We start from the raw sequence: 120000 nt of genomic DNA, 5'->3' as shown, positions 1-120000 counted from the left end.
CCCTTCTCGGGGAGTTGAGCGGGTTCCGAGGCGGTCGAGTTAGGTAACGTTGGCAGTGTCGGGAGCCCGAGCCGGAGCCCGAGCGGGAGCCTGCCCTACTGGAAGGGTGAGCCAAGCCTCCCCTCGGATCCTCCAGGTGCCTGTCAAACCGGCACAGGGCTCACACACTGGGTCCACCAAAACCACAACACTGTTGGGCTGCCGTCGCCTAACACGCCAGAGATAGAGATGGACAGAGATATACTTCATTGATCCCCAAGGGGAAATTCAAAAAGGCTGAAGAGGGGTTAAAAGTGTGTGTGAGAGAGAGATACAGGGAGAAGGATGTTGGTGATAGCCATTTAGATTAGATAAGATTAGATTAGATTCAACTTTACTGTCATTGTGCAGAGTACAAGTACAACACATTGCATTCTCACTTCTCAGAAACGTTCAATGAGAGAATGAGGAGAATTGATGGCAGCGCTGCTGGTGGGTCCAATCAGTGAGTGTGAAGCTTGCTCTTAGTCCAACACCAGCTCATTTCAATTATTCAAACTAAGGCCTTGGAATCCACAAGCGCAGAATTAGTTCTGTATAGCAGTAGAATGGGAGTAAGGTCGGGTTGCATGAAAGATCAGATTGACTAATTGTGGCCTGCATTTCCGTTGTGGAAACCCCATCTTAGAGTATACCGTTCCAAGTGTGGAGCAACCCTTGAACACTCTGGGTGCCTCTCATTTGGTCTTTTATACACCCTCCATTCCTTCCTCGATCCTCGTCCTCACTGATCTGGATAAAGAATGATGGGGCGGCAACAATGGGATAGTCAATCCAGCGTGAGTTATAGATCAGTGGGAACGAGCCTCGAGGACCGAGCATCGAGGATCGAGGAGAGAGTTTGAGAGCCACCCTCTGTGAAGTCTGTGTATGCCGTTGCATTTTAAATTCAGATACAAATGAAACATCTACATGTCCTACATTATTGTGCTGTGCATGCAGCTCACAGCTGCTAAGGTTGGTACTGTACAAGCCTGCCTATCAGTGGGTGAACCAGCCTGACCAAATGAGGTGAAGTAAATTAATTATTCCCTTTGCAGGGATTCCATCCTGGAGACCAACTCGCCGATGATTTATCAGGAAGCGGTTTTCCCGGGCGGGCGGGCAGGGGTGATGGATGGGACTGCCCATCGACGTGGAACAATAATGAAGCCATTGGGCGCACCCAAGGTCAACTCCACTGGCTGCGAGGGGCCACGCTTGACACATTCCTCAGGTCACATATCAGCTTACTGTCACTCTGTGAAAACAGTCAATACCTCCGACTTATTAAACTGCACCTCAACCCCCCCATCTCTCTCTCTCTCTCTCTCTCTCTCACACACACACACACACACACACACACACACACACACACAGGCACACACACACGCACGTACGCACGCACGCACGCACACACGCACACACACACACACACACACACACACACACACACAGACACACCTCCTTAAGAGAATACATCAACATCAACATTGACGGGCGGGGGGGGGGGGGTGTGAATTAGACAGTGGCCTGCGTTTCGTTTTCGTTCCGGACAGGAGAGAAACATATGAAGTGCCCGGGGCTGCATGAGCCAAAGCAAAAAAAAAAAAAAGAAAGAAAAGGTGCTATTCATAAATAAATGTATTATTAAGGTGCTATTCATAAATAAATGTATTATTACTTAAAGACTAGCACATGAGTCCTCCGGGCCAGTTGCCCTTCGCTCCGTATGCCGCGTGAGGCTGTTGAGGTGAGAAGCTGTCTAGATGAAATGAAGCTTTGCAAGAGGGGGTTAGCGTGCGTGCTAACAAGAAGCAGACCGCAGCTTGCCGCACGTCGCTTTCCTCTTCCAAATCCTCCTCCCGAGACTCGCCTTCTAACTTTACAGGCCATGCATGCAGCAGCATCATCCCACAGCTGCTTACTTAGCTCGAGCATCTCTTCTTGCATTTTTGGGGCGGCATCCAGGGAGGACCGTCCGTTACCTACCAAATATCATCTCCGCAGGCCTTATGGACAACATCTGGAGATGGACAGACGGACCTCGTCTTGCCTTGTGGTGGCAACCTAATGCGTGACGTCAGTCTTTCTGGCGTGCATATATTCTGAGCACTTTTTCAGCTACAACTGCAATCATCTCGTTTGTCTTAAGACTTAATCTCTGGTGCCCTGTTTGTTATTTGAGGAATAAATGGCATGCAAACATTGAAGGTCAACAACAGACATTTAGCAGCAGAGGGTTTCTGTCTCCTTTTGAGAATTTGATTTGTTGTTCGTGACATTGCATCACTGTTTCCATGCCTCGGAAGGACACTCCCCACACAGCTGGTTCAACGGAGTGCCAAATGTCCACTTGCGTCCAGAAGAGAGGCCACACACACACACACACACACTGACAAGGGACAAAGTGCTGCAAGTCAAATGATCACCGATGAATGATGATCACAACCGTACTGGGAGTGAGGACCAAGTATGGAGGTGAGAGCATACCAAGGAAAGCAGCGACAAGTGTAAGATTTGATGAAGATGCAGACTTCACCAAGAGGGAGGGAAAAAGGCCCTGGGTGCCTTCACAGATGGCGAGCTTGCTCAGAATACTCACAATTGTAACCACAGACAACAAATAGGTCCATAAACTAACAAAAGGTGTGATGAAACATTGAATTCTAAGCCGTTTCTGTTGTCTCTAGTGTCAAAAATGTAAAAAAAAAAATACCCCGCCTCAATACTTTTTGTTTTTGACACAGAGTTTGCACTTCCTGTGTGTTCAGAGTTCTAGGGAAAAGAAAGGAGGGGGAAAAAAAACACCACCACCACCACAGTCTCTTTCAAAGCGTGGGCGTTAATATAAACTCCTCTCCAATGAGCTTCGCCGCATTTGTCCGCCATGCCATTATTTACAGACCTGCGAGAGCAAACACGGGGACAAGGTCATTCACATTTGTGGATGTTTTGGTAGTGGCTAGAGCCTGCAGGGGCCGATGCAGGTCCGCTCACCTCAGCTCGCTTTAAACCGAGGTCATCCCACGTGCCGATTCGCGGAATGTTCTAGGGCCTATACCCGTAGGCTACAGAACGAAAAGTCTCGTCACAAGAGAGCGAGTGAGTGAGAAGGAGAGAGAGAGAGAGAGAGAGAGGAGAGGATGCGGAGAGAGATGTATTTACACAAAGAGGTAAATATTTCCAAGTCTCGGATGAAAACATGTAAATAAGTGCATTTTCCGACCGTTCCGGTGACAGCATGCTGAAAGTCATATCTCTCTCTCGCTTCGTGGACAAGCCACACAGGGAGTCGAGACTCAAGATGTTGTTCCAGTGAAAAGACAACTAGTGGTGAACCATGCTGGAGTGGATGATCACTGTTTTAATTGTGTAGGCGTCTGCTTACGTGCGACAACCTACAACCCACAATCAGCAGAGGGGAGGGGGGGACCATCAACACAATGGGCCCCTGTGTAAAAATAAAAGCCTTAAAAACCTGAAATTACACTAAAACCTCCTTGACATAATGTTGATGAAAGATCATCAGTTTCGAGAGAAGCACTCAGTGCTCAACAAGAATGAGACTTTATTGGATTTCTTTTTCCTTTATGGTGGAATTGAACATTGGGATAAAGGGGCAATTTACACAAACAAATTACACAAGGACGTGATCTGAATGAGCAGTACAATTTCTTCTATTTCTTTTTTTCCCCCTTTTGCTCATACATTGGTTGGTTGTGTATTGTCAAGTGCACAGAGACAGCTCAGCTTCTGCCATTTGCACAGCACAATATAGTATTTGAAACAGGCTGAAAATGGAATAAGGCTGTTTATTAATTGTAAAAGACTGAAACAAACAAACAAACAAACAAAAAAAAACCTTGACTTGAGTTAACACATGGTTTGTGCAAAATGAAAAATTGGGAGGGGAAAAAAGGAGAGGGATGGGGAAAAAAAAAAGTTTAAAAAGCTTGGAGTGGCTATTGCCACAGATCTCCACTCACATCTGCAGGTACAGCTTTGGAGATTTAGTGCAGTTCACCCCCCTTTTCCAATGTGTGTGTGTGTACATTAGGGTGAGATGTTCTGGGATGTTCTAAAACAAGTGCTATTGGACGAGCACTTTTAGTTTGAGTTTTTTCATCTTGCTTTTTTGTGTGTGTTTTGTGTTTGTGTGTGTGTGTGTGACTGTAAATAAGAGGCACTTTGTGGCAACCACAGGCGTCTTTTAACATATTCCACAAATCCGCTTCAAAACTACAACTATGCACATATTAGACCTACCAACTGGCACCTTGACATCTGCATTATGCCCTCCCCAACCCTTCCAACAGCCCTGCACCATCATCATCATCATCAACGCATCTCCCTTCCTGAACTCTTTTTTTTTCTCTTTTAAAGCTTGAAACATATATTTGATTATTTTTTTTTTTAAATGCTGCCTGTGAACCAGTTCGAATGTGTGCCACAACTAAAACCCAGACAGAAGTGACCAGTCCCCTGAAGCCTGATTCTCAGTATCTTAAGGTACTGGTGGCTCAAAACAAACAAACAAACAAAATAATCAATAAATGTTTGTCAAAGACGTTTGGGGACCAACAAGGACAGGATGTTGCTCAAACACACATTCTGATACAAACAACTGTGGCGCTAAGATTCATGAAATCCAACTGGACACGTCAAATACCCAGAATATGTGAAGGGGAAACTTTGAGTAGGGAGGTGGTGGTGGTGTGTGTGTGGGGGGGAGGAGAATACAAAGAATACCTGCAGAGTGGTTGGATGTAAGGAACACTGTCATAAATAGTTACTTTTTATTATTTCATTTTAACCATTGATAAAACAGATATCAATTAAAAAAAAAAAAAAAAACAGGACAATTTCAGTCAACATATCACAGCTGTATCTATGGGGATTGTGTGTGGAAAGAATATTTTGCTTATAACCAGGCTGTCCACAACTGCCTTCAAACTTTACTTTTTCCTTCCTAATCAAGGGTAGCTGACAGGGGTGGGGGGGGGGGATACTGTGAACCACTGACTGACTGAAACCCTGCAAAATCCTGTAACAGTGCAAAAGTCTAGTACAATATGTTTCTCTAATAAGTAGCTTTTTTTTGTTTTGTTTTTTTGTTTTTTAAATAAGTACTTGAAGTATTCAAGTCAGTGCCTGGGCAGAATGGTAGTTTTTTTTTCTCCAAAAAAAGAAAAGAAAAGAAAAAAAAAAGCAGAATGAGCATTGTCAACTTCAAGTAAGGCTAAGAACACCTTCCCCGCTGGTTCAGACTCCTCTTTCGAGAGACACACAGGGAGAAGGAGGAAAAATAAATGGACATGAACAGAAAAAAAAAACAAAAAAAACAAGTCGAGCTTAATTTTGGCAGGTTTTCAGTGATGTAGTTTTTTTTATGTAAACAAACAGAAGATAATCCATGATTTAAAGTTATCTTTCCTGGGTTGGCTTTGAATGTGAACAAGATAGGAAAGAAGAATCAAGGAAAGAATTAAGCAAAAAAAAAAAACGGAAAACAAAAACACTAATCTTAGTCCATATTGACAGAACACACTTGTTCAGGGCAGGAGGAAAAGAAAAGGAAACTAAGGCAAGGTAAATGTGTGATAGTGGGGAATTCACTGTGTAAAACAAACGCAACAATGTCAACAGAAATGATACCAGGTTGCTGTGAAAGAATTCTTGCCCGAGAGACTGAAGTCTATTTTTTATTTTATTTATTTTTTTCCTTTTTTTTTTTAAATATTTGGTCTGGCCCATGAATTGAATTGGGTCCAGGTGATTAAAAAATTTGGCATGCTTTAAAAAAAGAGAAAAAAAAAAAAGAAAAAAAAAAGAAATTATACATATTTAAATATTTCTCATATATAGGGCTATTTCTTTACTCTTAAATGTTTCTTGAAGCAAGCACGAGACTTTATGTAAAATCTTTAGCTGCACTATGCCCCATTCCCAGGGGAATGAAACCGGTTTGTAAAATGTGAAATGGAGAGAGAACGATAAGAAAGCGGAAGAGGCTGAAAAACAAAAATACAAGAAGGCAGACACCCAGCTGGTCAGGAGGAGCCACAACAGCAGAGGACCTCAGAACATACGCACATGCCTGTGCAACTAACAGTTCCGTCACACACACACACACACACACACACAGAAGCACCGCATTTGACTGCGACTACTTGCACCATGTGAGAAGCAGATTCTTGGCTCCAATGTTATTGAACATTGCAAGTTTAGCAGTTTTGGCAGTTGGTAAGCACCTTGGGCTGGATATCCCGAAATGATCCCAGTCTCATTAGACCATGTGCAATAAGGCTAGGAACCAGCATTCAGAGGCGAGGGAGCCAAAGATCTGACGTCTGTTCACTCAAAACAATAAAAGAACGAGACAAAATTAGGAGAAAAGAAAAAAAACAGAAGCTCTTATGTCCAATGAGAAGCCTTTCAAAAATGCCTTATTGTGTGTTGGGTCAGCTGTGCATCCAAACCAGCATCAGTGTCATATTTAAAGTTCTGGGTCACAGCACTTACTGTACATTCAGAAATCAGAGGCATTCAACCAAGCCTTTCACTTTGCGTACTAGGAGATTGCGTCAAGACTGGCATCACAAGATGGAAAATACATTCAACATAGCAAATCTGTGATGCAAATTGGTGCCACTTCTTTTGAGCAGTTCAGGCTTTCTGTAGAATTGATGTTTACCACACAAAAAGGAAGTGGGTTGAAAGTGCAGATCACCTACACTGGGATGGGCTGGTATATAAAACTGCTTTATAGGGACACTTGCAATGTATGGCCCATTCTCAACCTCTCTCCTCGGTCCTCCAGGCTCGTTCCCACTGATCTATAACTGGCACTGGATAGACTATCCCATTGTTGCCGCCCCATCCTTCTTTATCTAGATCAGTGGGAACGAGGACTGAGGAAGGAAGGGAGGATAAATAAAAAGACGAATGAGAGGTACCCTATGTCTAGTTTCTCAATTCTAGCCTGTATCTCCATTTTGTTCTAGGTTGGTGTGACTGACTGAAAGTTGACTAACCTTGCTTATACAAAAAAAATGTCTACACCCACTCTGTATTTGTAACATGTGACCGTACGGACTCACACTTACAGATCTTCCATTACACACTGATGACTGTTTTCAGATGCACACTGACCACATAAGCAGGTGTGAATACAGACTGACCTTTCCTACAACTGCCAACAAATTAGGACTGCAGAGAGAGAGAGAGAGAGAGAGAGAGAGAGAGAGAGAGAGAGAGAGAGAGAGAGAGAGAGAGAGAGAGAGAGAGAGAGAGAGAGAGAGAGACTGCTCTGGGAGGAGGAGGGGCACCCAAACACAAAAAAAACTATGTGAATTATTTAGTGAAAGGGGGCGGTCTTACAAATAATAATTTAAAAAGCCTTTCCACTAACAATTAACGACCTGCCGAAATAGTCATACCTGCATGAATCCTTAAAAATAAGAGGTTGCTGCCAATGTGCCTCCTAGCTAAATACAATCAACTCTGACCGACACTGGAGACAGTTTTCTTTTCATGAGAAAGAGACCATGTATATAATTTATTAAAACGACAAGGGTTCTAATTTCAATAACATGCACACTTTCCTCAATTAACTATAAGTGTCAACATTATTGCAACACTGGTTTTCCCTGCTGTTTTGTGTATTATAGTTATTACCTTAATATTTATAAACAAAACAAAAAGAAATAATAATAATAATAATAATAATAATAAAAATAAAAAAAGACATACATGGGTCACCGTTTTTCTGCCCTGAAGAACAAAGAAAAAGACCACTGCAGAAGGAATGGACATTGTTCAAATGTCATGGAGCCTTAAAAAAAACAAAAGAAAAAAAAAACACCACTATTATCATTGTTATCATTATTATAATAATACCAAAAATAATATCAATCGTAGCATCACAATGTCAATCAGAGTAGTGACCTGGTGAAACAGACTGAAGACTTCTGCTAACAGCATGAGAAGGCTTTCACAGTAGGCGTGTTGGAGAAGAGTGGGAGGGGAAAAAGAGAAGAGAAGAAAAGAAAAAAGAAAAGAAAGAAGGGCAAAGACAGGGTGAGGGCTGACTCCATATGTCCAACCTACACGCAATCACGTTGAGTAACGGGCAGCAAGTGTGCTCTACTGTTCTCAGATCTCTGTTCCACATGGGACTACAAGAGACAGACATCACAGAGTGACAACAACAAAAATGTTGTCTGGACACGGGTGATTTTGCATCTTTTCTCCAGAGGCTGCTACAAATAAACTGATCAACCACCATCTCTCTAGACTTGTTATCGCCATACTAAGCTCTAATCTTTTAAGATTGAACATTAGTCTCTCAGCTTCCTGACACCAATTCAAAGAGGTTACAGCTTTTTGTAAATAATTTGGAATTTAATCTCATAAAAAGTGAAATATCTCAAAAGAATATGGATCTTTGCTCAGGACATTGTTGACGGTCTGTGACTGGCCAATGATGTGAGCAGTAAAAAAAAAAAAAAAAAAAAACAGCTTCGAAATACAGGACATACCGTAATTTCCCGACTATTAACCGCGGCTTATAAATTGATTTTGCTAAATTTCTTCAACTATGAGGTTAATACAGGGGGCCAGTTAATATGGTGTTGATATGGTTTTGTTTCTTTTAACTTGCATAAAACACTGTCCTGCGGCTTATACACAATGCGGCTTATATGCGGGAAATTACTGTAATGGTTAGCCAGAGCAGGCCATCTACATATGAACATTTCTGATTAGAAAAATCTGGAAGAGATCGTGTTTACTTGTTGCACTCAGTCCTATTGCGTATAGTTAGGACATGGACAAGAGGGGAGAGAAAGGGGGAGGGGAGAAACGAAGAGAGCGAGAGAGAAGGAGAGAGAGAGAGAGAGCGATAGAGCACACATGTGTGAGAGAGTAATAGAGAGAGATAGAGCAAGAGAGCAAGAGAAAGAGAGAAGAGAGAGAGAGAGAGAGAGAGTGATAGAGCACACATGTGTGAGGGAGTAATAGAGAGAGATAGAGCAAGAGAGCGAGAAAGAGAGAAAGAGAGCTCATGGAGCACTGGCCTTGGCATGGTAAGGAGACGGAGCAGCGAGTTGTAGCTTTGTTTTGACTGAGTTGTCTCCCGGCCCCTGGTCTCCCATCTCCTGATTGCGTGTTTAGTCCCCCCCCCCACACTCCCACCCCCAACCACGTGACATTATGTACATAATAGCTAGTGAACCTTTATGACTGAGAGCCGGTGTCCATACTTGCACATGAGCGAAAAAGGGACAAAGAAAACAAACAAACAAACAAAACAAAAAAGCAGGAAATGAAGAGTGATTGGTCGAGATTATTGTCCCTACAAACCAGTGGCCATTTTCTTGTGACAAACTACCTCAGTCTGGAAAAGAAAAAAAACAAAACAAAACAAAAAAAAAAAGGTACTTGCTTTTTCAGTTCATTCAAGTTTTCTCCTTTTTTCATTTTCAAACGTTCAGGGTTTTTTTGTGTGGTATATATGTCTCTTTGTATGCATGTTTATTTCGGTTATTTCCCCCATAAAAAATATTCAAACTTTAGTAATTTCGTCATCGAAGGGTTCGTTATCAGCGTCAGAGTCCGTGGTGTCCGAGTATCGGTAATGGTCCGGCTCATTGTCACTAGCATCCGGCGTGACTGACGTGGAGGTGCTGGCCTCAGAGTTAGACGGCTCTTCCACCGTCTTCGTGAAGTACAGTTTCACCTGAGAGCAAAGAGCAAAAAGCAGTTAATGACTAAGATGTTCGGTTACGTCAACACGTCCTGTCATTCTTGCATAACACACAAACCAACCACTCACGCTTCCAGCTAATTAATAGGTGCTCTATTCACCGACTCTGGTGTTAGTGCTAAGGCTGAACTTACTCGTTCATACTTAACATACACATATCTCCCAACAGTCTGGAGGAGAAGCAATATGTTATGAGTTAACTACGGCACAACCATGATGTAATGATCTGAAATGATGCAGGAAAAAAGTGCCACCATCCATGACATCTCTTTTGTTACACTTCCGCATTTAGCTTTAACATTACGTAGAAAAGCAAACTATTAGATTATGTATGCATTTAGTTACTGGACAATAAAAAGCTGTTCTAGGGTCTAGGTTCTATGGTCCACCTGTATTTGGTAACTTCCTAGTGTGCACCAGCTGAAGTGTGTAACTGGAATACTGCCTACAGCGGGGCTTAGATTTCAGAGCGGGATTGCGGATATTGCGGATATTACGCATAATTTATTCAAGTCCTGCAACTCCACCGCTTATAACGCGGAAAATTCCCGCAAACATTCACAGCAACATTTTTCTAATAACGCACCAGTGTTCAGGTGAGACTATTGGGCGTGGATCTACTTGAAATGAACATGGGGTGGCTCTCAAACACTCTCCTCGATCCTCGATGCTCGGTCCTCGAGGGGCGTTCCCACTGATCTATAACTAACACTGGATAGACTATCCCATTGTTGCCGCCCCATCATTCTCTATGTAGATCAGTGAGAACGAGGATCGAGGATCGAGTAAGGGGGTGTGTATAAAACCCCAAATGAGAGGCACCCATGGACAAGGCTGCGACCCCCTCTGCAGTGGCAGCATCTGGCACAGAGACGGGTTTCATTATTGATACGACCTTTCAGCCCGAGGAAAAAAAAAAAAAAAAAAAAAAACTCTCCATGGAGTGCTTGCTAAAACCCAGGCCTGTACAGTATCAGAAGTGAAACCCGCTCGGAAGAAGGCACTAGAACCCGCACCCGCAACAGTACCGTAGAGCCCGCGACTGTGTTTAACTATCCTCACGATCCTCATACAGACAACGTTCACGTTACATATACACTAATCCAGCGCGAACTTTATGGGCGCTGCCATCTTGAATATCGCCATTAATGCGTGCCTGCGAGTGTGACGAGTGACACTTGCCTGTGCTTTTCAATGAAAGCATCCTGTCAGAGAATGTCTAATAAGAGATCCCGCTCATGAAAGAAAATGTCAGGTGAAAGGGAACATTGGATCAATGAGGTCAGACTGTGCCAAAACTTACCAATGAAGGTAATTTATTAACAACATAAGGTATTAAGACGTGTATTAATGACAGCTAACCTCTGCAACAGCCGCCTATGGAACCAACGGGCTAATTTCTTAGCAGCCAGTCACGCAGTAATGGTGTTTCGCTGGATTAGTGTATAGGAAGCAACATATAAACGTTTTAAGGTGCTGTGTCCACCAATCGCGGTTTTTTCACTGAGAGCGTAAAAAAACCCTTCCCTAGGCGCTTCGAGAAGTGTTTATTGTTGCGAAGTTACCAAAACCGGAGACGGTTTATGACGAGAAGTGACACTGACGAGCCCGGCGCTGTTCTAAAAGTTGAACAGATTTAAACTTTGAGCGCTCTGAGCGCTGCGTTAAAAAACGTCAGCGCCGAGAGCTTTTTTCCGCCGAGGGCGCTCAGCGCTGTGAACGCTGGGCTACATAGACTTTATATTGAAAATTGTCGCCGTCTGCGCAAAAAACGCGATTGGTGGACACAGGGCCTAAAGCATTGATTTTGAGACACAGGCAATTATCAAATCTTACATGACCTCATGCCCGACATGAGATTTATGAACATGACCTAAAATAGCTTTTTTTAATTTTATTTTTTTTAATCCAATAACCCAAATGGACTAAATATTTGGACAAATACCACCATGGATAGGTTAGCAAATGGCATCTGATAATAGTCAAAAGGCAACAAAAGGGAAGTACAAACAAAACCAAAACTGAATAAATCTCCCCCCCCCCCGTATGTGAAACATACACCACCCCATTTTGAAAATGTATTTTAAGCCCTGCACTGTAACAGAAGAAGCAAAGGGACTTCTGATACAGGTTCTTATCAAGCAGAATGAAACCAGCCGTTTCCTGTTCACCATCTCCATAGTAGTCGGTGGAGACTATGGAAGTGAAAATGGAAGTTAAAGAGAAACAGAAACTAGTCTACCGCAATCTCTGATTGATCACAGTCAGATAAATCTTATCATCTGTAGATTGTACATGGAAACACACACACACACACACACAAACAAACACAATCAAAAGTAGACACATCAAGCCTCGACTTTCAAGGAGGAAGCAGCCCAGAACCAGCTATCTTCTAATTATAGACTGACAAGTACAAGCTGTCTACAGATCACAACTATCCAAAACCAGTTCATTCATTCAGCTGAACTTGCATAGAAATGGCATGAAACTCGGCTTGTCTCGTCTTACGACACCAGAAGCCACTCTGGCCTTTTGGTGAAGCCCGAGAGTGTGTCAATCTTTAGAGGCAGCCTAATCATAAGTCATGCAGACTATCACAGACGCTAGTTCCTCATGTCCTTCACAGACAATAAAACACACACACCAACCCAAAACTCACGTCCATTTCTTACACAATTTAAGAAAGTTCTTCTGGTCACAATGTAAAACACACCAGAAAACCATGACTACTCACGACACACACTTCGGACAGGAAGTGAACTGAAATGCCACTGAAACAGTCATTGCGACAGACACAACAGTGGTTCCCTCATAGCGCCTGATTTCAGGTGTTTTCTAAAATAAGCGTTGCGGTGCGTGCCGGCGGGACTCGCAGAAACGGATGACTCAGCAGGTCGACGTACTCGAGAGAGAGAAAACAATCTCACACAATGGCCAAAAAATCACGAGGGCTTCCCAAAAGTTTGAAGAGTTCCAGTCGACCGAGGGGAAAGTCCGCAGACTTCCAAAATGAAGGTCACGTCTGAATCCCATCGTGTAAACAAAAAACTGACTAACGTACACGTCCCGAAACGATAAGCACCTATTTCCCCTTTCAAGGTTAATGTCCCGACAACACGTTTCGAACTGGGGAAGTATGGACGAGAAACAAAGATTACTCATCGAATGCATACCAAGAGCTGCAATTCCTGTTTCCTCGGAAGGCAAGAAGTCCCCAAAAACAGTAAACATCAACAGGCAAAAACACCTTAAGCCTTCACATCCTCTTTAACGGACTTCTCTACAGACACCATTAGAACATCAGCGTTAAAAGATGACGCACAGATGAGGTCTAGAATTATGTTTGCCATTGGTTCTCACAGTCCTCACAGTCCACACTCCACAGCTGTAGCAAAAAAAATAACGCTAACAAACTCTAGTGTTCATATAGTTCTGGCATTGTAAACGGGATACGTCTCAGAGCAAGTATCAAGGTGAGGGGTGTAATGGCTGTCGAGCTCAGATGTACAACCAGAATGAGGTTCACTCACTTTGAAGTTCGGCGAGAAGTATCTGTTAGCCTTGTCCTTGTTGGCCTTGTCAAGGTCGTTCTTGGTCAGCGGCATGATGAGGTACTCCCTGTCGTTCTCGCCCTTCTCTGCCGGCGGGAGGCCGTCCAGGTCCTTCACCAGACCCCCGTTCTCCATCTTCTCGTAGTTCTCCTCTGGTCCAGGGATGAAGAACGTGTTCACCCAGAAGTGGAACATCTTCTCCTGGAGCAAACAAGAACAGAGAAGGGGACGAGTGAATTAACTGATAATGAGCGGTCGCTACAAATAAATCCCAAATAAGGCCATAAACACACATATTTGATACTGAATGTTCCATAAGAATGACATAAATCAACAAATACATAGTAAATAAGTAAATTCAAACTGCACACGAACCCTTCAAGACTACAGTCATTTCCTGTGCATTAGCCGTATTGTGAAAAAGCCACAGGACATGCCATATTAACTGCCCCCTTGCATTAACCTCATCGCTTAAGAAATGTTGCTAAATCAATGCATGAGACACGGCTAATAGTCGGGAAATTACAGTAGAAAAGGGGGGAAAAAAGCTGCATACCTTCTTCATCATTTTGTTTTGCTTGTGGAAGAACTCCACCTTGACATCTCCACACACAGGCAGAGGCTGAGGGAACTCGAAGATCATGTACTTGTCCTCGCGTCGCGTATGGATGGGGTTCGAAGTGTGGATCTTCACCTTCAGCTGGTAGACCACAAACTGGGGATCTGCAGAGGGACGAAGAGGAAGAAAAAAAGAAGAAAAAAAACAAACACCACCATCAACAAAACCTGCCTGATGTCAACCACTCAGATTAAACAAATAAATAAAAGAATGTCAAGAGGACAAAGAAAAGTCAGTTATCTGCAGGATGAGCTATAGGAGTTTGAAAAAAATAAAGAAATGAAAATGGATAAATTTGGGTGAGGAGGAGAGAGGAAAGAAGGACAAACAGTGCGGCTGCCAGAAGTATTAAGTGGCAGAAAAGGACCTTTTTGTGTGAGCAAAGAGAAGGACATGCTTAAGGGTTCTATTCTGAGAACAAGCTGACCAAGCAGTCCTCCTGCTTGCAGATGGAGGATGGGGCTCTCATTGTAGGGTGAAGGGGAGGTATGAGAAGCAGGTTCTATAAAAGGTTTACATATATAAATAAAAAATAAAATTGATTGAAAAACAAATATTAAAAAAAAAAGAACGGGAAAAGAAAACGTATTCCAACATTCAACTGAACCACTTAGTTCTGAACTGAAAATGATGGGGGGAGAGGGGGAAAAATACTATGATAAAAAGGTAAAACTAAATGAAAAATAATAATAATAAAAAACAACCCAGAATATGATATTGTTTTTTTTAAAAAAAGCTGATTTTTACCCCAGTGCCAATTCCCTTTCCTGAAACCATGTGGATTCTGCTCGCTCTTGTTTTTAACACCAGTCTCCCCTTAGAGAGAAAGAAGGAGGTTAAACCGGGCAGTGGGTCCATCACTCCGGACCCAACACAGGGTGCTCGGTGAGATGGGGCAGGTGAAGGATTCTGGGGAGAAGGCTTTGTAAGTACATCCAGACACACACACACACACAAAATAATCTAGAGTACTCCAAGAGGGACAAGGGAGGAATAACTGTAAACCTACCTAATTTAGATTGATATTAGGCCCTTTCTGTACATCTTTGCGTTAGTTATAAGCATGTCAAAATATGCTTTACATGTAAAATAGATAACGATGGTGAGCAAATGCTCTCCAGACATAGTATACGTTAATCAAATAATTCTGCCCTAAATACCACTCTCTTCCTGGTCCGAAATATCGATTTGTTGGCAAAAACGGAGCCTGGCTAAAAAAAAAAAAAAAAAAAAAAGGTAATTTAAAACAAAAGTGATCAGACGGATTTAGAGGGTTTTGCATCTGAATTCTTCATATGCCAAAAGTCCAGCTCAAAGTAGCCGGGACTTTATATACAAGATGCTAGGGAGAGCTAAAAACTGGGACTAACCCTGGGCTTTCAAAACATGAACTCCACATAGTACTGTGCCGAGTTTATACCACCGTGGTACCACTGTGTTTGACTGCTGGTTGGACTATCAACACTTAATACCAGTATTGCTTTTGGAGGACAGGCGATCCACCGACCACCAACAGCCATAGGTGAATAGCGAGCGGACTTTAGGTGAACTAGATGTGTGAAATGACGTGTGTGTGTGTGTTGTAATGACTGTTTTGAGAGTGTGTATGTGTGTTGTAAAGATTGTTTTGAGACGTGTGCTGCACAGAAGTGTGTGTGAAAATGTGTGTAGGCACGAGTAAAAGAGCCAAAAAAGTGTCTGCACCAGAGTTTTTGTCAGGGTGAAGTTGCCAATGGCTCATGTGTTTGTAGGCTGCGGTTCCACTCTATAGAGACACGACAATGAGAGGGCCAAAGCATGATGACTCCGCAGGGATGATTTCTTTCTAATACAACAGACAGGGTCTGCTGTAGTCACTCACTCTTCACCACACACACACAGACACACACACACGCACACAGACACATGGAACCCTCTCCAAGAGCTGAGGGTGGTCCAGACCAGTCTTAGGACTTGGCAAAATCAACGTTCGTAAGGTAAGCGCTCCAAGTTCGGTCTACAGAGAATGTAACCAATGACTACTCTGTCCAAAAGTACAAGTGACGACAAACCTTGGAGGACAGTATTGTTTGCCTAAATGATCGCTCCCAGTCATACACAAATTAGCAAAATGGATACAACATTGCTTTCAGGTTAATGTCAGCCCCCCGCCCCGCAGTCTTTGCACATGTTAAAGGACAAAACGCATGCAGATGTGTGTCAGACAAGATAGATCCAAGCACAAAGACGACAACAGAGACAGAAGAAACCAACCACCCAAACTGTCAGTACAGAAAAAAAAACACAATGCTACCTAGCTCGAGTTGCTGCAGCTAAAAAGCTAGCGCAGCCAGGCAGCCATAGTGCTACATTCTGGGGCCATGTTTACAGCTACCCTTCTTTTCGTACCGACAGAACTCGGTGACCTCTAGAAACAGAGATCTGTGTAAAAAAAAAAAATTGCCGGAGTTTTCCTTTCTGCTAAAAAAATCAGGGCTCAGCAAAGACATGGGCCAATAACTCCGTGTGGGACGGGGGCGGTGGAGGTTTAAAGGGACACTTCACAGATTAGCATTAAACTTTGTATCTTTAGAAAACCAGTCATGTTTTTGATGGGAGAAATACGGATTTCAAAGTTGGACTTCCTGCTTTCAATGATGTAAAAATCATCATTTTACACCATTGAAAGCAGGAAGTCCTATTCATGGGCTTCATTGAAATCTGTATTTCTCCCATCTCAAGGCAAACTGAGGGAATGATGCGCGACCATTCAAAAACATGACTGGTTTTCTAAAGATACAAAGCTTAATGCTAATCTGTGCAGTGTCCCTTTAAACCAACAACGAGAAAGAGAGAGTTGAGCCACTTACTGCAGGTGCCTCCACTGAACATGGGTACGGTCTCAAAAACCATCTTGTGGAAGAGCAGTGCCACAGGCTTGTACTCCAGGTTGTTCTTCAGCAGATAGTTGTAGTAGTGGACATACCGCCTTTGGCTGGGGATAGTAACTCCCTGTGGTGGAGGGGGGGGAAGGGGTTCGAGGAGACAAACGTCAAGATACGCACATCACACACACAAGTTACCACACGACACAAGTTACCACACGACACAAGTTACCACACGACATGAATGTCAAGACAATCTTGTTTAAATATTAACATAAAAAGTAGGTCTACTTATCATATGTGGCTCACAACCTAAACTAAATGAAACGGTGTAACAGCATAACCCATAACCCTTCCTCAGACGACTGCAGACTCTAAAACAGATCGTGGACCATTCTCTGCTATCAGCTCGCTCTATACCAACACAGCAAGCTCTTACTATGGTGTGTGTCATATTATGATATATGTGATGTGTGATATGTTATATGTATGAGACTGTGATGTGTTAACATCAAATGCTGCTGTCTTTTATGGAATGGAAGGACATGTGTGAAGAAGAATATCCTTAATAGGACAATAAAGACTCTAGCTATCTACTTCCAGACCTCATTCTTTTCCTGTCAGGCACTTCGCTGGACACCCTCCGCTCCCCCCCCCCCCCCCCCCCCCCTGCTCACCTTCTTATCTCTGGTCCGAACCTCGCCGTAGAAGTCCAGCGCCTCCTGGGCCTTGAGGAACTTGCCGCGGTGCAGCAGGTACGCGCATATCATGACGCCGGTGCGCCCTTTCCCCGCCTTGCAGTGGATGGCGGCTACGTGATTATCGTCTTCGCTTAACCACTTGTCGAGGTCTTCACAAAAGGGCTTAATCAGCTCCAGCTGTGGAGGATTATGGTCCTCAAAAGGGTATTGGGCCACTGCAAGGACAAAAGAAAAACACAAGAGATCCTTTAATACACAGGTGGACCAACAAAAGGAGCTGGTTTTGCAACTTAACAAGTTGATTAAGATCATTGTTTCATTCAATGTGAGAATTCTTCAGTAAGAGCAGCAGACTTCGCTCTTTTCTCTCTTTTTTGGGGGGGGGTTAAGTGTACTGGGCCAAGCTCCTGAAGAAAGCACTATGCTGAAATGTGTTGTATGTGAGATTGCTATTTGCAAAGTAATCAGAATCGGAGAAAAAAAAGGCGCACTGAAGAAAGCACTACGCTGAAATGTTTTTGTATGTAAGATTGTTGTTTGCAAAGTGTGGCCTTCTCTCCCTTTCTGTATCATTTAGTGTGATTCAAACGTTTGTAGTGCATTACTTACCACGACAATTAAATTTGGAAGCATCATAATTTCTTTCAGCGCATCTAAGGCAAGGAAGAAAAAGTACAACACATCAGATATATACTGAGATACACATACAAAATCTGCATTGCACTCCTGTAGTCATTCAGACACTGTCGACATGTTGAGGTTAATAAACATGGGGGGGAAAACCATCCTACTCATATAATAGTGTCACTGACCACATGAAACTAATAAGGCCACATAACTAAACTCTCCAGTCACCAAAATGAAAAAAGGACAGAGGAAAGTCTCTCTGGTGCAGACAATTTCACTTTGACATAGTATTTACAACTTGTGTAGAAGCTTCAGTGACATGCATTGTATACTTACAGATTATAGATTTTATAATGATTTTTATGCTTGGAGTCTAGAAACCTGCAGAGACAAAGAAAAAAAACAAAAAAACAATGGCAGTTAACATTTGAATCATACACGTAGTCGTAGTGTTTGCTATTCTTGGTATCAGACATGCACATCCTCCAAAAACACCACCGAGTATCCTACACCTCATCAACACTGGTTACCGTGGTGAGCATAAAGATGAGTATCTCAACCTCTGACGTCAAGAGTTGCATTAGAGAATTGCAAGACTAACACACAGATGTCTACCTCTATCTTCACGAGTCCATCTCGGTGTGTCATCAAAAAATAAATATGTAAAGTGACCATGGGTTTGCAAAAGGAAGTATATATTTATACACACACACATTATCATTTATTATAAACGAGAAAAGCCTGAAAAGAAGAGTCGTGTTACAACTACAGAGCAATTAGCCTCATGCTAAAGAAGTCTAAAGCCCAATTCACACCAAAGATTCCCGACGCGACGAGACTGAGTTGCAGCGGTGTGAATAAGAAGTTGCACGTAGTTGCAAGCCGTCGCAGAGCATTAAACACGTTGAGTTGCAGTCACAAGGTTTTAGAACGTCACGGCTCGTCTCGTCTCGTCGGGAATCTTTGGTCTGAACCCTACTTAAGAGAACGCTAAATCACAAGGTTTACAGAACTAGACTGGACCATCTTTCCAGTCAAAAAAACAATGTTGTGTTTGGCTTGGTTGGAGGTTTGGTTGCTTCAGATCAGTAGATTGTTTTTAAGAAGACGAGCGACCAAATTGAGGTTATCATGGGCTATTGGATGTGTCCTGGTTGTGCAGATAGGAGGACTTGGCATGCCATTCTAGATAACCATTTGGTTTTGTTTACCACTGCCAGACTGATTTCAGTAGTAAACAAATAATTAGATGAATTTCTTCTAGGAAGAGTGGAGGCTAGATAAGACGAGGTGAAAAAAAGAATTTGGGGTTGGAGCGTTTTTTTTTTTTTTAGAGGCGTCTATTTTTGGGGAATCTGACGAGGCGGGAAGAAGAAGACTTACCGTACGACGTCGTCTATGTTGTTTCTGTACACCCCCTCGATTCTCTGAGCAGGAAAGCCCATAGCGATTATGTTTGGATAAATATCTGAGTGGCCGTTAAGGAAAAGCACAGTGAATAAATGGAATCCTAGATGTCCGAGGACAAGAGAAAATAAACATGTCAAATCTCAAATCACAAGAGGTATAAAAATAAGCATTTTCAAAACAATACAATACGGGTTCAACAAACCACAGTTCTACTTATTCGGAAATTCATGGGCACAATCATACAGTAGATGCATCTTCAAAATCAACCCGGGATACCTTAATACAAGAATTGCTTCCAAGAATTCCAATTTGCAGAAAATCCTTGTAGAGAAAACTACTGCAACTTCTTGGAATGCATTCTTTAATACGCAATTCAAATATATATCAACGCAAGTGCACACCCTTGACATTTACCCTAGTCTCGTAGACACCAGACCCTTCTCAATTTAGAGTGGGTCTGGAAAAGGTAAATTTACTTACAACTCTCAGCAGGGGCATACTGTAACTAGCAAAAGTGTAGTAAATAATCTTGTAACTGATGGTGTTAAATGCAGTGGTTTACTCAAATTCCAAAGTAAAAACAAGTCCATGCCGGATTAGCGACGGTATTCGAGTGCCCGTGTTTTAGGGACATTGGAAATCGGCTTCAATGTCCTCTTGGCCAGATGAAGCTGCAGAGCAAAGTTCTTATGGGTATTCCCAAGAGAATTTAACCCCCCTATCAGCCCCAGTCACAAAGGTCTGGCCTAAGTTAAAATAAATAAATATATAAATACAAATTACATTAAATTCAATTTGTAAAAAATCAGCAACTGCCTAAATCCATTACTCCACTGTATGCTCCTAACGCCCCTAACTACATACCCTGGATACATCAGTGAGAGAGCATTTCTGTGTGTACAATTTTACAGTAGACCGTATTGCTTCAAAGAACCACAGTTTGCCACAGACACACACACACACACACAAAGCATGTCATCACTGCTGTAGGTCTGATTCACACCAGGTGAACTTTGGACAAGGATTGCTGCTGACCACCCACAATCTCCAGAAGACATGTTGAAAAGGAGCCTTATCAGTGGAAGCACGTAGTTATGCAACGGGTTGTGGGACATCGATTGAGCAACAAGTTGGCCTGCTTGTAACACACCCTTGTCCAATACAGTGCACATTTGGATGCCAATTTCTAGCCAGTTTATTTCTGCCAAATGTACCCCCCCCAATATCAACACATTCAATGGCAGTTAATCATCTCCAATAGGCCTCTTGTTCACATGCCCAGTAAACAGAGGACATTCTGACTTTAAAGCCAATTCCAAGACTTCACTGTAACAAAGATACATTTAGCTGAGCCCCAGAGCCCATATCAGGGGCCTAAACTGACAGACACATCATGAGTCAGATGAGATGACGTTTCTTGACAACTAAGCTCCAGACTGATCATATCGATGAAAATCTCTGCTCGCTCGGCGACGTCAATGTGACCCGCAAGACGCTTCGCTGATCGACAGCAAAGATAAGAACTTTCAGTATTTCGACGTCGACCAACAGACTGCTCATCAGCTGTGAAGCACAGATAGGAAATTCCTCAATTTCCTGTCTGGGTTCAGAAGCAAGTTAGCTGTTAAAAGGTTTTCAGTGTCTTTTTTTCACGCAACTGGTTAGACATCTTCTTGCACAGGCCAGGTCATACGAGTGCGAGTCTCTTCGTGCAAAACCAGCACGCTTGCATCCAAGCATGCCTCTTAGGTCGTAATGTGTCATTTTGTCTGTTGCAAAGCAAACACACCACACAGGCTTATCTGGATCAAGAGGTGCACCTTACCAACACACACAGTTGGTGAAACCTCAGAGAGGCAAGTTCACAGAAGGCTCATGGCGTGCTTCAGCGGTGAGTTTGGCAAGCCCCTTGCCTCACACACACTTCCTCACTGAAACAAGTTCACAAGGTGAACCAAACTGGAACATGTCACTGATGGGTGACTTACTCGTGTGTGTGTGTGTGTGTGTGTGTGTGTGTGTGTGTTCACACAATTTACTTCTGTAAAGGACCACAGTGTCATCCATGTGAGCATAGTCATCTGGTATTCCACTGGGTTACATTTACAATGCTTCAGTGAGGACAGACTGGCATGGACCCAGACATACGAATGAACTGCTAAAGCATATTCACGTCTGCAAAGATTCTTACACACATAACAGCCAGGTTCCCCTATTCACAGACAATGCAACGGACACCGGCATCCACCTATTGACCAAATCACATTGCTTTGATAAGTCACACATCTGTGGTACTTCCAGGCACACTTATACTGCCCTTTACAAAGAGCCCGTTCAAAACACTCCCCATTAGAACCGCATTTCCCTATTCTCAACACATTCGAATGCTCACCTAACCCTGTGAGAAAAGCAAACCGCCTTGACTGTACACCCCCAACACCACCACACACACACACTCACTATATGGGCGTGGTGGAGTCGCGGTAACCACCAACTGACAATTGGCCGACCTGGGTTTGATTCCTGCCACTGCGAGTTTGTATCGCTTTGCATCTGCTTAATTCCATAACCGTTATTATCATTCCACTTTAACTTTTAAACTAACTTTAACTGCCACCCCAACTCCTATCTATCCATCCATCAAGCCCTCCCTCCCTCCCTCCCTCCCTCCATCCCTCCCACTCACAATCCGTCCGTCTGTCCGTCCAGTGGCGGACCGAGCTGCACCGCAGGGCTGTGGGAGCCGGTCGTCCGGCTTGCGATAATGGCGACCAGATGGCCTGGGCCACGAGGACCTCTGGGGCAGACCTCAGTGCCCCGCCAGCCCACACAGAGGCACCTTATAAATCACCCGCTGCCAAGGGTCCTGGGCCTGGACCCAGCCACTCGCCCACTCGCTCTTTTCTCTACCGTCCACCACAACGCTTCTACCAGCCCCCCCAAACACACACACGGTCACACGCACGTGCACACACACACACGCATACACAAGCACACTTGCTCAGATGCGCCCTTACACACATACATACACACACACACACACACACACACACACACACACAGAGGGAGAAAGAGAGAGAGAGCGAGCGAGAGACACACACATCCTGATCTCTTCCTCGCCGCCCCACATCCAGAATATCACCCTGATTGCTGTTATTCTGCTCTACATCCATCCAATCCTTAGGAGTCTTGTTCTCAATCTCTCCTCGTCGGCCTGGCCTACTCTCCACCACACGTGTACGTGTGTGTGTGTGTGTGCCGGCCGAACGGCCACATGGACACATGCAACAACCAGACGGTTTGCGCCACGCCAAGCCCCTGCTCTCAAGGACTTTGCCCAAGCCTCAGAGCGAGTGACAATCTCTCCCCGACAGGCCATGGATTTCGAGGGAAATGAACATCGACAGTGACTAACCGGCATGCCCAGGAGGTCTGGAGATAGACCAAGTTAAATGTTAACACAAAAGTTTGGCCTCGGTGTTCAATTCCCCATTGCAAAACCTGGAGTCTTTTTCACCAGAAAACATCATAGCTTATTCAGAATCGTTCTCCTCTGTGCTAGAACACTTCTTTTTAAGAGGTCTCTGTTATAAAATAAATAACCCAAGAGCTATGACACACCATTCTATATCAAGATCTTCGTTTCTACCAACCTTATCAGTTTTTTTTTGTTTGTTTGCTTTTTTGTCTGGTCTGTTCACTTAAACCCATATCAGGCCGATCTCAAACTGAACTTATGCCACATCCTGCGTGTATCATGTACTTCACCACTGAGCTCCCATACTTTTTTTTTTTTTGTCAATTCATGCATTTTTACAGTCATATAGTGTAACACGTGACGTGCAGTTATCATGGTGCAACACGCCGCAGCTGCTCTCGCTTGTTGAATCACGTAGAACACCGTACACACTACACAGAACCCAAGCCGCATGGGGCAAGCGTGCTAACTAGCCACGTTAGCCCGTTAACCCGTATTCTAGCATATGACTGATGATGAGGTGCCATAGAAGTGACACGCCTAAAATCAGTCAACCTTCAGGGGCTTTCATTGCACTGCAGGTCTACAGCACATAACGTCAGTGACTTGAGCAGTAAAACCTGCGGCCTACATGAGGCTCAATTAAGTAGCTTTAAGACGGCCTGCAACACATTTGTTAAATTATTGCTGCCATAGCACATGAATTAGACTACTATACTGCTCCATCTCAGTGTAGGCGGTTGCTTAAATCTTGTGCTAAGGTTAAGCCACAACCTGCATTAACGGCTTCACAGCGGGTTAAACTGTGGTTGACTCACATTCTTATTTGTTACGGGGGTGGACACACACACATACACACACAGGAAAAAAAAAAAAGAGAACAAAATGTATCCAGTTTCTGGCGTTGAGACCCATCACAAATGCCATGTTTTGCAAAGCACTTAAAAATAATCAGCAGAACATGCAAAACACTTAGTGCACTTTTTTCTCAGCCATTTGCCCTTACCTCACCTCCCTAAAAAAATAAAAAAGCCCGGTACCATGCAGCTATGCATCTGTTCTCATACCAACCATCTCACCTTTTGACTTGCTCTGCCCACTCCGTGCAGAACCCACACACAGAATTTACAGAACGCCTCAACACATCAAGTACCAAACACAAACTAAAAACATTTGAAACACACGCACGCACCAAAAACTCAGACCAGTGTGAGCCTATAGATACAAGATACACATAAACAAGGTGACAAGGACACATTAAACGAAACTTGATCTCATCAAGATAAGACACTAGACAACAGGCACAACACACAAGCACATAACCTACATGCAGGTGGTGCACATGCATACATATCAACAGTTCCATAGGTATGCAAAACCACAATGTCTCTTCTTCCTCTGTTTTGATACGCTTAAATGCAAAGCATCAAACAGCAGAAATGAAACTGCACTGTGTGTGTGGGCATGTTTAAAGGCAATATGCATATGTACCAATATATCCTTATATAAGTGCAAATGCACACACACACACACACACACACACACACACACACACACACACACACACACACACACACACACACACACACACACACACACACACACACACACACACACACACACACACACACACACACACACACACACACACACACACACACACACACACACACACACACACACACACACACACACACACACACACACACACACACACACACACACACACACACACACACACACACACACACACTCTCTCTCTCTCTCTCACTCTCTAAACCAGAGCCTGGTGAGGTGATTCAGAACCCTTGTCATGTGTTATTTCAAAGCCAGCTGGAGATACAACTCTGATCATGGCTGTAGATGCACTGGTGCCCTGTTATGGCATTACTCAATAGTCACGGTAGGCCAATGTGCTAATGTAAAGGTTTTGAATAAGATGTAGTCCAATAGGAAATAAATATATAATACATAAACTTGAATTTCCTCTTGGGGATCAATAAAGTATCTATCTATCTATCTATCTATCTATCTATATACAGCAAGGCACCAGTGTCTTCTGTCAACATGGTTCTGAATGCTTATGGGAAGGCTTACACTCACCGAGTGAAAAATAAAAGAAACATTATTACACTGAGAATTGAGTTCTGACAGCATGGAAAGCCTGCTTACTGCCCTGTAGTCTGCATGTTTTCGTACCGTCTCAAGCCTGCATGTTTTCTTACCATCTTCCTACTCGCACACACACACACACTCAAACTGAGATCGGGGTGACAAGTTTGTCAATACTTCCACAAGCTGTGCAAAAGACAACAGACCTCTCAGGCCTGGGTCTATTAGCTGTAGCGCAGCGCGCTAATTAACAGACGGATAAAGCAGCGGCTGCTTTATGGCGACCGCTGTCAGAAACGGGAAATGATACTGTTCAGTTCGCCTCAAAATCCAGACCGTCTGGAACGTCGAATAATTCACAGGCAGACCAATGTGACAAATGCATGTTCACCACCAGAGAAGCAGCTGACGCACATTTTATATAGCTAGGTATGGAGTCAGGCTCATATCGGTAACACACAACTGCCAATGGGAAATATATGCATCACCCATTTGTAGTGTGTCCAAAGATATAGCCAGATACAACATCGTGAAAGTTAACCTGAAGCCTGAATGTTTGAGCGTTTTGAGCTACTTTTTGTACAAGGGAGGCCTACTGCGGACACTAAAAAAAAAACACTAAAAATGTGAAGAGACAATCATGGATATCTGTACTTGAACAACTCTACCACCAAACACCACAAATGTGTGGATTTATGATGTCAATCTGGGAAAACGCTTTGTGGGGGATATTCTTAGTCCTTCAGTACATCGGGCAATTATATGCATGGTCATAGCAACAGAGTGGACTCGAAGCTTAAAAATCACAAGCAACTTAAGACGCAGATGTTCGGACACTTATTTCACTGCCTCCAATGAGAATCCCTCGTCTCCGATGACACAACCTTACCAAACTGCCAAAGTGCTGGCTACCATTACTGTGACACAACCAATGGACATACATAACATAATATCAATATGGTGTGTTCTGTGCCACATACACACACCATACCGCTCAATAATGAATCAACACACACACACACTGAGAGAGACGAGTCCAATAAGACACTAACACACTTCCCTAATAACCATCACAGACTGCTTCACAGTGCATACACAAAAGCACAGGCTTACTGGGCTAAAATTCCACAGAACAGGACTTTTTCCATGGTGTAGATTCATGTAGTTTGATAGTGTATATTGAATTTCCCCTTGAGGATCAATAAAGTATCTATCTATCTATCTATCTATCTATCTATCACGACGGGGAAGGCACACAGTCATAAAACGTCAGTTAAATCAGCTTGAACACATTCAAATCCACCTTGACCGTGAGAAACCACACATTATGGTGATGCTATACAGAATGACTTGTGCCCATCTTTACAGCACACACAAGTGCAGGCACATATTTGGTCATATTCACTGCACTCAAGGACAAAAACCCTTTCCTGGACATGACTACTGAAAAAGAGTGGTCATATACATAAAGAACTATATGTGCACACTCCATCCAGCCTGTTCATCTGACCACGTACATCAATACCACCAACATTACATCATCACCATCCAAAAAAAAAAAAAAAAAAAAAAAATCGACTAACACCACATGATATCCATATTTTTTTTTCAAGGGAAATAGCCGACTGACTCTTAGTAGCCTATTGTCGATGCAATATGTAATCCAAGTGCTATATTACCCATCTCGCAAGGCTGACCCCCCCCCCCCCCCCCCTCTCTCTCTCTCTCTCTCTCACAAGCTGGGATGCTATTTTCTGCGAGTTGATGATGCAATGGTTCTTTGTGTAGCTGGCCATGATTGTCAATTTCCATCTAATCCAATGCATTATGTAGGCCATCAGATTTGAACGCATCATGAAATGTAAATCATTAGTTCAACCTCCTGCGCATTACTTCAGGTAATGCATAGAATAAAATATTTACTTATAAACAACATATGACGCTGTTTGACTACAGTACAAATGCATCACGAGATGAAAAGGGGGAAAAAGTCATTTTCAAATAGCAATTGATTTACTAGACATTTTCTAACATAATACGGACTGCTGTATAGAAAATCTGATTCGGAGCAATGCATCTCTGAAGGCTATAGCCTACACTCTAGTACTCGGAGCTGTCAGATAAGACTGGTCCCTACAATTGGCAGCTACCTCACCACAAGTAGACCACAGCGTTAAACGACTTCAGATTTCAAGCCTTCAGATAAGCTAGGGCTGTGTTTCTGCCTTACCTTATCATACAACCAGTACTATCAAGTTCACATAATTGACATGTCACAATCACGCATTAATGAAACCCAGTCTGCAAGATATGCAGATCACTAACCAAATTGATGAACATACATTAACGTTAGCTCTCTGGCTACTGTTAAATCAAACCAACAGTATTAGAGGACGCTGACAGCACTGATAAAGCTAGTAGGGCTAGCTCCAGTAACGATAACCATTCGGGAAAAGCCATTAGGTGAGAAAGTTGGGCATTACCTCCTCATATGGTAATAACGTAACGTTAACATTACAGTCAACGTTACGTTACAGCTAGATAGTGTTAGATCGCAAATAAAGTAGCAGTAAGACATTTCAAAAGAGGATACAAGTCAAGTCCAAGTCAAATCCATCTTCCTGGTATCTTCTCTTGTTTCTACTGACAAACTCCTTTATTATCGCAGCCATGGTTCTGGCAGGTGTCCTTGGGTTTGCCAGTTTACTATAAAGTACTGTGTTTTATTAAAATGCCTTTGCTCGGTTGATTTCGCAGTCCCGTTGAAGTCAATGATTATGTTAGCTAGCTCTTGCTAGCTAACTAACGTTCAGGGCTATTAACGTTAGCTAGAATGGCTTCTGCTGCTGGCTCATAAAGGAGGGCCACCGCAGGCCCGGCTTCCAAGATCCCACAAACTGGCTTACAATCCTCCAAGTGAAAAGGTAGACAATCCTCCAAGTCTCGCACCGCAATAATTTGAAAGCACGCCAAGTCTCTGAGACCGTCGCAGCCGCCGTGATTGAGCTGCAAAGGCGGAGAGGATCCTCTCCGACGGTCCAAAGCCAGAACTATGACAGACGACTTGCACACACGTACCGTGGCTCTGGATAGCGACTGGCTAGCTGGCTAGCTCCATAGTTAGCTAGCACGTATATTTTTAAAAAAAATCGAATATTTTACGCTAAAATACCTCCCATCGAATCATCCACGGTCATAAAATTCCAACAAATGTTGGGGTAGATTGACAGCCTCCACCTTGATGATGAAAATGTGCTACTGTATTTCTGACGAAATCATTTTCAACGATTTTCCATGCATGTCCCCTTTCCTTTTCTTGTTTCTCCGCTGCTAACTCTCAAACTTCCATCATGGCTTCCCATAGAAAAAGGTTAGATTTGGTCCCATTTGGTCTTAGTACTCCTCCGCGAAAATAGTTCTCTTAGCATGACGTTCTCGGGTATAGTTATGAAAAGATGATATCAGAAATCACGTGTTTCCCTAATACGTATAGAAAAGGATAAATTGACATATCTGAGCCAGAGACAATCTTAATGAGATGTAGTTTTACATTAATGAGATTTCTCATCGATGGCGGAGGGACATGTACGCAACACACGCGATCTCATTTCTCTCCCAGAGTCACGTGTCCACAACTGGGGAAGTTTCCAATATTTTATCTGATTTTCACACATTTGCCGTAACGCTTTATTTGCAACATTCATTGTGTGCTATGTCATTGTCGTGCTTTTTATGTTCCCATTTTATATCGGAACTCATGCAGGGATGGTAGTCGAATCATGAGTAACTTATGAATTAAGCTTACTAGCTTAATTGTGAAGTGAGCGATTTCTATGGGATATCTGTGACTGTTATGTCAAATGCTTCATTTGACTAACCTGCAATGGGAGCCAGGAAACTAGAAAAGTGCTTACGCAAGCAGAAAAAAGTAAGCTAGTGCGCCAACTCGTAGCCTAGGCCTAATGGCGCGCTGGTGTGATTTCGCTCTACAGCTCTAGTTGTCAGTTTAAAAACATTATTTTAAGTGCGGGATATACATCACTTATCTGTGCTGTAAAGTGTGTGCTTGACAAACGATTTTTTGCAATCTGCATAAGTTGCTCTTTTCCCTTCAGTAGGGTGGGACAGAGGTGGAATGTTCTAGCCGTGGCAGAAAGTCAACTATCGATTCGACAGCGCCATCTGCCTGGTACACCGAGCTAGATTTCCTAGACCTAGACGTCATTGGTGTGTGTGTTAGCACACGTTTTAGAAAAAATAAACATAGGCCTTATATGTGCACTGTGCAGGCATAATGTAGTCAAGTATATGCGCCTTTGGATTCAAACATGCATTTAGAAATAATTTAAATCAGACATATCGATGCCACTATTTTACTTTTAACAGGAGGCAAATCCCTCAAGCATACCTCGACACATCATGACCTGTAGGCCACTCAGTCTGACAAAAAGTGTTCAATAAAAACAACTCAACTGTATGTCATTTGGCTATGTGGGGGAAAGGCATTGATAGTCCACATTGGCATGTGGCTCAATGTCAACTGCAGAGTTGACCTATTAAGACCTAGACATAGTCTAGACCAGACCCCCAACCCCCACCAGTGTCATTATGTGTAGGCCAGACCCACTTTCACACAACCAAGAAGCCAGAGTGTCCAGTCATCTCTAACGGAAACTGCAACCACAGTGTTGTACAGTATGAGGCCATTTTACAATATTAAAACGCTTAGACGATTTGTGAGAGATATGACATTAGGCTTGCAATACTCCACAGCTATGTTAGTAATAACCAAAGGTTCTTTAATCAATTTGGGACATTAGGCCTAGGTCCAGTTGACTCATCATTTTTTCCCATATTAATAATAAATATCGAATAATTACTCATAACACACAGTGATGACATTTGTTGGAAGAATGATATTGTTAGATACAGATCTACTGTATACAGTATACTGTAGGCCTAACTGTAAAAGCCCTAAGAGCCTGAACTCCCGGCTTCCACCGTTGCCCTTGAGCAAGGCACTTAACCCCACGTTGCTCCACAGTGTCGTTCATATAGTTGACATAGCCTATATAAGTCATTTTGGACAAAAAGTGTCTGCTAAATGTAATGTAATGTAATGTAATGTAATGTACTATGGAATTCCGCTCCGGTACTTCAGATGGCGCTACAGATGCAAAAAGGGAAAGAGTGACACTTGCATTTTGACAAGAAGGAGCAGCATTGCGGAGGTGAGTGTCAGGAAATCTCTTGCATCCATAGTCGGTGAAAAGGAATAGCTTTTGTTACACTGAATGTATGTGATACTGAAATATAGTTTGAAATGAGCGCAGATGTTTTCTCCAAGAAGACAATTCTGTTTTAGGTGTACTAATGTCGTTTTGTAATCATCCGAAACTGGTAACTGGAAGGTCAACTGTAGCTAATATACATTCGTTGCTAGCTAGCTAATGCTAGGGAATTTCATAATACTTCTAGCTCACTCTGTTCCATAGATATATATATGACTCTGTTCAAGCATGTTATGGCGAACTAGAAACACAAACACTTGTCGATATTCCAGTATGGCTGTAATGGCAAAGCTGGTGTCATCAAGTGTAGAACTAGCAGCTACTGTCTTGTCGAACGACCACTTGCCGAGGGCTAGTAATTCACAATTCAAATGCTAACGTTAAAAAGGCACAATTCAAACCTATGTTTACTGGCAAGCAAGTCAACGTTATCGACATTGGACATTAGTATTTAATACAACTCAACTATCCTTCGATACTTCAGTTTCAATCAACACCTGGGGTTTCTCGTTGTGTGTGTTAATACTGAAGGAATAGCTGCTAATGAAGGAAACGAAAATGAAAGTAGAATGGAAGCCATAAACATAAAGAAGATGCTTTAATTTATGTGCTGCCTGTCCTTTTGGGTTTGTACCGTGATGTATCATACCAGGGTCAATACAGTGCGTATTTGTGCTTGCTGAATTCTGTACGAACGTAAACGTCATGTTGAACTCTCCCTATTAAATATTGTAGTTTTTGAAGTTTACTGCTACTGACTTGTTAACATTGTACTGTGTTGATAGCTGTCTCTGTTCACCGTACCGTTTTTGTTGATTATTTATTTATTTACCTCACAGAGAGTGTAGGCCAGCCAAGATGGTTCTGAAGGAGATTCCAACAGATAACATTGCCAGACCCTTGGGTCGCAATGAAGTAATTGGCTTACTTTTCCGCCTGACCATCTTTGGTGCAGTCACTTACTTTACCATCAAATGGATGGTGGATGCCATTGACCCAACCAGAAAACAGAAGGTTGAAGCACAAAAACAGGTAAGAAAACCATTCAAAGCAATCTGCAGTCTTTGGAAATTTAAAATAGTATGTAACTCATACTGCTTACGATTGTGCTTATTATACTGTCGTGGACGTGATTTCATCATACGCGGTCTTGGTTGTTAAATGTCAAACTGTGCTTTTGTGTAGGCAGAGAAACTGATGCGACAGATAGGTGTTCAGAACGTGAAACTCTCTGAATATGAGATGAGCATTGCTGCCCACCTGGTGGATCCTCTCAGTATGCAAGTAAGATGGAGATGTATACCTATTCTCTTTCACTTTGTGTCATGATAATTCGTAGTTGTTGTAGGACTTGCATAGTTGTAGGACTTGCCTCTTGTGATGATTGCTAGTATGGTAAGCCACTCTTGTCTGCGAAGGAATGTATCAATGGGCTGATTGTTGTTAAATCATACATTCACACTATCATATATTGTTTATGACTTACTGTTAATACTTTCCTATGGTCAAGTTCAACACTGTATTGCATCATCCAAATTGGAATTAAGCTCTGATCATAGCAAGGTTCTCCATCTCTGGAGCAAGATATTCAACTCTGCCCTGTGTGAACAGATCACATGGAGCGACATTGCGGGTCTTGATGAGGTGATCACAGAACTGAAGGACACAGTCATACTGCCTATCCAGAAGAGGCACTTGTTTGAAGGCTCCCGCCTCCTTCAGCCTCCGAAAGGTGAGCAGCTCTAAGGGACAATGGAGATATGTGAAGTAAGGTTGAACAAGACATTTCTCTGACAGATATGCTGATTGTGATTTAAACATGTTGTATGTATTATGTATTTATCTGGATATGAAATCACCTGTATTGTGACATGACATTTTAGTCATACTGCACATAGTCCATGGGCCAGAGCAGAAGTTGGGCTCACCAAAGGTGGCAAAATCTATCAATGATTTTCTTAATCCTCTATGTCTGAAAGATATGTTTTGGTATGATAACCTTTTCTAAGTGGTAGCTTAGTTGTATTTTTACTGGCTTTTATACCCATACCCAGTACAATTCACAATACACGCCTATGTGTAGGTATAGGTGTATACAAGTGTGTGGGATGATGGGATATGTCTTAATCCATGTTATATCACATGTAGATGCCATAGGCTTTTAGAAAATATATAGTTTAGATGGATTATATAGCTTTTCATGAATTAACCCAAGTACACTTTTTCACCTACATAATATAGGATTAGATTGATGCAAAGGACTGAAAGTGGGTGGGTCAAATCCCAACTCTTGCTATATCACATCTAGAGAGTATGGGCTTTTAGAAAATGTATGGGTTAGATAGCTGAATACACTTTACACAGCTACTTTAGACCCATAATCAATAGCTGTCCATTGAAAATCAATGCATTTCAATGTAATGCAAAATACATTACAGCTAGGGTATAGTGATATGGAGGAAGTTGGGAGATATCTCAATGCACATTTTTATCACATCTAGAGTATATAGACATCTCAGAAAAATATATTTTAGGGTAATTAACCAGTTTTCTTTAATGATACCAGAACTATAATGATCGGATATGCCATGATATTTCAATTCATGTAGATCCTGCATAACTATTGGGCCTAAATTCAGTTTTTTATTTGCTTTATGACTCAGATGTGTGAGAATGAGTAAGGATATGACCAATGACTAGGCTACTAGACTACTACTGAAAGACTAGACATAATAACCCAACCGGCCCAAGTAAGGTCCTAACATCATTATCAAGCAATGATGCCTGCTGTAAACTGTAAAAGTAGGCTACTATACTTCAGTTGGTAAGTGAATTTATTTGAATTTGGAATTTACAGTGGCAGAATACTGATGATGAACAGTCAAATCCACAGTCAGATCCACAGCTCAAGCCACTGTATTGCACTCTCACTCTCTTTCTCTCTTCCTCACATATACTCACACATACTTCATATATACAAACACATTCTCTCCTTCACACACACACACACACACACACACACACACACACACACACACACACACACTCTCTCTCTCTCTCTTTCTCTTACACAGACACACACAAAACACACTTCATATACAGTATTCCCTCTGTCTCTCTCTCTTTCTCTCTCTCACTCACACACACATACACTGTTGCTGAGTAAGAAAAGGCCTCATTTCAGCACATCATTGATTCTCTGTTGCTTTCAGGTTGCAGATTGTTGTACTGTACATCCAAGAATAGAGAAGACATAGAGAGAGGGAGAGAGAGAGAGGGAATATTGCAGATTGTTGTACTGTACATCCCAGAATAGAGAAGACATAGAGAGAGGGACTATGTGAAGTGTGTTTTGTATGTGTGTGTCGTGTGTGTGAGTGAGTGAGTGAGTGAGTGAGTGAGTGTGTGAGTGTGTGCATGTGAGGGAGAGAAACGCTATCAAATGATCAACTACACTAGAGCTATCAATTAGAATTTGGATACATTTTTTCCAAAGCATAATTGCACCAATCACACTATATGGTTCAGAGGTGTGGGGTCCAGTAACACACAATGAATTTCCCAAAGCAGACAAACACCCAACTGAAGCCCTGCATGCAGAGTTCTGTAAAAGCATCCTCCGAGTACAGAGGCAATCTCCAAACAATGCATGCAGGGCAGAATTAGGTCAGTACCCACTTATTATTACTATTCAGAAAAGAGCCCTTACATTTTGGCAATATTTAAAATTAGCAACCCCCTTTCACTCCACTATTTAGCCCTGAAATGCCAAGAACAAAATATAGAAAAGAGTGCACTAAGCCAACTTGTCCTATAGACTCCGTGACATAACTCCAACCAACATCACTCAGTCTCAGGACAACTTTATTGTCAGAAAAATTGGACCCAACCAAATTATAAACACTGAAAAGGAAGAATACATTACATATTGGAAAGAAGTCACCAACACACAATTACAATGCTATTTGGCCCTCAAACATGAATATACAACAGCTACTTACCTGAGCACAGTAAAAGACCCTAAACTCAGGAAAACATTGACAATGTACAGACTCAGTGAACACAATCTTGCCATAGAAAAAGGCAGACGCAGGCAAACCTGGCTGGCCAGAGAGGAAAGATTGTGCCCACACTGCACTTTGGGGGTCATATAAACAGAATTCACAAAATATGAAGAAATTAGGGAATCCTCATACATCAAATTTAGTTCAGCCATTCCTGAATTCCCAACATTTACAAATGAGAGAACATGTTTTGTGTATGTGAGGAAGAGAGAGAGAGAGCAATACTGTGGCTTGACTCTATCATCAGTATTCTGCCAGTCAAACTTCCAAATTCAAATAAATTCAGTTACGAACTGCCTTCTCTCCACTGGATGCCGACCAAGTTGAAAAACTGGTCACCTCAGCTAAGACATCAACCAGCAGTCTTTACCCAATGCCCACCACCCTGGTCAAGGCCTGTCTTCCCATTCTCCGTCAGTTGAAAACATCATAAATGCATCTCTTGTCTCTGGTGTGGTACCATCCAGCTTCAAAATGGCAGTAGGCATCCCCACTCTCAAGATGCCAGGCTCAGACCCTGATGACCCCAACAACTATCGTCCAATCTCCAACCTCCCTTTCATCAGTATCCTGGAAAGAGCAGTGGTTGCCCAGCTTCAACATCACTTGTCCCACCATGAGCTCTTTGAACCTCTCCAATCTGATTTCAGGATCCACCATTACTGATGCTGCCGACACCATCCTCATCCTCCTTGACTTTACTGCAGCTTTTGACACAGTTTCCCATCCTTCTCCATTGCTTTTCTGAGCTCATCAGCCTTAGTGGCACAACACTGCCCTGGTTCACCGGCCGGACACAATTAATCACTCTCAATGGCTCCTACTAAATGGCCATCAACCATGGCATACCCCAGGGCTCTGTGCTTGGTCCTCTGCTGTTCACCATTTACATGTTACCCCTAGGTCATATTATCCGTAAACATGGACTCATCTTCCACTCCTATGCCGATGACACTCAACTTTATATCAGCATAAACCCCTCCTCCCATCTCCCACCCACACAACTTGTCAACTGCCTGCGGGAACTCAAATCATGGATGACCACAAACCTACTCAAACTCAACAGTAATAAGACAGAGGTTATGGTGGTGGCCCCTGCACCACTGCTCAGAAAAATTGGAGACCTGGCCATGGCCATGGATGGCTGCTACACTTCCCCATCTACCGAGGAGCACAACCTGGGTGTTATCCTACTCCACTCTCTCCTTCGGGTCCCACATGAACAATGTCATCAAGTTCTTCTACCACCTCAGAAGCATCTCACTCCGGCTTTCGCTCACACATTCAGTAACAGAGACACTCATCCATGCCTTCATCACCTCCCGCCTGGACTACTTAGCAGACACCAGTATGTCCAGAACTCAGCTGCCAGGGTTCTAACCCACACAAAGCCCTGGCAGCATATCACTCCCATCCTCCAACAGCTCCATTGGTTGCCAGTCAAGTCACACACTGCCTACAAGATCCTCCTGCTCACATATAAATCTCTCCATGGACTCTCACCTCACAGATCTCCTGCACCCCATCCCCTACACTCAGTCACGTTCCCTGCGGTCCTCTAACAAGGACCTGCTGGCCACCCCCCGCACCAGGTTGCGGACTTTTGGGGACAGGGCTTTCTCTGTCAATGCTCGCACACTCTGGAATACTCTACCACTCCATGTCTGTTCTGCCCCGTCCCTGCCCATATTCAAAAAGCACCTGAAAACATTTATTTACATTTATTAAGTCCTTTGACCCTTAACCCCTCTCCCAAATTTTTAAGCAACCTTGGGTACCATGAAAGGCGCTATATAAATCCAAGTTATTATTATTAGTAGTAATAGTAGTAGTAGTAGTAGTAGTACTGTATAACTGAAACTGCTCTCTCATACATAGGCTACATCTCTGAATATTATTTTTGTCCTTTCTATTGTTCATGCACAAATTGGAAGTCTACAGCTTAAACTGGCTACATCTATTGAGTACGGTTTACAGCAGACATCATTACTTGACAATGATGTTAGTACCTTACTTGGGCCGGTTGGGTTATTAGTCTTTCACAAGTAGCCTAGTCATTGGTCATATCCTTACTCTTTCTCACACATCTGAGTCATAGCGCAAATAAAAAATAAACAGGACTCACCTTATGCCCTATTTGTACAACAAAGTATAAAGGTAAAAAGGTGTAATCTGTTTTTGACGCTACAACAGCCATTGTTGTTCTGTAGCCTAACTGTACTGCTTCCACACACTGACCCAGCAAACACCAACACACTCTAACAATTCTAAAGTTGGCGGTTTACATTTCTACTGTAGAATGTTCAGAAAAGAAATCTTCTTCCAGACAAATTGAAAAAGCAGAATTTAGGCCCAATACTTATGTAGGACCTACAGTACATGCACTCTCTTTCGAATTGAAATATCATGGCATATACGATCATTATAGTTCTGGTATCATTAAAGAAAACAGGTTAATTACTCTAAAATATATTTTTCTGAGATGTCTATATACTCTAGATGTGATAAAAATGTGTATTGAGATATCTCCCAACTTCCTCCATATCACTATACCCTAGCTGTAATGTATTTTGCATTACATTGAAATGCATTGATTTTCAATGGACAGCTATTGGTTATGGGTCTAAAATAGCTGTGTAAAGTATATTCAGCTATCTAACCCATACATTTTCTAAAAGCCCATACTCTCTAGATGTGATATAGCAAGAGTTGGGATTTGACCCACCCACTTTCAGTCCTTTGCCTCTATCTAATCCTATATTATGTAGGTGAAAAAGTGTATGACGGATACATTTTAGCCTATGTGATTCATGAAAAGCTATATAATCCATCTAAACTATATATTTTCTAAAAGCCTATGGCATCTACATGTGATATAACATGGATTAAGACATGTCCCACCTTCCTCCAGACTTTGAGGCACCCACATCTGTACATAGGCTTGTATTGTATAATTTACTGTGTGCATGTATAAAAGCTAGGAAAGATACAACTAAGCTACCACTTAGAGAGGGTTATCATACCAAATAATGTCCCTCAGGCATGGAGGATTACAAAAATCATTGATAGATTTTGCCACCTCAGGTGATACCAATATGTGATTTTTAGGGTCCTGGCCCATGGACTAACAGCCTTATACCCAATGTGAGTTAGCTATGGGTAAGGACTAAATCCTCGCAAGGAAGAGCAGTATATGGATGGCCCTATGGGTCTTGTACATGCTTTACCGCACACTTTACAGTACGTAACTTGCCTAGGTTTGTCCTTAAACCATGCACCTGAAATTCCCACAATATGTGCTCTGATTGAGTTGTTGTTCTGTGATCAGGCATCTATGTGTATGTGGTGTTTGAGCCTGCAACAGTTGGAGTGCTAGATTTGTCAAAGAGAAAGAGGCCAAGTTGAGGTAAAAGACAAAATGTTTGGTCTTTGAAGTCTCTTTTCAGATCCCTTTTTTCACTATTAAGCTACAACATCTTAACTGCATCCTTTGTGGCTTATAATGCACACTGTATTATATTGCACATTTTTTAAATGAATGCATTCTTTGTAAAAAATAAAATTAAAGTTAAAAAGCCTGACATGGCTAACTAACTAACTTGCAGAACAGCGTAGCCAATAGCTGTGTAGGATATATGGGTTATTATGTCATGGTTTATGTCCTGTTATATAAGCTTATAGAAGCTACAGTATATTCCACATGTCATAGATGGCATGGAGTGGAGTCTATTAATAACCTCTGCCTGTTCTTATTGATGCAATGGTATCCAGTTACTGGTAACTTGGCCATCATGTATGTTCCACCAGAGAGACTAAATTCAAGACAAGAATTGCTCAAACAGTGGAACAGTGAATCTCAACACTGCACCCCCCCCCCCCCCCTTAGAATTTTAGAACTAAATGACATAATACGATTTCAATGCAGAGACCCACTGGAGCACTGAGTCGCTAGCTAGCTAGCTAAGCTAACCAAACGATATTCCTTTTGAAGGTGTGCTTCTTTACGGCCCCCCTGGCTGTGGTAAGACTCTGATAGCCAAGGCCACCGCCAAGGAGGCTGGGTTCCGCTTCATCAACTTGCAGCCGTCCACGCTGACGGACAAGTGGTATGGAGAGTCCCAGAAGCTGGCTGCTGCCGTCTTCACCCTGGCCATCAAGCTCCAGCCCTCCATCATCTTCATCGACGAGATCGGTAAATGCTTACATTGACACCTACATGTTGTTTCTTTTTAGCTTACAGTTCAGCTTACAGTTGTACAATGTTGTTTTGTCATTATGGATTTCTCATCAGAGATCAGTAAAGCTCATCCCATCCAGTACCATCCTATCTTCTGCTAGATGAAAGATAGACTATTCAGCTTCCTATTTTGTCCTAGGCTGTCATTTTTAGGACTAGACTTTATGTAATGACAGTAACGAGTATGCGTACATCTACATGTACATGCAATGTCAGTAGCAACAGTTGGAAGGCAATTTGTATGATGTTTGATGGCTGATAATTAGAAATGTGGATTTCAAGGCCAGGAGTTTGATTTAGGAAAATAAATCAATAAATCAATAAATGTGTGAAAGTTCCACACATACGTAACCTGTGATTGTTGTTGGACGGCTTGTGTTGCGTCCCTGTTGACTTGTTGATCTCTCTGTTGGCCAGACTCGTTCCTCAGGAGCCGTTCCAGCTCGGACCATGAGGCCACAGCCATGATGAAGGCTCAGTTCATGAGCCTGTGGGACGGCCTGGACACAGACTTCAACTGCCAGGTGCGATGAACGCTGCAGCTCACCTGTTCTACCAGGTGTTTTTGTAGCTCACCTGCTAACACAGGATGCTTATAGCAACAAAGCTATGGGGTTGATACTGTATCTAGATCTATGGTGGACACAATCTGATTAGAAAACAGAAAACTTGTGCTGTACTAGAAGTTGGTTCATGTGCTAAATAGATAAATGTACCAGTTAATGTGAGTGTGTATTGGGAGGTATAGATTGAATAGTTCTATAGGTTGCTGTTCTAAAGCAGATGAAGTTGCCTGTTTATCTAGAGGCTATGATAATTATTTAAAATATATGCAGTCCAATGGCTGTCACACACACACTACTGACAAGTCCTTCGGGTGAAAATTTCAGGATGAACCTAAAATCCACTATAACCTTTACAGGTGAACTTAATTGGACCTTCTCTAGATTTTGGAAAGCGCATGTCCAACAGTTCAGTACTTTCTGTACTGAAACATTAAATTTCACCCGAAAGCCAGATTGCGTTAACTTTTTCTGAGTGGTGTATAATGATTTGCACATTATTTGGATGAAAGTACTAGAAAGGATTTTCCTAGCCTGACTCTGGATGATATTGGAAAACAATCTCATTCACTGTGGGTGTCAGATAACTAAATAATACAAATGTCTTTCTTCTCTTTCTCTCATCTCTATGCGCTGTTGTCTCTGTCCAGGTCATTATCATGGGAGCCACCAACAGGCCCCAGGATCTGGACTCGGCCATTTTGAGGAGGATGCCCACTCGCTTCCACATAAACCTACCTGTGAGTATTTCAATGAAACCCATGAATGGAACTTCCTGCTTTCAATGATGTAAAATTATGATTTTTGCATCATTGAAAGCAGGAAGTCCAACATTGAAATCCGTATTTATACCATCTCAAGGCAAACTGAGGGAATGATGCACGACAATTCAAAAACATGACTGGTTTTCTAAAGATACAAAGCTTACTGCTAATCGGTGAATTTAACAGGGCTCCCAAATTGAAGCCAGACTTTAGAGATCCCACATGCTGGTTGTAAATGTTACATGTGCCATATATTATGCTGGCTCTATGTGTTGGATGTTGGGTTCTTACATTTTCCTCTATACCTTCCAGAATGTCAGACAAAGAGAATCAATCTTGAAGCTTATCCTGGAAAATGAGAACGTAAGTGTCATATGAATGATGCATCGGTGCATTGAATTTCATTTTATAACCCTGTTTAGTTATTAATATCCTCTTGTCTGCGTAGCCTCCAAATCATACCTTGATGGTAAAAATATCAATTGTGTTGTTTTTTTGTGGTCCAGGTGGAACAGATCGTAGACCTGGGTGAAATTGCCCGGGAAACTGACAACTTTTCAGGAAGTGACCTCAGGGAGATGTGTCGGGATGCCGCGCTACTTTGCGTACGAGACTGCGTGCGCAACAGCACAGCGAGCACCGGCGAAAGGTATCCATAGCAACACCTTTTACTCCCTTCACCCCCACACCATGTAGAGGTTAAAATCACGGGAGCACATTTAAGATTTCATTTACTTGTCATTTTTATGCGCCACATAAAAAAGAAAACAAATTTGTGTTTCACACATGCACCAATAATAAATAATGGCACTGGTACTTTATTTATTTGAAGGGGTCTACCTAAGGGTGACATGTAACCGTCATAAGAATGACATGACACATGTCACGCACATTAAAGACACATTATTTATGTTTATGTCTGTTGTTGTCATAATGTGTCATTCAGTTTTTGGAAAGATTTTGACAGTTTAGTTTTGTTTTTTGACATTCCAAAATGACACATGATGACAACAGTCATAAACATCAATAATGTGTCCTTAATGTGCATGACATGTGTCATGTCATTCTTATGACGGTTACAAGATGTCACCCTTAAGTAGATCCCTTCAAATAAAGTGTTACCGACCATTTGAACCATCATGCTGTGCTGAGGAGGCTTAGAGCCTATAGCTCCTAGGGTGCCTCTCATATGGTGTTTTATACACCCTCCCTTCCTTCCTCGATCCTTGTCCTCACTGATCTACATAAAGAATGATGGGGCGGCAACAATGGGATAGTCTATCCAGTGTTAGTTATAGTTCAGTGGGAACACCCCTCGAGGATCGAGGAGAGATGTTGAGAGGCACCCATAGGCTACTTATGTGGAATTTCATGTTCCAACAGAACAGATGTAATAGAGAAAGAGAACATCAGAGCAAGAGCATTTTGTAATGTTTTTCATTCCTGAAATATGAAAAAAGACAATTTTGGTAATAAGCTTTGTGTAGCCGTGGTTTTCTTGTGCCGTAAGAGTGTAACAAGGATATCGATTTTTAAGGAATTGGATTAAAATGACTGTCCTGGTGAACGTGATCACTACACACTTACATTCTTCTCTCTTTCTCCCTCTCTCTCTTTCTCCCTCTTCCTCACTGTCCCTCTCTCTCTCTCCCGCAGTAGTCTAGAGGAGGACTTCATGCGTCCCATCCAGCAGCAGGATCTGCTGAAGGCCGTCAAGAAGATGAAGAAGTCCAAGACAGCCGGGGGACAGACCGTCCTCCTGCACGCCGCACTGGACTAAAGTCTCCCGAGAACAACTGTCCCCTGTCCTCTCACCGGGAAAAAAAACCCCTCAACGGTCTCTCTCTCTTTTTTTTATGAAAAAAAAAGCATATGTATATTTTTTTTCCTCATATCATACTGGGTTATGGTCTTTGTCACTGGGCCGGCTTTTTGTCAAGTAGCCATGCGTGTCTCCTTGTGACAGTTGGAGAAGGCCTTTGGCTTAATGCCTTTTATTGACCTTTCTCACCTTTGCCATCCAGCTATTAAAAATAGCTTTTTTCGATACTGTACCATCAGTCCAGATATCCTCTCTTTTTTTTGTTTGAAGTGTTTGGATATTCATGAAATTATTAGTTTCATGAGTTCTAAATTGCTGTGAACACCGTTAAACTGACAGTGAGATGTGCCATTGTGGGTCATTGTGTGTAAATGTGTACGTCTACGTTCACATCTCTCTACATGCACGTGGGTACATTCTTCAGTTAGGGTCTAAAAGAGGGGATACATTCATAATGGACCAAGTCCATTTCATAGATGACAACAGATTTTGTTGTGTGTGTGTGTGTCTGTGTCAAGAAAACAAATTGTGAATTTTATGCATCCTATTATTGGTGGAGATTCCTATTGCATTTGATAAGATAAGGATCTTACTTGAAGTGCTTTATACAAGTTTACATTGATTATGGCCTCTTAGTCTGTAGACAGAGAATTGGTCCAATGTGTAACCCAGTTGAACATGTTGATAGTATATTGCTAGTGCAGTATTTATTTCTTGTGAAGAGTTTCTGCCCAACCACTAGGGAGAAGCATTGCAGATGTTTTGTACATGTTTTGCTTCCCATTTTTGGTTTTGCTTCTTTCCATTGTTGACATACCACACCACACTACACACACACACATTTACTCACAGTCTAACATTGGATAGAACGCACACATTCAAGGAAAATATTCTTCAAGTGTAAGATATATCCTTTGTATTGGGGGCTCCTGTTTGATATGCTTTAGTGAAATTGCACTGAGTGGGGATTCGGTATCAGAGAATGGGTGTGGAAATATGATAACTTTTCTGACTCTGGTGGAGTCTTGTGTAAATATCAAATTTATTGAGCAGATAAAGTTGACACTGAGTTCACTCTGAAGAGAATTTGTTTATCAGTTGACTGTCTGTTTTACTTTGTGAGACACAATTTTAAATTTAGAAATCATGTTATCTTAAGTTAATGGTAATAAATAAGTGAAGAAAAGTTGCTGTTTGTCATTCATTCTTGTCATTGATACATGTAAGACTTCACATATAGTATTGGTTAAACCTTTTAATTGACATTTGATTCTGATCATCCACACCTTAAACACATCGTCTTCACCTGGATGACTGTGGAATGTAGTAAAGATGAGTGACAATTTCACATGAACTTGTGTTAAGATACTTCGTAACGTTCACATTAAGAGATAGGAGGACAACATTTCAGTAATGCAGGACACTTCAGTAACCGTTTAGGAAATCAATAAATATGCTGTTGTGTTTTTTTTTTCAGGCTGAGATCAGAAGCCAATAGGAAAATCCAATAAATCTTTGTGTTACAATGAAATTGTGCATATATAGATCTTTTTTTTCTTCTTTTTTTTAAATAAACACCCAACATCCATTCAATAGCTTTTGTTCACAGTTGATGCTCCTCAAATCCAAAACAGACATACTTTTGCATATTATTTCATATCAGAAGTAAATACTGGACCAGTATTACATTCTTAGTGACACAGATGGAAAAACATCAATTTGATTCATCTAAGGAGCACCCTAAAAAAGAGACAGTAATTGTTGATATCACAGCTAATGGACAATTGTAGACATTGGCTTGTACATTTCGGTTTGTTTTGATAGATTTAGAGGATCTGACATTACTGCCATTGTGTCCTTTTGCACACGGAGACCCACACATGAAGTGGAGAAAAGGAGTGACTATCCACCAAAAAACATGGATGGGAAAAAAAAATCAGTAACATGTAATTTCCTCTTAAAATCCGCTTTCACATATCACGTTCAAGTTGGCACCTTGAATGCACATGCTTTGTTTTGAAGAAGGCACAACATTTTCTTTTTAAGTATATTTGTTGTAAGAAGCCAGTTGACACTGTTATGTAAAAAACTACAGATAATTTATAAAACTAAGGAACGTTTAAAACTTGTAGTTAAAATATCACATTTTCTGTATCTCATTAAGGCAGGGCTGTCCAATCTTATCCAGAAAAGGACACGTGGCAAAACGTGATACGCGATACTTGTCAGCGGACTCACAAAATTGCCAGATCCTCTGTAAAACAAACTGGCTACAACCATGCCTTTATGAATAAGACTGAACATCCCCACTTTAAGGCATGTAGCATAAACTATTCCTCTACGCACTAATCGATTGTATTAAAATCCAAATAAAATATAAAATATGATTCTCTCTCTCTCTCTTACTCACTCTCTTTATTTCTTTCTATCTTTCTCTTTCTCTATCTCCACTTACACTATGTACATTCTGCATTCAGACTTTAAATGGGTGAGATGAACAAGCATGACCATTTTTCTCAGGTGCAGGAAAGACCATGAGGTGAGAAACACCGACATGTTTCGCTGTGAAGGAGTAACTGAGCGGGATCTTCGGAGTTGTATGAGAAATACAGTACAGTACTATCCTCTGCAGAGTTTTCCTTTTGTACAAAAAACACTGAGGGGCCGTAGAAAAATACAGGGGGAAAAAAAAGAAATAAACATCAAACAAACAAACAAACAAACAAAACAAAAAAACTAGCAGCCAATATGTCACATCTCAAAGTTGTGCACATGGGAGAGCCCTGTCTGAATGCAGCCTTTGGAATAGATCGTGCCCCCAAGCTCACTGGTCTTTCTGCAGAGAACCGTAGTATTCGGTGAGAACCTTCCAGGCTTTGGGAGCCATGAAACCGTCGGGTGGGTTCTCTCCGCTCCTGGCCAGCCTCCTCATCTTGGTCCCCGAAATGAACTCAAACTCGTCATTTCTAGAACAACCGAACCACAATAGAGAACATTTAATTTACTGAAAAATAACTACCCGTAATTACTACCCGGCTTATCCACTGATTTTGCACAATTTCTTCAGCTATGAGGTTAATACAGGGGGGCAGTTAATATGGTGTTAATATGGTTTTGTTTCTTTTAACTTGCATAAAACACTGTCCTGCGGCTTATACACAATGCGGCTTATATGCGGGAAATTGCTAGGCTAATGTACTGACTGAAATCAGGAAACAAAACTAAACATTGCATCAAAGTACAACTGTTATGATAACAACAAAACAAACACCTAATTAAAACCCATTTGACATGTCTGTGTAAACCACGGCAAAAACAGCACATCGCCAGGCCTTACCGTTCTTTATCATAGAAGTCCATGGCCTTCTTGACCTTGTTGTACGCGGCCACACGGAAGGGAATGATCTCGACAGAGGTCAGACCTGGCGCCATGGTGAGCACCTTGCCCCCGTGAGTGGGCTCGTACATGTCCTGCTTGGTCTCGGGGTGAGGCATGCCAGCGGGGTCGCGGCCCACGATGTAGAAGTTGGCACCGGCGATCATGCGGGCCCTGCAATGCCATTGCACCTGCCAGGGGGAGCCAGAGAGTGCTGTCAGTGACCAATGTTTTTAGTCTATGTCAGTGACCAATGTTTCCTTGTGAATGTCCACATTGAATTACATTTGTGGTGTGTCTGCTAAACAGGACATTGTATTTATGGTTGTTTATGTTTATGGTTTATTTATATTCACTGCATATTAAGTTATAGGGGCATGTTTAATACATTTGCAATGTTATATCATATTTTACCATAAAGGCTACAATTTTCGTAAAATGAATCGACATTTATCGAAGGCTGATATTCATAACTAAGAGCTGGCCTAGTGTGTGGTGTGTCCAAAGGCCATTCAAAATCCACGATCTGTGGTTATACACAATACACTGTACTGCAATTTCCCAACTATTAACCGCGGCTCATATATTGATTTTGCAACATTTCTTTCTTCAGCTATGAGGCCGTTAATATAGCATTGACATGGTTTTGTTCCTTTTAACTTACATAAAAACACTGTCCTCCTGCGGCTGATACACAATGCAGCTAATACGCTGGAAATGACTGTATACAGTTTACCGTAATTTGCCGACTATTAGCCGCGTCTTATACATTGATTTTGCAAAAATTTCTTCAGCCATGAGGTTAGTACACTGGGTCAGTTAATATGGTATCAATATGGTTTTGGTTCTTTTAACTTGCATAAAACGCTGCCCTGCGGCTTATATATAATGCGGCTTATATGCAAGAAATGACTGTATACAGTTTACACAGAATACACACAGGACAATGGACAGTGTTGCAGCACTATGCCACATGAATACTAGCTTACCTCTGTAGGTCCAGCATACATCATGGGCGATGGGAAGATGGCCACGATGGTGTGGGCCGGGTCCAGCACCCCCTCCTCCAGCACGGCGGCGTGCTGCTTCATGCGCCAGTCCAGCGGCACGTCGTCCTCCTTGGTCCAGCCGCCCAGCGGGTGAAGGAGCAGGACCGGGTTCTTGTACCCGCGCGCCAGGAGACGGCGTTTGGTGTCCTGCATCAGCAAGGCGTGCCCGTTGTGGACCGGGTTGCGCAGCTGGAAGGCAAAGATGGCGTCTGGCCCGGAAAGGACGCAGAAGGTCAATATTTCTGCGCTGCCAATAACAGCAGCTGTAGCCGCGGTCAGCAGAGATATTACTCAAAGAGTGCTGGATAGCCCTGGGCTCTGATCTGCTCTGATGAACGCCATGTTGGCCAAAACACGTTGCCATGATTTTATCGTGTTAATCACAAACTAGCCTTACTTGTCATTAACTAGCATTATTTTTAAATTTTTTTTTTTTTTTTTTTTAATATAAGAAGATTGCTTTGGATCTCCCTGTTTTGCATAGTGCAGGGTAGCCCATTTTTAATTGCTAATTTTAGGATAGAATTGTTTAGTCCCCCATTGAAAAAGACCACATTGTAATTAGAATTCTATAAGCAGCAGAGCTGTGATAACTGATAACAAGCATTTGTTCAATATGCACTTAGTCCTTTGAGTTTGTGATGTGTTATGGTTTGTATAATAGTATTGTTTTGTTATAATTTGTCCATTGATAGAATTTGACATTTATTTTGCTATTGTCCTTAAATTTAGCCATACCTTGCTTTAGTTATTATTATTATTATATATAATTAACTGAGTGACTTATTTGATTGCTATTCTAATTTCACTGTTTTTATTTCTCATTAGGTTAGTGCTTAAAATGATTGTTTTACTGATAATATTACTATTCTCCCTATTGTAATTGTTCACTGTTAATTTAATTTGTACTGTTATTTATTTGTATGTCGCTTTGGACAAAGGCGTCTGCTAAATAACCATAACCATAACCATAACCATAACTGAAAGTGTCTGCAGCATACTATTGTGTATTCTGTGGCGGCCATGCTAAAAGCACAATGTGGTCAAGATAACAGAAGTTGATGACGTTGCATTTATCAAGAAGTTCAAACTAAACGGTATAAGACTAAAATGTCACAATTTGATCCATGAAGGCCTCCATGTCTCATCTTAATGCCTAAACCTAAACCTAATCCTAAACAAATCTATTCAGAGGCCTTGGATAACCACAGCCCAAGTATGTTTAGAAATAGTTCTGTAGAACTAGTCAAGAAAACCCCCTGAAGCTACCGGTAAACTCTTTGTGGAATTTCTGAGGGATCTTTCATCTTTTTAAGCTGGCATTAGGAAACCAGTTTCATCCCCTTGGGCTAGAGGCGCTAACAGGATGTCTGACTTTACTACTGTAAATACATAAATATATCTGAAACAGGGGCGGAGCTATAGGCGGGGCAGGCGGGGCAGCTGCCCCTGGGCCCGGGCCCTTCCCGAGGGCTCAAGGGGCCCTTTGCACTTCATCGAAAACACTCATTCGATCTCCCCGACGCGTTCTTACTTATCTCACCGAATGTGTTGTAGCGCACATCACTCAGTATTGTGTGAAACAGGTGGCTAGCCTGTTTATATATCTAGCATTTTAGATCTACTATTTTATCATGGTGGGAGTCATGACTCAAAAAATACCAGTGAAATCCCTAAAGCTGTCTTGTAATGTAATAGTTAGTCATGTTCTTTTAAGATAAGCTATGTTGTTATGGCTTGTATTGTTTTTTTTAAATCATGTTTGTGTAATTTTTTAACAACTGCAGTGCATGATGGGTATGATATCTGAAGACTTGTTGAACGTCATCATCAAAATTCCATTGTAGTGAACAACGTATATAATAGGCTTGGACTAGGCTACGGGAAGTTGGTAATACCTGGTTTAACTTGTTCTTATGCCAAGCATCAGCCCCGGATCATTCTCACACAATTAACGCAGAATCTATAGTTTTTATTACGATCAAATAATCGATCAAACGAGAAAGATCATTATACTTTGTGGGCTCTCTCCATGCTCGTGACTTCTACAAACTAAAGCATAATTTGGAACGAAATTATGAGCATGCAGTAGAGACAGAGAGGCAGGTTCCAGCTTCACTCTTCCGCTGTCAGACGGACCGCATAGCCTAGGTGTCATTATCTGCCCAGCTAACGACGGAAATTCGAAATAAGATGTAAACAGCAAGTGGCCGCTTCACGTGATGTCCATTACCGTCCGAAATTCGGCAAGGAATTATCGCAAAATGTGCAGAACATTTGAAAACAGCTATTAGGCAGGTTCCACCTAGCTTGTCATTGTTGACATCTTCTGCCATAAGAATCGTTTTAAGAAAGGTACGTGGCTAATAATGATGGCAGCAAAGACGAGAGGAGACTAAAGGAGGTGGCAGATCAGGTTTCCAGTGATTCACCATTTGTAGTCTAAGCTCAGGTTGGTAAGAAGACTATTTTACATTGGCTGCACTCACTGTGAGTAACTTAGCCAATTTATTTATTAGCTAGCCTAATATTTACCATCTGAAGAATGGAGTCACAAATTAGACTATTCTTGTGAATGCATTCCACTCAGATAGCTAAGTGGCTACCAGGTTCAAAATGCACGTTTACTTGCAAACAGAAATATAAGCTTGGGACCCTCCATTTCCAAAGCAACAAATGAAGGCTGCTTGTAATAATACAAATATTGTTATATCATATCAATATGGTGCAAACAAACGAGCTACAGCTGGTAGAGCCTTCAGCCTTGAGCATGACCTGCAAAACGGCATTATGAGAACCGTTCAGACTCTTCTTAAAGTGACTGCACCATTTATCAATATCAATATCACAATTGACCAAATATAAAATAATACATAAGCAATTTGCATTACTTTAGTTGCTTGTGTCACATTTTTGTTATCATTAAAATCTTATTATGCGTGTTGGGGGGGCGGAGCGGGGGGGGGGGGGGGGGGGGATATTGGGTGCGTATGGGGAGGGGGGGGGCCCATCAACCATCTCTGCCCCAGGGCCCTGTGTGCAGTTGTTCCGCCACTGGTCTGAAATCCACTCAAGGTTCAATCCCAATGACCCAAATGTAACTCAAAAGTAACTCAAGCGTTCAGTAGAACTCTAGTACTGTGACCTTGACTGATATCTCCAGTTGTCCACGGTCACTCTGGCCTTTCCTGCTGACTCATACAACGAAACAAGAGATACTAAATCTTATCTGACATTTCTGTGTTTTCCAATGGTGTGGTCATTAAGTCCCTTATCGTCTCGGAAAGAGCTTGAATTGACATGGAATTCAAGTATTCTACAGCTCTTAAGGACTTCAGGCTTACCTGCTTTCATATCCTTGAACCTTTGTCTCAGTTCTCTTGGAGTAAGGCGGTACTGGTCCAGCCCATCGTCCCATTTGATTCGCTCCAGCACCTCCAGTTCACCGCCAGCAAGCCAATCACCGCTCTCCATCACCATCTTTGAGAAAAATACAGGAGAGCTTTGGTTTAAACCGTGGACCGCAACAACTCTCATCCAGTTAGTACAGAAGTCCCCATAATATTTCTAAAGCACAAAGGCCCCAGAGAGAAAGTTTGAACATAGATCTCAAACAGAAAAGTCTCTGGCATCAAATACCAAGCACATTGCAACTGCTTCCTTGAGGTTGCATTGAACTGAACTTTACCCAGGCAAACAGAAACAATTTATTATCTAATTATATTATTACTGGCAGCCATGCTTGCTGCTAGTAATACCTCTCCTCCTGTTCCTCATCATGCTGTGCCTGTATGGCTCATCTTTGCATCATGTTTTCTGCCGGGTCATTTTCTGTTCACAACTGTTTCTACTACATGATTTACAAGCTTCACTGTGTCCTTCAGCATACTACTGCGTGACATATTTGCATTAAAGGCACTCTATAAACAAAGTTTGTTTTCAGTTGAATAACAAGTTTACTGGGTCATGGTCCCATCAAACCTTGAAATCAAGCGTTGTCGAATGGAACGGTCATGGTTTCCAGATATTATTGTACAGCGACATTCCGTAGATTATCGTTCTGGACTTTATCAGCCTGGCCATGGGCATTCTTACTTTTGTGGCGCCTGAAAATGTCAGGCCCGAGTTTCTCTGATAACTACAGTCAGATAAATTCACCATTCTGAAGTGCCAACCACCACTTTCAATTTCTGCTAGGTTTCCTCATCTCTTGCTTGCACCATATTTGCTGGCCTGATATCTCAAGTGAAAGCAAGAAAATCATGATATCTTGATATCAAATTGCAAAAGAGACCCTAGAGGTTATTTATGTTCTATATTCTAACGTTCCATGCAGGTATGGGGTTCTGAAGATACCCGCGGAGCAAGACGCCTCACCTTGATGTAGGGGTGCTGGGGGCAAGTGGTGCCCCACTGTCTGGCACAACGCTCCTCCTTCCGATGCACGTAGAACTCGGGGTTGCGGAGGATGGCGACTCGGCGACCTCTGAACTGCAGGGCGAAGGCGGCGCAGCCGTCCAGCCTCTCCTTGTCCTCCGTGGACACAGGCAGGACGATGGGCACGGACAGGTTGATCGTCCCACCTGCAAGTTAAGTGGCAACGTTGTTAAAGGTGCTATGTGGAGTTCAGTTTAAGACATCTACAAACGTCCCCATCCCCTACTCCCGTTTATGAAACTCAATAAACAATTGATCACAAAACAAAAAGACATCTAAAAATGCAAATGTTGAAATGGAAACAGAGTGTGAAGAAACAAGGTTTGACGTAGTGTTCCGTATTGCCCACTGAAGTTGCAAACCAAACCAGCTAGCACCAGGCCAGCTCTCCTAAAAATATTAGTCACGCGACCACAAGACTATGAATTCTTACAACTATTCATGATAACCAAACCACTTTTATAGTTCACACAATGATGGTATTCACAGAATAAGTCACCGAATGTGTATAGTACTGAAGTACTGAACAAAAAGTGTGCTAGTGTTGCTATTCAATAGCTGTGGTATGCATAATAAGCGTTGCATAGGCTTTGTCAGCAAAATTATGCCAACCCAAAGAGTAATTTAATCTACATTTCCAAAAAGGGTAATAAACTCTTAGTGACAACATTATGTTCACATTCAGTTAGTTGCTTTGGACATAATCATCAGTAAAATATCACAACCATAACCAGATGTTGAAGATGTTAATGTATGCAAACATAAAGTATGTTCAATATATGTAAACATTATGTTTAATGTATGTAGACATGTGTCAACTGTTAACACACTCACCGTCCAGGAGAGTGCTGAAGTGGAGGACCTGAAGGAACTCCCTCTCTCTCATGAAGCCCTTGAGAGGGGTGGCCCAGCCCTCGGCCAGAACCTGCACCCACTGGAGGTCAAGCTGCAGAGACACACGGCAAAGCAAAACTACTGAGTGGGGGGGGGGTCATTGCATGGGTGTTGCCGTTGTTGTACATTTGTTGTTCCCTCGCCTGATTAAATTAAAGCTGATTGAAAATTAATTAAATGTGTCAGTTCAGTTGATGTGTGTGTTTCTGACTAGCAAAACGCTACTAACTTTGCACTTAAATATTCAACCATAACCCTCAGAACTTACAGTATTCTTGGGCACATACAGCTTGGAATTTTTAGATATTGCCAACATGAATTGCTACCTGGGCTGTTCTGTACAAGTTCATTCAGGCTCCCATACTAGAAATGTAATCCTGTCCTCCGTTTACACTTTGCGCAGTACAGTTTTTCAGTATGAATTTCAGGCGTCATATTTATGACGCTAGTGAACAGAAGCTATTGTTGACGGCACATTAAAAGGCAAGCTATTGGTGCCTTGGTTACCTTGGTGATGTTCACAATGGGCAATATATTGGCATCACTCAGAGCCAGGTCCAACTTGTTCTCCTCCACGAAGAGCTCATTCACTTCTTCCGTTACGCCCGAGGGCACAATGTCCTGTGCACAGAAAACAATGACAGAGTCCATTTTAAAAAGAGCAATTTGACACCTGCAACCTGAGCTGAAGAGGCAGGTTTTTTTTTTTTTTGTCTACTGTAGCTTCAGGCTCTATTCTCATCTCAGGGCTCCAGGTCACTGATACTCATCTTTGTCCCAGATTTACCAATGGTCAAAGCATGTCCCACTTGCAGAAAAGCCAAAAAAGACGCTAAGAAAGATGAACCGGTTGCACTGATAAAAAGCTGCAGTTATCTTGCAATCTGCCTATTTGATTACCACCACAAGAAGTTCACAGGAGAAAAAGCATTTGCCGTCTTTAAATAAATTCCATTGAAGAAAAGTAATTTTATGTCTCAAGCTATAGGACTCTGCTGATGTTAAACTTCATTCAAACTAGAAACTCTTCCACATAAAGAACCTGTCCATCATGAAACTGCACTGCAAGAAGAAAGATTTCTAAAGGACGCTTCTGTGACCAGAAAAACAAAGACCAAAGGCTAAAAACAGAAGTAATAAAATACAAGAATATATAATGAGTCTGGTGATGGCAACTCACATGAATCTTGAGCAGCTCCACCACCTGGTCAATGCACTCGTTGACGGTCAGCTCCCCAGTCTTCAGCACCAGCTCTGGGGCTTCAGGTCTCTCGTAGTCCGAGTCGATACCTGTGAAACCTGGAGGTGACACAGCGGACAGTTAGCCACCACGTAAACCGACATAAAGCACTCTGTGCTACCCTTTGAAGACCATCATCTTAAAAAAGAAGGGTTGAGATGGACAGATCACACATATCAAGGAAAAACAACAGCAGAATGTCAGACACAGATTAAAATAAATCACACTGAGGCTTTGGCTTTACTTTGAGCCATGTTGATCTAGTGACAATAAAACTTTAGGACACATAAAATGTGCTTCACGTGTGCATTTCACAGTGTTCTTTGATTGTTTGCTATGCAAACTCTGCTTATCAGGGTTATAACTACCCCGTCGTAAATGATGTAAGGAATAACTGACAACGCGGCATTTGGGGATCAGAAAAAGAAGCGCACGTTCAAGTCGGTAATGCGACCACAAAAAGAAGCTTCAAAATGTGTAGCCAAAGTTCCGTTACTGTTGCAACACTTCTTCTTTTCAACGACCTAGGCAACTGTTACACTCTTTGTCAACTTGGAAAAATCTTGAAAGAGTGTGTGTGTGTGTGTGTGTGTGTAATAACAAGGAATAAATGACTAATGATACATAGTGGTTGCAAATCATGTTGGCTTGTGGCCCATCTCATCCCAGTAGAAGCCCAAAGCAAGTCCTAACAGGCATCAATCAGTTAACAGGAAGTTCTGACTTTCTAACAATTCCTCTTTGAGACACGGCCACAAGCCTGCATTTAAGATGCTCACCAGTTTCCTCCGAATTCATCCATAATGAGTCAGAGAAACCCCTACGAGCTGCTACTTATTGCTCATTCAGCAAAACCACACACTAGACTTCACAATCACCCCCTCTGTTCAGGCTCGCTGAAGCAACGTCACAATGACTCAGACAGACCAGCTGTTTCAACCCACCAATCACTGGTAGAGATCAAACAGAGCCCTACACTGAGAGAGAGAGAGAGTTGCGACCATAGGGGTTAAAGTTCAACATCACAAAAAGTTCCCGGAGGTGATTGACAGTTGATTAGAATGCATTGAATACTGTTCAATATTGAAAGACAGAACTATGACTTTAGGTCATTGAAAGTCCATAAATACATTGATATACAATGTGTATGACATTATCATTATGTAATTATTGTGTAAACTATGTGGTTAGCCTACCATTACCACCATAAATCTTTAATAGGCTACAATTCCAGACTTTATGTCGTAGTAGCCTATTAAATAGCTAGTAGACTGAGCTTAGGTTAATGCTAATTTGCTTGCGTTGTTAGCGGTCCATACTGCTGTAACAACTGTAACATACCACTTTGAATGGAGTTGTCGCAACTTTCTTTCTAAAGGGCTCGGAGATCAACTACTACAGTCAGTAAACCAGCCAATCGTTTCAGAGATGCTGGTCATGTGATACCTTTGATCTCGCCAGCTCTGGCCTTCTTGTAGAGCCCCTTGACGTCTCGGCTCTCACACACCTCCAGTGGGGCGTTCACAAACACCTCGTAGAAGGGCAGCCCAGCGGCTGCGTGGATTTTCCTGGCCTCGTCCCTGTCCTGAGGTACACAGAAGTAAAGCTTGGTTAAAAGCCTGAACCTGGTCAACTAAAACCTGTGTAAGACAAGGTCAAATAACTGTTATTAGTGACTGATATGTTGGACTAGCAGTGAGAGGATGCATTAGTAATGGAATAAAATAAAAACTGATTTTGCTTTATAATCAGTGCTCTAGACTTCCAATCTCTCCTCCTCTATAACACTTACAATTTGGATACTCAAGGATACTCGTAGCCTATGGCTAATAGTGAAAAACATATTCTAGAATATGCATGTAGGACTTATAACACTGTAACATCATGTGTCCTGAATGAATGATTTAGGCCTCACCTTAGTGAAGGGTGAGATGAAACTGGTGATGCAGACCAAGCCTGCGTCGGCAAACAGTTTGGCCACTTCAGCGATACGCCGGATGTTCTCCTCGCGATGCTCAGAGGTGAAGCCAAGGTTCCTGTTCAGCCCTTGTCGGATGTTGTCCCCGTCCAGAGAGTAGCAGGGGATGGCGTGGGATACCAAGTACTCCTCCAGAGCAAAGCCGATGGTAGTTTTACCAGCTCCCGACAACCCTACGCCACAGACACAATACACACACAACATACACACACAGACAAAACACAAAACACACACACACAAACACACACAGACATAACACACACACACACACACAAAACAGATGTTTGAGGTATTGCTGAATGGGGGCGTGAATGGGAGGGACAGGCTTTCCCTGGCCAGGGGAATTCTGGTCACTGCGCCTCGCCCGTCTGACTCCTCGGCCCAGGCTCTCTGGACAGAGTCCAGCAGCAGGCTGCACTGACACAATACAGGGTTGAGCACTAACACTGCACTGCATTGTACGTGTCTGAGCTAAATGACTTTAAGGAAAGACTAAATATGTGTGAGAGGAATGGGACATATTAGAGGCACAGAGACCTTACCATATCAAGGTAACAGGAGGACTAATAAACACTTCAGCCTTAATGTATAGGTAGTATTCAAACAGAAAGCCTAAATAAACATGAGCTATGCCTTCAATAAACAGTATGGCTTCTAGCGTCGGCCTGAATGGGGTATATAGGGAACACTGGAAATGACTGCTATGCTAACATGTCCACTGTAAGTAGCTGAAGCGCTAACCTGTTAGCCACACTGTGCATCCTCGAAAGCCTCCTCTGGTGCCCACCACCTGGCCTCTCTTGCTCCTGCTGACATGGTGGGCCTGATACACCACGTTGGTGGCCCTCTGGAGGTCCTGCAAGAGCCAGCAAAAATGGGGCTGTGAGTGACACACTTCATTTGTATGGTAGGAGCAGGCTTCACTCAGTCTCTTAGGTTTGTTTTTGAGAGTGCTAGACCAAACTTATATGTTTACTGTAACTGTAAGAAAAGGTAAAAAGGTCGCACTTTGCATTTAAACGTGTTTTTATTGCACAAATTATTTATTGTGCAATAAAAACACGTTTAAATGCAAAGTGCGACCTTTTTTGCTTTTCGCTGTGACACACTTGACACAAGGCTTCACAAATTGTATTCGTTTAGCATGCATGACGCTACTACGAAGCATATTTTCTTCAGACCAAATTTGAAGAAAATATCAGCGCAGTGGTGAGAGTTTTGCAAGGTGATTGCTGGTTTATTGTAGTGTCTTGTGGCAATTTAGTTTTCTCGCATATGGACCTCGACACGGACCGACATGTAATTAGGTCAACATGGAGGTATGTGGCAGTACTTTAAAGTCACTGTAAGCAACACTTGATAACATACTCAAGTTGAGCTGTCCTTATGATCGGCTTTCTATTATGAAAATAAGCCTGCTGAGTGGATGAAAAGAATATCTTTGGTTCCCTTCTATGTTGTTATTCAAGTCTAAATTCAACCACAAATCAGTAACCTTCCAAACAGATATCCCTGCCTGTTAATCATTTCGGGTCAGGGTCATTTCTTACAAAGTGACTTTATGCATACATAATCCATATTTATAAATGTTGCTCTCTATACAGTATTTCTTAGTACATCTTAGGAATCCGCACGTCAAGGATTTGAACTGTCTGGGTGCTTCGGCCAGTTATCATACACATAACATATGTGTGTATGTCTATAGCCTATTTCCCTGTTCTCTCTTGGGTCACTTTTGTTGCCCGTAAACACTCAGCCTTTTGGTTCAATCATGTCAAATGCAGTTTCATCTTGTCTACTTTAAATTACTACAACATCTCCTCCACTAGGCCTTTCTTGCACTTTCATGCTTCAGTTGGTATGTATAAAACGAATAACGCCCTATACTGCTGACGTCCCATTCTAGTAAGGCCAACAACTACTCCACGCAATGTTGAGATGTGTTTGTACAATGAATCTTTGAAATGAAATGAACAAGAACTGCTTTATCATGATAATCTGATAAGCACATTCCTCCTCTCCTGAAATGTCACTCCGATCAACTTGGTGGCGTCTTGCAAATCCTTGCTTTGCCTCACATGAGCCTTGGGCTGTACTGATTAGGCTTACTGTATGGATTGTGCAGTGGAGAGCCAAATTCTGCTTTGTGCAAAAATATGCTGATCCGACCCCAGACCAACCCCCAATCAATCTCGACACTGGAGACATTTCTTCTGGAATGGCTCTTACAGTACAGCCCATTCTAGTAAGGCCAACAACTCCTCCACACAATGTTGAGATGTGTTTGGATAAGTTAAATGAGGCTAGGCCTAATATTGATCAAGAGATGTTGAATGGTGCGCACACGCACACGCGCGCACACACACACACACACACACACACACATACGTGGCACTCAAATGATGACCCTGAACAGTGTCCTTATTCATAACAGCAGGAGGGCATACGCCCAAGTTATCGCTGCTGCAGGCGGTGGTGTGAGTTTACCTTGCACTTCTCACACACTCAATCTTCCTCTTTAATTTTCCCCCGTCACACCTTTCTTTCTCACTCACTCACTCACTCACCACGTCAGTCTGTTCTTCTCACATGATCCCACCCCACCTGTTCCTATCCCCCCACTAATTTCTCTCACTTACTTCCCCACCACACACACACACCCGTCCCTAGAAGCCCACCCACCCCACTCACTCACTCACTTACCACAGAACCCCCCTCTGTCTTTCCTTGCACATTTTACTGTCTGGTTCATTTCATATTCCCTTCAGATGCCCCCCCCCCCAACCCCCCCTTCATCTCAAAGCCATCACGTGACACCCATTCATTCATGTGCACTGGAGAAGCAAAGGTGCACAGCGTGGCACTGTCATGGCCAGACACAAATGGGGTCCTTGTTCCAGACCTGGCTGACTTTCAGAGCTTTACCACAGTGGTGTTACACTAGTCCCAATGTGCAACGCATAAGTGCCAATGGCTGTTCACACGTTAGCTTCATCTCTAAATTGCATCCTACTACAACGTTTAACTTACTCTGTAACTTAACTCAGTGATAGTATAGACTTAAAGTATGTCGAAATGCGCACTGTATCTGTCGCCTGGATACTGAAATGATATCCATCCCATAACAATTTAGAGTCGGCCACAACCACAGACAGGTCAGGCTGCATTGGAAATAACGACACTATCAACAATCTAAGATACAACCAGATTCACTCCCTATGTTCCATGACTTTGAAAAAACGTGACTTACAAGGTTGTAATAACATAGGTCCACACCATAATCCAGTTTAGCTGGTGGGCACTTTACCCATACGCTAACCAGTAGACTAGCTAGCTCCAGCTTTGATGATTTCGAGAATTAAGACTAGCATAGCTAACTCGCTAGCCGGCCAGTTACGAAGCTATGAAAACATAGACCATGAACATTTTGCGGCATCACTGGTTCTGGCTTACATAGTGGGCCAGAATATATTAGCGATACTGTACTTCCTTACTGACAAATAGACTAGTTAGTCCTACTTGGCGATGTAAGAGCATACTAGCCAATAATTCTTGACTATGCTACATTGTATTCATGGTTACAACAAACCCACAGAAACCACTAGTTTGCAGAGAGAATATACCAATCTTGAACATGTCGAATACGGCAAAGCTTTTGGCTAGGTCTGCTTGTTTAATCTTCGACTTCTCGTCAATAAAACCATCTGAAAAGTACACATAGTAATGAAGACTTAGTTGTGCAGAACCACTTACTGTTCGCTGTTTTTTGGTCCCAGACATGTTGTCCAAATTTATGTGATGAGTTTTTCGACACACTATGTTTTCGGAGGGTGTGTAAACCAACCCGGTAGGCAGGCAGTCAAGCGGAGACGACCAGGATTTATAGTCGGGGCAGATCTCTGAGTTCTTTTTGGACACGTAGCACATCCAAAACCTCTTCCTCGTCCTCCTCCAAGACGCTCATAGGCCAGATCCCAACATCCCACGCGTCAGAATCACGACGTAATCTTGGTGGTGGTATCTTCTCGTAGGCTGTTAGCGCCTTTAACATGTAAAGGCTACAATTCTTGGCATGGAATAGCCTATGGCTTGCAAAACGTTGGAAAATAAAGAATTGATTTGTGAATGATTTGATGATTTGTGATTTGTCTTTTAGCTTTTTGGGTGGTAGCCTATCTTTTAATTCATGCAAATCTGATCTAGGCCTACAGTATATTCCAAGGACTCCTGATCTGACAGACAAACCTGAATAGACCTAAACCCATACATCATGGATCCTCTCTATTAGTTTTATCCTTCACTCTTAAATAACATTATACAACAGGTCTTGTCAAACATACATAGCCTACCGACTACTGACTCACTCATCATCAGCACAATTTGTCAGAAATTCATTTTTAATAAGGACACTTCAACCATATGAAATTACATTTTCAAATTACAGACATACAAAATAAAAAAAATAAAAACTACTAAGAAATGTCACCCATTGCATTGGCATCATGAAAAACTGCTTAAAACTTTTCATTTAACATCATAAAAAGGACACACATTAACAACATGTTTAACAGTGATAGTGATTAGGGGAAGCCATCACAAAGATAACCGGTGCCAATTTATAAGTGCCATGATTTGTACTGTTAATATTCCACTGAATAGGAGAATATGTTGTATTCATAAGAGATCGAAGTCTCTAGATATTTTTAAGACTCAAACCATGCCAACTCTTCTGCTGTGTGTATGAGAAACTCCAAAAGATCTAACTATTGCATCACACTACACTTCACAGTACTGAACACATATATTGCTCCCTACTTCGATCTTGCAATCCAAACCAAACGAAAAACCGTTCACTGTCAGTTACAACCCAAGTGGTTCTTTGAGTGCCATACTTTTAACACATCCAAGTCTTGGTAAGACTTTCTAAGTTTGAAATTCAAAGTTGTGACAGTGCATGACAGACATACAAATAATAAAGAAATCAAAAGGTCCCATTATCAGTGGAAACATCTTGTCAGAAGACTAAAACTGAAAAGTACAAAAAAAAACTTTGGAGCGTTCAAGTCATCACCATGTTAGCACCAAGGGCCAAATGCAAACAGAACCTGAATACACAGAGGCATGAATGTAATTAAGACCTGATTGACCTGTTTCTGAAGTTATTTTCTAATAGGGAGGAAAACTTTTTTTGATAAAGACAACACATAAAGAGAAAACATCGAGCATAAAAGTGAGGATCCTTAAAACAGTTTCAGGAAAAATAAGCAATGGATCTTGAAATATAACCCGGTGTTCTCCACTTAATGTTTAAGCACTTTGAAACCTTCATGGTGCCTAACGCAGGTGGCATAACCCTCCGTGCACATTTACGTACGTCAAAAACAGGCGTCATAGACGCGTCGTCCCAATTGTTGGGAAACATGCGACAACCCCACACGCCACGTCGATGACTCAAATCTCGTCACACACCACACCATAGATTCAAACCACACAATAAATTTAAGATAAATAAGGCAAGAAAATATGTGGAAAGGAAAAAACACAAATACATTAAAAGCCATGTAATAATAACACGTTGAAAATGTGGTGAAATCAAAAACAAAGAATCAACAAGATAAAATATAATCCTGCAACATCGTGAAAGCTCTGAAAAAGTGCAAAGGAACATATTTTTGGTGTGACTACCCCATCCAAAACCTAGTGCTTCATTTTTGTACAGTAAACCGCTTGTAAAAGTGAAAAAATGTCATTTGCATTTTTGTCACCCTTCACTATTCACCTCCTTGTCCAAATTACAACTCTGTGTTCTTTCTGTTCATCTTGCGCAGCTCACATTCCTTCTCAAAATTACAGCCGTTGAGCAGGTCACTGTAGTGATCCCTGACCTCCCGGTAAAGCGGCGCTGATTGGTCGATGCTGGGGAAAGTCATCGGCTTCTCGTTCAGCAGGAACTGCAGCCGGAGACCTTCGCCGCACTCGTAGAGAACAAAGACCATGTTGGCGGCGTACGGCACAATCTGGCTGGTGCGGAAGGTGCGCCCCTGCTGCTGGCGGAAGTTGCTGGCAGTCAGCTGCGTCTCGTCACGGAAGAAACCCATGAGGGAGAGGAGCGGGAGGAGGGTCTCGGCGTGGCCCACCTGCACCGTCACGGCCTCGGTCACGTGGCCGAACCTGGACAGCAGACGAGAGGGCGGACACACACGGACACACACACACACACACACACACACGCTCATCATGACAACAGCTGTTACAAGAAGACATGTACATTTTCACCATCTGCACACCGCTTTGTTAGTAACAATCAACCAATGAAATCAATGCACACATACCATACACTGCAGGTGCAACAGCTTGTTTACTTGTTTGGTTATGGTTATGGTTATTGTTATTTAGCAGACGCCTTTGTCCAAAGCGACATACAAATAAATAACAATACAAATTCATTTAACAATGAACAATTACAAAAAAAGGGAGAATAGCAATATTATCAATAAACAAAATAATTTCAAGCAATAACCTAATGAGAAATAAACAACAAATATATAGGATAATAGCAATTAAACAATACATCATTCAATCAATCATATAATCACAATAACGATGGCATGGTAAGGCTAAATTTAAAGGGACACTTCACCATTAAGCTTTATATCTTTAGAAAACCAGTCATGTTTTTGAATAGTCGTGCATCATTCCCCCAGTTTGTCTTGAGATGGGAGAAATACGGATTTCAATGAAACCCATGAATAGGACTTCCTGCTTTCAATGATGTAAAATGATGATTTTTACATCATTGAAAGCAGGAAGTCCAACATTGAAATACGTATTTCTCCCATCTCAAGGTAATCTGAGGGAATGATGCACGACCATTCAAAAACATGACTGTTTTTCTAAAGATACAAAGCTTAATGCTAATCGGTGAAGTGTCCCTTTAAGGAGAATAGCAAAAATAAACAACAATGTCAAATTCAATCAATGGACTAATTATAACAAAAACAATACTGTATACAGGTACAAACCATAACACATAAGAAACACAACATATGGAGGGTTCCTTACTTGAAGTCATAAGCAGCCTGGTCAAGTCGTCGGAATAGGTCATGAAAGAGAGTGCAACTGGATTTGCGGTTGATGTCATGTCCATATCCCCTCTTCCAGTACTGCTTCAGGTCACTTTTATACTCCAGCACCTTGTTTTTACAGTTAACCACATGAGCAGTTAGACATAGTTGGACTTAATTCACATGTTTAACCAACGTTATGTAAAAAAAAACCAAGAGCCTATGTTGAGTAAAGATGTGGGCAGCCGTGGTGTACTGGTTAGCGCATCGGGCTTGTAACCGGAGGGTCGCCGGTTTGATCCCCGACCAGTCCACCACGGCTGAAGTGCCCTTGAGCAAGGCACCTAACCCCTCACTGCTCCCCGAGCGCCGCTGGTTGGGCAGGCAGCTCACTGCTCTGGGTTGTGTGATTCACGTCACTGTGTGTGTTCACTGTGTGCTGTGTGTTCACTAATTCGGTTAAATTGGGTTAAATGCAGAGAACTGAATTTCCCTCACGGGATCAAAAAAGTATATATTCTATTCTATTCTATTCTATTCGATGTGTCTTCTGAAGGCCTAAACAGAGCCCAGCCAAGAATTCCAATAACATTTTGATCAACTTTGAGGGACTGCTATGACCATGCAGGATCATCCAGACTACTCATGGTGATTTTACTGCATGCTATTCCTATTTATGTACCAGCCTGCAAGATTTGAGCCTCCTACAAATTCTAGTTCTTGAGCAATGAGCTTGTGAACTTTGACAAAAAAAAGAGGCACAACAAGTTTGACACCCCCCTCCCCCCGTAAAACTGGCTTAGCACAAAAACATTTTAAAAGGTCACATGTTTCACCCTGCAATTTTAAATGAATGCTTTTCTGAAGTCACACCTTGTCACACTTTCATCAGAATACCGAAAGGAAGAAGCGCTGCGCCACACCACTATTTTCAACTTAGTAGAGCCTTTTTCAGAAAGCCCAGTTTGTGTGTCTGTTGCTTCACGAACACAAGCATAATGCACAAAGGCTTTCCGCCAATATTTTGGTAGCCAAGCCTATGGGATAAAAGCAAACTTTTGCGCCCTCATTCTTCAGTTGTGTGCAGAGACTTGGTCCAGATACATGCAGTGGTGTTCACAAAGCAGTGTGTATGGTAGTGCACAAATCATGGGAACAAGTTGTTCAAGTTGGACCTGTTGGATCGTATACCAGGGGGCATGGATCAGTTTGAATACACCAGAATACTTGAAGAGATCATGTTGCCATATGCCGAAGAGGAAATGCCCCTGAAATGGGTTTTTCAACAAGACGACGACGGCAAACACACAACTAACATCAGTAAAAATCTCCCCTGACCTTAGAACACTTGGGGGGCCACAGAAGAACAGTGGAATGTAGTTTTGATCACTTGATTTGGAATTAAATGTGGAATGTTTTCATTACATTTGAAATATGGAAATACAACTTATTTTGCACTTTATTCATTTATTTGTTTTTTCTGTGCTTTTGTATTTGTAGCAAAATAAACAAATACATGCGTAAAAACATTGAAAAGGAGTACTTTGCACAATCTATGACCTTTATTAAGTGAAGTGGGGTTAGGAGGTGGCATCTGGCAAAACTATCAATAGCTAACCTCTGTCAACTGTCAATATCCATGTGTGATCACACATTACCAAAGTCGAATACAGTGCCTGTGTGTACAAATGTCAAATAATTTGAAAAAAAAAGGAACATACTTGTGCGTCAGCCTCATCAAACAGGTTGCACCATGGGGAATTCAAAGACTTAATAGAGAACTCGTAGGAACACAGGAAGAAAGCAGCCTCCACCATATCTGATAAGGAAGATAGATATAATATGTTTGTTAGTAAAGTGAGACCTTGTAGGCCTATGGAACACAGAGATTCCACTAAACCTTGCTTTACTAAAAACCTGTTTGTGTCTAGCAGAGTATAGGTCATGGTCACATAGTCAACGACAAACAATTCTACAAAGTTTTAGTCACTTTCACTATTGACTGACGAGGAGGTACCATCCACCTCTGGGCACAATGTTTAATAAAAGTGGAGCGCATAGCAAAAAATTCATAACTTTATTGAGTGTAAGATAAGAATAACCTTTGTGTCGCGCTTTCCGCCGGGGGTGTAATATAGTGCCCTAGGTGTTTGAGGGGAGATAGCAACAGATGTGCATTAAAGGTGCACAGTCAGCGATCTTATGCGATTTCAACCCCATAACATTCAGCACTCATCTTCTTACACTTCGTTTTTCACAAGTTTGTGAAAAAATGAAAAAAAAAAGAAAAGACCCCCCCGGTCTCTGTAGGTTGCCCAGGTTCCGAAAACTTCAAACAAGCACAGGGGGCAGCCTGTTCCCATACGCGTAGCGCTCTATGATCTTTGGTGGCTACCTCCCTGGTGTGTTTCATTTGGTCCTTGGTTAAAATATTACGTACTGGTTTTGGACAAAAGCATCTGCTGATAATTTTGAATATATACATTAACATAAACAAGTGCAAACTTCCTGTGCAATCGCTGACTGTGCTTTTAATTCAGTGGCTCTCAAACTTTTCCCGTCATTCCCCGCTTTGGAAGAGGGGAATTTTCAAGGCCCATCTGACCCCATAAACTCGGTAAAATGGTAATGTTAAAAAATGGTTCCATTTTGCATTTCTTGTCTTGGTCCACTGGATCCGATGTTTTTTTTTATATCATATGTCAGTCTGTTTATCACCCCTGTGCTTGTGTGTGGCTATTTTGTTTTGAATATATTATCTTGTCAAAAAAAGAAAGGAGTCATTAAAAATGAACCAAAAAAACCCTCTTCATCGCACCCCACCTGACCTGTCTCTATTCCAGTAATGGTGCCCGCCCGCCCCACACTTTGAGAACCACTGCCTTAATTGAAGAAGTCCTCTTCAACTAAACATTAGTGCCCTATATGTAGGGCACTACTAAACATGTACTTGCTACTCCATCTAGTGGTACAAATATTGAACTAATAGAACAATCAAGTTCATTTTAGCATACTAATAACAACAAAGCCTCTCTGGGCCAGTGCAGTTCTGTCCTTACCTGTGGTTATGTGGTTGTGGGGGATCTGCAAGCGATCGGCAATCCTCCTCTGAACCTTTTTCATCTCATCAGAAGAACTAAAGAGGTCGACCTCCTGAAGAGCCGTTTTGTTGTTCTCCACGTTTTCAATGAATTTCTTGCACTGATCAAAGAATCTCATGAGATTGTCATTGTACTCATGACTGTAGCTTGTGTCTGGGGGAGGAAAAAGTAAAAGCAAGCGGTACAAAAGGCATCAGAACACAGCACAGAGAGAGCAAGAGGAAGTGAATGATGACAGTCATGGTCATCAATCAATGCATTTAATTATGTTGATCCAACGCCACCATTGCAAATATTACAGTATTCAGAATTCTATCATCTATTTCCTGGGTCAAGAATTACCTTTGATACTCCAGAGTCTGTGCAAGCCCTCTTGGAAAGCCTCCACACTGTCGACACATCTGTGTTTTGAGCTAGTTATGAACTTAATACGATTGTTTTTAAAGTTGTCCTTAGAGATCAAGGTTGGAAAAGATGTGGCCAATCTTACAGCCAAATGCCTGTGATCATCTCTGCCCTTCTCCACAAGTTTTCCGTCCATGTCCTCGGTGTACCACATTTCCCAGTTGGTCTTGATGTCTCTTAACCACGTGTGTGTATCCTTGGCTTCATTTATGACGAGACTATGGAGATTTTTAATTTTTCTGACATTTTTAGAGGTAGGAAATCGTGTACCATGGCGAATGACAGCAGTAAGGTGAATAGCACGACAATCTGAAGATGGTGGCTTTGACAGCGACTTGTTAACGGATAAAATATCATCAATTAAATATGGATTAACCTCCTCGTATCTACCCTTTGTTCCAAAGTATTTAGCAATCGCTGGTATTGTTGATAGCGAAAAAGTAGCGCTTGAAAATCGAAAAAAGATAACACTAAAGGCGGAGAGAACAGCCTTTCTCCTCAGCGCTGGCCTCATGTCGGACAAAGTTTTAATTCTTTCACACGACTAATTAAATTGTCTCTGGCTTAGGCCGCCTATGATTTTGGAACAAACTGCTATCCTCTACTCTCCCCTACCATCCAAACTGTTGTTGTTTACAGGAAAACCGGGAGGCGAAACGCATGTTTCCTGTCGCACTTTGACCTTTCGAATTTACCCAGATCTGACCGACCAAATAGTAGCCCTGTGTTTAAACCGGTTTAAACATCTTCATACCTATTACTTGAGCATTTGAAGTTAAACTCGTAAAATATAATTATCCATATTATATTTTCGATATTGTAATTCTAGTGGGGTTCACTGAAGTGATTATTTTATCACCACAGTTTGGTTTATTTTACGATTAATTGTGGCGTCCGCTCTACCCAGCTTCTGATTAAAACAACCACCTGGTGGAGCCATTGTGCCACATTCCCAACTTGAGGCCGTTATCAGTCACAGGGAGGGATGGTTTAAATACTATAGTTACAGCCTACATAAAGTAGATAATCCTATTTGGCCTACAACATGCTGATATAATGATGACATCATGGTGAAAAAAATAAGAACATATTATTCACCCTCTTTTACCAAAATATTTTGCGTTCATGCGCTAGAAATTGATGGATAGTTTGATAGTCCTATAGACTAGTGTGAGGAGCAAATTATTATGATAATCACATTAATATGTCTAAACAAATTTAGCTTTGGTTACGTCAATGAAGTAGATTAAGTATCAGGTTTTAACGTACTGCAATGCATTATTCTGAGGCAAATTCAAGTGCAACATTTTGCGACTCGAGGGTGGCACTATCAAGGATGCTATCATACTCTGAAAGCAAAATGTGTAGTAGATGTGACGTGCGTCCCGCTTTTCTAGGATTCACGGCGAATGGTAGGAATAGTCAACTGTTCTAAATTTGCAACAATGAAACCGCCCACCTCCACGCAGTGCAGAAGCGCTCAAGTTAACACATGCATTGAGCCATCAGTGTCTGTTTCAACCTGAGGACAGATGTGTCTGATGGCATCCAAATCGATTAGATAACAGACGGGTCTGACCTCCTTGTGGATTCCAATCAGGAACGATTCAGAGACAGCGTTTATGGTATGTTGGCTTGCTTCAATAGCTCTGCATCCCCCCCGCTACGGTTATGGCTACCTGATGTAGCTCACTGGTAGCTATTGTGCTAGTTGACCAGCTGGGTGGGCATCTTGGTGGCAGGAAATGGCTTTTTCATGGAGTACCGGTTCACTCCATTGTGCACATTGGAACAATTAACTGTCCATGCTTGTTCAACTAGCAGGGCTCTATCTGTTGCTTGTTGAAACTTCCAAGCCTCTGCTTTTGTGCGGTGGGCAGCTAACAGCTAACGATGCGACTTCTGGTCTGTCGTTGTAAGGGGGCAGTCTTTTATTATTATTATTATGTTATCTATCCACAATACTGTTGTATTACCAGAATTATCTGATGCGGGCAGTTGAGTTGATCTTAGTTGACTTTGTTCGCTGTATTGCACAGTCGTTTTCAGTATTCGCCCGCGCTCGTTGTAGAGTTGAAGTGCAGAATATAGAATATACTCTCTTTTTCCTCATAGGTGCATCTAGCAGTATGATCTTTCCAGTCGTAGACCACCGTTTTAAAGGCAATTCCCCCTCCCAACTGAGAGCAGGAAATGCTTCACTGTGATGTTGGCACACAGTAGGCTGTTTCAGTTTTCTCTCAGGTCAGAGACATCTTTAGTGACTAAGATGATTGAGTAACTGTCCAGATTGCTCCCTGCATTTGCCTCTGTTTCATAAAAATAACCTAAAACGAATAGGGTGCCGAAAACAGCACTCCTGTAATAACTGAGAACAGCATCCTTGCTTGTCTAAAGCCGAGTGTGTACTGTGTATGAGAACTGGGGTTGGCATAACAGCTGCGACAGTCAGATATGGAAACAGGTGTTGCTTGGGAGTCTGAGCCTGTGGCGCGGTGTGGCCCATTTGAAACCCCTCCCGTGCTTGTTTACTCCAGTCTCCCAGCTCATTAGTTCCTCCAGTCGTGGTGCACAGGTCTCAGGGCAGCAGATGTGCATATGGAGTCACTGTCTCTGGAGAACTCCTTCTCAGAAGCGGCCACAGTACACTTTATTAGTAAATACAGACAGGGCCTAATGCATGCTAATTTGACCCCATCACATGCAGAGAGATCGAGAGGCCTATTTTTTTTTATTAAGCAACGCATCTTTAGTTTTGGTTATAACTTTAATTATGTCTTGACTATAGGCTACTATTATAAAGGCGGTGTAAGAGTGTGATTAGATAAATGAGTCATTGGTAATGCATTCATTCTGTGCACTGTAGGCCTAGTATTTCACCAAGTGAACTGCAATCAACCCCCTCGTCCCACTCACTACCTGCCTTAGTGTGTGGTCTCTTGCATCCCCACTCCAGCTGTTTATATCATTCCGCTCATGTTCACTGGACAGCCTGTTGAAATAGTAAGATTTGTGCCCCAAGAGGCAGCATACAGCGTGTTCCTATTATAGCACATATGGAAAAAAGTCAGATGGTCCTGTTACATAATTAGTCAACTCTGAATGAAGGAGAGCTATCCTCCTTACAACTGTGCATTACCGTAGTGGTTGGTTATTGTGTCTGTTTTTAAATGTAATATGTATGTAAGTATTAGGCTGTCATCTTTTATTCAATGTTTTAAAAGCAGTTTTAAAAACATTAGATGTGCCCTGAAATGCTTCAAACAACACAGCAATCAACACAAGCAGAAACGTGGACATTAACAATCCATCCTGAACCCTGTAATAATTAAGGATCTGAAAACGTTTGGGTATGCTAATGTCAATCTGTTTGGTTGCTGTGGCAACTCCGGTTCAGTTTCATGAGTACGGCCTTCTCATTTAGACTTCCTGAAGCAATACGATTAACAGGAATACAAGCCTCGGTTAATCACTTCTCTTGTTTCATAGAGGGTATCAATTAATCCCAGGCATGTCTATTTAGATTTGAATGCTAGCTACATCAGTTCAGACCCCCCCACCCACCCACCCAAACAACCATCACCACCCCCCAAGTCATCAAAGAAACTGAAACTGGACTATTAAGTTCTCATATTGCCTCTTAATTGTGCCTCAGATTTAATTAAAGCCAGCGGTTTCTTCCTCATTGCTTATCAGTGCAATATAGTCTCTGTCCAGCTTTAGATTAATTGAGGTAGACAGGAGGGTGGCCATCCCACATGGCCAGGCATCCCTCAGGAGAGAAAGGCTGTCCAGGGCGAACCCAGCCAATTTCTGCCATCAGCACTACGAATTTGTCCCGCAGCCTGGATCTTCTTTGGAGAGGTATAGAGACTACTTTGGGGATTGTGTATTCAAACTTGAACGTTTGATGCTGACTTGCAGTACCATTGCCCAAAACTGCTGTTGTAAGGCCCCATAAATAGGTCTCTTCTAGGGTTTCATTTTGAACCATTAATCTCTGTTTTGTACAGAGATCATCACTATTGCCATTTCAGAAAAAGGAAAGAATAGGTGCTCCCAGATAGCATTGTTACAATTGTTTATATAATGAAACAATTGCTAAAACTTCAGAGACAAATGCATAACGTCAAACACAGCACACAGAAACGTTTGTGTTTATTTTCTGCTGCCAAAAGGAGGAAAAAGATATCAGTGACAGGCTTTGCTAAGTCCTGCCAAGACAAAGACTGCTGGATAATAATTCACTTGAACAGGTTAAAAATGAAATGAAATGAAATGAAGTGTGTAGTCTACTCTACAGTATGCATCCAGAAGGTTAAAACATATTCATTGCTGGCCGTTACAGGCCGAGCCTTGATGGAAAGAGCTTTAAAAAATAATTAGCAAGAAGAAAACTTATGCAGTGAATATATTATGCCGAACAGTAGGTATGACGAAAAAGGATGGTTTAACAACTCTGTAAGTGCGAGGAAATTATTCAATATTCAGGAGGACAATGGTCAGGGTAAAACCTATTGACCGTCATAAAAACTGTTCCTGGGACTTTGGGCTTCTGGGACTTTGATTTTAATTTGTGGTGAAATGGGGAGGAACCTAAAAACGTAAGAAGTCATTCAACATTCAACAGTTATTCAACACATGTTGAGCTAATACATTTACATTTACATTCGGCTCGGTGGAAACAGAGGGGTGTTTACGATCTGTTACCGTATTGCTCCAAATGGACAACAATGCTTTGTGAGATTGAATGGAAGAGATTCACCAGAAAGGCATCCAATGAGCCCATAGTGAGACAATGTACAATGGATTATTGTAAGAAAGAATCCAGATGTCTGGGCAGGACACAGCAAACTATAAGATGATGATGACTATCAGGACACCTCAGCATCTAGACAGAGGGAATGACTATTGAATCGAATGGGTTTTCGTCGGTGGTTGGGAGGGCAAGAAACAGATAATCTAGGGCAAACAAATCTGAATTTTTCAGATGCATCCCTACAGAAAACACTAAGCAAGATTAAGCTGCACTGCATGCGACCTTTCGCGGTTGGACGTACAAAGACTGTCCACTAAAAGATCATCAGAGCAAAACATTTGGAGAAATGAGCCATCTGGGTGTTTGCATTACCTGATAAGTGCGCTTGTTAGTTGCCGTTGCTGAACATACAGTAGTATGGCTAATTTACAACATGGTCATGGTTGTTTACTGCCCCATTAACTGTCAATGCAGGTAAGCTCCCCTCAAGCTTGATAACTTGGAAGCCTATGGCATGCTAAGTCTTACACTTTCAACACAAGAATCTCACATTGCACATTAACAATCCAATAGGATTCCAATCAGATTTTGGGATTTGTTTTGGACAATCATAAAATCCTGTAGGACAGGACTTTTTGATAAAGTGATGGACATATACAGTAGACAGTAGTCATTGCCATGGACATAAACATGTTAATGTGACAGGTCATGTTATCATTTTAGCGGTAGGCTAAACCCTGAATATTTGAGGTAGGCTAGAGAGTATGGATTCACTTAAAGTGAGAACAACATAAGACAGAAACCCCAGTATGTGCTGCGCAGAAAATGACTGGCACGTGAGAGCATAAAACCATCAAAACTAAAATGCCACGTGGAAACAAGGCATCCCTTTTAAAGGCAAACCTGTCGAGTATACTTTGAAAGGTAACATCAATAGTTGAAGACTTCACAAATGTAATGTCAAACATCTGCATGTTCCAAACAAGTACAGTAGGCCAGGCACATTGTGTGTCTTACATGTAGCTCACCATATCCTTTTGAACGCTAAAAAAGATATATGGGTTGCAACCATAGACTGTAAAAAATAGGTTGCAACGTTATGAACATGTCAAATTGTGGGTTCCAAATCCAGACCATTTAAGAACCACTGCTCTAATCCATGTCTCTTGCTTTGCCCTATAGGCTTTACGCACGGAAGGCTGTTCAGGTACCTCATTTGTTTCCGGTGGAGCCAGGTGTGTTTGAACCTGCTGCCATTGTTAATGTAATTAGTGTCTACACGGACTCGCACGGTTGTTGCACCTAGAGAATCAGCACGTTATGATGTAAAAGGATTTGTTTGTGTGTGTGTTAAAATTGTTATTATTAAGCAAACCATAACTTCAGTGTTGGAGCATGTATGGAGCAAAATGTAACAGAAGATGCTTAATGCTCCACTGGAAACAAATGAGGTACCTGAACAGCCTCCCGTGCATAAAGCCTATATTGATAGCAGTGGATCTCTTGCAAAAAGTTCTTTATTTACTGGACATTCCAATTGACACAGAACACAAGCTAATGCTGGCAACTACAACAATCTATTAGTCTGTTTACATTGTGATGCTGTTTTGCTTCTCAGTGTGTGGTAACTGTATGTGAGGTAAAGAATCTTTCCATGTGTAGGCCCTCGGCAACCCTTGCTGTGCTGTTACTGGGAGGGGGGTGTGGGGGGAGAGGGGTGGGAGTATACAGCTGCCTCAAGGCCTTGAAGAGAGAAGATCGCATATGTTTGCCTCTCCTTGACTCAATGTGCACAGCTCCTTGGTGTTTAGTCTGCTGCGTTGGTAGCTAAGCTGTGCTGTTTATCATTGGACATGTTGAATTGCTAACTTCATTCTCTTTCGCGCGTCCTCACCTCGAGTATGTGTGTGAGAAAGATCCCCGACACACAGCCTCTCACCATATAGGGTCCAGGGGGAAAAGGCATGTCACCCCCGCAGTGTGAGGGCGAGGGAATAGTGGGCTTGTTTACCACAGTGCCGTTTCCCAGGCCGAGGAAAAAACATCTGCGCTCGGGTTATGCTCAAGCATGTCTCAATACATTGTCTCCCTGACCAAATAGACCAGATAAGATGAACCATGGAGGTATTATAAGAACTGGAGAAAGTGAACAAGTCCCGCCCCCATTCATTTCAATGGGAATGCTAGGCTAGTGAAATGTGCCAAAATTGAACGATTTTTTCAGGCTTCAACATGGCGTTTCAAGGGGCTTGTTTCCGGTGCCGTTTTACTTAGCCAATTAAGTGCCAGGTTACCGATTGACGTAAGGTACAGAAGGAGAGCTCGTGCCCACACTAAGCTCGTGCATGAGCTGAGAGTGGAACAGCCACCAATCAGCATGAGTAAAACGCAGGTAAAACGGCACCGGACATGATGTATTTCTGGAAAATGGCGACGAGGAAGTGCTTTGCTAATCGGCGAAGCTAATCAGTCAAACCCTGACCCCCTGAGATGAACTGAAGGCCTGTGCTTTGCTTTTGTTATTGCGCGTGTGGAGGTCTTCCAAGTGGTGGTGAGGAATTTGAAGAGCTTGCTTCTTGTGTGCGAGAGAGAGAGAGAGAGAGAGAGAGAGAGAGAGAGAGAGTGTGTGTGAGTGTGTGAGTGTGTGTGTGTGTGAGTGTGTGTGTGTGTTATGCTGAGGAAGGCCCACATGCAAGCTAGGCTATTCATGGAATTCCAGGAGCACAGTAGAGCCTTCAGTGTCAAGGTTCATGCCCTTACGGTTGGACTACGGACACACAGCCAAGCTGTTATCTGTTGAATATGTCAAGAATCTAACCCACTCACAGGGGCGTTTGCCGATGCAGAAACACACACTACAGTTTGAATGTGCGATGTTCATGCTCCTGACCTGTATTCAAAGCATTTGTACACAGATGCTTCCTTCTTCCTCCTCATCGTTTACATCTTTGAGATGCTGTCATTTCTTGGTAAACTCTCTTTATGGAATGCAGGTCATTGATCAGGAAGAAACTACAGAGTGTTGGTGTCATTCGCGGAAGTGTACTGAGACAGCTATTCTGTGAATGGCACCCTATCGCATCCTTTTAACTTCCCTTGTGGAAAGACCGGTGTTCAGCTACAGTGCCTTTTGAGCAAGGGCAGATTATGTTGTCAGAGATGGTTTCTGTTGAAAAGCTTTTGTTGGCACACATTTCGTTTAAAATATTTCCACTAATGTCCGGCCACGCTGTCTGCTGCTGCTGCTGGTAAAAGGATATCAAACCCAAACTATTTCCCTCGCGGGAAGGAATTCATCCTCGTAAGTTCTCATATTTGAAGTTATGACAGAGGCGCCAGGCCGTTTCCTTGGTAGTGCACCACTGATCTGTGAGAAGGGAGTTCCGGGTTGCAATCAGACCTGCGACCCCAATCATCACCACAGTGTAGGTTTACACACTGCTATGCTCAGACAGATAAAGCCATTATTCCGTCAAAGAAGGAAATCGAATGAGGTCAGTGAGTCATGTGATGTGCTCCAACCAATCTTTGCTCCCCTCCCTTTGACCTCTGTGAGGTTTCATCAAGGTGCTGGTTGATGGAGGAGATAAGTCATTGTTAACACCGGTAGTGTAGTAGCCTAGTGAGACACACACACACACACACACACCACTGAGCTTTGAGGATCTGCAGAGGTGATGATTGAAATGGTCCTGCAATGAGATTGTTCTCACCTCCGACATCCTTAAAGCACTATCCACATGATCAAGAGCACACAGTGACCTGGTTTAGAGTGATCGCTATCATGCTCACGTTTCTATTTCTTGGGACAGGATGATGCAGTACATAGAGTGAAATAGATGTCCATCACAATGCAGTGTTTCTTAACTGGTGGGTCGGGACCCAAAAATGGGTCACGGAACCATTCTGGGTGGGTCACAGAGCCTTTATTAAAAATGCTACCATCAGATCTAATATTGTACCTTTATTTTTGACAAACTTTATTCATAGCCAATGTCTTTCATGGCCACGGACATAGGCCTAAACGATGTAAACCGGGCATGTTAGACATAATTTTAGTGGTAAACGCAAATGTAATGGCCAAACATCCACGTGTTCCAGACAAGCAGCCTAGGTCTACAGGCACATTGTGTGTTACTATGTAGCTCACCATACCCGTTGGCTTGAATGCAAATAAATATATGGGTCGCGACTTTATGAACATAGGAAATTGTGGGTTCCAAAGCCAGACAAAGAACCACTGGTGCAATAGATGACTTCTCCTATCAGGAGTGCAGTGGCTTTGTGAGGGCAGTTTGCTAAACTGTTTAGTAAAACAAAGTTGTGGGTTTGCTATTTGGCACATAGTTATCTGCAGATATCAAGCTTAGACATAGATAGGTCTTTGTCACAAAGATAAGATGGCTAAAAAGGGCCGGCATTCAAGATGCCCAGTGCACCAATGGTGAACACTGTGAGCACAATGGCCACAACCTTCTGAGGACATTTCCTGTTAAGGGTCTTTATCGGTGCCCTGGCCATAGCCTAGCCCAGTCCACACTGTGAAAATTATTTTCATTTTAATAACTATTTTACCACATTTTCTTTTACAGAATTGTAAATATTTAAAACTATAGCTAGGCTACTTCAAGGATATGGTTAGGCTACTTCTTTGTCAAATTTCAGGCTTATAAAGGCTATGAAACTCGAGACTAGTGAGAAATTCCTTCCATTTTGTCTAGGTTCCACAACTTCCACACCTTTGTTTGCTGTCCTAGAAAAATGATCTTCCGTAACCGAAGACGTCTTGTCAACACGAACAACAAAAGAATTCCCATGGGATAATTCAGGACTTGTGAACTAGACTGAATTATAGCCTTGGAAGTTATGTGTCACACCTAGGTGTTGGTTTTAGGCTTTTATTTTCCTAGTTATTCACATCACATAGCCTACGAGCTTATTTCACAACCTGATTTTTCCGTTTTCAGCATCTCTCAACTCGTGAAGAAAAAATACCACAAATGTCGATGTCGAAATCGAAACATCGCATCGAGTTGAACTTGAAACAGACCAGGCAGTAACGTGATTGTCACTTAGCGCGTGTTGTTGAGTTTGTTAACCTGAAATGAGGTCACTTCTTCCGACTGTTGTTCAACTTTAGCGGGAAAACTAGGTGGATCAGCACTTGGCAGCACCGCTGACTTGTGGATTCGGTGGTGAATGATGGAGGATAGACACGGATGACCAAAGCGTTAGTCAGCGGATGGGCGGGATTGGTGTTCATGACCATACGGTAACACACGGCATGCTGTCAGACGGTTCGCGGTAGGCAAGCGGTGGCAACAAACGTCTCTCGTCATTTAAAATACGGTAAGATAACCTTTACTTGAAACCGCTATATCTGTGTTGAGTTGTTGTTTCGCCACTTCCTCAATGTATTATAGCCTAGTTCTCCTCGGTGAAAGTGAGAGGAAGGCTATGTGATGCTGTTGTGATTTCGCAGCTTTTAGGCTCGATTTGCTTCTCGCTTCCATCACTGAGGCTATCTGGTGAAATGTATCTGTTGTTCTTTTGGTGTGAGTTGGTGACTTCTCGAAGCATCTTTTACAATTCTTGAAAATAACCATCCTGTAGCCTGTCTATTTATTAAGTAGTGTAGCCTGTCTGTCTACCTTGAAAAGTAACGTAACGAAGAGGAAAAATAGGTAGGCTAACTTCCCTATGAAGTCAGGCGCATGAGGAAGTCGTGTTAAAAGTAGCCAGTCTAACAACTTTTCAACACACTAGTCTGTGGCTGTGCTCCGTAGTGACAAAGAAATGTTAGCCTACATGATCATATCACTACTAATCAGATGGCTCACCTCCTGAATTACCCGGATCCTAATCAGATTCATCATCACATGGCGTCACTTGTATGACACGCTGCAGACAGGTACCATCATGTTAAACCCATCAGTCAACAAACCCCAGAGAGAGCTCTGTGGTCCCTTGTGGTTCAATAGAGTCTGTTTTGACCACAGTTGGCTTCCGGTATCATGAAATTAAAGGCGACTGCAGCTTTTGTGTTTGTTCTGAGATGGTGTGGGATTAGCGCTTGGTGGCATTGTGGAGTGAGTAGGAGTGTCGTGGTTGTTTCAAGTGGTAGAGACTTTACATGGGAAATATTTTCCCACACTCTCTCCCTATGGGCCTTTCCTTAACCCACTCCAGAGGGCAATTATAAGTGTCCTTTTTTTTATCACCAATATTAATGTAGACTAGGCTGTTATTTTACCATAAGACGCTGGTTTGGGCCGGTCTGATTATTGTTATCATTAATAATAATGTTATTACCACTGATTCATTATTCATTATTATTCAGAATTTCAGTAGCAGGAGAGACTCTGGAGTCTGTTTGGGATAACTGTCAGAGGCCCTGTCTGGCTGTTCTCATCAGTGATTGTCCTAGCGCATGAACCCGCTGTGACTTGGTCTGGTTGATCTAGTATCTGGAAATGGTTATTTTGGCACTTGGAATAGCACCACCGCAGTGGCAATGTAAACTGCGTAGACTACTGACATGTTTTTAAAGCTTCTGAAACGGGTGGAGCGTTGGATATGTCCGTCTGACAAATTATTGAATTGTAAACACTCAAACCTAAGTTAGTTGTGTTTACAACATCTAATAGTAGGAGATCACATTCTGGAATCAGAAATCAATAATAGAGGAAAGGGAGATGTGCAAATTCCCAAATAATAAAACGTATTAGTTGTTTTGTCTTTGAGTGAAAGATATTCGACTACCCTGTAGTAATTCTATCATTTCAATATTCAAGGCCACTGTTTTGCCGTTTATCCTTTGAACACAAAGTTATTTGGCTGCGTATACCGCCAAACATTGGCTTCAGTGATCAAGCACTCGCGCATATTTTACTTGTTGCATACAGCGCGACACTCCTCATAGTAACGCAAACCATATGGTGCCGGGGGCGAAACGACCCCTTCTCCGTGGCCCGACTAAAGATTTGTAAACACACTTGCCACGCCCTTGCTAACACGCTGAAGGGTTCTTGAAATTCCTGTGCCAAGGGGAGCATAACCACACTCCGTTTTTACTCTCTACGTTACGGCATGATCATTCCTCTTTGGCAAGGAAACGGGAGTTTATTATGAAAATGTTGGTTCAGAAGCGGTAAGACGGTCTGTTATGACTCAGAGGGGCTAAGTGAAAGCACATGTCAGTCTTCGATGATTCGATATATTTGTCTTATAGCTTTACAAATTAACATGAAAACTTCACTAGAGCTTTTGTGGTAGCCTATCTTGCTTACAACATATGCGTAAAAGGCGGTGTCTTATGTCTTGTTACATAGCAACATGGAAACTAATTTTTAACTTTGTCTTAAACCTATGTTACTGGTAAGAGTTAGTCACTGAGGCGTGTCATGGAGTTCTCCTCTTCATTTTTTTGGCAGTTGGTTTACAGTCAGCTTTTAAACTGCCACAAAGTTATTCTTCAATTGTATGCATGCCAACAACAGAATCTGTATCGCGGTCCACTACAGTTTACCCATAAGGTCCTCCAATTTGACTGGATTACAATCATTTTCACCAATCTAGCATTGATGTTATTTGAATTTCATGAAAGTAATTCAGAATTGTAAAAACATCTTCTCTCTCTTACAGGAGAGAAATTATCTACCCCTCCCTGTGCAGATTTCAGCAGTAAGATGACTTGAATTGCTGCCACAATTGGATTATCCATTTGGACGTTTGTTGGGATCTCCTGACCTGACCAGTACCGTGAAGTGTGTCGGTGTGTGTCCACCCAATGAGCTTAATGTGTGATGAGCACCACCTGGGGAGGTCTTTGTGTCGCTTAGACCCAGCCGCTCAAAACTCTGTGCACCTCCACCCCTGTTCTCCCACGGTTTGCTGAGGCAGGGCGGTCTGCCATGAAGAAAGTAGCCCAGTGGTCAGTGGAGGAGGTCTCTCGCTGGCTGACGGACGAAGGCATGCAGGAGTATTCCGAGCCCTTCCGGAACGTCGACGTCGACGGCCACGCGCTGCTGCAGATCTCGCAGACGGACTTCCAGAGGCCGCCGCTGTCGCTGGTGAGCTCGGACGGCGGGCAGCAGCTCCTGGAGCGCGTGGAGACGCTCCGCATCGAGCACCACATCGAGGCGCACAAGAACGGACACGCCAACGGACACGCCGTCCGGGACCTCGCCGACGACCTCATCATGGCCTCGGGGGACGGCATCGCCGCCGGCGGCGGAGGGAACAAGTCCGGGAAGCGCAACGGGATGGTCAACGGCTACCACAAAGATCTGGTCCAGATCCCCATGCCCGAGCCCACGCGCTCGCAGTTCCCGGCCGAGTGGGGCAAGACGGCCGTGGCCTTCTTCTACGCCATCTGCTGCTTCGTGTCCACCACGGTCATGATCTCCGTCGTCCACGAGCGCGTGCCGCCCAAGGAGGTGGACCCGCCGCTGCCCGACAAGTTCTTTGACCTTTTTGACCGTGTGGAGTGGGCCTTCTCCATCTGCGAGATCAACGGCATCATCCTAGTGTGCTTGTGGCTGTTGCAGTGGACCCTGTTGAAATACAAGTAGGTTATCAATCATATCTCTATCTCTTTCTCTCTCCCACTCTTTCTCTCTCTCTCTCTCTCTCTCTCTCTTTCTCTCTATCTCTGTTTAGAATGACTGTTGACAGTGCAAACACTTCAGGTTAATGGCTTCACACTCAACCTGTTTATATTGTGGCCGGTCTTTGGGACTCCTTCTTTCTCCGTGCTCAGCCTCTTAAAACTAGGCGCCTTTGGCACATCCAATCTGGAATCTTCCACAGAGACGGACGGACAATCCCTGCCTTCCAATCGTGTCACATTACAGCGCGATTATAGCGGTTTTTAAGAAAGACAAAGAGAGATATGAAGCACACACGAAACACACCTTTGTGTTCTCAAGAGTGTTTGTTTAGCGTTTACCCTCTGTGGCTCTGTTGGCATGACCTGCTGTGTCAACACCGTCATGTCGCCACTCCTTTGTCACCGTGCTTTTGTTCTCCTGCGCTCAGAGTAATTACTTGAATAACTGTTTCCTTTGCTCTGTAGATCCATCGTGGGCCGGCGCTTCTTCTTCATCGTGGGCACACTCTACCTGTACAGGTGTATCACCATGTACATTACGACCCTTCCCGTGCCAGGGATGCACTTCAAGTGTTCCCCCAAGGTAAGATAAGACACATTCTAAAGTTTGTTTGTCCAAATACAGCAGTTCATGGATTTAATGTGAAAATTAAGCGTGGCAGGGTTTTTTTTGTTGTTGTTTGTTATGGAGTTGACCGGTGGAATTTCATGGTTACTGTCACACTTTGACACTTACAAGTTACAGGGATCAGGCAAGTGATGGCTACTGTCATATGCAGTGGGTAATGTCTGGGCTCATTTTGCTCGAGAGCATGTTGGGCAGTGACTGGAAAAGAAGATTAATTGAATTGAGATTACTGTACTACCGAAATCTGTTGTGTTATTCCAAGACTCTGGAATCATCATGCTTTTTCATAAATAGCTGTGCCTGAAATCCATGGGAGTTCTTCCGATCGGAAAAAGGAGGTGCCCCGTCGGCCATCGCATGGAAAAAATTTGGGAAAGCTCTATTTTAGGCCAACTAACCTCTCCTGATCCTCATTTTCCATGCCTGCTTCGTCTGTCCTTCAACTCTGTCTCTCAGTGGGGAGTTTTAGAGTTGAGTTGTTGAAGGGGGGTGGAGGTTTGTGGGGTGAGGAGTGGGGTGGGGTTGGGGGGGTTGGGGGCGGATGGGTGGGGGCGTGTAGGTTAGGACTGTCAGAGACACATGCTCAACAGATGTGTCTGAAAGATCCTCTTCCCTGGCTATTTTGAGAGCGACATGGCATCGGGAAGTTTTCTCTCGTTGCATCACTCTCAGGGGGTATGTGGCGAGTCCCATAAGGGGAAGCACCCGTGCTCACTCGAGAGAGTCGGACCTCTTGCTCTGAGCAGCCAGAGCACAGAGACCTGGTGTTTTTTTTTTTTTTATTATTATTATTTGTGTCAGAGGCACGTTACCGTTGCTAAGGAGCTGTTATGGGGAGAGCTGGAATACTGTTGTTCATCATCCACTGGGCGCAAGTGACTCACACGGGGGTGAGGGAGGGTGTCAGGATGTGTGTGTGTGTGTGTCTCTGTGTGTGTCTCTGTGTGTGTCTCTGTATTTGTGTGTGTGTGTGTGTGTGTGTGTGTGTGTGTGTGTGTGTGTGTGTGTGTGTGTGTGTGTGTGTGTGTGTGTGTGTGTGTGTGTGTGTGTGTGTGTGTGTGTGTGTGTGTGTGTGTGTGTGTGTGTGTGTGTGTGTGTGTGTGTGTGTGTTGAGGCCCGGAAACACTAACAGCAGGAAATGTGGGAAGTCGTTCATTTGGTGGGCCTGACAGACCACGGGGCATCCCCCCAACACCCCAACCCCACACTACACACACACACACTACATCCTACATACACATACACACACTACACACACACACACACACACACACACACTACACCCCACGGTCCCCACACACACACTACAGCCCTACACACACACACTACACACTACACACACTACACACACACACACGCTTTTCACCCTGTGTCCTTCTCTCCTCTCTTCCGAAATGACAAGTACCACTCGGCGGGGTGTGTTTCCGCACGCTGACCGCCACTCCTCGCTCCCAATCCCAGAATACATCAGCGTTTGTTCTAGAAGAGACGGCCATGACACTAATTGGGGCATAATATCATTTCGAGTCAGAGAGTGGAAAGTTGATGGCAGAAAAACAAGGGAGAAATTAATGTCTTGGCTGGACCCTAGCAAAACATGTCAATAGACAGAGACACAGAGTAGATTAATGGTGAGATGTTTGCCTGTTTTGTTGGTGGTGAAATGCCAGTTTGGGTTATGAGATCCACCGCCCTGGACTGGTATAATTTGTAGATGAGGCAACCGTGAGTTTTGTGAATAGTCATTTTGTCCATTGAAATTTGTCGTTTGTTGGTGCCGTGAGAGTGTTAGTGTTTGTATTTTATGAAGGCCGTCAGTGTGTCTGCGTTGCTCAACAAACCCCCAAGTGTGTTGGTTCATTTGTGAGCCCTGGCTGTGTTCTGGAGATAATGGTCTTACTTCACACAAGTGGTGAGCCGTGCGTTTCCTGTGGTTTTACTCTTCGGCGTCTTTCTGTGTGGCCGACTGCTGATTTATGATCTTGTTGTTGCTGTTACTTTGTAACGGTTTAGGCAGCTGTGTAGAACTGACTTCATATGTGTCTATGTGTGTCTCTCTCTCTCTCTCTCTTTCTCTCTTTCTCTGTGTGTGTGTGTGTGTGTGTGTGTGTAGAGAGAGAGAGAAAGAAAAAGAAAGTGTGTTTTGGGTGGGATGGGGGTTGGACAAGGAAATTTCAGTACAAGTACAAGCACTATAAAATGGCACAATAAAACACTAGACACATGCAGAGCCATCATCATAACGTGTGTGTATATGTGTGTGTGTGGTTTCCAGCTGCTTGGGGACTGGGAGGCGCAGATGAGGAGGGTGATGAAGTTGATCGCCGGCGGTGGGCTCACCATCACCGGCTCCCACTCCATGTGCGGCGACTACCTGTACAGCGGCCACACGGTCATGCTCACGCTCACCTATCTGTTCATCAAAGAGTGTAAGTCACGCACACACTCACTCATGCACACGCTTGCGCACTTATCTCTCTCTCTCTCTCTCTCTCTCTCTCTCTCTCTCTCTCTCTCCATACACACACAGACACACACACACACTTGTAAGTCATGGACAGTGCACACGCTCGCTCACTTATCTCGTCGTCCAACGGTGTCAGTCATGCTTGGCAGAGCGGACCAGTCAGACGTGAATAACCTGACCTCGGAAAGTAAAAGTCCAACCACGTACTGTATCTGATCCTGGCCTGCCTGCACCAAGCCAGATGGTGTGCTCGTTTGTACACAGGGAGGATGGACACGTGGTATGGACTTTTACTTTCTGAAGCTGTGGTTACAATACACACCTCTGCGTGGGCCGCTTTTCAAAACTGACTGAGGGTTAAATGAAAACCTTTTTTTCTTGAAGTAGAAAAGAGAAAGGAGAAATAAACGGTTGGTACTGCAAAAAAAAAAAAAAAAAAAAAAGAAGCAATCGGTGCTACAGTACCTAGCTTGAAGATGCTACAGTCAGTACACTTAGCTCGTCAGTACTAAGTGAAACATATTTATGTAAAAACATTGTTTCATCAAACATTCAAAGTGTGTGTAATTGCGGGAATATTGGCCTGCCCTACAGTATATGGAACCTTTAGCAAGAAGTCTGTTACTGTATCTTTACTTTCCTCCTTCTGTGGTACTGGTGTTTAGGACACAATAGTGACACCTGCTGGTGAAATTTGGTGACATCTAAATACATAGTTGAAACATTACAGAATGTGCTCATTTCACAGATAAGAGAGGATTTATGCCATTTTAATGTCTTCCTGTACTCATATGTACTGAATTGTAAGGTCGACACCACACACAACATACACTACAATGTGAACAGGATGATAAAAAGCAAATCAACAAATCAACATGACTAAAAAGAACAGTAAAATATACTGAAGATTCGGTGCTGGTGTAGACTGTAGAGTGAGTGTCAGTTTGATGGTTTTGATTGAGATGAACTGCTTGTGTTCCACAGACTCTCCAAAGAGGTTCTGGTGGTACCACTGGGCCTGCTGGCTAATGAGTGCGGTCGGCATCTTCTGCATCCTGCTGGCCCACGACCACTACACCATAGACGTCGTGGTGGCCTACTTCATCACAACGAGACTCTTCTGGTGGTACCACACCATAGCCAACCAGCAGGTCAGTCATGCTGCTTTGACCCCGTTTCCACTTAAGTTGATTTGAGCCTTGAAGAAGCTCTGGTTTTGTGTTCACTTCACAATCTCACTTTTAACCCGGAATGTTTTCCGGAATGTTCCGTATTGTTCCTCAGGTCCTGAAGGAGCCATCACCGAGCAACTTCATCTCGCGAGCGTGGTGGTACCGGTTCTTCTACTACCTGGAGGAGAACATCCAAGGCATAGTCCCGCGGAACTACCAGGTGCCTTACCTGTGGCGACCGTGGCAGTGGGGCCACGTGAAGTACACAAGAATAGACTCCGAGTGAGCGAATGACTTGATCGGCGGAGCTGACGGACTGACCTTCCTAGTGACCTGTCACCTCTCAAGCTGCCACTGCGTCTTTTTTTGGGGGGGGGCCCGAATTTAGGGGCAGCGAGTGAGTAGAGACTCAAAGGGAGGCTTCAATTGCCCTCAAGTGCCAGATTCCCGTCACAAGAAGGTACCCATGGAGTACCATCACCATAACCACCTCTTCCTTACAAACTCCCCGAATCCCCCCCCCCCATATCAGACTGGTCAACACTGTGACTTATCGTTAAAAGCATTTCATTTAGGGTTGCAAAAGCTAAGAGTGCTTCTTTTTATGCCTATGTTCTTCTTGCCACAAGGGCCAGGGCTGTGCAGAGTTTGTCCCTCCAAGTTTGTTTTGGGTATATGCTAACGGTTGTCCAGGCAACCGGTTAAATTGTCCGTGCATGATTCAAGTCAGTGACCCACCCCACGCCATGGTGGTCAGGACTTGGAATGACTGCAAGGACAGACCTGGAAAATGTGTCACAAGGTTGTTATGCCACTTTTCCCTGAATGTTGGGGTGAATGATGAATGAACAAGTGTGTTTTTCTGTTAGAAAAGAAGCAAAACAAAAAAAACCAAGTTAAACTGCAGTGGGATTAAATCACAAATCCACCAAAACACAACTAGGGAAAATGTGGTGGAGGATTTCTTTCTTTTTTTTTTTGTAATAGTGGCTTTCCTCAAGAAATATTGCCAAGGTGCAAAAAGAGAGAGAAAAAAAAGTTTTTCTAAGAAATCTAAAACTTCATTTATTTTTCCAACTAATGCTTTGTATATGGCAAACGGATATCGAGTGGTATGTATACATTCCTCAGTGCCTTTTTAGACGTGACTGTACTGTCAGCTTGTAAGTCCATGTCATCATGTTTCATATCTCCTTGCAATGTGTAACGGCGATGTAATGTTGTAAGGCATCAGTGTTTGCTTCTTTCTCTTTGTTTTTGTTTGTTTGTTTAAATTTTTTTTTAACCTGAGAAGGTCTAGCAGGTTGCCTGTTTTGCGAAGCTTGTCGCCCCCACCCTTTTTACTCCCCTTTAAGACTGGTGGGCGACGGGCGGGGGTCGCGCAAATCTCTCTCATCCTCCGAATATTTCGCTTCTCTTGTCTAGCCAAGACGTCTAGCCAAGATGTTTAGCTAATATGATTGTGTCAAAGCTGATTCAATTGTGGTGAACCATTTCATTCATGTTGGACTGTTTTTATTTATTTTTCCTGTGTGTGTTTGTCTGTTTATTTGTTTGTTTGTTTGTTTATTTGTTTTGTTGTTGTTGATATGTATGTACTTTGCGGGACCCGACAAACGAGACTGCGAGTTGTTTGGTTTCAGACCTTTTTACTTTGTCATTGTCCAAGCCAAATAAGCTGTATTGCCTGGGCCCTAAATGAAAAGGTCAACTGAGTTTGAGGTGGGTGCTCGGGTGCTCAAAGCTGCTGAGAGTGTCCCCTGGTCCTTTTTATCAGTGGTCACATGCAACAACTCCACCGCCCCCCCCCCCCCCCCCCCTTATCTCCCTTCTCTCTCTCCCTCCCCCTGTAGCCCTCTAAAGCACAGCGAGTGTGGAAAAGCACCAAGTTCAGACTTCCAGAGAGCGGATGGTCAGTGAAGGCCTCAAATTATCCTCATCTTTACCTTTGCTACGCACCGATTTGTTTGTTTGGGATCTCGCTAGTACTGGTTACCAGCTGTTACAGCCCCGATTTTTTACTTGTCCTCAGAGAGGGTACAAGCTTTTTTTTTTTTTTTTTTTTTAAGTCAGCAAGTTACATTTTGCTGTTAATGTTGTTACGTTAGTGGAGGAATTATGTTGGGGACGGCGAGGAAGATGTCAGAATTTTTGGTCTTCACTGTCCAGACTAACTCTCTGAGGTTTTGCCTAACGTGAAGCTGCTAGATGTGTTGGAACATTAGATGATCTGCATCCAGCGGCAAATAAAAAAACTGTCAGCATGCTTGTGGTCTCTTGCGTTTTTCTTTTTCCAAATTTTATATATGGACTGCATGGTCTGCTATCTTGGAATAGAACTACATTAGAATCACAGAATCCACAAAACCATATTGATATTTATTATGATATACTGTAGCTAAATGGACAAATACTGTCTGTGCTTTCTTTCATTGCATTATTACACTTAGGCTTCTTCTGAGATTATGTGTGTTAAGAAACAGTTCTTGGTGAAGAATCTGTGCTGTTACTGTAACTGTTTACAGAGAATGAAAATTAAGACAATAAGCAATGGCTAATAACCTTTTTCAGCAAACTGCAAAGTTTGTGCACTGAAAACTTTGATCAATGTTCAACTCGTGTTCAAAAATAGTAACTGTCGGGACAATTATGTCTCTAATAGTTGTGCAATCGAGTGTCACAGGGCAGAAAAATAAATGTATATGCTCTTGATTGTTTTAGATAGCGGTCATAAAAGTCCAGCCCTGTTACCTTTGTCCAGTACAGTACATTATAATCTTGACTGACTTGACTGTGCCAGTGACTATCCTTCAGACAGGACAGTGTCAGCGGATTTTACTCTTCAGTATTAGGTTTGTGAAACTTTTAAATACTACTCATTATCTTTTATGCATTAATGAAGTGTTTCAAGGTTAATGGTTTATGAGATTATTACTGCAAAAGGGCAGTCAACTCTCTTATCTTGTGAGATACCTTGCGGTTCTTTCCTGGAAATTCTCTTCTAGTTCCTTGTCAGCCACGGTGGTCTGACAACTGAAAACATTTTCCTGCCGTTGCAATTAGACATTTATCGTTCTCAATATTTGCAGCAGTAAAAAAAAAAAAACTTTGGCTAAACCAGCTCCTACCAAGACAAGCCTCGGTTTGGGTTTTCCCCAGAACCAAAACGCTGCAGTATTAAGACCTATACACGTTGCGGTTGACCGTCTGTTCCTACTCCTGTCCAGCACAGTCCAGCAGTTGCAGGATGGCATCGAAGGGAGTGTGCTGTGGCCTGAGTTCTCTGGAGGCTCTGCTGGTCGTGCTGTTCTTGGGCATGACCGGGGTGTCCGTGGGACTGATTACGGTCATGGCAGTCGGGTGGAATACTACACCGCCAGGTAATGCTTGAATGAGTTCTTTCTGGTCCCATTTCTACTTCCTGTTCTCTTGTTTTTGTCAGTCACTTTTTCGATGTTTTGAATACCCGTAATTTCCCGACTATAAGCCGCGGCTTATACATTGATTTAATTTCCCCTTGGGGATCAATAAAGTATCTATCTATCTTGATTTTGCAAAATGTCTTCAGCTATGAGGTTACAGTAATACAGGGGAGCAGTTAATATGGTGTTAATATAGTTTTGTTTCTTTTAACTTGCATAAAACACTGTCCTGCGGCTTATACACAATGTGGCTTATATGTGGAAAATTACTGTACATTGAAAAAAGCTAAATGCAGCTATGAATAAATGTAAGTGCTCAGGAGGTAGAGGAGTCGTCCAGTAACTGGAAGGTCGCTGGTTCGAGCTCAACTCCTCCTGACCCTGTCGAAGTGTCCTTGAGCAAGACACCTACTGTAACCCCAGTGCTCCCGATGAGCAGGTTAGCGCCTTGCATTGATTGCAGCCTCCGCCATCGGTGTGTGAATGGGTGAATGTGAGGCATGATATGTAAAGCGCTTTGGGTGCTCGCAGAAGCCGATAAAAGCACTGTATAAATGCAGTCCATTTACCATTTTTACCGTATACTATTGACCAATTGCCTGTATTTGAGCTCATGCCAAATGCAAACCACATGACTCAGTATCTCGTGACTCTCAAATGTGTCTTGCATTCAACTTCTTATTTGAAATACACTTTACAATATTGCATCATAATCTTCAAAGTGAAAGCATTTGTTCATAACGAGGACCAATCTGAAGCTCTGAATGACAAGGGAGAAATGGTTCTGTCTGTCTGTGATGTTTATCTACACAGAGGCGCCTGATCCCAGCAAGGGGCCGACTCAGGGGCCCCCTGAGAACCACTTCCTCGTAGGGGTGGGCCGAGCAGACTGCACAGGACCTGTTGGGGATGTGCCCCTGGTGAGTTGTGCTGTAGTGTGTGTGTGTGTGTGTGTGTGTGTGTGTGTGTGTGTGTGTGCGTGTGTGTGTGTGTGTGTGTGTGTGTGTGTGTGTGCGTGCGTGCGTCTGTGTTTGTTTGTGTGTCTGTGTGTTTGTGTGTGTGTGTGTGTGTGTGTGTGTGTGTGTGTCTGTGTGTCTGTGTCTGTGTCTGTGTCTGTGTCTGTGTCTGTGTCTGTGTGTGTGTGTGTGTGCATCTGTCTGTGTCTGTGTCTGTGTCTGTGTCTGTGTCTGTGTGGGTATGTATACACTTAAGTAGCCTATCTTTAAATGCCTATGAATGATTATGCTGCTAGGGTATATTTACATTCTAATAGCTGCTGTAGAAGGAAACATACAGAAATACTGACCTTTATAAGCAGTAAAAATGATGTCGTGGTCCAGAATCAGGCATGCCATTTTTAAGGCATACAATCCTGCATGTGGATTTGTATATCTGACACCGTGAGCTTCTTATGTAAAGGAGAACATTTAGCGCTGTAATAATAGTACTGAAAACAGAAAGAGAGAGCCTTCCTTAAAGCTCATTCAAGTTTCAAGAATGAAGTTCTCTGTAAGGGTTCATTGACCGGCACACACACACACACACACACGCCCACGCAGACACACACTTAGACACAGACACTGCGCTCACATGGAGTTCATTTATCTGATAAAGAGGCTATGAGAAGTTCAATCACAATAACATCTTTGATGTGATCAAGCGATAACGTTTATTGCTGATGTGCTCAGATATGGCAAGGAGAGAGTGGAAAAGAATCATTCGGTGTGACGTAACAGCCCGTCATGCTTTTTACCACCTTCAACTGTTTTTATCAACCGTTCCACTGTTTACAGATGGGTTACGCCAACTTGGACCAAACGGCGGGGGGGATCCACTTTCGTCTCTACAGCAGGGCCTTCATAGTGGATGATGGGAGCAAGAGAGTGTTGTTTGTCTCTGCCGATATTGGTATGGTCTCCCAAAGGCTGAGACTCGAGGTGGGTCAAAGGTTTGTTTAAGGTGAGGGTGGGGGGCAATTTGGCAAAACAAAAGACTGGCAATTTGACTGAAAAGACTTTGGAGGAGCTGAGTCATGTTTGTCAATTTGTTTTGTGTGAAAAAAAGTTTGCGCACTCCTTGGTATTCTTTGTTTTAGATTATTTTCACATTTGGCAGATAGATAGACGTTTCGACCATGCAGTCTTCCTCAGAGTCACACCATGTTTGTCAAGCCATGCTTATTTTTACATTAATTTCCCTCCCTGACCAACATCCAGTGCTCAAAATATTGATATGACGGAATCAGTATTATTGGTAGTTGTTCTGATAACAGTGGCACAGAGACAGCTTGTTTGCGTTTAACAGTCTGCCAAATCTATTAGCATACAGTACCTGAGACCTTGACTTTATGTAATCTATTACATGTTCATCTCAAACATCTTCAGTATACGTTAAATGTCCTTGGATGTATTCCCCCCCCCCCCCCTGTAATACTGTATGCGAGTACACTGGGGAAGGGGGAGGAAAATGTTTCTTGATGTTTTAAGCCCCCAACGTTGTCTTCAAGGCAGTGCTGCCTGGAAGGCGCTAGGGTTAGGCATGGGTTAAGGTTAGGGTTAGGGTTAAGGTGCCTTTAAGTTGATGGTTTAAGTTGGTGGCAGGGCTGCCTGGAAGACGACACTGGGGGCTGAAAACGTCATTGAGCAGAAAAAAATGCATTTTTTTTTTTATAGGTTTGGTTTATATGTTGCAGGTTCTGAGAGCGCTCCAGGTGAAGTATGGAGACCTGTACAGACAAGACAACGTGATCCTGAGTGGCACGCACACGCACTCGGGCCTAGCGGGTTACTTCCAGTACACCCTCTTTATGATCACCAGCAAAGGCTACATCAAGTCCTCCATTGAGCCCATCGTCAATGGCATTGTCAAGGTTCCTGTCTGAACTTTTCTCCTTCGTATCAGATGACTCTTAGACAATGCAGTCAGGGAGGGGAGATTAAAAGAAGACATGCATTAAGCATGATCTTTGCCTTGCTGTATTATCTATAAACTTATTTATTTCAAGCTAACAGTTATAAGTTCAATGTATTTTTGCCACATCCAAGATGTAAATACCTAAAAGAAAAAAGCCTCTAGCTAGCAGAAGAAGAGGTGGTTCAAAACCCCTTATCAAGGAACATATCCAATGTGGAACCTTTTAACATTCCATAGTAGATATAATAATAATAATAATAATAATAAATAATAATCATAAAAAATTTCAGTGATTTAGGCCAAGTTGTTTAGCAATTTCAAAACAAAGAGTGAAAGTGCTGAAAATGTCAGCTTCAAAATCTGATTGCATTGAGAGAAAGAGCGTAATGAGAGAATGAAATTGAATGAAATGAAATGAAAGAATGAAATTGAAACAATGGAGATAAACGATTGCTTTGTAATATAACAGAAGATTTCCTGTTGACACAGAGCGTTGACAATGCCCACAAGAGTCTGAGACCAGGCCGCGTCTTCGTCGGCCGAGGCCAGCTGGAGGAGAGCAACCTGAACCGAAGCCCCCAGTCCTATCTGAACAACCCAGAGGAGGAACGCAAGAGGTAAACAGCACCGGAGCACAACGCAACAGGCACTATATGGCACCGCACAGCACAGAACAGCACAATATGGCACAACACAGCACAACACAGCACAGCACAACACAGCACAATACAGAACAATATGGCACAGCACAACACAACACCGCACAGCACCACACAGTACAGCACAACATAACACAACACGGCACAGCACGGCACAACATAATACAGCACAACACAACACAACATTATACAGCACAACACAACACAATACAGCACAGCACAACACAACACAGCACAGCACAACACAGCACAGCACAGCACAAAGGGGACAACACAACACAGCACAGCACAGCACAGCACAGCACAGCACAGCACAGCACAGCGCTACACCACACAGCACGGCACAGCACGGCACAGCACAGCAAAGCAAAGCACAGCAAAGCAAAGCAAAGCAAAGCAAAGCAAAGCAAAGCACAGCACAGCACAGCACAGCACTACACCACACAGCACAATACGGCTGGCTGGGGCCATTAGAGGCACTCTACGGGAGAAGCTTTATGGGCCAATAGCATTTTATAATGCCTTTGCATTTGGGTTTTATTGTGGTATTTTATTGTGCTTGTACTCGTGGATGAAATCTCCTCGTGCAGCCCCCACCCCAACCCACACACTCTTTCTCTCTCTTTCTCTCTCTCTCTTCACTCTCTCTCTCTCTCTCTCTCTCTCTATCTCTCTCTCTCTTCACTCTCACACACACACACACACACTCTCTATCCCCAGTCAATTCAGACTCTAAAGTAAACTCCAAAGTAAACAAGAAAATGGAAAATGAATAGTGCCAAATGGAATATGGGGTATTGGCGCCATCAAAACATCCTGAAACCCCAGTTGAGTGGTTTTGTTGTTTGGTAGCTGGAGTTATGGTGAAAAATTAAGAATATTGATAAGAGTAATTGCTTCTTGTTGCAGGTACACATCCAACACTGACAAGCAGGTGGTGATGCTGAAGTTCACTGACATGGATGGGGATGGCATGGGTATGCTCAGGTGAGAGGTTTCCGCCAAAGGTCATAGGTCACTGCTTCTCTCTGAGGTCATAGGTCAAAAATGTTTGCCTGCGGAATATGTGACGTGCCTTTTGTTGCCCCTTTCCTCTTTGCTTGCAGCTGGTTCGCTGTCCACCCTGTCAGTATGAACTACACCAATCAGATGGTTAGTGGAGACAACCTGGGCTACGCCTCCTACCTGTTTGAGCAGGAGAAGAACATCAATGCACTTCCTGGTCAGGTGAGGTGAGATCTCCTGTTGCCCTCTTCAGTTCCAAAATTGTCTTTGAAAGAGCACCATCATTTGCATCCCCCAGGGCCAGCTTGCCATGTACTCATGTACAAGAATTATCCAACCTTTCATGTAGATATATCATCTCATATACAGTCTCATACTATTTTCATTAATATGTATTAATGGAAATATGAATGAATATTATTTTCATTAATATTTATTAATGGACAGTAGTCATTTGGAGGGAAACATTAACTAAAAGCATTGTGCCACAGAGTGAGAGAACTTAGTGCTTTACCACGATCAATATCATTATGTTCAGTGTGTGTATTGATCCTGATGTTGGTATTGTTACTATAAAAGATAAGTATCAGGGTAGCAACCAATTAACAAATATTAATCCTCTGGGGTGATTAAAGTGTGATGGAACAGTTTGAAGCTGCTGGGGTAATCGATTGAACTTATCCTAATAGTTTCCCTGTTCAACCACCCTTGAATTTTTAATACATTTAAAAGGCCTCTGTCATTGGATCACTCTATGGCAAATGGCACAAGTTGGTTGCCTAAGTTCGTTAGAAGTTATAATACATCCATTCCTTGGGATCTCATGACTGAGTATGGCCCTAATGTCCTGTCACTAATGGTTGCACTGCTGAGAAATATGAGGATTTTAATTGGCGCACAGAGAGAAAATGGACAATGATTTAGATGACGAAAAGCATGTGTCCAAGAGAGAGAGAGGGAAAGAGAGAGAGAGAGAGAGAGAGAGAGAGTTGTGAAAGACATAGTTTGTGGAAAGAAGGAAAATATCCCACATCTTGTGAAATCAAGCTTCTCCTTCCTTGACCTTCTCCAGATTTTTTGATGTACATTACATAGCAGGACTAATTCCCCAGACTGACAGAATGACAGCAAGACACTCAGGGTTACGTGGTGTTTGCTAAATGGATAAATTGCTAAATACTAGATAATCTTAGATCCAAAACTGATTGATTGACTGATTTTTGTAGCATACGTTGTCTTTGTCTTAGTCCGGCAACATCACCGCTATCTTAGCTTAGCATAGAGGATGGAATAGTATGTTGTGAGTAAAAGTGAGCCAACAACAACAACAACAACAACAAAAACGTTGTATTCACAATGCAAGTTCAATCTTTTCTGACTCTCGGGGAGACGGTAAATAACCAATATTTCATAGAATGGTAAGGTGTTCTTTTAAATGTACTCTTCAAATAAAATGACTTGACTTACTTGACAGAAATGAAACATCGGTGGCATTTAATTTGTTTTCACAAATAACAACAGTGCTGCTATGTGGAGACTTGCAACGTAGTTATATCATAAAGTTTAATAATAATGTAATTACATCATACTTAAATCACATCTTGTGTTCCGATGAGGTCAGACATCAAACATCATTTGAGCTGTTTATTGCTAGATGTCTTACCCATTGGATAGGAGATACTCCTTATTTACCAGTCAAAACAGTACAATACCCTGCCATGAGGAGATATGTAAAAGTTACGGGTGTAACCTCTTGAATTTCCCCTTGGGGATCAATAAAGTATCTATCTATCTATCTATCTATCTATCTATCTATCTATCTATCTATCTATCTATCTATCTCTGAAGGAGACCACGAGACCTCAACAAAAGCATCCACCAAGGGCGGGATTCCCAAAGGTGACTTTGAAGTGCTTTGAAGGAGAACAGATGTGTTATTATTATTGTGTGTGTGCTGTTGTCCTCTAGGGCTCCTTCGTGGCGGCGTTTGCCTCCAGTAACCTTGGCGACGTGTCTCCAAACACCAGGGGGCCCTACTGTATGAACACGTGGGAGAAGTGTGACTATCTCAACAGCTCTTGTCCCATTGGTGGGGTGGGTCGCCATTTTATATTTTACCTCACAGATCAACCACTTGATCAAACCTATAGTAATTTCCTGTGTATTAGCCGCATTGTGTATAAGCCGCAGGACAGTGTTTTATGCAAGTTAAAAGAAACAAAACCATATTAACACCATATTAACTGCCCCCCTGTATTTACCTCATAGCTGAAGACATTTTGCAAAATCAATGTATAAGCCGCGGCTAATAGTCTGGAAATTACGGTATTTATTCAGGTTAAACTCAGCCTACTCAAACAGCACTATAACTGAAGCAGCACCAAGAGTGTCAAAACCTCTAAATTAACATTTTGGTAACATTTCCTGTAGGCTATCCTTTTTTTTTCCACAACATCACTACACCACCATCACACATGATAACACTTTGCTTCATTTTTTTTTTATCTGCTGCTGTAGACACCCGTTTCAGATCAGCACCAATGAAACTATTCTACTAGTTTTTCTTCATCACATTTGTATCTTTGTACTAAAAAATGTTACTCAGAATGATTGTAATAATTTGTCTTTGACTGCTGTGTAGACAAAAATGTGTGCTGGCTTCGGACCAGGGAAGGACATGTTTGAAAGCACCAGGATCATTGGGGAGAACGTTTACAAAAAAGGCAAAGTAAGAGAATCACTAAGGAAGGAATAAACCACAATGCAAAGGCCCTGCCCCTGGGTTGGATATATGTAGCCTGGAGATCCCAGAAGGTCTCTGTAGCTGTGAATGTTACTATGATTGGTGCAAGTCGCCATATTTTGTGAATGTTCCAATAGCCAATTCATTTCTGTAGCATTTCTTTGCTTTCTGCTGATGGCTTTTGTGAGTTTTGAAGCAACAGTCATTTTTGATTGACAGCGGCCCCTGTGCTTTGAATGATTGCCTTTAGGAACTATATGCCAATGCGAAGCAGGAACTGCGGGGGTCCGTGCACTTTGCCCACCAGTGGGTCAACATGACTGATGTCACCGTACAGATCAACTCCACACACACGGTGAGGTCAGGTGGGAGTACACTCTAAAAAATAAAGGTGCTTAAAATGGTTCTATAAATCTCTGGATGGTTCCATCCATGGAGAGTCAAAATTCTGTGTTGAACCATTACATCAGTCGAAACTGTTGCCTCGATGGGTCTTTGAAGCTCTCAAAAAGGTTCTTCTATGGCATCACTCTGAAGAACCGGTACTGGCCCCATTATTTTTTAGATTGTAGGCACCAGCAACAGAAAATAAGACTTATGGACAAGCACACTATAACACTTACATTAAAATGTATCTATCTGGGGCACTCATTCACCATAATACCAACAATGGCTGACCATCCAACACTTGAAGTTTACAAGAGATGCTTGTCCATGTTTTTGAATGGCCTTTGGGAAGCCTTCTCTCAATTTCAGTCCATGCCATGTTTTAGATCCTTGCACGGTTAGATGAAAGACCATGGTTTGTGTTAAGCAACAAAATATCCATTGTAATGCCGCATTTTGCATGCTGTGGGTGACTAGTCCAGCTATAAACACAGGATTCAGTAATCCATGACGGCTGATCTGAAACACTTCCTTGTTCCCTGGTTTCTGTCAGGCCAAAACATGCAAACCGGCTCTCGGTCACAGCTTCGCCGCGGGAACGACAGATGGCGGAGGTGACCTCAACTTCACCCAGGGTATGTGCCTATGTCTAATTTATCATGCCTAATGCTTGCTGTTTGAGCTGGGCTTTATCTTTTTCTGGTGTGGTCCAATATCCAAGCTTGGCTTATTTACTTACGGCTAAAAACATATTTTTGCCTGGAGGTGGGCTTAATATTACTGTTTGATAACTCGCTAGATTTTTAATCATGGCCACTTAGTAAGTGTAGGCCTGACGAAGATCTGTTGATCGAAACGTTGCCTTTTTAAATAATAAAGAGCTATTTTGGAGCCATTGCAGTGTGCAGACCATCACCTTTACCTTGACACTTTTTTTGTCTGGCACCTGTTTAAGAAAAAATTGTGGATGTGCGCACCCGTCTCTCAAAATACACTTAGTAAGTGTATACAGTATGAGAGGGTTCTGAACTTCAATATATCTCTTGTGTCACTGATCTGAGGGTGAATATTTTATGAATATTTGTTTTTGTGTGGCCCAGTTGACAGCGTGATCCACGGAAAAGAAAAGAACATGTGTGTGTTTTTCTCTCTCTCAGGTGCTGTGGAGGGGGATCCATTTTGGGACGGGATCCGGGACACGCTAGTGGGAGCGCCGTCCAATGAGACGCAGGAGTGCCACGAGCCCAAACCCATTCTGTTCAGCACCGGTGAGGTGAGACCTCTGTCCTCCGTAGCCACACAAAGTCCCTTTTACTGAGAGTACTGTAAAGTCTGCACACTACTGAGAGTACTGTAAAGTCTGCACTCCAAAGATTTTGTGAAGTTTTTTTCTTTCTTGCTGGAAACTGACAGCTCACCAAAAAAAACGGAAGAGTTCAGTATTACTGGCCATGCTTTTCCCTTTGAGAAATATAATCTAGCATGACAAGAGGGTTAAAGTGATTACCATCAGGGTGACTACTGTGCTGTATGTATAGCTGCCTCTTTGTGTCACAGAACCAAGCATGCCTGCATAGAGTTAATAGCATTTAAAGGCATGGGGCCAAATTAGTGGGCAGTCAAAAATGTCAGCTATTGTTAGTGTTGGAGTTTGCATGCAGTGAAGTTAATTGTGAATGCAATGTGAGTGCGCGTTTCACACAAAGATGTTTCAACACTGTCTTTAAACAGTGATGTGCTAAGAGATTGTAATATCTCATATTTTCCGTTATGACATTTCCTCTAAAAGTTGTAACCATGGTTACTGTAGCCATGGCCTTATGAACTTTGAAAGATGTCTGCAATGAAGTAACCATGGTAAACAAGCAGAGGCGTTAGATCTCTCCATCTGACCTTTATCTTTTCGGTGTCATACCCACGATAAGGGAATCACTCTGTCTCCTGTATGCACAGATGAACTGGCCTCTGCCCTGGCACCCACAGATAGTGGACGTTCAGATGATCACCATCGGCTCGGTGGCCATTGTGGCTACCCCTGGGGAAGCAACGTGAGTTGTTTTTTTTCCTCTCCCATGCTCCATCTTTTTTTCACTCTCTCTCTCTCTCTCTCTCTCACACACACACACACACACACAAGTATCTCTTTCATTTGCTTCACCCCTCCCCCTCTCTTTTTCTCTCCCATGTATATAAACATGTACTGTGTTCATACACTCTAAGTCGCTTTGGACAAAAGCCTCTGTCAGATACCATAACCCATAGCATAGCGATGCAGCCATGTTTAGATGTTTAGCCAACATTACTCTGCTCATTACCACAGCAGAGGCTGAGTGTAGGACAGAGCTGTGCTGTCCTCGGCCAATGTGTGTGTGTGTGTGTGTGTGTGTGTGTGTGTGTGTGTGTGTGTGTGTCCAGTGAGCGAGCCGTGGGCGTGTGTGTGGGTGCTGACTCATGATTTTATTCATGCGTTACAGCACCATGGCCGGCAGGAGGATGAGGGACGTGATCAAACAGGTGGGATAAGGGCTGCTCCTTTTGCCTTGTCCATCTAAGATATACACGCATGCACGCACGCACGCACGCACGCACACACCACACTCACACTCACACAAGTGCATACTCACACACACACACACACACACAGACATACACTCACACACACACACACACACACACACACACACACACACACACACACACACACATACACACACACACTCACACAAGTGCATACTCTCACACACACATACACACACACACAGACATACACTCACACACACACACACACTCACACACACACACACACACACACACACACACAAGTGCACACTCTCACACACACACACACACACACACACACACACAAAAGTTATCAGAGCAAAGCAGCGTAATTGATGAACCTATGCATGTTATTACAGTAATTGGCAAGTTGGAAAGAAGGCTGATTTTAACCACTTGCACATGTGCACAATCTTACCCGGTCACAAGGGGGGAAACTTTCCTAGATAATGTGATTAGAGGCGTGTAAAGCCGTGGAAATTGGTAGCGTATGTTACAAAACAACATTTCAGCTGCTCCTAATTCTAGAGATGGGCTAGCTGCCTTGAACCTTTGCCTTACAGAACACACTCACGTTGTGCGTTTTGTTTTATTTGCCATTCTCCAGGAGCTGGAGGCCCAGGGGGCATTCAAAGACACTGAAGTCGTCATCGCTGGTTTATGCAACATCTACACCCATTACATCACCACCTATGAGGAGTACCAGGTATTTATTTTTGTTGAGGTTTTTTTTTTTTTTTTAAAGATTATTTTTTGGGGCTTTTTATGCCTTTAATCGGACAGGACAGTAGAGAGAATGACAGGAAGCGAGTGGGAGAGAGAGCTGGGATGGGATCCGGAAAGGACCACGGGGCGGGAATCGAACCCGGGTCGCCGGCGTGCGGTGCAGGTGCCCCAGCCAGTTGAGCCACGGCTGGGGCCTTGTTGAGGTTTTTGATAACACTGCTTGAACCAGAAGACCTCCTTATTTGCTTAACGGAAAACTACAGTATATTGATGTTACAGTATATGTTACATGTACAGTACACATTACAGACATCTTGGACATGTCAATGAAATTTAGGAACAAAATCCACTAGATGTTGTTTTCTTTACCCATATAGCCATTACCTACCCTGGTAGTAAACCAGACTCTGGAATCTTTCAGATGAAGGGTCTGGCCACGAATAATCTCAAGGGGCGCAACCAAGCATGCATTTGAAAATCTCACTGCACACAATTGGATAACATTATGACCAATGTTTACTCTGACTGAATAGAATAACACTACGACAAAAAACGAAAGTTGTAGCGATGTCGTCATCAGTTTAGCTCGCCCCTGGCCCGCCTATATCAGATACACAGATTTGATTGGTTACCACAGATGTTTGGGGTAAACATAACATGCATCAATTGCTCGTGGCCAGAGTATCTTGCGTACACAATTCACAATTGTGCTCTCGCGAGAACTCTGGTTTTCCAGGGTAGCCATTATCCATGACAGCTTCATTATGTTGAGGGTTTAAGTCTCTCTCATAATGTAGAAGAGGGTGCGCACATCTGAATTTTAAAAAAGCAACAGTAAAAATGACTAAAAAAGTCTGCAAACTTTTTTATATGTGCAGACTTTTTTGTCAAGTCTCTCTCCTCCGCTCCTCTACAGATTCAGCGATATGAGGCGGCCTCCACTATCTACGGGCCCCACACTCTTGGGGCTTACCTGCAGCACTTCAGGGGCCTGGCCAAGGCCATCGCAGAGGTGAGGCCCAGGTCATCTACTGTACTACGGCACCAGTCCAGAGGGAGAGGAAACTCTCTATGGGCTATGAGTGGCCCTCCAATCACCTTTATTTGTGAACTACAGCTGTACAGTAGCTGTGGACTGTGTTTAGACTCTATACTACAGTAAGTGCAAAACATGTGGATGTCTTGGCATGTTGAGAAAAAACAATACATTTATGTCTGGATGTAGACGCAATATTTGAGTCTGATAATACAGGCTCACAAGTAGTATCCTTGTTACAGTGTGCTGTTTACAATTACCTTGTTACATTGTACCATGTACAATTTCCCTCAGTCTTATAAGAGGACCACCAAACAGCACCAAAAATTAGCACACTTTTGAGTTGACAGCAAAAAAAAAACACCTCCAGAATCCTTAAGAAATAATAGCCGGGTTTTCCAGATGTGTTAAGAAGCTCTTTAAAGGGATAATCCGGAGTGAAATGCACTTTAGATCAATTTTTCGGACTATTGGGAGTAAATACGTTGAGTTGACACCAAAATCATGTCATTCGGATGTAATGTTTGATGTTTTGAGAAAGTTTGAGCTCACCGTTTTTAGCCAAAACTCGTTAGCCTGGAGGTGACTCGGGCATGTCATTTCGCCGCTACAAAACGCTATTTTTATACCTCTTCTACTGTTCCAAACAACACTACGCTTACGTGGTAGTGAGTAGAGGATCCCTAAAGCCAAACCGAAGTATCCCCACGTCTTTATGTGGTCGGATAGAGAGTCCAGAATGAATTTAACCGAGTCCGTACCTTTCCGGAAATGTTAATAAAGTGTTGTTATAGCGTTGTCAGCTGCAGCACCGACATTTCCGGAAAGGTACTGACTCGATTAAATTCATTCTGGACTCTCTATCCGACCACATAAAGACGTGGGGATACTTCGGTTTGACTTTAGGGACCCTCTACTCACTACCACGTAAGTGTAGTGTTGTTTGGAACAGTAGAAGAGGTATAAAAATAGCGTTTTGTAGCGGCGAAATGACATGCCCGAGTCACCTCCAGGCTAACGAGTTTTGGCTAAAAACAGTGAGCTCGAACTTTCTCAAAATACATCCGAATGACATGATTTTGGTGTCAACTCAACGTATTTACTCCCAATAGTCCGAAAAATTGATCTAAAGTGCATTTCACTCCGGATTATCCCTTTAAGTGCTAAGAAGTTCTTAGGAGCGCTCTAAGAACGTTCTAAGAACGCTCCTAAGAAGTTCTTACAGTAGCACTTAAGAGCTTCTTAACGAATCTGGGAAACACGGCCACTGACATTAGAGTATATAAGCCGCATTGTGTATAAGCCGCAGGACAGTCTTTTATGCAAGTTAAAAGAAACAAAACCATATTAACTGGCCCCCTGTATTAACCTCATAGCTGAAGACATTTTGCAAAATCAATGTATAAGCTGCGGCTAATAGTCGGGAAATTACGGGTAATTTGATTCTAAGTGCAGACCTTATTCTGTCCTTTGGCAGGGTACAGTGGCAGAGCTGCCCAAGGGCCCTGAACCTCCGTTCTTCAGCGACAGTCAGCTCTTCTCCCTGCTCCCTGCAGCGCCAGTGGAAAAAGCGCCAGTCAACACCACCTTCGGAGATGTCCTGGAGCAGGTCTACCCCTCCTATGGAGTGGTGTGTACAGTAATTTCCCCGCGTATAAGCCGCATTGTGTATAAGCCGCAGGACAGTGTTTTATGCAAGTTAAAAGAAACAAAAGCATATTAACACCATATTTACCTGCCCCCTGTATTAACCTCATAGCTGAAGAAATTTTGCAAAATTAATGTATAAGCCGCGGCTAACAGTCTGGAAATTACGGTATGTCTCATATCAACAGACTGTGATCAAGTTACTCAACCAGGTTGAAGGGTGTTTCAAATGGCTGAAATGTCATTTTGCCTAGAGGTCCTCAGAAAGTATAGCATCTTTTTGGCACCTTTTTTATTTTGTGTATTTTTTATCTTTTGCTGTAGTCTGTATATTTATTGATCATTTCGTTTTTGAAATTCAAAGATATTCAGCTGTGAAATTTATGATGGTTGTCTGTCTTCATGTTTTCTTTCAAAAGGGAGAAGTGGCCTCTGTCACATTTGTTGCAGGAAATCCAAGGAACTCAGGAGATATGGTAATCAGCTCGGCTTGATGACACTGTTAGTGTGCTATCGGTTAAATTTCTGTTTGTTTCCTTCAACTAATTGCTTCATTCGTCTCTGTGATAACTTCAGACTGATAAGACTTTCATCACTGTCGAGAAGTTTCACAATGCCTCCCAAACATGGACAGTAGTTCACACAGATGCATCCTGGGAAACACGGTACTTGTCTTCCTCTCTTAAAAAACAGCCAAAAATCCTGTTTATGTTTGCATATTTCCAGTGTACTGTTATGCTTAAAACTGGTTTCTGATTACTTTCTGCCCAAGGCCTGTTTGTGTGTATTAATTATGTTGGCTTGAGTCTTGTGCGTCAGTTTGATTATTTTCTTTGGCAAGTGTCTGATGCTTATTGTGCACTTCTCCGATCGGCCGTTATCTCTCAAGGACTGTTTATTGATAATGGAGCCGCTGAGTCATCGTTCGTATCGCTCGTAATCTCAGCAAGCAAATAACACAGAGTAACGTTAACACATGGCAAGGACTGTAAATCAGTGTGGAGAAATGAAACGGAGCACTTGAATCATAGAGGAAAGCGCCGCTGTCGTACAGTGGGCCCCACAGCATCAAAACTGCTATGTCTGTTGTTTTTTTTCAAAGTCAGTCTGCTAAGCATTCCCTTTGTGCAAATGCACCATAACAACTGCTTATTTAACCAAGCGTTATCAATTTTATATTCAAATCTAGTTGGTATTGTTTTTTCATTAAAAAAAAAAGAGACTCACCTAGCGCTTTCTCGTAAGATCATTGATTTGGTTTACATACAAGTTTGGGTGGAGTTTCATGATAGGGTCTCGCAGGAGCACAGTGCCGTCACCAAAGTTGTTGTTAGTGAGTATTGAAGTTGAAGATGAAGAAGCATTCAGAAAATGCCCTGTCATGATGATGCAGATGAAACTAGGTCACTAATAAACAGATTGCTCCATTCTTCCTGTAGCTGGCACATATACACACATGAGCATGAGGACAAGGACAGCAGTTTTTTGAGGGCCTAAAATCATAGGTCCCCCTAAAGGGTTTTAATTAGTATTTGTGTGTGGACGCAGAATGAGGACACTGGGCGCTCAGAAAGGTGACCACTAGGAGATTAGTTGCTGCAAGCTCTATTTCAAATTCAGAAACGTCGGTAACCTTGCTTAATTGGAACAACAGTGGTGTCACATCAGGGTGGTGAGGAACTTTCTGGTGAAGGGCATTGAGGAAGATTGTTGTTTTTACCTTGGTCTAAAATGGTCACTCATAGTCAGTTCTAATTTCATGTCAGTATTTTTATGTAAAAAAAACCCTCACCCAGACTCACCCACCATGACTGCCTCTTTCTCCCTCTGTCTGTGTGTGTGTGTGTGTGTGTGCGTGTGTGCTCCTTCACCTACACAGATTCCGCTGGCTGAAGGGCTCTGGAGGCGAGAGCAACGCGACGGTGGAGTGGCATATCCCCGCCTCTGCCCAGACGGGCACCTACAGGATCCGCCACTTCGGCCACTGCAAGCGGCGAGTTAACTTCAGACCCGTCATCTCACCTTATAACGGCACCTCTGATGCCTTTCAAGTCTCAAAAGCCATGACATACTGGTCCTGAGTCAGTCAGTGAGTGAGTGATTTGGTGACTGAATGATAAGATAAAAAAAAAGCTGAAGAACAATGTGACCACAGATAGCCCTTACATCTCGTGTCACTGTTGATACACTTTTTTTTGTTCGGTAGTGTCATGTTTATCGATTAGTCATTTCTGGTTCGATGTGAAGACGACGTACAGCAAAGTCTCTGAGATGAGACTCGTTCCGTGTTTGTGAGATGAGTTATCTGTGAGACATTGTTGATATTTGTTCTGATGAGTCTAAATGGAATATCGCACAGTGTTATAGGGGCTACATGGGTAGAAGAGAGAATTCTGCAGTCGTTCATTTCTGATATGGCTGTTGCTCCCCCAGTGCCATCAGTTCATTAATATATTATGTGTTGTACTGTGATGCTAAGAGTTGTACATATAATTGCACAAATAAAAGACATAACATCCCAGCTTGATTGAACAAGGTTTAGATTTATTGATATGTAAATGACACATTTGAATTACCCAAGCAGAACCACTCTTGTTGAGGCACAATGGTGTTTCACATTTTCTTCCCGATTTTAAAATTTGCATCCCTTTTTTTTACCATGCTGATGATTTTCTTTGCTAATCTCCGATACCAATTACCAAGACACTGATTATGTGAATCAGGCAAAAAAATACCCAAGACAAAATAGTCTCCGTAGACAAATAGTGTTGGACGTCTAGTATAAAAAAATAAAACTGTAAGTGCTATACACACTTTAATACTGTTGCCGCTTTTGGTATCTTCCTATAAAACGAGGGATACTGTGTGCCATTAAAGTCAGAGTCATCTCGGGCAAAATGCCCTTGACGCAGTTGCTTAACGTATGGATTGTCAACAGCCCTAAAACATTTCACACACACATATATGTTTTTAAAAAAGTGAACAAGTAATAAAGATGCACGGAAATAACAACGGTTGGCTCAAAGGGAAAGCTAAAAAGTCCATAATTCTTTAGTTTATGTTCGTAAATACTGGAGAAAAAAAAAAAGAATAAAGTGAAAAAAATAACTAAATAGGCAGAAGAAACTCACCCCTTTACACACATGATCTAAAAGCACTCGTCCCTAACACACACTGGGCTTTTTAGCAGCCAAATGAGACATAAAAGAGCATGATTGAATTCTGCCTGGACCATACATTCTAATTTGCATGGTCCCCAAGTTCTATCACACCTGACAGGAACTAAATGCAAAGTTACACAATAGGCAGCTGTGGTTTCCTGTGCTCCCAGTTTCCCTGAAAGAATGGTTAGCTTTGTGTACCTCATGTATGGATCTTTACATATAACCACAAACCCCTCCCCAACCCCCTCAACATACAAAGCCCCCTCTCCCCCAAACGAATAAAGAACATTTCAACACATAGTCTATCACAGATAACAGGCTTGTAAAAACAAAACAATAAACATTACACATGACGTATTTTCTAAGAAGAGTGGTTTCAAAGTGTGCTTATGTGAATAAATGAGACAGGCCCTAACAGGTTCCTTCAAAAAGGCCATTAAAAACAAAATAAAAAAAGAGATACTGTATAAACCGCAAATGGGGGTACAGAGACATCGTTCTGTAAACAGCCTTTAGGCTTGCCCAGATCCCTACAGGGGATGCCAAGAGACTGACACGTTCACTAAACTATCACAAGGTTAATTGGCGTCATTAAGTCACATTTAAACGAGCATTGGCTAATGTCGGGAATATGGCTATTAAACATAATCGTCGGAATCAAAGTAAAAATCAATGGCGTGTTGAGTTACGACGTAATCACAACAGAGATGTTTTCAGAATCCAGGGAGGGAGCTAGTCGCCGTGCGGCCCTTAGAACACTCCGTAGCCGTCCCCTCGGGTTGCCACGGCGAAGGCGGGGTAGCCCTCATAGGTGGCGTAGGCCGTCAGGTCCTGTCCCAGAGAGACGGCTTGCTTGAGCTGGTTGGCTGCCACTGTGGCAGAGGCGCTGGCTATCGTATAACCTGCAGTTATAACCACACACACACACACACACACACACACACACACACACACACACACACAGAACAGAACACAGTATTGTGATTAGATGATTATCCATGTATTTCTTCTTTCCAACAGGCACAACTTCAACAACCATACTACATATTTGGATCCGAAAGTCAAAAATGATATTTTCAGAGATGACTTTTGACTTCAGTATACACTGACAGAAACAGGGAGACAAAAACACAGATACGAGAGAAATAGAAATAGAATGATGGAGAGTGTGTGTTAAAAAGGATAAGACAAAATAGTCTCCGTAGACAAATAGTGTTATCTAGAAAAAAAATAAATAAAGTGCTATACACACTTTAATACTGTTACCACTTTTGGTATCTTGAATCTATCTATCTATATATCTATCTATCTATCTATCTTTCTATCTATCTTCACTTTAAAACGAGGGATTCTGTGTGCCATTAAAGTCAGGTGAGACAAGAGGTGGGAAATAGACAGAGTGAGACTCTGAACAGCTGACAGAGAGAGAGAGAGCGGGAGGTAGACAGAGAGAGATGAAGATGAAGGAAACAAAGATAGACATCTTTGTTTACGGACCTTCACATACCTGGGAAGGCAGCAACGGCGGCAGCTGCGGCTGCTGCAGCAGCGGAGGCTTCGGCGCCCTCTGTCTGCATGCCCAGGGTCTGCAGCGTGTGCTCGGCCGCGTGGATCTTGGCCTCCTCCACGGCTGCACACAGCTTGGCTGGCGTGAAAGGATGGCTGGGGGAGGGAGGGGGAGAAGACAGGCTGTTAATAACAACTAATATAAGATGTCCGAGACCAAAACCGGGGACATAATCCCAAAAATGTGGAAAAAACTATCAATCTGATTAAAATACATACAAGTTTTATCTTCAAAGAACGGGGACATAGGTGTTTTTTTGTATTTTCCCGGGGACAGGCAACCAAAAACGGCGACTGTCCCCTGAAACCGGGGACGTTACACATGTAGTGATATTTATAGTGATGAAATAGTGATGTTTATATATGAAGAGTTCAGATGCAAAACCCCTCTAAATGCCACCTCCGTCAAAAATGAGATAAGGATAGTGAGTGAATCCTCTCCACACATAGTAAACGTTTATCAAATAATCTAGCCTCAAAGCCTGCTAAATACTACTCTCCTCCTGATCTGAAATATGAATGTAGGCAAAAACCTATAGGAGCATGATTTAGAGGGTTTTGGCTCTGAACTATTCATTTATCCTGTACTTTGTTATTATTTCATCATTAATCAGTAATTAATGGACTTGGTGGAGGAAAATCTACTCGTCGTAGAGTTTGTTGCCTCTGCCTCTACATTTATTCTGTACACACACACACACACACACACACAGACATAGTATAGTGCAAGTCCACGGGAAAATTAAACTTTTGCACGTCCTATGCCAATAAACGCCAATAAAATGAGATGAGATATGATGTGTGAATGATTACATGAAATTTGAGCATTTGCTATTTCTGGCTGAAGAATGTACATGAGAAAAAAAAATAATGTCATCATTCACGTCATACAAATATACCAAGGCATTTCACTGGTATTATGGACGTGACAAAAGGTCAATTTTCCACGGAACTGCCCTATACACATATAGTTATTATGAGAAAGTGGACTATGATGGCTTACACATTAGGGTACTGCGTGGCCAGGGCGGGGATGGTGATCTTGTAGAGGAAGAGCTGTCTCTGGTCAGGCCCGATGGCAGAGTGCAGCTGGTACACAGGCTGGCCCCAGTTATTCTTCTGACAGATGTCCTCCAGGATCTGCACAACAACAACACACACACTTAGCTCTACACACAACTCGGAACGGATTTTGTTTGTACTGTACTGTATGTGTGACGTTTAGACAACACCAGGAAGCTCCAGAGGAATATTATATAAGGATGATGTGGTCAGTGAGTCTGAGATTGTGTGCCTTTGAATGGTCACATAAGCTAACAGTCGTTTGTAGTAGTTAGTAGTTGTCACAACCACGCTATCCCAGCCATCTCTCGAAGCTCCAGTTCCTACGGCTACTCCAGTCCGGCTTCCAGCCCTATCAGCATTTGCAGATCCAATCCGTTCATCCTCCCCAGAGTTTTAGTTTGCCTCCTTAGTTTCCCGCCTTCTTTAGTTCCCACCTGTTTCCAATTCTAATTATGTTCCCATTTAAACCCTGGACTCTCAGTTTGTGTTGTTGGTTATTATTTGTCAATTCAGCGTGAAGCTCTGTGTGAAAAGAGAACCTTTGTCGTGTTTCCCACTGTGGCTTTTTGATTTGTTTACTGAAGTAAAACAACGCCTTGAGCGTCTGCATCCTTTCATTTTCGAGTCTCCATTTGTGATAGTATAAGTGCTACTCTAGTTCAACTTCAAAAGAACGCTGATCAAATGTTACAGGAGAGGAAGGGTGGAGAGAGAAGGCAGTGTGTAATTTCTCAATCTGAACATCTGCTTTTAGAATTCCATGATATTCTGCAACTTTCACATCCCATAATAAGTGATGGCTCAAGAGAGAGCATTATTGTGCAAGTGAAGTCAGTGTTCTGTATTCAGGTTTCAGGTTTCACTTCACTTAACTGAGACCATCTCACCTTCACACTCCCTTTCTCTGTCAAGACATGTAACCATTTAGAATAACATTTTCCAGTTTGTAACAAGTAGGGATGTAACAACGCACCGTGAATCTGCTAAAATATCGATACACACATGTGGAATTTGCAATCGGTTCAGAAAAAAACTGGATTTATTTTAGTTGCGGCAGGTAAGCAGTTGCTGTATTGTGATCAGGTATTGCTAGTCAGTCCCAAAACTTTTTTTTCCTTGGAGGTACAAAAGAGGGTTTCACAGAGATACACTTTGTGACGTGCACACATGTATTTTTAAATCACAGTGATGGCGGTGTGCCAGCTGAAAAATAACTGTGGAAATCGTTTAGTGTTCAGTATTATATTATTATATCATAAAAGTATATAAGTATATATAAACCTACTATACTATAGAGGTCTTATAAGCCTAGTATGACTTTAGCCTAGTTATTTTTCATAAGGGACTGTTGCTCCTGGTAACGTTGTTGAAGGGCTATGTTAAGAGTGTGCAGACAGGTGCTTCATGACCTTTATGTATGTATGTGACATGTGTATGTATGTGACATGTGTGTGTGTGTGTGTGTGTGCATGTGTGTGTGTGTATGTACATACAGTATGTGAGTGAGTGTGTGTGTTACCTGTGGCGCGTGCTTGATGGCCTGCGGTTTCAGCCCCCCGCCACTCATGGGTGTGAGCTCCATGACGTGTGTGTGTGTGTGTGTGTGTGTGTGTGCGTGTGTGTGCAATGTGCATGTATGTGCATGTGTGTGTGTGTGTGTGTATGTACATATGTGTGTGTGTGTGTGTGTGTGTGTGTGTGTGTGTGTGTGTGTGTGTGTGTGTGTGTGTGTGCGTGTGTGTGTGCGTGTGTGTTACCTGTGGCGCGTGCTTGATGGCCTGCGGTTTCAGCCCCCCGCCGCTCATGGGCGTGAGCTCCATGCCTGGCAGCAGGTCGTAGAGCTTGTCTTCCGGCCGCTTGTCGGCCTTCAGCGGGTAGGCGGAGATGCCGCGGCCCATGCCGCCGGCGTACGCCAGGTAGCCCCTGCCCCCCAGCCCTCGCACCCCAGCCGCCCCTACAGGCACACTCATGTAAATGTCTAGGAATGCAAGAAGGCATTAAATCAAATCAAATCACCAGAAATCACCCAGGTGTTCAGAGTCAAATCAAGACTGTGTCCTTTTCTCTTCCTCTCTCTCTCTCTCTCTCTCCTCTCTCTCTCTCTTTTTCTTTTCTTTCCAGGCCAGCACAGTACAGTCGTACAGCTCCATCTGATTTGAGAGTCTGATTGAGTGTGATTTTTGTTCCTGGTCATATGAATGATTAGGTCTGGTTGATCTGCTATGTTTCATCAAATTTTAGTTCAGATATTTTTTGTTCATTCTCTTGGATATGATTAGACTGTAATATGCAGGTGTGGAAGAAATGATTATAACATAATGCAATGCAATCTCACATTTCACATTTCAGTTTCAAACAATCTCTTGCATGCAAAATTGATCATAAAAATATGCATTATCATAGTGTTTGCCAAATGGAATAAACACAGTCTCCTGAAACTGTATATTCATGGATTTCATCAGGTCCCTTTGCACAGGTGTATTAATCAAGCACCATGCAGTCTGTATTGATAATCAAAGTGCTTGATTTTATACACCTGTGGAAAGGGACCTGATGAAACCCATGAATAGTATGATATATCTATCATAAGACCTGGAATTAGTGTCATTTAAGGTTTCAGATATATTCATACGATTCCAAAAAGATGGCGAATATGTATTATTCACAAATAGGAATAATAAAACAAGACACAACAAAATAGTGATTCAAAAAAGCTCTGAAGCTGTGGCACTGAGGTAATCAGAAATATCCCAGTACCCCAAACATGATTCATTTGATTGACATATAGCCATATAAACATACGCGCATAATAATTTAAGAAAGGCTTCACAGATTATATTCTGATTAGGTGTAGGTTTAGCCGTTGATTAGGTATTCTCTCATTTCAGTATTATTATCCCATAAAGATAATAACATTATGTATCACACTGAAAGCATGACCATGGAGGAAAGTAAGTAGCCTTTTTCATGGTCACTGTACCCCCACCAGGAAGGCGACACGGACATCTCACCCACCTCTGACCGATGGCGTTCGGACGAGACCTCGTGTCCCCACATTCCCCTTGGCAGTGGGGAAGCGGAACTGGTTGGGGATGGTGGCGTAGGCGTGGGGTGCGTAGAAGACGGGCGCGCCCAGGTAGGCGGCGGAGGGGTCGTACACCTGGCCCAGGGTGTAGGCGTACTCCCCCTGCAGCAGTGCTGCCCCGCGCCCACCTGTGCCCCGGGTGTAGCGCACGTAGCTGTCCTTGTCCACCGGCTTGGCGAGGGTCACTTCAATGGGAGAGCCGTCCACAATCTGTGGTTTTTACGTGAGTAAAGTCAGACGAAATATACAATGCAAGTGTGTATATTGAGTATTATTTTACAATGTTCTTACCGTAAGTAACTTAAGCAACACAGTATTATATAATGATAGGGATGTCCATATCAAATATCATCACACAATATTAAGGTTCACCCTTACCAAAAACCCTACCCCAGGAGTGTTACTCTATAGTAGATTGATAAAATGCTAAACTTGGTTGTTTACTATGAATTTCAGTTTGAATCATATTCTGTTTACTTTATTATAACTCTATTGTATTCTAATTCATCTTAAAAAGCTCCTAACGTTGACTGTTGTCAGTGGGGAGGCTCCACAAACTAACAGAGGTAACAGAGGCAGTAAACAACTCGCTGAAGAGAATCTTTGAGGAGAACCCCAGACGTCACGGGTATTCCTTAGCAGAATTATTTTTCTGGAACATTCCCAATTATGGAAAATGGAGAAGAAAACCATTCCGACACCTTCATATCAGGGCCATGAGGACCACAAATGATGCACTCATTTACATTTTGCTTTGAAGTACTGGGAGAGAAATTAGGTCTGACAAGCACGGCACCGCTTCTTAACGTCGACAACAAAAGATGAAAGCGATATTGATGGCTGCGCATCATAACACCATCTCCATTGAAATAGATGGGGGGTCAAAGTTCATCAACTGATATAATTGACTATTTTTGTCCATGAATAAAGACCTTTTCCAAATGAAATGCTAGCTGAAGTTGTGACGAAAACACTTTTTAAAGATAAGATAATGAAGAGAGCTGACATAAAAGGCAACGGTGAAACTGATTTCAAGAACAAAACGGAGAATGGCGCATACTATCTAAAAACACAACTGACATATCGATGAATAGACAAGGACATCACCTTTCCATTCAGAGCCTCCATGGCACCGATAGCGTCCTCCCTCTGACCAAAGTGGACAAAAGCGTAGTCCCTGATCTTTTTCACCCGCTCCACAGATCCTGTTCATGAAACACACACACACACACACACACACACACACACACACACACACACACACACACACACTATAATGAATGGAAGGTTGCTAGACACAAGGTGAAACACCACAAAGCATAAATATATCACTTACAAAGAAAAAATAATGTTCAAAACATTTGAGAGTATACATTTGTGGCAGTGATCGATGAATCCAGCAAGCTGAACAACTGAAGCTGAACAAGGACAATGTCTAAAAGTACTTAAAATTTAGATTTATTTTTCATCATTTGTATAACACACACAGTGGCCGCTAGAGTTGCACTCTGGTCCGTGAGTCTCCCCCAAGCGTACCTGGTTTGACGCTGTTAAACTCTTTTTCGATCGTCTCTTCTGTGGTCCCCAGCATTAGGTTACGCACGTAGAGGATTTTCACCGTTGCCATGGTATCCTCATCCACTTCGACCTCTGGCTCCGCCCAGTCGACCGCAATGGCATGACCCCAAAGCTGGATCCGCCCTGGGGAAGCGGAGAGGGAGAGAGAGAGGGAGAGAGAGAGAGAGCAATCCGAATGTTGTCGTCACAGTTAGATTTGGGTCAGGTCACTCTGGGTCAAGACACTCAATTCTCGTAACTTAAGTCGCATCATCCAGTAATGGAAAAGGAAAATTGATCATAGACCGATGGACTGGTTTCCTAGAGGAAGCCATTCACAGGAGAAATTACATTTTGAATAGAGTCTCACCACTGACGAGCTAATATACTTGAACTGGCTGTCTGAAACGCTGCAATAGTGTTCCAAATTGCTACTTTAGCCCTTCAGGGGCACTCGCATTGGAAACCTCACATGTTTTGATTTGACAGCCAGAACTTGAGTTCAGTTTCGTGCATTTGATGTATTATTTTTATTTAATTTTCTGCAATTTCACATGGCCATCTTTTAACTGTGCCACAACATAATTTTCTTAGAATCACAAAACCGAGAATATTTTGAATCGGTTGACCTCGTCTGACACTCTCCCTCTGGCAAAAGTTTGTACAAAGTATGGCAACAGTTTCCTTCATTCCTTCACTCATGTGATGTAAATTATGCTGGGTAGAAATACACTATAGAGCAGCACTGTCTGAACATTCATCATCAAGATCTCCATTTCAATAGCTCCTCAACATTCAATGTCAGACCCTCAGATTGTCAGCAAACATTAATCAAATTAGTTCATTTCTTTTATTTGTCTAACTTTACATATAAAAATGCACCTAATAAAAACGTTTTTATTATTGTTAAGATCCTAAGGTTGTAAGCTTTGTAAATCTCTTTGGATAAAACCAACTACTAAATAAATATACCTTGAGCCTTAACGTTTTTAGTGTCCATGCTGTTCGTCTGTTACCTGGCAACAGTTTCCGACGGGCCATAGCTGCGGCGCGGTGGCTCTCATACTCCACAAAGGCGAAACCGCGGTTCTTGCTCTTGTCGGCGGCGCTGGGGTACACGATAACGTCCACGACGCCGTCGGTCACTTTCTTCATCTCTGCCAGGATCTCCTCCTTCTTCTTGGTTTTGGGGATTCCGCCAACGAACAGGCGACAGTTGTCCACGCTGGCACAGACTCCCAACAGTCGGCCATTCCTGAGGGAACAGTTGAACTTTCATTAGACTTTGGAAAACTGAGAGGACAACTTTCAGCACCTCTTAAGCAATGTTGCTAATTGGCTGAAATTGTGTATTGATTGGTCTGTTAATTATCATTTGGGTCACCAAGTGGGTTAGCCCTGTTAGCCTATAGCATCCTGCTAGCTACAGGCTAACTGGTCCAACCCACTTCCTGTGAATTATGCTAAGCTAGGCTAACAGTGTCAGACTGGGTTATGGCACTCACAGAGAAGAGAAGGATATATGTCCTTGTCCTCTTATCCAACTCTGGGGTAGATGGTCAATAATCAAATTTACCAAAAAGTTTGTGTGTTCCTTTAAGTGACCCCAGGGGCTTTTACTCAAGGAGTAGATGTAGTTTATTTATTGATTATAACCACAGTAACTATGCATTTAAGGGTCTTGCTTCCAGTACATGGCAAAATTCTGTTATAAAGCTTTTATAAAGCCAATTAAATATAGCACCTGGAGGGACGTTGTTGGCTTACTGGAATGGGGTATTGTTTGGTCTTATTTACACTATTTCCTGTTTACAGATACAGAAAACAGAGATCCTGTGCAGATTTGCAGATGGACTGTGTAGGCCTACAAACACACATATTAGAGGGATAGAGCACCGAGAAGATGCTGAATTTGATGTGTCTATTAGGGAGAAATCAGGGACTACTCCTTTAATCAGCCAGAAAGAGGAGAAAAAAATGCTCTAGTGAAGTACTGGTGCCCACTGGGCTTGTATCTTAAAGAACACTATCACTACCGGTATGTAGGGCACACACAACATCTTTATCAGACAGACTAAGGTTCAGATTTGGCTTCTTTTTCTGCCAAGAGAAGTTGTGCAGACCGCCTTTTTGTGCCACCCTACTTGTGATTGGTTAGCTGTCAAAAAATCAACATGATGCAGGGCAATTTACGGCTAAAAGTTGAACCTTTCTCAACTTTGAGAAGGCTTGTTTGAAAACACAGTCTCTCCATATGATTATAAAGTAAAATGGATGCAAAAAAATCTGCCTAGTCTGAACACAGCCTAATATAATATATGCGACAGGGCAGATCATCACCATATATAGCTAACCCATAACAACTCTTCCTCAAGGCAATTGAACTTTCATCCACATAGCAATGACCTTTGCTGATAACTTACTCACATTTGCAAGTCATACAGACACACCTTCACTGATACATAAGCTACCTCACCCCCATGACAAAAACTTGTATAAGAGAATAGAGTATAATGTATAATACATAAGAGAAATCTATAACATTATGGATTCAGAAACTTTGGCTTGTGTCCATCTTCTCCGCAAAACAGCCCCTGAGTTGTCTACCTCCATATGAAGAGAGTGTCTACATACCTGATTTCATAATTGTTGAGGTGTTTCATGGCGGTTTTGGCCTCTTGCTTTGTGCCGAAAGTGACAAATGCATAGCCTCGGTTGTTGCCGTTAAAGTCCATCATCATCCGTACCTCATAGATCTTTCCAAACTGTGAAGTGAAGAGGTAGAGCAATTTGGTTTCTCAAATGGTCTCACCACAACAAACCATGTTTTCATATAGCTTATTATGTAGACTGTAACAACTGGCAACATTTGTGCTGTGGGTCACTCATTTCACTCATTTCACAGTCACACATTGTGAAACGAGTGAAAGGCTATTCTATTTATTTCATTTATCCTTTATTTTACCAGGTGATATCCCATTGAGATAATCAAATGAGATCTGTTTTATATTTATACTAATATAAAACATGTTCATACACATTTTTACATTTAGCAAGTAAATGACACAGAATAGAGCACAATTATTATTTAAATCTAAAAAAGTGTTTAAATAATAAAATCATTTTGGGGTCTTTGTGAAACTTTAATTTGACAGGACAGTGGAGAGAGTGACATGAAGCAATTGGGAAAGAGAGAGAGATGGGATGGGATTGGGAAATGACCCGGCTCAGACTCAAACCTGGGTCCCAGTGGATGCGTGGACTCAAATATGGCATGGAAGGAATATAATGTCCACAACACTGATAAATTGCTCCCGTTAAATGTGAAAATGCAACGGGAGCAATTTATCAGTGTTGCGGACATCATATTCCTTTCCTCCATTTGTCCTGCACCTGCAAGGTGGGATGTGCACACAGCTACTTTTCTTGACCCAAATATGGTATGGCCACTGTAGCCAGTTATGCCACAATCCACCCTTTACAATTAGTTTTTGAACCATATTTGTGATGCGATCTAGGAAAACCCTACACATGGTGCGCACAGAAATCCTTGATTGGTGAAATTTCACCAACTTAACCTTCTAATACCATCCTAGCAACATTCCAGACACTCTCCCCTAGCAAATTTTAGAATGCCATCCTTCCAAAACCGTGGATGTTGTTGGATAGTATCATAAGTCAATCATAAGTTGGTAAAATTGTACCAGGAGAAGGATTTTCCCAGATTCCATATTTATTGATATGAACAGAGAAAATGGAGCTGTTACCTTCTCACAGAGTGGCACCAGCTCATCTTCAAAGAGGTCACGAGGCAGCTTGCCCACAAAGATCTCACTCCCTCTCTCAGGAGGGGGGCCTTCCCAGCCAGGAGGGGGACCGCCATATCGCCTCTGTCCATTTTCCTGTCAGAGCACAACACCCCCACACATACACACACACACACACACACACACACACACACACACACACACACGCACGAACGGACACACAAACGCACAAACGCATGCACGCACGCACGCACGCACACACACACACAAAGAGAATAGGAAGAAGAAGGTGAGTTATATCAGTCTATCAGCAGATTGTTGTGGAGACGCAGCAGGAACATTTAACAGCACCCAAACTGATCCAAGCTATCAGGGTGATATGGTTATGAGTATGGTTATGGGATTTGGCAGACACTTTAGTCCAAAGCAACATGCAAATAACAGCAATGCAATTAGTCAAATTTAACAGTAAACTATTTAATAAGTTGGTAAGACTACATTAAGGAGAAGAGCAATAATAAATAACAATGTCAACACTTGATAACCCCAATGACATGCAGCATACTGTATAGCCTACTGCTGTTAGAGTGGCCATGTGTCTTCTGCTTGTGACCACTGGCTGGCAGATTGGTGGTTAGCTTGCCTCTTTAAGTTAATTTGGGCAGGGGCCTCTTGATAGCCACCTAGTGTCACTTCTTGCACTTTAATAGTTGCACTATCTGACCATTGCTCTGTTTACTCTTTTATTGTGTTGTGTTGTGTGTTTTCATGTCTTAAAATTATTATTTATTGTATGTGTGCAACCAGTGGAGTAGCACTCCTAATCTCGTTGTATTGCAAAGTACAATGACAATAAAGGCATTCAATTCAATTCAATTCAATTCAATTCAATTCAATTCAATTCAATATGTTTTTACCTTGGATTTTGGGACAAGGGATTATAACACCTAATCCTGTGTATTAATGTAATGCAATCAATAGCCTAATGAAAATAAACAAATACTATAATATATGATAACAAGAGGATACACATTTGATTAACGAACAACAGTGACAGCGCAGTGCCAAGGAAGACGTTTGGTGTTGTTTATACAGACGTGCAGTATACAACACACACAATCACTGTTAAAGTTCAGTTATATCAGAAACCAGGGCATGAATACTGGGGCTGTTTCTTACAGCTTCCTGTGGGTGGCAGCACATCACCATATTCACCAAAAAAAGTAAACATCTCAACATTAAGTAAACATTCTTACTGTACATAAAGACAAAATGCCAGTGAATTGGTCCTATCTTTAATCTATTTCAGATGCATTTGCATACGTTTGAAATGGATGCACGAATGGTTACAAATGGGTAAATTTGACATGGATACATAAAAATGCATACATTGATTTGACAGTATAGACAATATGTATGGCAAGAAAATGTGCCATTGCGATTACTGGTGCATTCCCACAAATCAGTTTTGACGTAATAGACATCTTTGAGGGTTGACTGCATGGGCTATTTTGACACACCAGTAACTTACACTAGTAACTTAACACTCAACATTACAAAATTGTAAGGTAGAAATGGATGAATTTACAAAAAAAAAAAAAAGCAAAAAAGATGTTCTGTTGCAATTGAACTATAGCCTATGGTGACTACAACAGCAAGCGAAGGTATGGTGATGGTAGTCTATGTTCCTACCTGGTGCAAGTGATATCCTGTGCGTTGGATGAGGGCACGCAACACTGCCTCTTTCTGGGTGCCAGCCAGTCCATCCCCGGATTTTTGATTGGTTTCCATTGTGAATGATTATCAGCAATAAATCAGAAGAATTAGGGGTGCTCACTGAAATTAAACCAAAGTTCAGGACAAGATCAATGACATGGGAAAAGGGCCTCGCTCATTTGAATGACATTGGCAACTGTTGCCTTTATGAAACAAGAGATTTGTTTTTTTTCTCCACTGGATTTTTGTCTTTGCTTTCTAGGGAAAAATTGCTGAATGGAAAATTGCGTTCTTATGGCCAGTCTGGGACACTGTCTCACATAAAAGAAGCCAAACACTCTCAACTGTATCATTATAGTTCATTATAACTTAAATAACAAAATGAAGCTTATCCGGCAATTATCAATTACCTGGCCAATCTGCACCCAAAAAGCACCCGACTTTTTTGATGTCTGAATCAATGCAGAGGCCTATGTTTCAGCCATTGTCTGTTTAGGTAACCGACAGATCCCCCATTGGCCATGTTCATGTTGACAACATGAAAGCAGCGGTGCTGCCTAAGGTCAAGGACCAGGGCATAATTATTAACTACCCCGAATCAAACTGGCAGACCACCACTCTAGGCTACGACCCTATAGCCTACATCCCCGAATCGCTCCATATTTCATGGATATATACAATAATGGATACTATATATATATATATATATATATATATATATATATATATATATATATATATATATATATATATATATATATATATACACGGCTAATATATTGGTCTTTGAACATTTTTCATGAAGACTACTTCACAATTCAATACTGCCACTCCCCCTAACGCCCACTCAACGCTGTTTTAGGTTTCAATCTTCTAATGACTGAGGGGTTAATTAAATCACCAACACAATGGATTTCAGTTAAGTATCCCTTATGTAGGCTAATCATCATCTGTGTCTTTTATTCACATAATAGATCAGAGAGATAGCTGACGAGCGACCAAATGAGGTCATAGTTGACAAACCTTTGAGTTGTCCTTGAACTGTCTTTACGCCTATTAATTTACTATATTTTAAATATTTTCCTTGATAGGCCTAGGCCTACTCTAGCCATGAAAACTCATATTTCATTATTTCCAAGAAACCCAAATTACTCAACTAATAATTGCTCAGTGGCTTTTTCGACAGAACCATGAGCCGAGAGGAAAATGTGGAGACGTGAGGTGACCTTTCCATTCATCTCGCATCTTCTCATAACAGCAGGAGCTCGAGCCAGTGTCGGGTTTCAACCAACGTTCTCAACAAACCCGCGCACCACGCCAGGAATAAAGAATACAAGTAAAATCACCTGAATTTCTACATCTGTTAAAACGATAAGTTGTAGTTTTGTGGCACGATTCGCCCTAATAGCGCAATGGCTATCTGTTTCTCGCATAAACCTTTATTGTATAGGCTACGACAGCGACAAAAACAAAACAAAACAGACATTGGAAAAAAAGTAGGCCTATGTCTTTTTAAAGCATCACTGGCAGGCGCATGGAAAGTTGCTGTCATGCTAACTGTGGACTCTCTAGGACGACCTGGTTACGGTTTGCATAAACAAGATAACTGGACGGCAGCTTATCTGCCTGACATCAGTACCTGCTTTTTGGAGCTCTGTTGACTAAGGCTAAATACACACAGGATCGAAGGCCACCACGTTGGCTAGAACTAGGCTACCCTGTCGCTAAGGCTGTATGCTGTGCGTGAATATCTGCAAATATAACAGATTCAACACATTTAAAGTAGCCCTATGCTGTTTTAAGGTTGTGGATTAAAGCTGAAATGGCAACTGCTTGGTTGGACTCTACAGATAAAATAAAATAATCTGCACAATGTCTGACTACACTGGGCACCATATGTTACTACAGTTGAACAGTTCAGTCAGTGTAAGTTGTACATTTTGGCAAATAAAGACTGTGGTCTATCCAGGTCACCTCCACCTTTCACATAGATACGTTTTCTTATTCAACTAGTCAACTGCTCGACTAGTAGGCTACTACACCGAAACACAAAAGAAGGTGTTGACAAGCTTCACCTCTCTATCCAGAATTAACCAATGCTTCAATGTGAATTCAGCTTCAGGGCCATTATAGGCCTATACACACCGAATAGTTATTCCAATGAATGGATGGATAAAAAAAAGAAACGGTTGCTACCTCATTGTCTACCTCTCTTCCCACTCCTTTCCCACTCCTCGCAGCACGTATCCAGCCTCCTCTCCACTGATAAAAAACCAGCCTTGCCTGGCGCCATTCCCTCTCATATCTTACCTGCACCGCGCACTCAGCGTCACTCAAGTCGCATAGCTCAGCATTTGAATAAAAGTGACCACGTACAGGTAATAATAAACGACTACATCTCCACCACCGCCATGCCTACGTCTCCACTATAGCCTATACCAGACCCAGGCGTCAGCTGAGAAACAGATGTTGCTGTTTACCCTCATGCCACAGTGTGCATGTTCCTCACATTAAACTCTATACAAACACACACACACACGCACACACATACATGTACACAGGCACAGACACACACACAGACACACATGCATACATACCTGCAAGTTAAGGCAAAGAAAGAGAGAGAAAAAACAAGTTTAAAACAGCGTACCTGAGCAATTTCAGAGATCACCACCCGGAAGCCTCAGACCTTCATTCTGGTGAATTTGGCAACGTGTCGTTGGGGGTGACTCGGTAATCCCATCATATCAAACTCCAAAGGTTCACTGTCTTGCTCTGTGGCTTTACAAGCCCCGGCGGTTAACCATTAACCAGCTCCTATCTCTCCTCGCCCCGCGGCCTCCCCCTCTCTGCACCAACAGGCCTTTGACCAGGAACAGCAAGAGCTTGGAGCCAGAGAGGCCTAGCTGGAGAGGGACTGTGTCAAGGGATTCAGACATCGGATGGTGCTCTGAATGCTCTTTCACGTCATGCTCGTCTCTTGGCATTGCTACCAGTTGATTTCGAAATACGATTATTAGGCCTATTATTATTACACACATATGTGTTTGATGGGTTTGATTCGGGTTCATTCATTAACTTTACTCATTTGAATTATTATGCAAAGCAGGTTTCCAGTACGTTGGTAACATATGTATTCCATAGAGATAGATACTTACTTGGTTAAAAGTTGACACAGTAGAGCATTTCACAAGAAAAAAAAAATCTATGCCATTTCCTAATGTTCCATTCAGATATTTCTATGGGCTCCTATTTCTTTTGGAGTATGTATAACATTTACCTCATAACAGCATTAGGTAATGCCTAATGCCTTTCTTCCCTATCATCACACACATACAGACAACAAACAGACATGCATGTGCACGCACGCACACACACACACACACAAACACACACCAAACATCACCATTAAATAGATCGATGAGGATGTGCGCCTGTGGATTTGAGTCTTTGACAAGGTCTACACAGGAGCCTCTCAGCGTGACGTCTTCATTGCCATTAGACCTAGGCTCCGTGTAAGTGTGTGTGTGTGTGTGTGTGTGTGTATATATATGTGTGTGTGTTTCGTACGAGCGTGTCGTTATTGACCGGGCAAATACACTACTGCGGCTGCCTTGTTGTTCTGCCCCTGTGTTTGCTGTCTCGCCGTATTTGTTTGAGTTAGATAGGGGGTAAAGGGAGCCAGGTCGGGGTATTAGGGGTGATTAGCGCAACCGAAGGAGGGGGGTGGGGGTGGGCGTGGGGGGTGGGGGGGTTGTCTTGACTTCAAATGAACTCAGACTCTATGTGTGTCATATCTGTTTTTGTAGGTATAGTGTAGGTGAAAATGCTTGTCCATAATACACTGAACAAACCTTTCAACTGATGTATTGGACCTGATAAGGATTATGGCTTCTGTAATGATAGTGA

At 42.5% G+C, this 120000-nt stretch overlaps 7 protein-coding genes across 13 annotated transcripts; 3 read left to right on the top strand and 4 right to left on the bottom strand.

Moving 5' to 3' along the window:
* Window positions 1-9223: 9223 nt before the first annotated feature.
* ptenb (phosphatase and tensin homolog B) lies at window positions 9224-28530 on the bottom strand. Of its 3 annotated transcripts, none has more exons than XM_062526397.1 (10): window positions 27746-28530; window positions 19536-19620; window positions 18489-18533; window positions 18135-18178; window positions 17502-17740; window positions 16810-16951; window positions 14708-14776; window positions 13898-14064; window positions 13321-13542; window positions 9224-9760 (listed from the first exon to the last, which is right to left on the bottom strand). In XM_062526397.1, exons 1-10 carry the CDS (start codon window positions 27822-27824, stop codon window positions 9587-9589), a joined length of 1266 nt encoding a protein of 421 aa, XP_062382381.1. In that variant the 5' UTR covers window positions 27825-28530; the 3' UTR covers window positions 9224-9586. The 3 variants fall into 3 exon arrangements, with proteins under 3 accessions (XP_062382381.1, XP_062382383.1, XP_062382382.1); XM_062526399.1 differs by lacking the exon at window positions 27746-28530 and adding an exon at window positions 20043-20792 and having other exon boundaries at window positions 19536-19662; XM_062526398.1 differs by lacking the exon at window positions 14708-14776 and having other exon boundaries at window positions 27746-28525.
* A 1799-nt stretch (window positions 28531-30329) lies between these two features.
* atad1b (ATPase family AAA domain containing 1b) lies at window positions 30330-42402 on the top strand. 2 transcript variants are annotated; one of them, XM_062525627.1, is made up of 10 exons: window positions 30330-30383; window positions 31283-31475; window positions 31629-31727; window positions 32055-32175; window positions 38499-38699; window positions 39162-39268; window positions 39958-40047; window positions 40384-40434; window positions 40578-40720; window positions 41728-42402. In XM_062525627.1, the coding sequence occupies exons 2-10, from the start codon at window positions 31302-31304 to the stop codon at window positions 41849-41851; spliced, it is 1110 nt and encodes a 369-aa protein (XP_062381611.1). In that variant the 5' UTR covers window positions 30330-30383; window positions 31283-31301; the 3' UTR covers window positions 41852-42402. The 2 variants fall into 2 exon arrangements, with proteins under 2 accessions (XP_062381611.1, XP_062381612.1); XM_062525628.1 differs by lacking the exon at window positions 30330-30383 and adding an exon at window positions 30390-30448.
* On the bottom strand, window positions 42389-58831 carry papss2b (3'-phosphoadenosine 5'-phosphosulfate synthase 2b). The gene is made up of 12 exons (XM_062525626.1): window positions 58621-58831; window positions 55609-55723; window positions 54805-55040; window positions 54336-54474; window positions 52830-52948; window positions 52157-52270; window positions 51590-51701; window positions 50696-50901; window positions 49663-49798; window positions 46259-46527; window positions 45231-45460; window positions 42389-44859 (listed from the first exon to the last, which is right to left on the bottom strand). Exons 1-12 carry the CDS (start codon window positions 58792-58794, stop codon window positions 44718-44720), a joined length of 1992 nt encoding a protein of 663 aa, XP_062381610.1. The 5' UTR covers window positions 58795-58831; the 3' UTR covers window positions 42389-44717.
* An 872-nt stretch (window positions 58832-59703) lies between these two features.
* minpp1b (multiple inositol-polyphosphate phosphatase 1b) lies at window positions 59704-66077 on the bottom strand. Its single transcript, XM_062526498.1, has 5 exons — window positions 65375-66077; window positions 64991-65185; window positions 63653-63750; window positions 61930-62060; window positions 59704-61038 (listed from the first exon to the last, which is right to left on the bottom strand). The coding sequence occupies exons 1-5, from the start codon at window positions 65949-65951 to the stop codon at window positions 60660-60662; spliced, it is 1380 nt and encodes a 459-aa protein (XP_062382482.1). The 5' UTR covers window positions 65952-66077; the 3' UTR covers window positions 59704-60659.
* Window positions 66078-66905: 828 nt separating this feature from the next.
* On the top strand, window positions 66906-85340 carry sgms1b (sphingomyelin synthase 1b). 3 transcript variants are annotated; one of them, XM_062526373.1, is made up of 7 exons: window positions 66906-67062; window positions 75337-75545; window positions 77841-78765; window positions 79273-79390; window positions 81711-81864; window positions 82887-83053; window positions 83187-85340. In XM_062526373.1, exons 3-7 carry the CDS (start codon window positions 78110-78112, stop codon window positions 83358-83360), a joined length of 1269 nt encoding a protein of 422 aa, XP_062382357.1. In that variant the 5' UTR covers window positions 66906-67062; window positions 75337-75545; window positions 77841-78109; the 3' UTR covers window positions 83361-85340. The 3 variants fall into 3 exon arrangements, with proteins under 3 accessions (XP_062382357.1, XP_062382358.1, XP_062382359.1); XM_062526374.1 differs by lacking the exon at window positions 75337-75545 and having other exon boundaries at window positions 66907-67062; XM_062526375.1 differs by lacking the exons at window positions 66906-67062; window positions 75337-75545 and adding an exon at window positions 77272-77346.
* Window positions 85341-86318: 978 nt separating this feature from the next.
* Window positions 86319-102701, top strand: asah2 (N-acylsphingosine amidohydrolase 2). Its single transcript, XM_062526365.1, has 20 exons — window positions 86319-86454; window positions 87310-87416; window positions 88290-88433; window positions 89189-89365; window positions 89899-90026; window positions 90978-91055; window positions 91175-91295; window positions 93042-93167; window positions 93715-93801; window positions 94067-94171; window positions 94757-94838; window positions 95361-95476; window positions 96157-96251; window positions 96678-96717; window positions 97370-97468; window positions 98405-98500; window positions 100002-100154; window positions 100591-100647; window positions 100748-100836; window positions 102051-102701. Exons 1-20 carry the CDS (start codon window positions 86322-86324, stop codon window positions 102250-102252), a joined length of 2235 nt encoding a protein of 744 aa, XP_062382349.1. The 5' UTR covers window positions 86319-86321; the 3' UTR covers window positions 102253-102701.
* Window positions 102695-118963, bottom strand: a1cf (apobec1 complementation factor). Of its 2 annotated transcripts, none has more exons than XM_062526367.1 (12): window positions 118742-118963; window positions 116068-116211; window positions 114376-114510; window positions 113243-113373; window positions 111625-111863; window positions 110588-110752; window positions 110159-110256; window positions 108982-109261; window positions 107724-107944; window positions 105905-106041; window positions 104843-104997; window positions 102695-104237 (listed from the first exon to the last, which is right to left on the bottom strand). In XM_062526367.1, exons 2-12 carry the CDS (start codon window positions 116164-116166, stop codon window positions 104086-104088), a joined length of 1812 nt encoding a protein of 603 aa, XP_062382351.1. In that variant the 5' UTR covers window positions 116167-116211; window positions 118742-118963; the 3' UTR covers window positions 102695-104085. The 2 variants fall into 2 exon arrangements, with proteins under 2 accessions (XP_062382351.1, XP_062382352.1); XM_062526368.1 differs by having other exon boundaries at window positions 107724-107920.
* Between the last annotated feature and the right edge of the window lie 1037 nt (window positions 118964-120000).

Source organism: Sardina pilchardus, chromosome 22 (assembly GCF_963854185.1).
Source record: "Sardina pilchardus chromosome 22, fSarPil1.1, whole genome shotgun sequence".
NCBI lineage: Eukaryota > Metazoa > Chordata > Actinopteri > Clupeiformes > Clupeidae > Sardina > Sardina pilchardus.
This window is presented reverse-complemented; position numbering and strand designations above follow the sequence as displayed.

What these genes read in the sequence shown, in the direction of transcription:
- ptenb (XM_062526397.1), bottom strand. Translation starts at nt 27,824, where the DNA reads ATGGCTGCGATAATAAAGGAGTTTGTCAGTAGAAACAAGAGAAGATAC. An exon ending in ATTTGACTTGGACTTGACTT is followed by an intron (nt 19,621 to 27,745) that starts GTATCCTCTTTT and finishes ACGGCCACTCAG; the next exon opens with ATATTTATCCAAACATAATC. An exon ending in ACTTCTCGCCGAACTTCAAA is followed by an intron (nt 9,761 to 13,320) that starts GTGAGTGAACCT and finishes CTTTGCTCTCAG; the next exon opens with GTGAAACTGTACTTCACGAA.
- atad1b (XM_062525627.1), top strand. Translation starts at nt 31,302, where the DNA reads ATGGTTCTGAAGGAGATTCCAACAGATAACATTGCCAGACCCTTGGGT. An exon ending in GCTTCCACATAAACCTACCT is followed by an intron (nt 40,048 to 40,383) that starts GTGAGTATTTCA and finishes TATACCTTCCAG; the next exon opens with AATGTCAGACAAAGAGAATC. An exon ending in TTATCCTGGAAAATGAGAAC is followed by an intron (nt 40,435 to 40,577) that starts GTAAGTGTCATA and finishes TTTGTGGTCCAG; the next exon opens with GTGGAACAGATCGTAGACCT.
- papss2b (XM_062525626.1), bottom strand. Translation starts at nt 58,794, where the DNA reads ATGTGCTACGTGTCCAAAAAGAACTCAGAGATCTGCCCCGACTATAAA. An exon ending in ATGCACAGTGTGGCTAACAG is followed by an intron (nt 55,041 to 55,608) that starts GTTAGCGCTTCA and finishes TCTGTGGCGTAG; the next exon opens with GGTTGTCGGGAGCTGGTAAA. An exon ending in CTTCAGCACTCTCCTGGACG is followed by an intron (nt 50,902 to 51,589) that starts GTGAGTGTGTTA and finishes CTTAACTTGCAG; the next exon opens with GTGGGACGATCAACCTGTCC.
- minpp1b (XM_062526498.1), bottom strand. Translation starts at nt 65,951, where the DNA reads ATGAGGCCAGCGCTGAGGAGAAAGGCTGTTCTCTCCGCCTTTAGTGTT. An exon ending in CAGACTCTGGAGTATCAAAG is followed by an intron (nt 65,186 to 65,374) that starts GTAATTCTTGAC and finishes TTCCTCCCCCAG; the next exon opens with ACACAAGCTACAGTCATGAG. An exon ending in CAGGCTGCTTATGACTTCAA is followed by an intron (nt 61,039 to 61,929) that starts GTAAGGAACCCT and finishes TCTGCTGTCCAG; the next exon opens with GTTCGGCCACGTGACCGAGG.
- sgms1b (XM_062526373.1), top strand. Translation starts at nt 78,110, where the DNA reads ATGAAGAAAGTAGCCCAGTGGTCAGTGGAGGAGGTCTCTCGCTGGCTG. An exon ending in ACTTCAAGTGTTCCCCCAAG is followed by an intron (nt 79,391 to 81,710) that starts GTAAGATAAGAC and finishes TGTGGTTTCCAG; the next exon opens with CTGCTTGGGGACTGGGAGGC. An exon ending in ACACCATAGCCAACCAGCAG is followed by an intron (nt 83,054 to 83,186) that starts GTCAGTCATGCT and finishes ATTGTTCCTCAG; the next exon opens with GTCCTGAAGGAGCCATCACC.
- asah2 (XM_062526365.1), top strand. Translation starts at nt 86,322, where the DNA reads ATGGCATCGAAGGGAGTGTGCTGTGGCCTGAGTTCTCTGGAGGCTCTG. An exon ending in AGATCAACTCCACACACACG is followed by an intron (nt 94,172 to 94,756) that starts GTGAGGTCAGGT and finishes GGTTTCTGTCAG; the next exon opens with GCCAAAACATGCAAACCGGC. An exon ending in TCTACCCCTCCTATGGAGTG is followed by an intron (nt 100,155 to 100,590) that starts GTGTGTACAGTA and finishes TTCTTTCAAAAG; the next exon opens with GGAGAAGTGGCCTCTGTCAC.
- a1cf (XM_062526367.1), bottom strand. Translation starts at nt 116,166, where the DNA reads ATGGAAACCAATCAAAAATCCGGGGATGGACTGGCTGGCACCCAGAAA. An exon ending in CTCAACAATTATGAAATCAG is followed by an intron (nt 111,864 to 113,242) that starts GTATGTAGACAC and finishes CTGTTCCCTCAG; the next exon opens with GAATGGCCGACTGTTGGGAG. An exon ending in TGGAGGCTCTGAATGGAAAG is followed by an intron (nt 109,262 to 110,158) that starts GTGATGTCCTTG and finishes TAAAAACCACAG; the next exon opens with ATTGTGGACGGCTCTCCCAT.